At 38.9% G+C, this 144,179-nt stretch overlaps 12 protein-coding genes, 1 long non-coding RNA gene and 5 pseudogenes across 20 annotated transcripts; 3 read left to right on the top strand and 15 right to left on the bottom strand.

Moving 5' to 3' along the window:
- The first annotated feature begins 13,876 nt into the window (after positions 1-13,876).
- LOC148931839 (uncharacterized) lies at positions 13,877-14,415 on the top strand. The gene is made up of 2 exons (XM_089064025.1): positions 13,877-13,954; positions 14,047-14,415. The coding sequence occupies exons 1-2, from the start codon at positions 13,877-13,879 to the stop codon at positions 14,413-14,415; spliced, it is 447 nt and encodes a 148-aa protein (XP_088920151.1).
- Positions 14,416-15,100: 685 nt separating this feature from the next.
- On the bottom strand, positions 15,101-17,941 carry LOC125189639 (protein FAR1-RELATED SEQUENCE 5-like). Its single transcript, XM_089064918.1, has 6 exons — positions 17,884-17,941; positions 16,989-17,335; positions 16,708-16,887; positions 16,599-16,657; positions 15,776-16,459; positions 15,101-15,587 (listed from the first exon to the last, which is right to left on the bottom strand). The coding sequence occupies exons 1-6, from the start codon at positions 17,939-17,941 to the stop codon at positions 15,101-15,103; spliced, it is 1,815 nt and encodes a 604-aa protein (XP_088921044.1).
- A 4,656-nt stretch (positions 17,942-22,597) lies between these two features.
- On the bottom strand, positions 22,598-23,828 carry LOC125189631 (uncharacterized; annotated as a pseudogene). Its single transcript, XR_016135269.1, has 2 exons — positions 22,926-23,828; positions 22,598-22,674 (listed from the first exon to the last, which is right to left on the bottom strand). The product of XR_016135269.1 is annotated as an uncharacterized LOC125189631 (transcript).
- A 9,757-nt stretch (positions 23,829-33,585) lies between these two features.
- LOC125187402 (uncharacterized) lies at positions 33,586-35,785 on the bottom strand. The gene is made up of 2 exons (XM_048084025.2): positions 35,248-35,785; positions 33,586-34,391 (listed from the first exon to the last, which is right to left on the bottom strand). Exons 1-2 carry the CDS (start codon positions 35,737-35,739, stop codon positions 33,774-33,776), a joined length of 1,110 nt encoding a protein of 369 aa, XP_047939982.2. The 5' UTR covers positions 35,740-35,785; the 3' UTR covers positions 33,586-33,773.
- A 4,409-nt stretch (positions 35,786-40,194) lies between these two features.
- Positions 40,195-47,848, bottom strand: LOC125189624 (uncharacterized). Its single transcript, XM_048086888.2, has 2 exons — positions 47,237-47,848; positions 40,195-40,911 (listed from the first exon to the last, which is right to left on the bottom strand). The coding sequence occupies exons 1-2, from the start codon at positions 47,807-47,809 to the stop codon at positions 40,195-40,197; spliced, it is 1,290 nt and encodes a 429-aa protein (XP_047942845.2). The 5' UTR covers positions 47,810-47,848.
- Positions 43,922-46,223, top strand: LOC148931838 (uncharacterized). 3 transcript variants are annotated; one of them, XR_016135814.1, is made up of 7 exons: positions 43,922-44,214; positions 44,637-44,692; positions 45,119-45,206; positions 45,279-45,347; positions 45,424-45,464; positions 45,708-45,763; positions 46,006-46,223. It is a non-coding gene; the product is annotated as an uncharacterized LOC148931838 (long non-coding RNA). The 3 variants fall into 3 exon arrangements; XR_016135813.1 differs by having other exon boundaries at positions 43,925-44,214; positions 45,149-45,206; XR_016135815.1 differs by lacking the exon at positions 44,637-44,692 and having other exon boundaries at positions 43,925-44,214; positions 45,149-45,206.
- A 3,955-nt stretch (positions 47,849-51,803) lies between the features above and the next one.
- Positions 51,804-54,849, bottom strand: LOC125215659 (rosmarinate synthase-like; annotated as a pseudogene). Its single transcript, XR_016135853.1, has 3 exons — positions 54,367-54,849; positions 53,056-53,400; positions 51,804-52,323 (listed from the first exon to the last, which is right to left on the bottom strand). The product of XR_016135853.1 is annotated as a rosmarinate synthase-like (transcript).
- Positions 54,850-57,418: 2,569 nt separating this feature from the next.
- Positions 57,419-65,189, bottom strand: LOC125189607 (uncharacterized). Its single transcript, XM_048086870.2, has 4 exons — positions 64,734-65,189; positions 63,780-64,083; positions 57,614-57,882; positions 57,419-57,511 (listed from the first exon to the last, which is right to left on the bottom strand). Exons 1-4 carry the CDS (start codon positions 65,187-65,189, stop codon positions 57,419-57,421), a joined length of 1,122 nt encoding a protein of 373 aa, XP_047942827.2.
- Positions 61,437-62,624, bottom strand: LOC148931837 (uncharacterized; annotated as a pseudogene).
- Positions 65,190-68,631: 3,442 nt separating the features above from the next.
- LOC148931836 (uncharacterized) lies at positions 68,632-70,950 on the bottom strand. Its single transcript, XM_089064917.1, has one exon. The coding sequence runs from the start codon at positions 70,948-70,950 to the stop codon at positions 68,632-68,634; it is 2,319 nt and encodes a 772-aa protein (XP_088921043.1).
- A 5,536-nt stretch (positions 70,951-76,486) lies between these two features.
- LOC125202376 (uncharacterized) lies at positions 76,487-78,603 on the bottom strand. 2 transcript variants are annotated; one of them, XM_089064452.1, is made up of 3 exons: positions 78,007-78,603; positions 77,182-77,350; positions 76,487-77,073 (listed from the first exon to the last, which is right to left on the bottom strand). In XM_089064452.1, the coding sequence occupies exons 1-3, from the start codon at positions 78,595-78,597 to the stop codon at positions 76,724-76,726; spliced, it is 1,110 nt and encodes a 369-aa protein (XP_088920578.1). In that variant the 5' UTR covers positions 78,598-78,603; the 3' UTR covers positions 76,487-76,723. The 2 variants fall into 2 exon arrangements, with proteins under 2 accessions (XP_088920578.1, XP_047956718.1); XM_048100761.2 differs by having other exon boundaries at positions 76,487-77,350.
- Positions 78,604-85,515: 6,912 nt separating this feature from the next.
- Positions 85,516-101,327, bottom strand: LOC148931835 (uncharacterized). The gene is made up of 3 exons (XM_089064916.1): positions 100,866-101,327; positions 91,789-91,962; positions 85,516-86,013 (listed from the first exon to the last, which is right to left on the bottom strand). The coding sequence occupies exons 1-3, from the start codon at positions 101,325-101,327 to the stop codon at positions 85,516-85,518; spliced, it is 1,134 nt and encodes a 377-aa protein (XP_088921042.1).
- Positions 101,328-103,382: 2,055 nt separating this feature from the next.
- Positions 103,383-105,732, bottom strand: LOC125209342 (uncharacterized; annotated as a pseudogene).
- A 3,341-nt stretch (positions 105,733-109,073) lies between these two features.
- Positions 109,074-112,062, bottom strand: LOC125215895 (uncharacterized). Its single transcript, XM_089064680.1, has 3 exons — positions 111,935-112,062; positions 110,421-111,792; positions 109,074-110,339 (listed from the first exon to the last, which is right to left on the bottom strand). The coding sequence occupies exons 2-3, from the start codon at positions 111,021-111,023 to the stop codon at positions 109,797-109,799; spliced, it is 1,146 nt and encodes a 381-aa protein (XP_088920806.1). The 5' UTR covers positions 111,024-111,792; positions 111,935-112,062; the 3' UTR covers positions 109,074-109,796.
- LOC148931834 (uncharacterized) lies at positions 111,260-111,759 on the bottom strand. The gene is made up of 2 exons (XM_089064915.1): positions 111,572-111,759; positions 111,260-111,476 (listed from the first exon to the last, which is right to left on the bottom strand). Exons 1-2 carry the CDS (start codon positions 111,757-111,759, stop codon positions 111,260-111,262), a joined length of 405 nt encoding a protein of 134 aa, XP_088921041.1.
- A 604-nt stretch (positions 112,063-112,666) lies between the features above and the next one.
- LOC125205720 (rosmarinate synthase-like) lies at positions 112,667-116,958 on the bottom strand. Of its 3 annotated transcripts, none has more exons than XR_007173829.2 (4): positions 116,486-116,958; positions 115,157-115,501; positions 113,661-114,269; positions 112,667-113,438 (listed from the first exon to the last, which is right to left on the bottom strand). XR_007173829.2 is itself a non-coding variant. In XM_048104810.2 (4 exons), the coding sequence occupies exons 1-3, from the start codon at positions 116,894-116,896 to the stop codon at positions 114,225-114,227; spliced, it is 801 nt and encodes a 266-aa protein (XP_047960767.1). In that variant the 5' UTR covers positions 116,897-116,958; the 3' UTR covers positions 112,667-113,438; positions 114,219-114,224. The 3 variants fall into 3 exon arrangements, 2 of the variants coding, with proteins under 2 accessions (XP_047960767.1, XP_047960756.1); XM_048104810.2 differs by having other exon boundaries at positions 114,219-114,269; XM_048104799.2 differs by lacking the exons at positions 112,667-113,438; positions 113,661-114,269 and having other exon boundaries at positions 114,957-115,501.
- A 6,947-nt stretch (positions 116,959-123,905) lies between these two features.
- LOC148931833 (uncharacterized) lies at positions 123,906-124,547 on the top strand (annotated as a pseudogene).
- A 12,462-nt stretch (positions 124,548-137,009) lies between these two features.
- On the bottom strand, positions 137,010-140,609 carry LOC125190269 (rosmarinate synthase-like). Its single transcript, XM_048087561.2, has 3 exons — positions 140,089-140,609; positions 138,517-138,861; positions 137,010-137,745 (listed from the first exon to the last, which is right to left on the bottom strand). Exons 1-3 carry the CDS (start codon positions 140,494-140,496, stop codon positions 137,176-137,178), a joined length of 1,323 nt encoding a protein of 440 aa, XP_047943518.1. The 5' UTR covers positions 140,497-140,609; the 3' UTR covers positions 137,010-137,175.
- Positions 140,610-144,179: the final 3,570 nt, after the last annotated feature.

The following is a 144,179-nucleotide window of genomic DNA, read 5'->3' as shown; positions in this document are numbered from 1 at the left end:
GTCCATCGGACTGTGGGTGAAAAGCAGTGCTAAAGTTTAAGCGTGTTCCAAGCTCGCGTTGTAAACTAATCCAAAATTTCGAGGTAAACTTCGGGTCACGATCAGACGTGATCGTCACTGGAACTCCATGTAATCGCATGACCTCTTGAACATAGATTCGGGCTAGCTTATCCGATCCATGGGTTACGGGGATTGGTATGAAATGCGCGCTCTTGGTAAGTCGATCTATGATCACCCAGATCGCGGTGTTCCCTTTGAGGGTCTTTGGTAATGCAGTCACGAAGTCCATAGCGATGTGCTCCCATTTTCACTCGGGTATCTCAAGCGGTTGTAGCTTCCCGTACGGTCGTTGGTGTAAGGCTTTCACCTGTTGGCAGGCTAAGCAGCGCTCCACAAGAGCTGCGACATCTCTCTTCATGCCGTTCCACCAAAAGGACTTCTTCAGATCCTGGTACATCTTCGTGCTCCCGGGGTGAGCAGTGTATGAGGTTTCGTGAGCTTCGCTCATGATCTCTTTCCTAAGTCCCTCGTCGTTTGGCACACACAGTCTCCCTTCAAAGGTGAGAGCATTATCGGAAGCCTCGCTAAAATTTCCAGATTCACCGGTTCTTACTTCGACTCGAATCTCCTCCAATTTCGCATCTAGCCGTTGTGCTGCAACGACCTCGTTTTTAGATCAGGTTCTACTACTAACGCAGTGATTCGACCTTCCACGGTATCGGGCGTTCTAACTACTCAAATCTCGTACTAAACTTTCCTCTTCTGTTAGAAAAACAGCGAGTTGCAAATGGTCTCTACGGGTTAAAGCGTCTGCTACTACGTTTGGCCTTGCCAGGGTGGTAGTTGATGCCACAATCGTAATCCTTCACTAGCTCGAGCCATCTCCGTTGTCGCATGTTCAGGTCCTTCTGCTCGAAAAAGTACTTCAAACTCTTATGGTCCGTAAAGATTTCACACCTAACTCTGTAGAGATGGTGTCTCCAAATCTTTAGGGCATGTACTACTGCGGCTAATTCTAAATCGTGGGTAGGGTAGTTCAACTCGTGCGGTTTCAACTGTCGTGACGCGTAAGCGATCACCTTGTTGTTCTGCATCAACACGTATCCTAATCCGACTTTCGAAGCGTCGTGTAAACTACGTAGTTCACTCCAAGCTCTGGCACAGCTAACACTGGTGCGGTGGTCAATTTCTCCTTCAAAAGCTGGAAGCTCGCTTCACACTCCGGCGTCCGATTCACCTTGATTCCTTTCTTGAGCTGTTGGGTCATTGGTCTCGCTATCTTAGAGAACCCTTCTATGAACCTTCGGTAGTATCCTGCCAAACCCAGGAAACTCCAAATCTCGTTCGGTGCCGATGGCGACTTCCATTGTTGCACCGCCTCGACCTTGGCGGGGTCCACTCGGATTCCTTCTGCTGACACGATGTGTCCTAAAAAGTTGACTTCCTTCAGCCAGAATTCACACTTGCTAAATTTAGCGTACAACTTCTCCTTCCTCAAGGTCTCCAGCGCGATTCGCAGGTGCTCCGCGTGCTCCTTCTCGTCCTTCGAGTAGACTAGGATATCATCTATGAATACTAAGACGAACGTATCTAGGTACGGGTGGAAAACTCGGTTCATCAGGTCCATAAACACGGCTGGGGCATTCGTCAGTCCAAACGGCATCACGACGAACTCATAGTGACCATATCTGGTATGGAATGCGGTCTTAGGTATATCCTCCTTTCGTACTTTCAGCTGGTGGTATCCGGACTTTAGATTCATCTTAGAAAACACTCTGACTCCTCGGAGTTGGTCGAACAGGTCGTCTATCCTCGGCAAGGGTACTTGTTTTTGAGGGTCAATTTGTTCAACTCCCTATAGTCGATACACATTCTCATTGACCCGTCTTTCTTCTTGACGAAGAGCACCAGTGCGCCCCATGGCGAAACACTGGGCCTAACGAAACCTAAATCCATGAGCTCTTGTAGTTGTATCTTTAGTTCCTCCAATTCCTTTGGCGCCATTCGGTATGGTGCCTTGGACACAGGTGCGGCTCCTGGTTCGAGATCGGTCGTGAATTCCAATTGTCGATCTGGCGGCGGTCCTGGTAACGCTTCAGGGAAAATGTCGGGAAGAATCTCGTACGGCAGCGACGTCTTCGATCCTTCTCTCCTCCTTCTCCTCTCAGTTGAGATAGACAAGGTAGGCGGGGCGTCCTTTCTTTATCATCGCGGTGGCTTGTAGCGCAGAGGTTATAGCGGTTCGCCGGTTCATCGAGATTCTGTGGTATATGATGGGTTCCTTATTCGGGGCGTGTAGGGATATTTGCCTCTCGTCACAACGAATCGTCGCAAAGTTAGCGGTCAACCAGTCCATTCCTAAGATTACGTCGACATCTCTCATCACCATAATTCGCAGATCGTAAGCGACTAACTTAAGTTCTCCTAGTACGATTTCTACGTTCGAACAAGTTCGAGAAATTCTATAACACGACATTCGATTTCCTAGCAGCTCGATATAAGCAGTTCGTAAATGCGAAATATTTCTCGTCTCGTTCTATTGGTCATGCCTACACCTCTTGTTGGTGTATCATTTCAGCGCGTTTCTGTTTGTAGAACTTATTTCCCACGTGTATCTTAAAAGATTTAAGCTTTCGCCTTCCCTTGCCGTGTCGCATCAAGAACTCAGAGTATGTATTAAGAACTCAACTTTTAATCAAACAGTCTTAACTTGGATATGGGCCGATTTCAATTCGAAGAAGCACCACAAAATGTCTTTCATCGGAAAGGCTTCGAACTTTATCAAGGAAACAAGAATAACATCTCTAGCTCGACACTTTCAAATCTCATCATTGACAATTGGTTTGAAACTGAGCGAGGACTAAGTTCCTATTGAACATAACTCGTCCATTCTGAGAATTAAATAGTTTAGAGGTATCAAGAAAAACCCATAGAGCTTGAGAATTAAATTCTGATGAGAGCTCGAAGGACATGGGATGGGTCATGAAAACAGGGTGAAACCCATTTTGATGTACTTGTAAAATTATGATTCTTCCTATAAGTAGGGTTCAAGGAATGATCACACAGTAGCATTGAAAGAAGGCAGTTGTGCAAGAAAGGACATGGGACAGTTGCACAACAAGATGAAAGGTTCTTGGAGAAGACAAAATGGGCAAGTACATCCACGAAATAAGGTAGTAAAGAGTGGAAATGGCTCATTGCAAGATAAGATAATAAGAAGGTGCGAATTCCCACATTCACGCAACAAGGTAGAAAAGAGTGGGAAAAGCTCATTGCAAGGTAGGATAATAAGAAGGTGCGAATTCCCATAAATCTCAATAATGTGGTCTCAAAGGGGTCTCAGTACAACGAACGAAAAGGAGTAACGCATATACGAAGGTAAAATGGTAAAGTGAATAAAAGCTTTAGAAATCTTAAATCCCATACCAGACTGCCCGATCAAAATTTGCAAAAATTTCGGACAGCGGTTATCGATCAAACATGTCAAGGCCGAAAACAATCAGTCGCGTCAGAATTTAGAAATATAGACAAATGTCATGAAGCAGCACTAATAATGGTTCGACGGGTTTGTTGAGGGCAACTCAAAGTGATTGGAACTTTTCAAAATCGTTAAGGAAGAAGAGAACATGATAGTCTTAACTTGGTACCCAAGAAAGAAAAATCATTGAGTGTGAAACAGTATATGTAGTGAAGTCGAGCTAAAAAGAATTTCACTTCTGCCAAAAAGAGCTTGCCACAAACATGGTTACAAAATAAAGGGGTGAACCAAAGTTCCAAGAAGAATATTCCATCCTTTGAAGAAAAACAGGTCTGGAGATGTGATCACACTGAAGGTCGTGACTACAAACGACTTTAGGAATGAGGTTCAATGACGGAAGCTCATAAAATCAAATATCGTTCTATGAATTTGAAGAATACTACTCAAGCAAGAGGTCCAAAGTTATAAGGGCAAACACAAATTTCACGCCAAGTGAGTCATGACTCGATATAGGAAAAGAAATAATGGGTATCACTTGCAAATTGCGAGTCAAACGAGGTGTTTAAATAGATAAGGGTTCATGGTTATTCAAAACGTCCCGAAAAGAACTTAGGATCCAAGTAAGTACTGTTGATTTAAAAAAAAATCGGTCATTCTAACTACGAAGGTCGCACTTCCTCGCACATCTCTCCCGAGCCTGATCATGGTAACGTCGTTCAATGAAACCGTGGATTCCAAGTCGAGATTCATCGTATCGTTGAAAATAACTAAATTTGATGGTCGCATCTTCAAAGTCTTCTTCTTGCCGTGTCACATAGTCTTTTCGATTGCCATTATACACGTGGTCTTAATGTGTTGTAACGTCATCGTATTTGTGTCGCGTCGCCATTTTGGCATGGTGTGCAAGACTGCATAGTTTTATTAGATCTTGGGTATGATCTCGCCATTGTAGGGGTACACCAAGGTTTGAAATATACTTATTTTCGTTGGTTCTATCACTCAGGAAAGTGATACTGTAGTTGTCAACCTACAACTAAGTTCTAGCACGTTCAGTCTGGCCTACTTCTTAGGCACTCTATAATTTCAGCATAGCTTGGAGTCTTATACTAGTCATCCCGCGTTTCTATTGTTGATATAAGCACTGTGATCATATAACTAAGTCATGCTAGGTTCCAAGTAGTCCAGATTTAAGCATCACAACATTTCAACATAAATCTCCATAATCACATTCGCAACAAAGTTCAAAAAGTTCCCCATTACCACACAAACTTCATCCATATATTGTACAATTAACATGTTTATTTGAATAGCATATTTCACCACATAAATCATTTGATGTTCCATAGCATATCAAGCATCGTATATTAATATATGTAAAGATTAGCACTTAGTCAATGCATCATCCACAAAATCGCATTTCCAACTTCATGCAGTTCATGTCCATCTTTTTCACAATCACATAATTGCAACTACACATGCGTCATACTTCGCCTTCAAAATTTCAAAGTCATAAATTTTCAACCAAATATGCATTAAAATTTTCGTCTTCCAAGTAATCAACATGTACGTCCTTCAAGTTAAATTTGCGGTTTGAATATGTAATAACAAATCTCAACATCAAGCAACACATGTTCACAATCATTCCTCAATATGTGATACATCATGCCTCATTATTAAACAGAAGCAATTACACGTTTGCATAGTGTCCCCCGTTTCATAACTTCACCACATTTTTCAAAAGCCATAGTATTTACTTCATATTTCACATAGGAGTTGCTTCGTAGCAGCCAAGAAATCACATTTCACATTTCACAATTTCACAAACTCGCATACAATACTCGACACATCACCATTCGGGAAGCATCGCTTCACAATCACACCATATGTCCAATTTCTAAGGCATGCTTTTCACAAAAAAATACATTTTCCACTGAAATTCTCGAGGACATAAAATTTCAATCATAAATCATGGTAATACATTGTACCTCTTTCTCCATGGTTGAACGGGACGAGGTGCGGCGTTGAGCCTTCCATATTTAGTTCATTAGTAGAAGAGTACAAGGAATAGTTTCTATATTTTGAACAAAGACTCTTGGGTTCAGAGCGGAAAGGAACTGAGGCTCTGATACCAACTGTAACAGCCCGCCCTCCTAGGGTACAATAAATGCGGCGGCTGCTTCCCGAAACCGACTCAAAAGAAGTAAACATAGGCTAGGGTTTCACTTAAAGAGTACTGACCAAAAGAATTGGAAAGAAATATCAGAGTATTTAATGCAACAACTAAATCTAGAAATTTAAAGGAAGAAAGATATCATAAATGACGATAAAAATATCTTAAGAGTACGACATAATATCCAAGGCAAGGTCACAAGAGAAAGGCTAAGGCCTCAAACCGAAGGCAAGATGCAAATATTCCAAAAGACATTCTAAAGTGTATCAAAATTCAGCGGAAAGCGACTAAGAGAAAGTATAGCTATGTATGAAGACACAACTACGCTTGAAGTTCAACATATCCATATTAATTAATTAATCTGCTCAACACCCGCCACCGCTCGTCATCATTCAACCTGCACATAAGGAAAACACATGCAGGGCTGAGTATTTTGAAATACTCAGTGAGCTCGTTGCCAAAACATTTTATAAGTTATGCCACCCTTACCAAGTGAACTCGAGTTTTAAGCAGTTATAAGAGAATATCACGAGTATCACAAAATATATTTTCCATAGACTGGCCAGTCAAAATAATCCCCCATTTTCTCATCATAATAACAATCACAACATTTCATGGTGCGACGAAAGTGTGGCCACACTTTTCGCCCATGAGACCGGCCGACTAGCAAGGACGGCTCCCGATCCCCTCGTGTACACAGCCTGGTAGGGCTTGCGGCCCATACTCAGACCCGAATTCGTATAAACATATCCATAGCCCTAGCCCAATGGAGCGAACTCACAAACTAGACATCAGGCGCACAATATCACAATAAAACAGACATAGGCATGACATAACAGTTAAACCACCCTTATAACACCAATCAATATTTTTTGACAAAAATAAAAGAGAGTTTTAAGAGTAAAGCCCACCTCGACTGCTTAGTTTTCAAGTAGTTTCGCTTTTCCGTTATCCGGCTTGGCAACCAAAGTTTCACCTTTTAATCACATAGGCACATATCACAGATTAGGTTCAATCACAACTCTTAACTTATGCATGTCTCAATACTTTCCCTCTTTCCCATCGACTTATCTTAATCATCATTAACCAATAAAATCTAGTCATGCTTATCATATATTTTCCCTTAGTATTTCAATTCTAGATCTATCATCATCATATGCCACACAAGAGTATTTAGCCATCAAACACACACTACACAAACACCACACACACGCGCGCCACACACGCATATATATTCCCACATCCCTTTTATCCCAATTTCACTCAAACAAGATGCATTGGGGTTCAAGAAGACCGATTAATCGGTTAGAAAGAAGAAAAAGATGAAGAAGAAGGAAAGAACACTTATATATAAACAAAATACCTTTTTAGAGAAAAACGATCGGTAGAAACAAAGTAGAGACTTGGTTCTTCAAGAATTCTTGGATTAAACTTCAATTCTTCTCCAAAAGATAGCAAAATATTGGAGAATAGAAGAAGAAAATTTGAGAGAGTGAGGAAGGGGTGGGGGACGAAAATAATGGGGGCTAGGGTTGGTGTTTCTCTTATTTATAGTGCTAAATAAGATCTTTAGGTAGTTAGAATAGAATATTTGGTAAGATTTTATTCTACACAATAAATAAAATAATATTGTGAAGCAGGGAAGAAGAAATAACAAAAATAGACTCTAAGACAATATTCCATGTAATTTTCGAAAACTAGGCTTTTTAATTAGCCATGGTTTTGTTTTTGATATATTTTACGGAGTAGAATAAAATATCACGGAGCAAAAAATCCTCCCACTTGGCCATTAAAATAGGCGTGTAATTGCCTTGTAATTAAGGCATGGATTTTTTTGAATATTAACTAAAATAAGGTATGATAAGGATCTCTTGAAGATTTGGTAGAATATTTAAATTCTAGGTATGGAAAGAAATCAAATAAGAGGTTAAATAAAATAAAATAATTCCTTTCCTTCTACATGTGATTTTCGAAAATCACAAAGAAATAGGTGGCTATTATTTTTGGAAATTTTCTCTATTATTCTCACTCACCCTTAAACACATATGCCACATCATACTAGTCAACAAATAATTGTGTCTACATCTCTTTCGAAATTCAATACTATCCATTTCAACTCTCTTAGTAATTGATAACAATAGCGTCGGATTCGATGAGCTACCGTAAGATCTTCATGTTCAAGTTTCACTCTCTTCCACGTAGAGTAAAACCACGGCAACCACATGTAGACGTTTATGAAGGCATAGACGCCCAAAAGTCCAAAGACTACAATAGCAACAACTTTGCCAGGTGTTTGTGTTTCAATAGGATTGGTCATGATTAAGGAAGCTCCATAACTCACTCCAATGGACGCCATCGACACCACGGTTGCAGCCCGGGTGGTTACCACGGCAAGAAATGAATTAGTTGCCGCTAGGGGGCGACGAGTAAGATTAGGAAAGATGAAACGAAAGCGGTGGTGTTAGCACGAGAGAAGAATTTGTATAGTTTGGGATGAGCATATGCCATTACCGCTTTACCGGCTCTGTGTGATGACGTGTCTTCCTGCCACATGCCGCCCGGGGGGCTGACGGCTGCCTGAAACGCCATTGCAGCTATCAGGACCACCACCACCATTGTCATGCCGGTCATATTTATGAGGGAGATAGGCGTTTCTGTTGTATCCTTCTCCCACAGATATTGTATCATCTGAGATTTTGATGCAGTCTATAATGCAAGTGTTAGTCACCAACTTAATTTCAATAAATTCTAGCTGACTTTGATATGAAGAAACTTAAATGTTGCAAGAATTGTTAGGAAATTAGCAGAGATAATATCGTGGATATAAATAAGGAATTTTATCAAGTTAGGTTGGATGTATTTCTACGTCTGGCCATATTAAGACAATGATTTTCATTTAAATTTTTGGGTACCATTTTAGGATGTCCACAGTTTGTCCTAATCCGTTAATCATTACACTCACATTCCACTACAAAACTGGTATGGAGAATATAAGTGGGAACTATATTCTAGGTAACTTTTTCTACCCACATTCCGTGCAAATCAAAGTGGGACTATAAATAGTTGACGGAGGGAGTACAATGTAAGAGCTATATATATATATATATATATATATATATATAGGGGTGCATTAAGCTACTTTCACCCCTTTAGATACTATTTCCTTGTTAATATCATCCATTGGATCATAGCAGTGGACGGTCAAGATTAGAAAATCGGATTTAATCCCGACTTGCATTATTGGGTTTATTTCATGCATTACCAGGGTATAATAGTAATCAGATATTGTCTGGAACACGTTAGAAAACAGAAGGTCCGATAATTAAGCGGGAATTTGATAGACCTTCCAATTTATGACTCTCTCTCTCATTCAATCCCATCAAACCACGATCAAACAACTTCCTCTCATTTTCTAAAACCGTCAAACTCTAGCCGCCGCTTAAAACCCTACCGCGACTTCAATTCTCACCGTGAAAAGCTCCGTCCGTCGACGATTCCGAGTCACGAAGTTCCGGTTTCAGTTCGTGAGCGCCCTAGGTCCACTGTTCAAATCCTTGTTTCATCCACGGTACGCTGCTAAAGTTCCAAATTTTAGTGCGAGTTCTTTGAGAAAATGTGAAATTGTGAGTATTAGATGTTGGGTCATCCAATTTTGGAAGTTTATTGTTGGTTTATTAGTGGTATGTGTTCTGAAATTAAGTTTTTGGGATGAATTTGACCTGAAATTGGTGATTTTGTTTTTATTACACGACCCTGGAAGTAAGACGTTGGTTTTGTTGGTTCTGTAGACTAATTTGGTGCGGTTTTGGTGTAGTATCTAAAGTGGTTTCTGTTGTTGTTGTTGTATCTGTTAGATTTGCGATGTCAAAGATAGGACGGCCTTTCAAAAGCCAGCCGACGCAAACCGAAGGTGAGACTGCTGCGCCATTTGTAAGAAACTGATTGTGTGCTTTTCCTTATTTTGGTACATTATGGAACGTTTTCTATACATTTGTTGCCTTTATTTGTTGCATTACAAGTCTAGTTTCTCTCTGTATTATGATTGCCTAAGTGGTGTTCACTTTTTTTTCATTAGACAGTTCAATTTCTGCATCATTTGGTTCGTCTGCACCTTTACTGATATCTTGTGTTTAGTAGTAGTGAGCATTTGTTTGGAGGTGTCCACTGCTGAGTAGTGAGATTTAAGAACTAGTAGGTTTGTTTTAGTCCAGTTTGATGCATTATGTACCAGTATTTGTACATTTGTAGCCTTTATTTGTGCAGTAAAAGTCTATTGCAGATTTGTTATGTTCTTTCCAAAATGTGGGTCCATTTTTTTTACATTATTTATAACATTTTGTGCAATTTTTAGTTGCAAATTCCCATTAGTGAAATATGGGTGCTACAGTATTGGATATTTTGGTTGGAATTGTCCATTTTTCTCCTTAAATTTTGCATGACAAGTCCATTAGAACTCTGTTTTGTACTTGTCTCAAGTGGTGTCAGTATTAAGTCACATTATTATGTACACTTGTTGCATTATTCTGTATAGTTGTTGCATTTTATAGTTATTTTCACTCATTTGGACTTGTGATTCCTTGCCAAAAAAATGACTGCTACATCCGGGCAGGATGGAATCATGCATTATTAGGTTGGAATTATACATTATTGGTTTGGAATTGTCCATTATTGAGTACTGATTGTTAGGTTGATATTATGCATTAATACATGCTCTGTTAACATTATTGTAATGTCAGTTATGAACATTATACAATTATTGTTATGCATTACTCAAATTCCATACTGTTTTTAAACCTGATCGATTTGCACATTATACAGTTAATGTTTTGCATTATTGGTATGTGCAGCATTATTTGGTTGGATTTGCACATTATACGGTTATTGTGTTGCATTCATGATATTCAGCACTGTTTTTTTCTCCAGCAAACAAGCATCCAAGGTTGGCCGTTGATGATGCAGTGGATGATGTTCTTCCACTAGCAATTGCCCAAAAATTTCGGGAAAGACTTGAGCAACGGAACACGGCCGAGGCTGGAGAAAGGAAAAAAAGTAGACCACCTATACAGCCGAAGCACTACATAATTCCTCAACTGTTTGAAAGGCCTGACTCCACGGCAGAAGGAAGCCATGCATGAACTTGGCTTTGGCGCTGTACTCCACTTCAACATCAAGGAGATCCCTGGTTACATTGCCTACTGGGTTCTCAACTCATTAAATCTAGCTAGGTGCCAGATTCCTTTGTGTGGTGGTGGGGCCTTGACGCTTGATGAGGAGGACGTCCATTTGACCCTGGTTTTCCCAGAGGCCCCACACCAATCTCAAGGCCAGATGATAAACAGACGGAGTTTCAGTTCAACGACTACGTTGCAGATAAGTGTGGTAAGAGTCGGTACAAAATGACGGCTAAAGACATTGCCAAACTGATCACGGCCAAGGTGAATGGTGGGCCAGATTTCAAGCGCATGTTTATGTTCATGCTAGAGAATGCACTGATAGAGACACCTGCAGACGGTAATCTTAAGCCCAAAATTCTACATTTCATCAACGACGTTGATGAGATTAGAAATTACAATTGTTGTAGGTACGTCTTATCCGTGTTGGAGGCCACGTATCCTACGTGGAAGAGAGGTGAAACCATATATTTTACGGGACCTATCCACTTTCTATTGGTTAGTGAAACAATGATTGAATGTTTAGATATTTTACATTGATTACTTACATAGTAGAACATGCATTATTGATCTCTTTTTATGTTTGATCATATTTCAATATTTATTTTAAGTATGCATTATTGATAGTTGATCTGTTGCATTATATATATATATATAATTCAATACATTACAGACCATTTGGCAAACTTTGTTTATTGTCAGTGTGCGTATGTGGACCGCGTAGTTCACATACGGAGGCGTGTCATCCGTGCATGGCCAACAATGAAGGGCTGGACAACAGAAACCCTAAAACAACGAGAGGATGCCGAGCGTGATCAGTTCGGTACTGGAAGGTTGGAGAACTGTGTTGATAAGGAAAAGTATTTGATGGATGAGGAAGCTAGGAGGCTGCAGGCTGTGAACAGAGGAGATGGTGCAGCACAAATAGAGCTAAACGTCTACGAGATAAGTTCATCGCTTCAAGTGTGCTGATGGGCCATGCCATCACGACGTGGGTAGAGGATTTCAAGATGATACCCGTTGAACTGCTGGAGGATCAGGGCATCCGAGTAGGGAGTCAGATAGGGAAGAAGTTGCTGGGATTAGAGGATGAGATTGTAGTTTAAGATGAAGAAATAGTTACGCAATTGACTCAGGCAAGGCAAGACGAAGAGGAGTACAATCCAGAGTGGATTGAAGATATGGAAAAAATGATGTCGACGTATGACAAGAAGAAGGAGATTGCAAGAGGCTTCGATAGGCCATCTTTTGTGCTTGAAGGTTTTGAATGTCCTGACCTGTTTACGTCACAGCAAACACAGCCGACAGACATGGCTGGTGGTTCAGGGACAACGAACAATGATGATACAGCCCAAGATGAGCCGGTTGGTGCTGCTGACCAAGGAGGGGACATGCCCATAGAAGATCAAATAGGTAGTGATATCCCTGATAACACAACAGGAGATGCTAGTGGTGCACGGGTTGAGAAACCTTCCCGCTTGCACAGGTCAGGAGCAGCAACTGAGGTATGCACCAAGAAAATAAATGATTGTTATTAGTTAGTAACATTATTACTCCATCTCATTTGTGTTCCATTGTGTGTAGGTGCCTAGAAGCATTGTTGAAGATGAAGGGAAGGTTAGGGAGGATGCAGCGGGCAAGAGTAGAGCTGAGACAAATAAAGACAAACCAAAGAGTGTAGCCGTAGAGGACAACGTCAAGGTAAATATGTCTCAAGCATTACTTGCATTTTGTAATAATATTGTTACATTATTAAAACTAAAGCTGTACATTATATGACTGTATCTTTGCATTATTCAGTTCATTTTGTTTAAGTCTTTTTTTAAAAAACACAGACAAACAGAGGGAAACGCGTTGAGGTTCCGGCAGCCAAGAGAAAACAGCCCGCTAAGGAGGGAGCTTCAAAGGCAGCGATGGGCATACAGTCGTCTATTCCACAGGAGGTTGAATATCTAAATAAAACCGTAAATGTATACATTATTATGTAGTTGTCATGCATTATTCGATCTTAATTTATTGTTTGGTTTAATGTACAGACTGCTGCACCAAGTAAGGGCGTAGTGATTGGTGTTGCCCGAACAAAACAGCCAATAAAACTAGTAGATGCAAAACATGGAGGTGGAAGACAAGGCCATTGAAAAGGTTGGTGATCTAGAAAAAGCGAGAGGGAAACACATCAAACAGGATTAAGATGCGGATGAGGTATCGAATAGCGTAGTTAATTCAAAGACTAAAGTAAACGATCTGCTAATTGCAACATTTAGTGTTGGTGATGACTTGTATGTGCTTTATATGTGTCTTTATTTTTGGTTCAGAAGGGAAGAATAAAGAAACCTAGTTTGGCTGCCCGTTCTCCATTCAACGAGAGAGCGGTCAGATTGACAGCAAAGCCACACACAGTGAACAAGCAACTCTACTACTGGGTGCTTAGCACAGCAGAAAAGAATAAGTAAATTTCATTCTTTAGATATTCTTATTTTTGGGACATGTGACTTTGTTTTAACTGGGTAAACATATACAGGGATTCAGTTGTCTACCACGACAACTTTAAGACTACTGTGCAGATCGAGATGCAATCTTTAGCGCCATTCAAGCCACTGAGCCCGGATGTTATCGATACGTGGAGCTCTTACCTAATACAATGGAAAAGAACAAGGCGCCAGAGACGGTTTCCAGGCTTTTCTTCTCAACAAGACCATGCGTGAGTGCACATCCTTCTCCCCATGTTTCTGTCAAGTTACTATAATAACTTTAACTTTGTAACGGCTAACACAAACAAAGTACAACTTCAGTCAATGGTGGACGCACAACCCGAATGGACGGAAGAATTCCAGTTTGATACCTTTTGGACTAGGGTTTTGGAGGAAACAATTGGAACGGGCAGCTATCGGACAAGTATGAAATGGTGAGTTATAGTAATATATAGTGTATTCAATTTGTAGTTGTGGTAGACATAATAATATGTGTTCTAATGCTCCTTTCGTTGTGTAGTTCTTCTTCCCTATTTGGGGGACGACCCATCAGTATGTGGTCTGTTTTGATCTTGGAGATTCAAAGATGAACATCATTGATCACACCTTGGCTGAAACACACGGGACATTTGGAGAAAAATATGGGGACACACCCTCTGTGCTGGTAATATACATTACACTACATCACTTCTGCATTATATACCACAAATTGTACATTATGTGCCATTGTTACATTTTTCTTTTTTTTGGGTGTAGAAAAAGTTCTTTGCAGCAGCACTAACGAAATCCAAGGTCGCAAAAATGGCGGCACGGGTCAAAAAATGTAATGCGCATGTCGTGACAATGCCGTGGAGGAACAACATCGGCACCGTGGACACGGGGGTGTATGTGATGAGGCATATGGAGACGTATTTTGGGGAGAGGGCGAAAGAATGGGATTGCGGACTACCTGCCAAAGGAATGAAGAGCATGGAAATGTTGCGAATGAAGTTTGCAACAGCTCTGCTAACTTCTCCACATAACTCGAAGACTGGGACCAACCAAACACAAGCCACGAAGCATTGGATGGATAGGCCGCCTAAATTCAACTTCGAAAAGTGGGTTGAGAATTATGGGATCGAGTGAAAATAGATGTTTTTAAATTTGGATATGAACTGGATGTTTTGTTATGAACTCATGCCGGAAGGGTGAAGATCGACTTTGTGGGTTGGAGTATGTTTAGATATTTTGGTATTAAATTTTTGTTGCACACAACATATAATGAATGCAAATAACTTAATAATGTCAACTTATTGCATAATAATGTAACATATGTAGAAAATCATGTTGAACACAACTATTGACTATAATAATTTTTAACAACAAGCTCGACAAGCAATGCATGCAAGTGAACAAATAATGTAAATAAAATCCATTATAATGCACTTTGCTGGGATACTAATGCAGTGGCATACCAGTGTGTATTACACAATAATGTAATAAATCTACATTTACAATGACTGAAACTATGTGTGTAATGAACGGTTCTGCAAAAAGCCCGTCTTCTATAATAATTCTAAAAAAATATTAAGTATTAATTGCAAATAATGTAACATTTGCATAACAATAATGCACAAAAACCAATTTATAATGAGCAATCATATCCACAACCTTGTTCAAAGTGGGAAATGCTTCGACGTCAATATTGAACATAAAATGCAAAACAAAAACAAATAATTCTGTTATAATCAAAATACATCAACATTTCCTCTTTCCCTTACGCAGCTCGTTCTCCTTTTCCAGCTCTTTGAGCATAGGACAATTTCTAGAGTCATGATGGCTCGCACGCCTTACACCGTCTAAGGGGTCTATTAGCCTCCTTGATAGCCTTTTCTCGCTTGGAAATCAGACGACTAGCGGAGCTACTCGCGTGCCCCTTCGTCTTGACCACATCCGGAGGGTGGACCTCAACGACTTTCGGCCTTTCCATTCCATAAAACTGTTCAATCATTCGCCTCTTCTCAGAGGCGGAAGTTGTAGGTGTTCCAGCTTGAAGAGAATTACCAAGTTCCTCCAGTCCACCTACGAATGCACGAAGCACATCAATGTCCGTCTCAAATCGATGAAGAAAACCATAGAACAGTGAGATCCTTTGCTTCGAAACGTTTTGCCTTTCATCAACCACGGACTGTGTAGGTAAAGTCTCATCAAAATGTCCATGGACAGCCTTAGCTAGCGGAGTCTTCAGCCATCTACTTGCACAGTAGGTATCCGGAATCTTTTTAACTTCATTGTTCCGGAACAAAAAGAAGATATGGCTGCACAAATACCCCTGCCTATTGAATAGTTAGCAATCGCAACAATATGACTCGTCAGTCCTGTCATGTCTCACAAAGTAGGTATTTCGAAGGCTGTCTCCAAGCTTGTAGGTGTCCACACTGTTCATCTAACACGCGGCATCTGTCATTACCCTCAACAATCTCCTCTTGTATTTTCTTGAACATACTATCTGTGTACATAGTGGAAGCATGTTTCTCGAACGCCAAAGTAGTGGCCAATATAAGCAGTAGCGTCTTGGTAGTCCAACTTTGTTCTACTATTTCGCTGAAATTCCAAAGCTTGGTTGAAATTCATGTAGAATTCGGCAATGTTGTTGCGTGGCTTCAAGAAGTTTTTATAGAAGCTGTTCTCCGACTCAGATATAGAGGTGGTCCTAATCATCGACCCCAGTGGGAAATCTCTGAAGTACGCAGGTATCCATAATTTCCTATACTCATACAATGACATGAACCAACTGTGTTCTTCCAAACCATAACGCTCAACTACTCCATTCCACTCTTCTTCGAACTCGTCGGGTTCAAGCAGATCCGACCAGATGCATGCATTGAACTCTTTCTTAAAATCTTCGTGCCTCAATAACCTACCTGGAACTTTATTGGCCAACTTATGCATAATATGCCACATACACCATCGGTGGCGAGTCCCGACAAGAATCTCTTCAATAGCCGATCCCATCCCCAAATCCTGATCTGTAACGATCATCTTCGGAGCAACCCCCATACATTGAACAAAATGTCTGAATAACCATGCAAAAGCACCTGTCTTCTCGCTGCTTACCAAACCAGCAGCGAAAGTTACTGGTCGCCCGTGATTGTCCTTTCCTGTGAATGGCGCAAAGATCATACAATACCTGCGTAGCATAAGCCAACATAATGCAATCAAACGACAAATATAATGCATACAAACATCAGTATTAATGCAAGTAATAATGTACATATTTAACAGGTATAATGCAACCAACACAAATAGTAATGCATACAATAACATACCTATTGGTGTTGTAGGTAGTGTCAAAAGCCACAATATCACCGAACATGTGGTAATTCCTCTTCATCAAACCATCACACCAGAACAGAGCAACTACTCATATGTGAATGCCTCGGACATCTCCTTTTTCTTAGCCTTATCATCCAAAACCATTTGTACGTCAATACCATGTGCGTATGCTTTGATGTCTCGTGAAACATTCCTTATATCCCCAACATTGCAGCCAACGAGCTGAAAACCACCGAGAATTTCCTTCAGCACATTAAACGTGAGCGTGGGGCCTATATTAGCCTTCGAACAATCAAGAATAAATTGGTGATGTACGTCGTCCAGCTTTCGATTGATTGACATAAATGTTGATGCTCTGTCTCAACCATATAATGGTTATGAACCTCATTGAACTCCTTGAGAGTATAACCTGAAACTCCCCCTTCGGAGAAGAACTTGAATGAGATACTCGCCTTACAACCACACTGCTTGGATAACCGGTGACGTTTTATCGAAAAACCAGACCGTGTATTCGCTTGGTCATCCTCGCTCGACTTCTTGCTGCCTTCCCTATTGCATACCACGTTATACCAAGTAATTACACCATCGGCTTTCCTCATTTGTGCTTTGCGCGTATCAAAACCAACGGCACGGGCGTACACATCGTAGAACGCGAAACAAAAATCTAGTGATTTGAACTTCTGCCCAAACACAGGCTTCAAATCTTTCGAACATTCAGGTACAACAACCACTGTACAAAATCACAAATACAAAATCTAAGCAAACGTAAACATTATGAATTATAAACGTGCATTATCTGACTAAAAGTTTAAATTATACCGTAATGAATCTACATTATCTGTATCTATTAAAACAACACCCTATCCGCCACGTCTCTAAACCCTAACCAAGACAAAATTAAACTTGAATTATGTATTCGCAAATATACATTATCCATTAATGAATGAGCATTAAGATTATCAAATAATACAACACCCTAGCCGCCACGTTTCTAAACCCTAGCCCATGCAGAAAAAACGTGCATTATTAATTTAATACTTTACATTATAACCTTAAAAATTGTACATTAATTTTAACAAAAAAAAAAAAAAAACTCGACGGCCTCAATTCTAAACCCTAGCCGACCCCATAAGCAAACTCATGCTCCTTGTTAACGTCAATTATGGAACTAGTACCAATTAACAGATACAGAAAATCAAAAAGGGTTGCGTTAATATGTGTGATATGAAAATTAATGAAACGTTGATACAATAACCAAATACTTTTCGACAAATTTACCTTCTTCCATAGTTGAATCATAAGCTTCGTCCATTATTGAAGAACCACCTTCTTCCATTGTAGTAAAGATAATCTTCCCGGAACTCTCCGAAAAATAATTCTACAAGTTTCGCACGATCGCACTATGTGTTAAGACCAGAATTTTCGAGAATGATAAACGATGAAAGATTAATCGCTGCAAGATGAAAGAGAATGGAGAATGGAGAACGATGAAAGAGAAGGGACAATTTTGTACTATGAATGAAAAAAACCGCTGCAAGATATTGTGAGGCAGAGAATCATGGACTTACCATAACCGACGTCAATGCATATCCCCTAAACGCCCTTCTATAATTTTTTAATGAATAAAAATGATTAAATCAGGAACTAATTTCAGCCTTTAGATCTTAATAATGGATGTGGGAGATTAAAAAGGAAAAAGCACAAAAGATGGGAAAAGTATATGAATACATCCCTATATATATATATATATATATATATATATGGAGATGATCAAAATAAGAATGCATTTAAATCAGAAATGCAGCCCAAATCTTGGCCCTAGGATTAGATGATCTAATGGTCAATAATTAACCCAAAACACAGAAGGTCATAATTAAGTAGTTTTAGGTCATATTATAATATTTGGGTTTATGTCATGTTAAGATCATTTTGGATCATGCTTTGTTAGCATGACCTAAAAATAAACTAACTATGACTTAAAAATGCCCTACGTATGACTTTGTTCTCCGTTTCTGTATTTAAATCTAGTCTTCATAGATCATATTATAATATTAAGTAGTGGGCTTGAATTTTTATTTATCGAGCCCAACCTGTGGCCTGGAATATGGGGTACTAGTATGATATTTTCGGCTTAATTGTGGAGATTCTGTATTTTAGTGTCCACACGCCGCCCGGGGGGCTGACAGCCGCCTGAAATGCCATTGCAGCTATCAGGACCACCACCACCATTGTCATGCCGGTCATATTTATGAGGGAGAGAGGCGTTTCTGTTGTATCCTTCTCCCACAGATATTGTATCATCTGAGATTTTGATGCAGTCTATAATGCAAGTGTTAGTCACCAACTTAATTTCAATAAATTCTGGCCGACTTTGATATGAAGAAACTTAAATGTTGCAAGAATTGTTAGGAAATTAGCAGAGATAATATCATGGATATAAATAAGGAATTTTATCAAGTTAGGTTTGATGTATTTCTACGTCTGGCCATATTAAGACAATGATTTTCATTTAAATTTTTGGGTACCATTTTAGGATGTCCACAGTTTGTCCTAATCCGTTAATCATTACACTCACATTTCACTACAAAACTGGTACGGAGAATATAAGTGGGAACTACATTCTAGGTAACTTTTTCTACCCACTTTCCTTCACATTCCGTGCAAATCAAAGTGGGAATATAAATAGTTGACGGAGGGAGTACAATGTAAGAGCTATATATATATATAATATATATATATATATATATATAAGGGTGCGTTAGGCTCCTTTGCATCCTAAGTGTCCTATTTCCTTCTTAATCTCAGCCCTTGGATCCTTGAATTGGATGGTTGTGATCAATGCATTATTAGTCTATAATGTTGCATTATTAGCCGTTGGTCATTATTAGAATGAAAATGTGCATTAGTAGTCTATAATGTTGCATTATTAGCCGCTGTGCATTATTAGAATGAAAATGTGCATTATTAAATTACACGTGGCATTAATCTAACCGTCAGATGACAAAATCGTGGGGCTAGGATTAAGAAGGAAAAAGGAGAAAAGATATGAAAAGGATTTGAATACATCCCTATATATATATATATATATAGGGATGTGTTAAGATGACAACCCTCTTTATTGTAACATCATACTACCATTTTAGGCCATTGGATCTGAAAATCGTGTGCTTGTCATGTTGCCACGTGTAAAAACACGGAGGGGTAAAATAGGAAATTTCTAATTTTACGTTACCAGATTGCAGTGTTGTTCATTGAATATTGCAGTCTTACCACAACAATATTGCAGTTTACCACGACAGCAAAATCTAATACAGTAGACTGCAATATCTAATACAGTAGACTGCAAACCCGTGTTTTTTCACGAAACTGAATCCTAGGCGTCCATAAACGAGATCTAACGGACTATATTGGTGGTATGGTGTTATCCTATCTATGGTGGCACCCTAGTGCACCCCTATATATATATATATATATATATATATATATATATATATATATATAGGGGTGCGTTAAAATGACAACACTCTTAAAATGACACTGTGACACCACGCTAGACTCCAATATTATAAACGCTAGACTGCAATATCCAAAACACTAGATTGCAATCTATAGATTGCAGTCTAGCGTATTGGATATTGCAGCCGGGAAAAATTGCAGTCTAGCGTATTGGATATTGCAGTCGGGAAATATTGCAGTCTAGTGTATTGGATATTGCAGTCCGTGAAAATTTACCCTTGAGCAATTTTTATGATTGCCACATGGCAGCTTATTATTCGTCCACATGTACAAATGATTGGCTAGGAATGGTGGTATGGTGTTACTTTAAGATGTGTTGTCATTTTAACCCAATCCTATATATATATATATATATATATAGGGAGATGATCAAAATAAGAATGCATTTAAATCAAGAAATGCAGCCCAAATCTTGGCCCTAGGATTAGATGATCTAATGGTCAATAATTAACCCAAAACACAGAAGGTCATAATTAAGTAGTTTTAGGTCATATTATAATATTTGGGTTTATGTCATGTTAAAATCATTTTGGGTCATGCTTTGTTAGCATGACCTAAAAATAAACTAACTATGACTTAAAAATGCCCTACGTATGACTTTGTTCTCCGTTTCTGTATTTAAATCTAGTCTTCATAGATCATATTATAATATTAAGTAGTGGGCTTGAATTTTTATTTATCAAGCCCAACCTGTGGCCTGGAATATGGGGTACTAGAATGATAATTTTCGGCTTAATTGTGGAGATTCTGTATTTTAGTGTCCACACGCCGCCTGGGGGGCTGACGGCCGCCTGAAACGCCATTACAGCTATCAGGACCACCACCACCATTGTCATGCCGGTCATATTTATGAGGGAGAGAGGCGTTTCTGTTGTAACCTTCTCCCACAGACATTGTATCATCTGAGATTTTGATGCAGACTATAATGCAAGTGTTAGTCACCAACTTAATTTCAATAAATTCTAGCCGACTTTGATATGAAGAAACTTAAATGTTGCAAGAATTGTTAGGAAATTAGCGGAGATAATATCATGGATATAAATAACGAATTTGATGAAGTTAGATTCGGTGTATTTCTATGTCTGGCCATATTAAGACAACGATTTTCATTTAAATTTTCGGGTACTTGCAAAATAATAATGTCCCAATTACCATTTTAGGATGTCCACAGTTTGTCCTAATCTGCTAATCATTACATTCACATTCCACTATAAAACTGGTATAGAGAATATAAGTGGGAACTACATTCTAGGTAGCTTTTTCTACCCACTTTCCTTCACATTCCGTGCAAATCAAAGTGGGACTATAAATAGGTGACGTAGGTAGTACAATGTAAGAGCAATATATATATAGATATAGGGAGATGCTCAAAACAAGTATGATAGGATTAGAATTGGACCTAAAATATAATCGCGCGACACCCCAATATTTAAACGAATTGTAGGAGATAAATTTTCATTTCAGTTTCAGGAATTTAATTAACTTACTTTCAGGCTTCATACTCAAATTTCTGTCAATGCTAAAGTGACTACATTTAATTTTCTCATCTTCCACAGGGTCATGGTAACTTTAACTCATGCATGATAATATTATACTAGCATCTTTTTCCAACTTTTTTTAATCTCTATTTTCTCGTGGTAAATTGACAACCATGAAAAAGCGTCCTTACCTCTTTTCCCTTGCACCTGAAAGCCGTATCGATGGCCTTCTCCCCATCATCGTCCTTCACAGCCACAAGAATGCCCAATTTCTCCGCCAAAAACTTCAGTATCTATTAGAATAAGGCATGAAAAATATAGAGTCATATACTTTCTGATACTTGAGCCCGCTGTCACTTAATTAGGTTTCTTTTGTTTTGCTAGAGGACATATCTGGCAATTTGTGAGCTGAGTGTTTGTAGGAGACAAGAATTTAGACAAAACTTTGAGTTTATTCAGAGAAGGATGGCCCAAGCGTTGGTGCCAAACATCAAGACTTACAACTGAGTTAACAGAAACATCATGAGAAATGGCAGATACATTATTCTGAGAAGTAGAAGGAAAACTGCTTACTGCATTACTTGGTGAATCAGGGAACTCAAAGATGTATAAGTTGCCAACATGGTTACCCCTCCCAATCACAGTCCCCAGTATAGCTTCCTGAATTTTGAAGCTATTGTGAGTAAATACAACAGTGCAAGAAGTGTGTTGAGTGAGAGCACTAACAGATATTAGGTTAAATGAGAAGGATGGCACATGAAGAATGGAAGAGAGTGTGATGAGAGAAGTGAGTTGGACAGTACCTAGGTGAGTAACAAGGAGCAGTATGGCCATTTGGGAGGTTGACAGATGCATTAGCTATTGGAGAGGAAGAGGAAAAGAGAGATTGATCAAAGCAAACATGGTGAGTTGCTCCTGTATCTAAAATCCAAGTAGAAGATCTAGAGCATGAAGATGAAAAAGAATTTATGCAGGGTGAGAAGAAAACTGTACCAGAAAAATTGTTTAATGGCTGAGAGTGACTGACAGAGGTAGAGTTGCTAGCCAAAGAAGTGGAGTTATGGAGGTGTTGGCTCTGCAAAAGACTGATAAGCTGTTGATATTGATCAATACTTGGGAGATTCACAACAGCAGATGCAGCAGATGAAGACAAGGGCAAAGGATAAGCAGATACTGTCTCCTCCACAAAATTAACAGATTTATGTTGATTAGAGGCTGCATTTCCAGAATGAGCAGTAGCTTGAGGTGCCTTTCCTCTGCCTTTGCCAAAACCCGGAGGAAAACCATGTAGGAGAAAACATTTCTCCAGAGGATGATTAGTCTTACCACAATGAGAACAGTGGAATTTATTCATGCCTCGGCCATAAGAAGAAGTAGCATTAGCAAACGGCTGCTCACTAGGAACAGGAACAACATGAGCAGGAGTAGATATATGAGAGGAGAAGCTTGTACCATCAATGTGTCGTTGCCTCTCTTCCTGAATGACCAGAGCAAAGACCTTAGACAAAGAGGGAAGAGGAACCATAGATAAGATGTGAGATCGAATCTGAGAAAAAGATGGATTTAATCCAATGAGAAATTGCATGGTGCAGTCATGCTCTTGATGCTCATGCCACCGTGTAGCGCTACCACAATTACAACGACCACAGGTGCACCATGAGATCGGCTGAGTACTTTTGAACTCATCCCAAACAATCCTTAGATTTGTAAAATAACCATTGACATCAGAGGTGCCTTGAGAGAGAGACATCAGCTGTTGTTTCAACTGATAGATCCGAGCAGAATCACCGGTAGAAAATCGATCATTCAGATCTGACCAGATTGAATAAGCATCATCGAGGTACATAACACTCGAGCATATTTGAGGAGAAACAGAGTTGCGTATCCAAGAGATTACCATGCTATTGCAGCGAATCCATGGCTGATAGAGAAGATCTTCACGGCCAGGACGCAAAATCGAACCATCAACAAACACCAGCTTGTTTTTGGCAAGGAGAGCAGTGGTGAAAGATTCGACTCCAAGCAGGATAATTAGAACCATTGAGCTGATGCGGAACAAGGATAGCTCCCGGGCTATCACTTGGATAAAGATAGTACGGACTAGATGTGTCCTCAGCTGGTGGAGGACGACCACGATCGCCGCGATTGTTCATCGGAGATCGGGAAGAAGATCGGAAAAATAGAGATGAAAAGGAAAATCAAAGAAAACCAGAGATAAATCGCGGAATAATTTTCACTGATACCATAACAAGACTATGAATTAAGCTCCATGAAGTGGAGATCGAGAGATAGAGAAGACGAATATTTGGGAGAAAAGAATATTATTTTCTGATATTGTTGCAAGACAGAGAAAACCATCACCTTATATACTAAGGGTGTATGGTGTAGGTACATCAAGAGCATACAATAAAAACTCCCAAAAATGACTAACAAAAGAAACCTAATTAAGTGACAGCGGGCTCAAGTATCAGAAAGTATATGACTCTATATTTTTCATGCCTTATTCTAATAGTATCACAAGCTGACGATGTTTCACGCACAAATGCAACACAGTCTGGCCTCGATGAAGCCTCTCCATAGCAGGAGACGAGTCATTTTCAAGCAGAACCTTCAAGATTTCAACATGCCCTTTCATGGCAGCAATATGAACTGGGTTCATGCCTTGATCATCGAGCCACCAACACATCTCAGGGGTACAGAAAACAATTTATCGACAATCTCAGCGTGCCCTTGTTCAGCTGCAATGTGAAGAGATGACGACTTTTTTGGAGTCGACATCTCGAGCTAGCTCTGGGTTTATCCTCAGCAACTCTTCCACGATGCCCACATGTCCGGCTATTGTTGCTATATGCAGGAGATTTCTTGAACGTGCGAATGAAACTTGATCAACAAGAAATGAATTTTGTCGCGAAAGTATTGGGAATGTTGCTACATTTCCCGTTGTTGCAGCATCATATAGTTTCATTTCTGGGGTTTCTGAAACAACAGCTTTGGGCGGCTTCATTTTCACCTCTCTTTTTTTTTACATATAAGCTTGTGGTTTCCTAACGCATGATGTATATATAGCGACAATCGTAGGATACAAGCAAAAGACAAAAGTCGAAAAGAAAAAAGGAAAAGAAAAAGGAGATTCTTTGAGTGAATACTATTATTCTTTATTGAGATGGGAAGTTTTGTATGATTTCATATTAATAACGACTGATCCATTAATCATCATCGAATCTAATCCACCATAAATTTCTGTTGTTTTCAGTGATTTCCATATTGAAATTAGTTGCTAATTGTTTTCATTAAAAAACCAACCACTATTGAAAAGCTTTTTAATGTATTAAACAAACAACTTCAAATTTTCGTTCGAAATTTCTTCAATAATTTGTCAAAAGAAATCTTGTGTTCGCATTAGAAAATACGGAGGAACTGATGAACGACTCAATAACAAATCCCAAGAACAGTTCAAACACATAATTTTCATAAATTGAATCCAAACAATGAAAGAATCATAAGTAAACGAATTATCAATTTGAGACCAATTGTTCGAATCAAATTAATGATTCACATAAATCATACATGTCGAATACGATTGATAAACATAAAGCGGAAGTGTACATGGATTCGATTCGTAGTGTTTGATGTTCTTGATGACTCTGAAGTATGGAAATTAGTCTCCAAGTGTCAACGCATTTCACAGATACTCTTTAATCAATGAAGTAGTATTATATGTCTGATCAATAGGAATGAGAATCTATTGTCCTATTTATAGGTTGCACTTGGGACCATATCCATATATTTAGAAAACAATTCTCTAACTTTATTATTACAAAATTAAAGTTATCCAAAGTAGTATCTGCACAATATTCCTCATACTCTATAGAAAATCGTTTGACCCTTTAAGTTATACTCCCTCCATCCAAAAAAAAATAGAGCAATTTGAATATGGCATGGGTTTTAATGTAGAATTGGTAAAGTAAGAGAGAATGGAAAAATGTAAGAGAGAAGAAGAAAAAGTAAGTGAGAAGTAGTGTGTTAAGAGCTCTCTTCTCCCAGCGAAGAACCTTCGTCTAAACACAACCGCAACACCACAAATTCGGAGCTCTCAACGTGAGAGTCGGCGGCTGAAAACAAGAACTGGCGGCGCAGAGATCTTCTCCATCGGCAGTGATATAGGGTTTCGAAAGTATTGCGCAAATAATTTGGGCAAATAGTTCTTTATTAATTGATTGACGATAGAATGATATAATATCTCCTATTTATAATAGGAGAATACTACTACCTAATTTATTGACTAAGAAACAAATATATAGAAGATACTATGAATCAAAAGATAACTAACTAAAAGATATGGAAGATATGGTGAATCAAAATATACTAATTAATTAGGGAAACCTAAGATATGGAGATCGTAACAACTCCCCCGCGGTTGAAATCCACCTTGTCCTCAAGGTGGGAACCACAAATCAACGACGAGAATTGAAAGCAAACTCTTTTGCGAGGCGTCTCCTCCTGGATCAAATGCACACCGAAGAGCTGAATGTCTCCCTTCATAACCTCCATCAAAAATCACCAAAGAATACCCAATGTGGTATGCAAAATTCCCAACTAAAACGAAAAGCTTGTCCCGGCCTCCAAGAATGCTCAAACATGGCGTGTTAATGCGTGGAGGGATTAACCTTTTATCGGTGGCAAGTGACATTGATCGATGATTCATACTTGTAATATTCCCGACACTCCCATCCACATAGACACAAACAATTTCGTGCAAAGCAGTGTAAGCCACTCCTCCTTTCCTACCCCAACAATTCCCAACATCATTTTTGGATGGCACTCGAACAACATTGGATGAGTCAACGACCTTCTTCACTTCATCAGCAGACTCGTCCTCCTCTTCATCGTCAAACAAGTCATCTTTCTCATTTTCCTTACTCACATCGGGGCTGCACGTTGTATCCCCACAATATATAACTTGTTGGTCGTCGGGGCTGGTATCTCTACGTTCCCTAGATCCATGATTCCTACTAGGCAATCTAATGGAAACATTTGATACAGATCCTGTATCCGAACTGTCCGCATCACGATCTGTGGTCTTCTTTGCTGCTGTCTGTACTACGGAGTCCTCGAAATCACCAAGCTCCTCTTCGCCCGTACCACGATCATAAACGCGGTCGAGAACTGTGGCTTCAACACATGAATATGTAATCAGCTCATCTAAACTCGATGAATCAGACGTTTCATCTGCTTCTCGCTCCCTCATTCCTACATCAACCTGGTAATCTGGTTCACACCGACTCCCAAGTGAACGAAGACTAGGAGTAGATTGCTTATCTGTTGCTGGACTTGGCATCGAGCTCTCAATATACCTATTATGAGAGAGAGACGACCTTCTCTCCCAACATAGATCATCACTCCCAAATCTCTCAAAAGATATGTCATCTGCCGGGTATCTCTGCTGCGTGCGCAATCCCGACGGGTCCCAACAGGTAGGCGATCCCAGAGGCTGGTCGGCAGTGCGGTAGGGCTGGTGGCAGGCGGACTGGCCTCGCGGCGCTCGCACCTCCTCCTGATGGTGAGGTAGGTCCCTGCAAGTCTCCACGCGTCAAGGCCGGTGATCGAAGGTCGGGTAACTGTTACAGACGTTCTCCGCAACAGACCGATTGTCTATCTTCTCGTGGTATGATGATGATCAGACGCTCGACAAACTCGCAGGGATGATCACAGTTTTGCTGATTCACGGACGTGTTCCGATCAACAACAAAAAGAGAACAAAAAGGATTCTTGTTGCACACGATAGGTGTAGAGAAAATAATATATTCCTTCATTGCTATCATATGCAAATACTCCACATATTTATAATATGTTGGGATACAATGATATAGATTAAATTAAATCTAATAATATCTAAACTAATATGGGAAAGATATGGTGAATCACAATTAACTAAATAGAATAATATCCTATAGATATTCCCTAATAATATGTAGAGGATGATCGTATCAACTCCCCCACGGTTGAAATCCACCTTGTCCTCAAGGTGGGAACCACGAAGAAACTAAGAGAGTTGAAAGCCGACTTTGGCGAGGCATCTCCTCCTGGATCAAACACACACAGAACAGCTGAGCGTCTCCCTTCATCACCTCCGTAAACAATCAATAAAGGCGGACAGATGTGGTCGTCCAAATTTAATGCTAAAATGGAAAGCTCTGCCACACATCCATTCAAATCCACATAGACACAAGCAAGTCCCCGCGAACCGGTGTGAGCATCTCCTGTCTTACCCAAATCTTCCGCTTGTAACTTAAGCACATCCTCGAACAACCTTCGCTTTTCTTCCAGTCCCTGCTTTTTCATATCAAATCCGTCATCAACAAGGTTTTGAATCTCCATGCTCTCTCTCTTGCTCGGCTTCTTAGTCAACACAATGAGATCGTTTTCTTTCGTTGCTAAACTAGATCGAAGGGCTTCAACTGTATTCTCTTTCTCGAGCAACTGCAAAAAAGTGTTATTGACCTCTTCTTCTCTTTTGGCCATATAGTCATTCTCTTTATCTTTCTCTGTTTGATTCCCCAAACTAGTAAGTACGATCAACTTCTCCTCCCTCTTCTCTTCACAATTATGCGAATCAATTTCCCACTCATTTTTCCTTGAGCTTGAGACACCCGCTTGCAGTTGATGAGGAGAGGCGCATAATGGAGCTTTCACGGACAACGATAACAAGGGTTGGCAAGGGCTCAATGCGGCGGCGGGCGGAAGCTCAATAGTCGATGTTGTACTTGGCTGTTTTAGCAGACGATCTGACTGCAGCAGTGGCTTCTGGTCGAGCACGAGCTGCGGTCGTGTGGGGGTACGGGAGCTTGGGAACGTGGGTCGCTGGTTCTGGTTTTGGGGCTGCTGGCACAGCAGGTCTGGTGGAGTCGGCTGTGGCGGAGGTTCTGGCAGCGGGGAAGTGCGAATATCTTCAATACGGCGACCGGACGTTTGGGAGGGTGGATCCCAGCAAGTCTGCCTTTTCGCATCCAGAAATTGCTGCTGATGCGATTCTGGAGAAAACCAACCCGAGTTCGGGCTTTAGCGCGCGCAATGCGGCTGTCGGAGTGGCCGTTCCTGCTCCACAAACTGATCCCTAGAGGGGAAGGCATTGCGCGGCGGCTGATAGGCATTCTGTCGGGTGGAATACCGGCGAGCAGGTAGCGGCTCATATGCGGCCCGACCGAACTGTTGCCGATAGCCCGGAGGGTCCCAGCAAGGCAGCGAATAGTACAGCATATCTTGAGCCGGCTGTGGCTGTGGCTCCGGCAGCGGACGAGGGCAAAGCTTTCTGCGGGAATCGGAGCACGCATAGGGCTGCTGTGTATATGTTGCTTTTGACGTATGCAAGTTTGTCACACGTTGTTCGATTTTGTCGCAACGTGATTCCAACCTGGAGATAGCGGCATCAAATTGATCGAACAGATGTTCATAACGCCCCAATCCGGTGTAGTTGCGTGACATGATGACTTTGAACGGCGGCGGTGAAGCTCGGGCAGGTGGACTGAATTTTTTTTTTTTTTTTTTGTTTGATATTGGTGATTTATTTGGGTAATATGGATGAAGAAGATGGATGATTCAGCGGCTGAATTTTTTTGATATTGGTGTATAATTTGGGTAATATGAATGAAGAAGATGGACGATTTGGCGGACCTGAAATTTTTTTTTTTTTTTGATATTGGTGAATAATTTGGGGGATATGGAAGAACGAAGATGGAGGATGAGTACGGGATGAAAGCACCAGTTGTTACAGACGTTCTCCGCAACAGACCGATTGTCTATCTTCTCGTGGTATGATGATGATCAGACGCTCGACAAACTCGCAGGGATGATCACAGTTTTGCTGATTCACGGACGTGTTCCGTTCAACAACAAAAAGAGAACAAAAAGGATTCTTGTTGCACACGATAGGTGTAGAGAAAATAATATATTCCTTCATTGCTATCATATGCAAATACTCCACATATTTATAATATGTTGTGATACAATGATATAGATTAAATTAAATCTAATAATATCTAAACTAATATGGGAAAGATATGGTGAATCACAATTAACTAAATAGAATAATATCCTATAGATATTCCCTAATAATATGTAGAGGATGATCGTATCAGTAACCTCTGCGATCAAATAGGTGGCCCCTCTCGGGGTAGCCACCACGGCGACGAGGCCGCGCATCCTGCGCGCGATCGCGGTACCCGATGGGCGGGTATCCCGTCCGTGGGCGACGATCAGGTGGATCCAAACGGCGTGAGACGTAGGGCGGTTTTGGCTCGGGCTGAGTGCGCCGCTCTGCTGCGTCCGTACGGGATTCCATCATGTCCAATAGGCGATCAAGTATTGCAATAATTGGGTGTTGCGTAGGCTGATATTGGTGATGAATACGCATAACTAATAAGGAAAAATATGAATTTGAAGTGGAGGGGTTCGGTGGTTTTTTGTTCCGTTGGTAAAGAAGGTATTTTTTTTTAGTGATTGGTGAGATATGGGATGAAAAAGATGGAGGATGAGTACGGATGAAAGCACCAGTTTTTCAAGAGCTCTCTTTTCCTAATGAAGAACCTTCGTCTAAACACACACGTAACACCACAAATCCGACGCTCTCAACGTGAGAGTCAGCGGCTGAAAACAAGAACTGGCGCAGAGATCTTCTCTGCCAGCAGTGATATAGGGTTTCAAGAGTATTACGCAAATAGTTTGTGCAAATAATTCTTCATTAATTGATTGACGATAGAATGATATAATCTCTCCTATTTATAATAGGAGAATACTACTACCTAATTTATTGACTAAGAAACAAATATATGGAACATACTATGAATCAAAAGATAACTAACTAAAAGATATGGAAGATATGGTGAATCAAAATATACTAATTAATTGGGGAAACCTAAGATATGGAGATCGTAACAAGTTTTTACGAGCCTTCATTTAATTAGTTTAGATATATTAGGGTTTTGCATATCTTTTCATATATATGTTTTCTTGTTCCATAAGCTAGTATTCTACTATTATAAATAGAGATAGGTTGTTCAAATTTTATTCATTCAATCAATCAATATATTATTTTGGTCAAGTTCCGTACGTGATACGTTGAATCATAAATTCCATACGCCACCGGTTGCCCGACGGAATCTCTCCGCGCACAGCCGGAAACGTATATCTGATCTGTAGTTGCCGACGGGTTGGAACCCGCGCACAGCCGCCTAGATCCTTATCTCCGCCAACCCTTACGGGTGCCGGATTCTCTTTATATTGTTAATTTCCGTTTTATCGGTTCATTAGGAATTTAGGTTCCTAACAACTGATGCTTTCATTGAGAGCTCATCCTCTGTCTTCGTTTATCCATAACCCCCAAATTATTAACCAATATCACAAAAAAAAAAGTCAGCCGCAGGACCACATCACTCCTAATCCTCCACCTTCTTCATCCATAACCCATATCTTCCAACCAAAAAAAAAAAATTACCTTCTTCACCAAAAAAAAAAAAAAATACCACCGAACCCTCCACCCCAACTTCATTGTTTTTCCCTTATTAGTTATGGCTATTTACCACCAATATCAGCCCCCACATCAGATGCACGCAATTATAACAAAGTTTGATCACCTATTGGACATGACGGAATCCCGTATGGACGCAGTTGATCGGCACGTGGAAAACCTTCGTCGAAAAAAATACCCCTGCCTACACCAATCTGGGAGGTCGCGCAACATCCCCGACGGCTTTTTCAGCCACCATCTAGAGGATACAGCCAATCGCTGCATTGGCTACCCTCGTGCACCTCCGCTGCCGGAGCCACCGCCACATCGGACTCCATCCTCGTCGTCCGTGCAGCGAACCCGCCGTAGCTATCTTCCCCACAGTCAGCCGCCGGCCGCGCGCTCTAATTATAGCTGTTATACTTCCCGGAAGAATGCCCACCAGCCGCCGCCCGATGCCTTCACTGCTGGGAATCAGTTCAGGGAGCAGGAGCTGCGCCGATTCCCTAATCCGGGTAATTTTTTGCCAGTCACACCGGCAGCAGTGTCTGCCTGCGAAAAAGCCGACTCGTCGGGACCCGCCAGTTCTGAGACAGTATGTGGGGTTTTCGGTCGATGAAGCTCCAAGGACGCGCCCAACCATGTACAAGGATCCGCCTAAAAAGTGCATTCAGCTGCGAGTGTCGGTTGATGAGCCACGGCCCCCGACCGGCTGTCCTATACGACCACAACCGTCGCCCTTGCATCAGCCAACCTATTGGGACCCGCCGAAACAGCAGGTTATGTAAAATTTCAACCTTTGCCGCAGCCACCACTTCCGCATCGCTTTCGGAGTGAGGTAGATGAGAACAGATGTTATGGAGAGGTTGTTACTCACACGCATTCGCCAACACTTGACGGCAATGAGGAGCTTGGTGATTCAGAGGACTCCATATTAGAGGAGGAGCTTTGTGATTTAGAGAACTCCATATTAGAGATGGCAGCAGAGAAACTCATGGATCGTGATTGTGGCTTGTCTAGTGAGAATCGGGGATCTAGGGAAGTTAGAGATGGCAGTCTCGAAGACCAACAAGTTTCATCTCTTGTGGAAATCTGCCCACCGCGCAATCCCGATATGAGCACAGAGAAGGAGGAAAAGGCATTGTTGAACGATGTAGAGGAGGACGATTCCACTAATGAGGTGAAGAAGGTCGTCGCCTCACTCAATGTTGTTCAAGTGTCATCCAAAAATGTTATTGGAAACTCTTGAGTAAGAAAGGAAATGGTGCTTACACCAGTTTGCCCACCATTGCTTGTGTCGGTGATGTACCAAGTATGAATCATCGATCAAAATCACTCGATACTGATGCAAGGTTGATCCCTCCGCAAAATGACACGTCATATTTGAGCACTCTTGGAGGTGATAAAGGAAGAAATTCAGTTGGTCGATATGTGTTTAATCCGGTAGGAAACGCCTCCCGAAAGCTTTTGCTTTCAACTCTCGTCGTTGGTTTCTGGTTTCCACCTTGAGGACAAGGTGGATTTTAACTGTGGGGGAGTTGTTACGAGCCTTCATTTAATTAGTTTAGATATATTAGGGTTTTGCATATCTTTTCATATATTTGTTTTCTTGTTCCATAAGCTAGTATTCTACTATTATAAATAGGGATAAGTTGTTCTCATTTTATTCATTCAATCAATCAATATATTACTCTGGCCAAGTTCCATATGTGATACGTTGAATCCTAAATTCCATACGCCACCGGCTGCCCGACGGAATCTCTCCGTGCACAGCCGGAAACGTATATCTGATCTGTAGCCGCTGCCCGACGGGTTGGAACCCGTGCACTGCCGTCCAGATCCTTATCCCCGCCGACCCTCACGGGCGCCGGATTCTCTTTATATTGTTATTTTCCGTTTTATCGGTTCGTTAGGAATTTAGGTTCCTAACATATTGTTAGTGAAATGATGTGTAGGGTTATTATTTGTTGAAACTTTTCATAAATGAATGTGCTCTATTTTTTTTGGACGGCCAAAAATGGTAAATGTGCTCTATTTTTGTGGACGGGGGGAGTATTAACTTAATAGATCACGTAATCAGGTCATTCAATTAAATAGTCATAAATAATATACAATATTTAGACGATCACGTTGGACCATATTAAAATGTTCCAACAGAGAACTTATCCAAAAAGTAAGAATCCCCTCTCAACAGCCAATGTACTTGTTGGTCACCACTAGTTTATCGCCTAACCACCAGTCTAAGTCGGGTCCAGATGTTCTTATTTGACTGATTCATTAATCATCATCGAATCAACCATAAATTTCTGTTGTTTTTGGTGATTTCCATATTGAAATGAGTTGCTAATTGTTTTGATTGCCCCTGATTGGTTTGTGAATCTTGTGTTGAATGTATCAATCTAATTTCGTGTTCATACTTACTATATCTATCTACGGTGTTAAATTCAATTATCACTACCAACAGAGAGACATTTCGTCAAACAGTTAGAGAGAAAATGTTCTTGATAACATTTCGTCAAACATATGGCAAGCATCTGTTCCTGATAACGTGTCATCATCGAACATGGAAGTTATAACTACAAGCCCTGGATATAGTATGCAATGGAGGACTTCTTATTACAAATAGGAAGACACCAATTCAAACTCAATTAGTTACTTTAATTGCTCTTAATCTAAGCCCCATGGTTTTGAGTACATCTCCGCACTCTTTTTATTGCAACTTCACCAATCCGAAAAATATAGCGAAAGATTCGATCCGTGATTGTGAGATCTCCATCCTGCAGTTTCAGTCTCTTCAACCTGAAATGCGACTCCTTTATAACAATCCAGACGACTACTAATACAATGATGCTCACGAATCCATAGATTACAATATCCTCAATTTTGTCAAGTGTTTGTGTTTCCATAGGATTCGTCATGTATAAAGAAGCTCCATAGCTCATTCCAATAGATGCCATCGACACGAATGTTGCATACCAGATGACAATCACGAAAAACAATGCATGCGTCTGTGCTCGCAAGGCGACGAGGAAGATTACGAGGAGAGACGAAATGAAAGCGGTGGTGTTAGCACGAGAGAATAGATTGTATAGTTTGGGATGAGTAGATCCCATCACCGCTTTTCCGGCTTTGTGTGATGACGTATCGTCCTGCCACAAGCCGCCGGGAGGGCTGACAGCCGCCTGGAATGCCATCGCGGCTATCAGGCCCACCACCACCATTGTCATGTCGGTTATATCGTTGATGATGGACTTCTCTACTGTATTCTTATCCATCAAATATTGTATCATCTGAGATTTTGATGCAATAATTAATTCACATAACAAATTGAGTCAAATGTCAGTCACCAACTTAATTTCAATAAAAATTAGGTGACTTAATTATGTAGAGACTAAAATGTTGGGCGCCATAACTAGTATTTATTGTAAGGATAATAGCATAAATAATATCATGAATGTAAAAGTCGAACCACTTCGATACGATGTATATCTACGTTTCGGAGCGATGTTAAGACAATGATTTTCACAATAAATTTTGGATACGTGATAAAATGTAAGATTATATATAGGGTGTGTTCAAAAATTGTTCTATCTTTACTAGCATTATACTCCCTCTCCCCTGCCATTAGAAATGAAACGTTTTCCTTTTTGGGTTGTCCCATTAAAAATTAAACATTTCTAAAAATGGAAACAATACTATCTATACTTTTTCTTTTCTCTTACTTTACTCTCTCTTCATTAACTCACAAAATAACACTACATAAAATCACGATTGACATTGTGTTGACATTTTTTGTTGTTATTATTTTACCATCTGTTGATATTTTCTAACGGTCCAGATTATAGTTTGGAGTTTGTACCATATTTAGAGTTTGCATTTGATCACATTCTCTAGTTATAATATTAACGCACCCCTCCTATATGTATATATAATAATGAAAACTCATTCTAGTTATGATAAAATTCTAATTGGGCCTAAAATATAATTGTACTAGGTAAATTTCCTTTGAGCCTTGCTTGGATTATTTAACTTCAGGTTCCATACTCCACACAATCTGTACTAGATAAATTTTATTGCATCTTTATCCAACTTTTCTTATCCTATTTACTCGTAATAAATTGACAACCAAAGAAAAAGTGCCCTTACCTCATCTCGATTGCACCTAACAGCCAAATTGAAGGCCTTCTCCCCATCATCATCCTTCACATTCGCAAGATCACTCATTTTCTCAACCAAAAACTTCAACGTCTCAAGCTGACGATGTTTCACGCACAAGTGCAACACAGTCTGGCCTCGATGCAGTCTCTCCATTGCAGGAGACAAGTCATTCTCAAGCAGAACCTTCAAGATCTCAACATGCCCTTTCATGGCAGCAATATGAACCGGGTTCATGCCTCGATCGTCGACCCACCAGCACATCTCATCGGGGCCTACGGTTAACAACATTCTGGCAATCTCGACGTGCCCACTTGCAGCTGCAATGTGAAGGAGATTTCTTGAACGTGCAAATGAAACTTGATCAACAAGAGATGGATCTTGTTGCACAAGTGTTTGGAATGCTGTCGTATCGCCCGTTGTTGCAGCATCGTATAGTTTCTTTTTCGGTGATATCGAAACCATTGTTTCGCCGAACTCCATTTTTGCCTTTGTTTTACAGATAAGCTTGTGAATTCCAAACTCAATGATGTATATATATTATTTTTATTTATATATTTCACGCACACGCAAAATAGTTAAGACAACCTGCCGTAAAGAAGACAAAAAATTCATACTCTTCATTAGGGAATTTGTCTAAAAGCCGACAACTATAGGACAAAAGCAAAGAGAAAATTCAAAGAGAAACAGGTGATTCTTTGCGTGAATACTTTGGTTGTACTATATTATTCTTTTTGTTGAGTAAGTTTTCTACGATAGTACTATCATATTACGTTACCGAACATGAGAACTTGTCCCAAAAATAACAATCGGCTTCTCTCAAGAGCCAGTGTACTTGTTAGACACAACTAGTTCTTATTGGTTACAATGAATAGGTCAGCTATTTCAGAAAAGTGTAGATGAGAATCGTAAATTGAGTTTTTAAAAGCTACTAGTTGAATACTTAAATGTTCAGTGATTTGAATTTTCAATACCTGGCCATTCACAATTTAATCCATTAATGTCAAATTTTAGGGGAAATTGTTTTTATTAATTGGCGAAATTTTTACTCCATACGCTTCCATAGTAGTGGAAAATATTTTTTTTAAATAAGGAAGTTAAGAAAAAGATGTGTAATATAATAAATAAAAAGAAAATAAAGTTAGTGTAGGGGATCAAAAGGTGTATAATGTATTAAATATAAAGATAATAAAGTAAGTGTAAGGGATTGGTGGTGTATACCCAAACTCCACATTAGTATGATATTGTTCGCTTTGGGCAAATTAAAGTCCTTACGATTTTGCTCTTGGGGTACTCCACAAAAGGCCTCATTCTAATGGAATTGGTTGTTAGGTTTGGTATACTGAAAAGCATGTTTCGAGCAAGTTTCGCGCGAATAAAATCTTGCTTGTATACGTAAAACTCTACAATCCACTTTTAACCTGATTCAGTATTATTCGAGCAGTCTCGCACGAATAGAATCACTATTATTATTACATTGTGTTTGCTTGTGCATTTATAAGATGTTTTACAAACATTTCAATGCATAAGAAGTAAACAAAGTCTAAAGTCTTTTGCTTAGTAGACCGGTTGTGGGCGTCGTCCACTTTAAGGTAGCACGGTCAGATCTATGCAATGCTTTGCAAAAGAAAAAGAAGAATTTCACAACCTAGATAGGCTTTGGCTACCTATCGTGAAAGGTTGCAATGTCAGTCCGCATATTTCTAAGCCTTACTGAAATAAGATGACATTGATGTGGTATAGGACTGAACGGATCTAACAGCAAGACGTGTCTTTATGCTATCTACTGAAAGACTAGGTCTTGATAAAATACTATTTCTTAATCTACATATGTTAGCATTGAGCATACGGTATTGACTGTGCACTACTTTGACTTATCAAATGGTGCGGATTTTTTGCAACCCAATAATCCGGATATATTGGGTAGTGGTGATTAATATCTAGCGATGCTAGGATTGCTATTATGTTCAAATGTGCGCGAGGTGAGTCTCGTTTGAATGTCCTCAAGAGGAGCTCGAACAAGGTTTTATTATTCGGAAAACTGGCCAGTTGGAATTTTATTACTCTATGAATAATAAATAAATGTTTCTTGCTAAGTCTACTTTTGGAATAAATAAGATGTTAATTAATTAAGTCCATAGCAGACATTAATTAATTAATGGACATTTATATATTAAGCGCGGGAAATAAATAATAAACAAAGTGGACATCCGGATTACTTGTAATTTCGGATTTGGATGGGTAGAGTTCAATATTACTTCTGTAGTGGCTACTCGTAATATTCCAATATAAGCTTGTATTAAATTGTGGGTTCAATTTAATTAGTAAAAAGCTAATTGGGGGAGCCCATATCCAAAACCTTCCATAAATCCCTGTCTGGGCCCAAAAGGAACTTAATATAAATAGGAGAATAAAGGAGACAGAATTAACACAATTTTATTTCTTAAAATTTTCGAAAATTTTGAAAATCTCCTGTGGAGAATTTCGAATTCTTCACCTATTCCCAAAAGGATTTCTTCTGTCTTCTTTATTCGAGTCCTAGTATTTTGATAAGATCAGCCCACCCTGATATCGAGATACAGTTCGGGAACCAGAGAGAAGATCCGTGGTCTAGTATTGAAGATCATCACGTGGAGAAGGCGCGAGCAATCGACGATTCTTTGGAGAATCAAATCGGTAACTCTAAACCGTAGAAATCATGTTTAGGATTTGTATTTTCTAAGCATGAATTATCTGTTTAACATGTGAATTGATTAATCGCATAATCGGTCAAGTACATCCGTGTCTGATTTATTTGTTTTGTACAAGTCTTCCGCTGTGCAAGGGGCACCAAACCTCATCATTGGTAAGCCCATATATATGCTTGCAACTCTTGTTCATTCCTCAATGTGGGATATTGTTTTCGACCACACATGTTACATGTTAATTTGAGTCTTTTGCAAATTGAGTGTCGGAGACTCACTACTCAAATTGAGGGGGAATGTCATGATGGAAAGAATAATTAGAGAATCAAATCACAGAGTAATCAAGGAGGCAATTGATATTGTGTATAGAATAGGATTATTCACTTTCCATACAGAGTATATACCATGCAATGTATTTTCTCCCATGTTTAAAAGGGACCACTATTCTATTGAACAACCAACCAATTCATTACGATTCTAGTTCCTTTATCAATCTCTTCTTCAATATGTCGATAGTATTAGTTAACGGTAACTACCAAAAGACAGAACTGTTCTTGATAACAATATGTCGAACAGTTGGACAGCAACACTTGAAGAGCAATTATACTTGATAACATTTCGTCGAACAGTTGGAAATTTAATTTCACTACAAGCTCTGGATATAGTATGCAATGGAGGACACCTTATAACATGAATACAGAAACACACTAATTTAGACTCAGCTAGTTACTTTCATGGCTCTTAATCTAATCTTCGAGGTCTTGAGTACATCTCCGGACTCTTTACTACATCTTCATAATTCGATAAAAAAACTGCAAAAGATATGATCAGAAATCGTACGATCTTCATGGTGCAGTCGTAAGATTCCGGCTTCCATTCAACCCAATGTACATTCTTCATTCAAATACTTGGTGTCCTTTCAACTTCCAACACCGTGTTAAATTTGACAAATACGATCAGAGAGTGTCTTTTCTCATCCTTGTCCCAAAACCCTAGAACTTCAACTCGGAAATTATCGCTTTCTTTCCATTCAATCTTCGCGTGCTCTACAAACCTCTTGATAGGGAACTTCCCTATCAGATTATTAAACTAAAATCTGAGGTCACGTGATCTAATCGTGTGAAACATAACAAAATATATATTTCTTTAGATTTATCGTTTTCAAAGACATAATATTGTAGACAGATGTTATCTTTCACAATTTTTAAAAATATACTTGTGAAATGTATGTATACTATAGTAGTATTATGCCAATTTAATCTTAACCACGTATGATGTTAATAACTTATTAGTATGATATATTTAAACCATATATTAGAGTACATGCAATTAATAACACCCCAAAATACCCACATCGTTTTCCAGATTGGATGCCCATAACTTTTTACTAATACAACTATATACTATTGAACACTAGAGTACATTAGAAATGTATAATTGAATTTTAGATACTAGTTGGAAAAATGTTTAGGAATTGAATTTTCAGTACCAGCCAATCTCAACTTAATTGATTATCGACCGGGTATATTTTTTCAATTTGCTAAGTTACTAACTAACTACTATTATTTTGTTACAAGTCAGATTGTTGGGCTTTATTTATTTTTTGATAATGAGAATATACATTCCAATTGAAGCCCAATAAGAAATAGGATTGCAATACGAATTAATCCACAAAGAATTTCCTGCACATAAATTTATGGGTGTTTTTGAGACTTTTCTCAATCATTTATGAGCGGCAACTTGTGTGCACAGTGTGCTCGTGTCAAACCGGCCCAAAACCGGGTTTGATAGAACCTAATCCGGCCATTTTTCACTAATTATACACACAACTTCCCTCTGCACATTTTATGGGATCGATATCACCATTATGTTGGAACAAGAAATTGGACAACACAAAAGAAAGAAATATTTGTATGCACAACGCATACAAGAAGATGAATCAAAGTGACTTATCTTATTCCACTAATATGAGGTGCTATTTATAAGCCCTCTAAGCATGAAGATCACAACGTCAAACTGAAAAGAGCTAAGAATCAGGAATAACAGAAAATAGCTAATGACTAGGAATACTAAAAACTAACTAAGACTAAGCCAAGATAAGCTTGGGCTGTCAATTATGAGTCAGTAATCTTCATTCGACAACCATTATTCATAATTCTGATTGAAACAAATGAGGATGGCAGCATTACTGCTTGTAGCATTTCATCGAACAGTTAGTGCTCGTTCTAAAAGACCAAGATTCTATCTTCTTCATTCAATTAATCGGCGTGCTTTCAACATCACGTTGAATATGATAAAAACAGCGTGTGATCAGATGAATGATTGCAACATCCCCACGCTGCAGTCTCCGTCTCTTCCACGCAAAATAAGACTTCTCCACATAACCACACACGATTACTAACACATAGATTCCCACAAACACCGACACTACCTCAGCAACAATCTCCCCAACCGTCTCCGTTTCCACGGGACCCGTCATGATCAAGGCAGCTCCATAGCTCACTCCAATCGCCGCCATCGACACCAGCGTCGCGTACCAGCTCACAATCACGAAAACGAACGCGTTCGTCGGCGCTCGGACGGCCACAAGGAAGATCACGAGGAGAGACGAGACGAAAGCCGCGGTGTTAGCACGAGAGAAGTGTTTGTACAGTGTTGGATGAGTGGATGCCATCACTGCTTTCCCGGCTCTGTGTGATGGCGTGTCGTCCTGCCACACCCCTCCCGGGGGATTGACGGCCGCCTGGAACGCCATCGCGGCGATGAGGCCGACCACCACCAATGTCATGCCGGTGATCTCGCGGAAGAGGTTGAGAAATGGCTGATGCGACAAACATAGTAGGAGGCCTTCGGTTTCGGAATAGGTGTTTGTGTGTTGGGGGCTCTCTCTCAAGATGTCGAGTGGTGTTTTGCCCATGGAATTTGCTGTTAGCTTCTCTATTTTGTTGTTTTTTAGGAGATATCCTACCATCTGAGATTTTGAGATGATGATTCAAGTAACAAATGGAGTAGTTCATGGTGAAGATTGTCGGAATGAAATGTCAACTTGATTTCAATAAATTCTACCACTACAAAAAAAACACTGTTTCCCGACCAACACTTGCCAAGCACCTTACTTGTGCTCGGAAACTACCGAGCACTTTTACCATTGCTCGGAAAATACCGAGCACTTTTACCTTTGCTCGCAAAACTACCGAGCATATTTGCTTGTGCTCGGCAAACCAACGATTAGCTCTTACTTGTGCTCGGAAACTACCGAGCACTTTTACCTTTGCTCGCAAAACTACCGAGCATATTTGCTTATGCTCGGCAAACCAACGATTAGCTTTACTTGTGCTAGGAAACTACCGAGCACTTTTACCATTGCTCGGAAACTACCGAGCATATTTGCTTGTGCTCGGCAAACCAACGATTAGCTCTTACTTGTGCTCGGCAACCCAGCGAGCACTTTTAACTGTGCTCGGAATATTCCGACCACTTCTACTTGTGCTCGGCACAAAGCAAGCACATTTAGTTGTGCTCGGAAATTTGTAATATAGAATAAAATGGCAACACTATTTCAAAAACTACAAGTATAGAAGAGAATGAAGATACTTAAAGATAGAAAAATGTATTTAAATTATTTTTAAAAAAATAGCCAAGCTAAAACTGCGTGCAATAGCGCAACAAAACCGCCCGCTCGTGGCCGGTCCGAACGGTTGATACGGATTATAAACCAATTATTTGATTCAAATTTTCTTGAGAACGATTAGTTATATTAAAAAAATATTGTTCGTGGTATCGAACGCAATCGCATCACCTATTAAATCATCTATGAAACTAGCGAGCACCTTTATTTGTGCTCGGAAAATACCGACCACCTCTACGTGTGCTCGCAATATACCAAGCACTTCTACTTGTGCTCGGCAAAAAGCAAGCACATTTAGTTGTGCTCGGAAATTTGTAATATAGAATAAAATGGCAACACTATTTCAAAAACTACAAGTATAGAAGAGAATGAAGATACTTAAAGATAGAAAAATGTATTTAAATTATTTTTAAAAAAATAGCCAAGCTAAAACTGCGTGCAATAGCGCAACAAAACCGCCCGCTCGTGGCCGGTCCGAACGGTTGATACGGATTATAAACCAATTATTTGATTCAAATTTTCTTGAGAACGATTAGTTATATTAAAAAAATATTGTTCGTGGTATCGAACGCAATCGCATCACCTATTAAATCATCTATGAAACTAGCGAGCACCTTTATTTGTGCTCGGAAAATACCGACCACCTCTACGTGTGCTCGCAATTTACCAAGCACTTCTACTTGTGCTCGGCACAAAGCAAGCACATTTAGTTGTGCTCGGAAATTTGTAATATAGAATAAAATGGCAACACTATTTCAAAAACTACAAGTATAGAAGAGAATGAAGATACTTAAAGATAGAAAAATTTATTTAAATTATTTTTAAAAAAATAGCCAAGCTAAAACTGCGTGCAATAGCGCAATAAAACCGCCCGCTCGTGGCCGGTCCGAACGGTTGATACGGATTATAAACCAATTATTTGATTCAAATTTTCGTGAGAACGATTAGTTATATTAAAACAATATTGTTCGTGGTATCGAACGCAATCGCATCACCTATTAAATCATCTATGAAACTAGCGAGCACCTTTATTTGTGCTCGGAAAATACCGACCACCTCTACGTGTGCTCGCAATTTACCAAGCACTTCTACTTGTGCTCGGCACAAAGCAAGCACATTTAGTTGTGCTCGGAAATTTGTAATATAGAATAAAATGGCAACACTATTTCAAAAACTACAAGTATAGAAGAGAATGAAGATACTTAAAGATAGAAAAATGTATTTAAATTATTTTTAAAAAAATAGCCAAGCTAAAACTGCGTGCAATAGCGCAACAAAACCGCCCGCTCGTGGCCGGTCCGAACGGTTGATACGGATTATAAACCAATTATTTGATTCAAATTTTCTTGAGAACGATTAGTTATATTAAAAAAATATTGTTCGTGGTATCGAACGCAATCGCATCACCTATTAAATCATCTATGAAACTAGCGAGCACCTTTATTTGTGCTCGGAAAATACCGACCACCTCTACGTGTGCTCGCAATATACCAAGCACTTCTACTTGTGCTCGGCAAAAAGCAAGCACAATTATCGTGGTCGGAATTGACATTTATTCTAAACATATAATATTAACATTTTTATGCATCAATTCCGACGGCGGTACTTGTGCTCGGAAATTATAAAAAAAAATTAATTTTTAATGATTAACGATAATAAATTAAAACATGTCAATATTTTTTATTAGTACATAAAAATATATCGGAAAATTTGCATACATGAAAATTCGTGGATCATTTACCATAAATATTAAAATTTATTTTAAACATAGAATATAAACATTTTTATGCAATAATTCCGACTACCGTACTTGTGCTTGGAAAATGCCGAGCACTATGTAAGTGCTCGAAAGTATAAAAAAATATACTATAATTTTTAATTATTTAACAACAATAATAAATTAAAACATGTCAATATTTCTTATTAGTACATAGAAATATCTCGAAAAATTTGCATATATAAAAATTTGTGGATATTTACCGTAAACATTAAAATTTATTTTGAACATAAAATATTAATATTTTTAAGTAATAAAGCCGAGCACCATATATGTGCTTGGAAAATGCCGAGCACCATGTAAGTGCTCGGAAGTTATTAAAAATACTTAAGTAATAATTATTTCACAACAACAATAATTTAAAACATGTTAATAGTATTTTTTACTAGTACATAGAAATATCTCAATAAATTTGTATGTATAAAAATTTGCAAATTATTTATCAAATATTAAAATTTATTTTGAATATAAAATATCAATACTTTTAACATTAGTTCCGAGCACCATACATGTGCTTGGTAAATTCCGAGTACCGTATAAGTGCTCGTTTAAGATTTATTTTGAATAATTACACATAGAAATTTGAGGTACACTGTAAGTAGTTAATTTCCCGAGCATCGTTAGGGTGCTTGGAATGCCAATTAAAACCGCGAAATATATCTCCTCTCTCCGCCGATCTGGAAAACCGCCCTATATTTATCCTCTCGATTTCTCTTCACATCGCTCAATCGGCAGTTTCCCTCTCGATTTCTCTTCCCATCGCTCAATCGGCAGTTTCCCTCTCATCTCTCTACCGCCATCGCGAGCCACATTATTCCACCGAGAGACTCCTCGCCCACCCAGTCTCTCTCCCTCACACTATTTCTGAGGTGCAATCCCTTTCTCTCTTAATTTTAATTTTTCTTTGATGAATTTGGTTCGATTTCGTGTAATTTGAAATGCAATTTTATGTAATTGTTGTATTTTTTATGCAATTTGTACGTATTGTTGTAATTTTGATGCAATTTGTATGCAATTGTTGTAATTTCAGATGCAATTCGTACGTAATTTTGATGCAATTGACCTTCCTTTTTCTAATTTTGATGTAATTGATGCAATTCGTACATAATTTGTACAATTGATGCAAAAAAAAAATTTCTATTTTGTGGTCCTACTGTTTTGTGTATGATTTTAGCTGTTTATTGTATAAATATGTAGCTTCTCTTGCAAATCCAAGTGGCTTCTCCAGATTTTCATACAGTATTGTGCTATTGGTTCTTAAAATAGTATTAAGGTTAAATATTTTTGGTAGGAGCTTTGGCCAAAGTTGGAACTACAGTTGCGATATATTCCCTTCTTGTTGTTAAGGTAACACTTATGTATGTAGTACTAGTAGTAGTATTCATTAGAGTGTATAATTTATTCACGTGAGGTTGTCCATAAGCTTATTCTTGGAATTATTTTCCTATGTACTCTGCTAAAGAGTGGTATAAATGTGCACTCAATGATTTATCATATTTTCTACTTTTGGCTATGCACAGAAGGAAGTATGGTCTATGGTGATGTATATAACACGCTTAAACTCAATGTTTACAGAATTGACACAGTCAATTATCACTGAATTTAATGTATTTGTTTTACAGAATCAATTGGAGTAAAGGTAGCTATTATTACCCTGATAATACATTTCGAAAGATTTAAGTTTAAAGTCTAACGGCGGATGTAACCTCAGAAGCTTATTAGATAATAGTTTATGATGTCTGTTAATATATTCTATTAAATGTTCTGTTGTAGCTGTGTGGATTTGATGTTGGTTAATTTCAGAGAGGAGCAGTTCTTAAAAAATTAGACTTGGAGTTGAAGGCATGAGTGCTGGGGCTAGGTGAGACTCAGATCAATAATCTTCCACATGCTTTAAATTTGATTACTCAATGCTAGCTTGTGTTGCATGCAGAGACTGCTGGTTGTATTGTACCTCTTGAGGTAGCATATGGAAATTCCTCCCAATGCAACAACCATTGAGGTGAGGTTCTGTATCTTTATTACTCTGCATCTTTGAGACAGCCAAATATAGGATATTACTTATGAATTTTATGCAGCTGGACGTTGAGTTGCTGACTATCAAACAAAACTCATTCGGGTATGCACTTCCTCCAATTCCAAATGTGTTTTTATCATTTCATACAGACAGTGTTCCTCATTCATGCAGAGCTAATGCACCTTTAGGTTCTGGATACAGAGCTAGTCCCCGTTTCATATCTCGAACTAGCCAAGAAGCTCTTGAACCAGCATTTGCATATGCCAAGATCTCTTCTAGAAGCTAGCTTTCCCTTTCCATTTCTCAAACCATTGTGCCCTGATCCCTCTTCCCTTGCTTGTTCAGGTTGCCAAGTGTGTCAAAATCAGGTTGCCCGATCTAGTTCTTCTGGCTGTTGTCAGGTATAGTCTACACTGATTTTCAGTTTAATTTTCTTTTCGTTTTTTTTTCTCCTGGTGGAAATTTTCTTGATTTTGATGATAAGTTTGTGTCAAATCATATGTTTCTCCAAGTTGATGATGCATGGAGATAATAGGGGATTGTTGCCTTCATCTGTTTAGTATGTCATCTTTGTTTGCATTCAATTCCAGCAAGAATATAAACCTTTTTTCATATCTATGTTAATGTTTTGTCTATTGTGTAGATTTCTTAAGGAGCATCGACAGGACGCTCTATGGAGGATGAACGGGGCCGCAAACTCATACAACTTGCAGATTGGAGAAGTGCAAGCGGATTTAGATTAGCTTAACATAAGTGTAGATGGATCCGGGTAAACAAATTGTGATGTTGTAGGAGGAATAGTATAATAAAACAATTGTAAAACTATTTTATTTAATTTAATGTTATTTGAATTTTGTTTTCTTTATTTATTCATTAAATAATTTTGATTTTTTATTAATTTAAAAATTATAATAAAAAATATATATTAAAAAGAAACAGAAATAACCTGTTCCGAGCACTTATATGTGCTTGGAAAATGGAAATATTTCAATAACCTGGGTATGTGCTCGGCATTTCCGAGCACAATCGGGTGGTCAGATGTCCGAGCACCTTAGTATGTGCTCGCCATGTTCCAAAATCTGAAAATCATGTAAGTGCTCGGAATATTACGAGCACCTAGGTATGTGCTCGGCATTTTCCGAGCACAATCGGGTGCTCGGATGTCCGAGCACTCTAAGGTGCTCGTATAAAAATTCCGACGAAGCGAAAGCCGAGCACTCTCGGTGCTAGGAAAGTGCTCGGTATATCTCGATTTTCCGAGCACTTTGCCTTATATTTCCGACCACTTGGTGCTCGGGAAAGCCTCTTTTTCTTGTAGTGTACACTCTCCTGTCCCAATTAAATGTCCCATATTTTGCCGGTGCAGGTTTCATCAACAGAAAATGTCAACACAACGTTAATCGGTTGATAATGTTGTCATTTTCTGTTGACGTTATTTATCATCTATTGACATCTAATATTGAAATCTAACGATCCAAATATAGAGTTTGGGGTTTGTACAATAAACAAAGTTTGCATTTGATTACATTTTACTTTATCCACTTTTTGTATGCGGACCCCATATTTTACTAGCTTTTTACACTCACAATCCATTATAAAATTATTTACTAATAATGGGTCCCACGTTCCACTCACTTTCTCAATTTAACATTTTCTTCTTCTTTCTAATCCAAATCTTTTTCTAATCCATTCATTTCTTTCTCTAATGCCCCAGCCCTTCCTAATCCTCCAACCTTAAACAATTTGGTATTCATCATGAATGCATGACTCTTTATTAAGAAAAGACAAAAAATGAATGTCTACCTAATCCATCATGATGCAAATTATATATTTTTTTGTTTATTTATCCAAAAAAAAAAAGAGTCGGTACTTACCTCAACTTGATTGAACCTAACAGCCAAATGCAAGATTGTCTCCCCATCATCATCCTTCACACACACAAGATCACCCATTCTCTCCCCCAAAAACCGCAACGCCTCAAGCTGACGATGTTTCACGCACAAGTGCAGCACAGTCTGGCCGCGATGCAGCCTCTCTATCGCAGGAGTCAAGTCATGTTCAAGCAAAATCTCCAAGATCTCAACATGCCCTCTCATGGCGGCAATATGAACCGGGTTCATGCCCTGATCGTCGAGCCACCAGCGCATCTCTGGGGCCACAGATAGCAATTTTCGGGCAATCTCAACGTGCCCTTGTGCAGTTGCGATGTGAAGAGAAGACGACTTTTTGGAGTCGACGTCTCGAGCTAGCTCCGAGTTTATTTTCAACAACTCTTCCACTATGCCTACTTGTCCATGAATTGTTGCTATGTGTAGGAGATTTCTCGAACGTGAAAATGAAACTTGATCAACAAGAAATGGATCTTGTCGTAGAAGTGTTTGGAAAGTAACTACATCTCCCTTTGTCGCTGCATCATATAATTTCTTTTCTTCTACTTCTGCAACCATTGCTTCGGTTTACTCCTTTTTTCCTCCTTTTAAATGAATATGGAGTATATTATTTTCATATGTCGGTGAGAGTTGTTAAAAAGACAACCATATGTAAACGGGTGCTTGATTAATTTAATAAAATTAAAAGAGAAAGGAAAGAAAAAAAATAGTCTAAACTTGAATTTATCTTCTCTCTTATACTCCTATAATTTATCTGAAAAAGTGATTTGCATTCACTGACTTTTAGGGTAGTATAAAAATACTACTCCCTCCGTCCCAAGGAAGAAGACCCCTTTCTTGGGCGGCACGGGATTTTATGCAACTTTATTTTGTATGTTGAGTGGAGAGAGTAAAGTAAGAGAGAGGGATAAAGTAGAGATAAATGGATTTCCATTTTTGGTAATGAGTCATCTTGGTTGGGACAAACTAAAAAGGAAAGTGGGTCATCTTCGATGGGACGGAGTGAGTACTAGAATTTAAGATAGTCTTTACAATAAAATCTATTTATGTCAAAATAAAAGAATTTTTATGGAAATTAAGTTGTATCTTTAACCATTCAAACAAAATATTTGTGGAGTAGGTATGTATTTTAAATGCCAATTTAATCTCAGCCACCGGAATATTAATTCTATTGAGTCCAATTAATATCGTCATCACATATTTTGACCATATTTGTCAACAATTAATGTAGTCTACTTTTGTAGGGGAATCTCCATATAATTACAATTATAATGCCTTTTAGTCTACTTTTGTACGACAAAATAATTTTCGGCATTGATTTGGGCTTTGGCCCAATAGTTACAACAAATGTTTGCCTCTATTTTGTAATCTATACAAATCATTAGAACAAAATAAATGTAAACAGTTCAAGTTTTGTGGGAATAGTTTTTGTCTTTAATTTGGGCTTTGAGCCCAATATATCAGCCCAAAATAATCACATTTGTCTAGGGATGTCAATCAGGCCGGCCCACCGGGTTTCGGGCCAACCCTATTCGGGTTGCGGTTCAATCGGGTGCGGGCTAATCGCGTTGTATTTTTTCGGGTTATAAAAGTTCAACCCTAACCCTAAAAGCTCGGGTTTCTGGCTAGCCCAGCGGGTTAATCAGGTTGCTACCGACGATCAATCCAATAAATAATGGTGAAAATTAGTTATATTTATAAAATGAAAAATATTTAATTATGATAAGTTTGAGATATATGCTTAAACTCAAACATAAACATGATCAAATACTAATATTTGAGATTTATGCAAAATAAAATATAAACATCAAGAAATTTTAAAGCATGTTTTAGAATTTTTTATTGAATTTGAAGTTTCTAATTTTTATGTTAATAAAAATTTTAATATATAATTTATATATTTAATATATAAAATTGAAGTTATTTTTTTAGTAATCTATATTCTATATTATAAAATAATCAATGAAGCGTCAAATTAGAGTCAAACAAATAGAACGATAGAAATTTTATCAGGTTTCCGGGCCAGCCCATCGGGTTTTCGGGTCTGGCCCTAACGGGTTGCAGGTTAATTGGGTGCGGGCTAATCGGATTGTAATTTTACCGAGCTAGAACTTTTTAGCCCTAGCCCTATAAATTTAGCGGGCTATTCGGACTGGCCCACAGATTACGGACTACATTGACATCCTTACATTTTTCAAAAAATTACTTCTATCATTTTTAGGGGATACACTAATTTTCAATTGGAGAAATGATTTTTATAATATTAAATCGGGATACTATAATTTATCACCAGTGAGAAAAATGGCCTATATAATTCAAAAAAGAATTTCATTTTCAACTTTATATGGTTGTTTGTTGAAACTTCTCTCAATTATTAGAATTCTATGCACGTGGCGCACCCAATGCACCTGGGACCAGCCCGTTTCTTTTTCCCATAAAATCACAAGTTTCCGTAACTTAAACATCACCATCTATTCTAAAAATATAAACTTTTTAATTATAAGTTATAGACCAAATTAAAATAAAATAATTCTACTTGTCAAGGACGGTACATTGAGATAGATAATAATTCCTCACACAATCATTTAAATATATTAAATATTAATTTCTTAAAGTCTTGTACCCTAAAATTGCATCAAGTAGGTATAGTAAAAACGGAGTTGCAAACTCACAATAATGAGATTTATATATGTAAAAGGATCAACTGAGAATGACACGTAACACTGTATTGCTACACATATAATAATATTGGTCCAAATTGCAGGACATGCTAGATAATAATGGCACCCTGGTTTAAAATTAAATTGTTCAGATTTGAGGATGTCAATTTTTATATTACCTCACAATATTAATTGCTAAATGGGTCGGTTTGCCCTACAATTTTAATGAATGACAAATGACATTTAATTTCTTATCAAACTTTTGAGGTGTATTCATGAGAAATTTGTCAGTTTATTACCAGTTAAAAATTGTGTCTACCGAATTCATTTTTGAAGAGCCCCTATTTGCTGCTTTTGAAATTCTATATTTGCGGGTAATTTCAGTTTTGCGAATTAATTTGTTTTATCAATTTTCGTCAAAAACAAAATAAAAGTTCTAAATAGACGCAGTAAAAATATCAAATTAAAAAACTTTCACTATTACAATATGAGTTCAAATTAGGCAATTTCGGAGAGGAAACGTGGGCAAAAACTGGTTGTGGGATGGAAGATGTCGGTGGATTATTAGTCAAATTTATATTTAATTAAGAAAACAACGTGTGTTAAATTTCATTAATTACATAATTAAAGAAAAGAAAACAATGAATGATTAATTTAAAACCTACGTATCCACGAAGTGGCCGTATTGTGCCCATTTATTGTTACTATATAAAATTTTAAATTAAAAAAAAAAAAATGCATGCTACGTGTTGCGTCCCTCATTGGCCTCATGACCCAGCTAGGCAGCTACATAAAAATAAATTTAATTAAAAATCTTTCTATTTATTTTTTTAATACGGAGTAGTAATCAGATACTCTCACGGCTCTCATAAAAATGGATGTTTATGGGATTATATTAATTTTAAAGTAGAATTGATAAAGTAGTTGGACTAATTTTGCCAAACAAACTAGAATGGAAAGAGTCTCTATTGCTTTATTTTATTTTATTTTTATTTTTTATATTGTATTTTATTGCTTTATATTGCCTTTCTTTTTGTTGTATTAATTTTCGGTGAGGGCATTGAGATCGAATTGAATGTGATAAGCAACTACTAGTAGGCGATCAAACTGAAAGGTTAAAGTTAGATGTGGAGGACTTTGATGTTTTAAATCGACATGATTACATTGCTATTGTACACAAACCGTAGTGGAACAACACTGAAATTCGTTATAAATGACTCCTTAAAAGGCCAACATCAACACCCTTATTGGTGATGGCCACATTCATAACAATTGGCTCCTTTTATTTGCCGTCATTCCGATCTGGCTCTCAAACGTTATTCATAGTAATAGTTGGCTCTTTGAGTCGTTGAGTCTTAGAACTTTATCCAAATAAACTTGTTTATCAATAGAGACTCAGTTGGGCCAAAAATCTTACTTACTCCGCCCCAAACTGCTGGCTCTATATTCTATTTCAATTGTATAAAGTTACTTGTTCCATTCCTTTTTTTTATCTCTTCTCTAACTTTATTCACTCTCTCTCTTATACGTACTTTATTATCTTTCTTATTTTATTTTCTCTTTAATCTTTATATTCCCTCCGTCCCATAGTAGATGTCACACTTGAAAGATGACACAAGATTTTAAGAAATGTTATTTTGATTGTTAAGTGGTGAGAGAAAATATAATTTTATAACTAATGTGAGAGAGAACTTTTTTTAAAAGAAGAAATGTGACATCTTTTGTAGGACAAACTATAAAGGAAAGTGTGACATCTATTATGGGATCGAGAGAGTACTATTTTAGTTTTTTAAAGTTTGCACCAAAAGAGATTACAACATTCCTTATAGTACTAAACTAAAGGCAGTTAGATCTATTATTATACTGTGGGAAAGAATCACGAAGAAAACCCGAAACTCAACTCTGGACTGAACTTAAATGAATAAAGCAACAAATAACATACTATAAAAAAAAGACATTATGCAAAACTAGCATAAAGCAACTTCTCAAAACGCCTCATATGCTCTTTATACAGCGCGATCGCAAGCAAAACAGTCCCTTTGTTTTGAAGATCGCAAGCAAAACAGTCCCTCTGAAATTAGGGCAATTCACATTCTTTTTGCTATACAAAACCTCCTTGCCAATACGTAGATGCACTTCCAAGTAATCTAGAGCCGACCTCAAGTACTCGTCGTTGTTGACCCGGTCAATCGCCTCCTTCACTTTCCCCACCGCGAACCTCAACGGATTCGATCCCAGTTGGCCGCACATAGCGGACACGGTGTGGTGGAAGATTACGTTGCCTAGATACCCCTCTGGGAGCGGCGTCTGTAGCCTCCGTCTCCCGTCCAACACGAAAAGAAGCTTGGTTTCCTGGTCTTCGGGCAGCCCGCGGGCTATGCTAGCGCAACGCCAGGCGTGGCCTGTGAGCACCTGATATATATAAATAGTGAGACAGTTTAGTTAAGGAAAATATTATTTTCTCATCTATTATGACAGTGGGGACAAAAAATTGAAAATAAATGTTCTTTAAAATTTTTTTTCTCTCCGTCTCGTAGAGTGAGTATGTCCCACATTCTACCAACTTAATCCACTCACATTTTGTTATAAAACTAATAGACATAAGTGGGACCATATTCCACTAACGTATTCAACCCACTTTTCTTTATATTTCTAAAAACTCGTGCCATAACTAAATATGACTCATATTTTGGGACGGAGGAAGTATTTGATTTTGAAAAGGAAAGTATCGAAAATGTTATTGAAACGTGGATCATACTTATATGGAGTATTAGTTTTATAATATAATGCGAGTGAAATGAGTTAGTGGAGTAAATGATCCACTTACCAACTATAGTAAAAAGAGAATTGAGACATTTAATATCGAACAAATTGAAAAAGAATATAAGACATTTAACGGTGGTGAGGAAATATATATTCTAACTTAATGAGAGGTGAAATATACTTCAACCCATAAAAATAGAGACTTTTGAGATGTCACGTGTTTTAATACAAAATAGATTTAATAAGAGAGAGAGACTAAAAATATAAGTGAAGGGGCCCGCCCCGTTAGAGTAAAGAAGTGACCAAAACAGGTGGATTGTTTTTATGGGACAGATCATAATGAAATAAATGGGAGAATGAAGCATGTAGTATCAACAACACCTGGTAGGTGGAGTATTCAATTTTCTCGTCTTCGCATTCCTTCTTGATGGCGTTGATCTGATCGGGGAACAGCCGGAATGTTAAGAACTCTGTTTCACCGGAGACGTTGAGAGGGTGTTTGAGTGTTGGAGGCGGGTTGTGCTCGACGTGGGGGAACACGGGCCGTGGCGGGTCTCTAGCGGCTAGAACGTGGCGGTCCAGGTAAGGGGGGACAGTGGCGGAGGTGATTAGGCCGCGGACCATTTCGGACCAGGTGTTGACGAAATGGTGAGAGGACATGCCGTCTGATAGATGATGCTCGTTTGAGAAACTCAAGCTAACCCCACCGCATTTGAACCGGGTTAACTGTCTCATGTTTATCCGAGTTTGGTAAGAAAGATAAATAACCAAAATATAATATTATACTCCTTCTGTCCCATTAAAAATGAAACGTTTTTAAAAATAGAAACATCATCATCCCTATTTTTCTTACTTTATTCTCTTCTCGTTAACTCATAAAACAACACTATATAAAATTTTATGTCAAAATCAAATGATTCATTTCTAATAGGACGATCAAAATACATTTTAGGTCATTCTTTTTATCATATAACTCCAAGATAAATACTCCCTCCGTCCACCATTTAAAGAGTCATTTTGACTCGGTACGAGTTTTATGAAATTGTTTGACTTTGTGAAAAAAAGTAAATGGAGAAAGTGGGTGAAATGTGGGACCCATTTAACGTATTAGTTTTAAATGTGGGACCCACTTAAAATATTAGTTTTATACTCTTTATTAGTTTCTCCATTTAAAGTAAATGGAAAAAGTGGGTGAAAAGAGTTCTTTAAATTATGGACAAAGGGAGTAAATTATATCCCACAAAATTGCCCCTTGAAAGAATCAACATCTACCAAACAAATTGACCTAATTGATTGGATCGATATATAATATTTACTTCCTCCGTCCCTGAAAATTTGTCACCTATTTCTTTTTCGTCCGTCCCTAAAAATTTTTCATCTTTCACTTTTACCATTTTTGGTAGTGGACCCCACATTCCACTAACTCATTCTCACTCACATTTTATTTTAAAACTAATACATAAAAGTAGGACCCACATGCCACTAACTTTTTCAACTCACTTTCTATTATATTTCTTAAAATCCGTGCCAGATCAAATGGTGATAAAATTTGAGGGACGGAGGGTGTATAAAATATTTTTTCTTTCACATGTAGGTTTAGACCAATTTGGTAGTCATGTCACACTAGGATAACTAAGAAAAATAGAAATTTCGTGACTTAATTGATTCGATTAGGGAAAAAAAGCGGAGTACCTGCACAAGAAAAAGCGGGAAAGAAGAAATATCGTTAAGAGTAATCGATGGCGGGGACGAGGCTGATGTCGGGCCTGGGGCTGAAGCCACCGAGCTCATCCATCTCGGCGTCGCACACCGCCTCCACGAAAAACGCCCCTTCCCCGTTGCAGTTGATCACAATGTGGCCATCGTCGCCCCTTCCCAGCCTCCCCGCAATCGGGTAGAACTCAACCAGGGCCTTGCTGAGGGCCGCCTTCATCGCTGCCGCATCGAAGAAGTCGGCGGCGCCGGCGTCGTTGCGGTAGAAGTTCACCAAACGGCTATGGTAGTCGGTGGTGAAAAACAAGTCTAAGTTGGATAGCCACAGAGTTTCAGTCGGCGTTTCTTTCATTGGCTTAACCATCGTAGATTCCTTCACTGTGATCTTCATGCTTGCAAAGTGTCTGTGAGTTTGTGTAAGAGAGAGAGAGGGGACAAAATTTATCTCTATGAATATGTTGGTTTCATATGTTTCAAGCTTTATTTATAACAGGATGGTCGTATCATTTTTAGAGTATACTCCCCCCGTCCCATAGAAATAGGCCTTTTAAGATTGACACGGGTTTGAATGTATAATTGGTAACGTAAGAGAAAAAGAGAAAAAGTAATTGAAATTGTGTACTAGATGGTGGGATCCATAAATAATAAAGGAAAAAAAGAAAGGAAAAAAGGTTTTCATGAATGGATATGGACTACATGCATGAGATGGACGAAAAAAGAAATATGGTCTATTTCTATGGGACAGTTAGAGTATCAAATTTTGTGGGTATTTGTGGTACCACGTGGGCTTCTTATATCCATAAACCTCAATTTATTACAATTGAATGCATAGGACCAGCCCTGCACAGTAGGGTTTCAATCATAAATAGGATGGCGTCTTTGTTGTTGGAAGTTTATTTAATGGAATTCATTTCACAAATACAAAAAAAAAGTAAATTTCGTTATATTAGAAACCAATTCCCCTTATAGAATATTCAATTTTTGTTAAAAGTAATGAGACTATCTCTCGTTAGCATTTCATCGAATATTAGCCATGCAATTGAAAAAGTAGCAGTGATGTTGTGAAAAACTGAAAACCACCATTATGTTGGTCAAGAAGATGAGATTGGAAATTTGGAAGCCACTTATCTATTTCCATCTGCAGTTTGTTAGATTAAAGTTTGGGAAAAAAGATCGATGATATAAATTTAATGTTGTTTAATTGTTGAGGCTCGAAAACTGCTCGACAAAACACCATACCGAATTTTTCAGTGTACCGGAAATTCGATAAGGTAGTTTTTGATACCGTTACCATACCGTATTTTCGGTATATATTACTTTTGTGGTTATACGGCATACCGTCATACCTGTTATACCGATAAAAATCTATTATACCCAAAATATTCAAAATACCATTTAAGTTTGATTCTTTTTTATTTTTGTATAATAGAAAATTCTATTTTTAAACTTAAGTATAATTAAACATAAATATGTGTGTAGGGTATACAGTAGTATATATATACCGGTATATACTGACATACGAAGATTCGGTGTATACCGCGGTATAGGAAATCTAATAACGTTGTCGTACCGAATATTGTACCGAAAACTACAGTATACTGAAAAATCGATATTTTTGGTATTTTTTAGGTACAGTAAGTCCGGTATTCCCCCTACGTGTGGTCCACCTACACATAAAAGAGAGAGAGACAATGTCCTAATAATCAAATATTGCAGGTTTAATGTCAAACACAACCATGTTTATAAGTATTCAGCATACTTTAAAAAATATATAAAGAGGGGATAAATTTACTACTTTGGTCTTTAACTATTGCATGGAAAAATGAATAAGTAAAAAAGTGTGCTAAATTAAGGGTAAATTTATCAAATGATTTTATTGGGCATTTCCAAGAATTTTACAAGTTTCCCAAACTGTAAAATTTTTCTTTAAGTCTTGTCCATGCTATTGAGAAATCTGTTTATTTTACTTTATGGACTTTGACAATTAGTGGATTATAGTAGTTAAGATTGACGATGGTTAATTGTTTGTTTTAACAAGTTAAACTTAAGAAATAAGTTTATTACTAGTAACCTACCTTTTTGGATTACAAGGTTTGACGATTATTAGAACATGTTCGAATATTCCATTTGATTTATATTTTTATGTTATTTTTTACTTTTTTTTTATTGTTGGGCATGTGATTTTTTACTTCTTATTGTATGTTATGCACATGTTTTCTGTATAGATTGTTTTATTACTTTTCCTTTAGTTTAGCTATGACAAGAAAATTGCTTAATAAATATTACCAAGATGTCAAGAGCGTGCATAATTTCTTTTTTTTATTTGTTTTTTTACTGTATTCCTATATGCCACAGTAATGTCACATGTTTGAATGTATCAGTATGCTGTTAAAAGTAATTTTCACAATCTCTTTATAACCGTAAACAAGCTATGTTTTGATTCATTAGTGAGTTTCGTAAAAGACATAATAAGTTAGAGAAACACCTTAATTTAAACAAATCCAAACTTATTGTAATATTATACAAATATATTTAATTACTGGTAAAGTAAATATTAGGGTTTATATTGCTAATAATTTAATCCTTTTAAAATAAATAAATTTAAAATATCAATAAAATTGATTTTAATTAAAAATACAAAAGTAATTAGGTAAAGTAGTAAATATTTGAGTTTATATTATTAATAAGAAGAAATATAAATGATAAAATAAAGAAGGGACTAAGAAAAGAAAAAGTACGTTGAACCATAGACCTCATAGCCGAAAGGCTATATAAGTTAGAGTGAACTACAAAACTAAAGCAGTAAATGGGCAAATGAAGCTAAATGGACAAATACATCCCTCAAGGAGGGACTGAATTTATGAACTTTTTGACTGAAAATGTGATTTTGTAAATGCTGAGTCCCGGAAAGGTGCAAACCACATTTTCTGGATACTAGTTTTGTAGTTCATTCTATAAGCTAAACCATTGCATAACATGAATTGAAAACAAATACTACTACTCTAGAGGATATGTTATTTTCGGCTCAACTCTAGAGGATATTTGGGCTCCCCGGACGGTTAGGAGGAGGTGGCCCGCCCCTCCTAATTAGTCTGGTAAAGAGATAGTTCATGGTGTGCTGAAACTGATATTGAAAGCGAAATATAAAATCATTGAATTTACGATCTGTATGCTGCAGTTTCTTTCTCTTCCACGTATTGAACGAACTCTCTAAAACAGTACATACGAGTACTAATGCAATGATGCCCACTGTCCCAACAACTACTATAGCAACAATTTGGCCAACTGTTTGTGTTTCAATAGGATTGGTCATGATTAAGGATGTTCCATAACTCACTCCAATAGACACCATCGACGCCAACGTTGCATACAAGATGACTTCCACGAAAAGAGATGCATTTCTTGGCGCTCGCATGGCTACGAGTAAGATTACTAAGAGAGATGAAATGAAAGCGGCGTTGTTAGCATGAGAGAAGTATTTGTATAGTGTGGGATGTTGATAAGAGTATTTCTCTTATCTCTGGTCGGATAGAGGTTTGCAGAAGTCTCGGGAGGCTTATTCCCGTCGACCGCTTAGGGTTGAAGGAAAAAAACAGATTATGGAGAAGAGAAAGTAGGCGAATTATCGATAATCTTTATTGATGAATTTAGCGCCTATTTATATTCTAAGGACCCTAGGGTTTGTTCGACTTTACGGCCCGGGAAAGAACCCACAAAGAAAACCCGGAACGGAGCTTATAAATCGCTCGACCCAATTGTTCAAAAATAATAATAATAAGGATAATAACTAATGCAAAACATAATTAACTAAAATAATAAAAAAGAACGCCACGCCTTATTTGGAGACGTAGTCACCAAATCTGACCGGTGGCCTTGTTCTCCTTCTCGGCTTCTTGTTCGTCTCCCTCGGCGAAGGCCTTCCACGCTCAACCGTTTCACAGTTCAGCTCCTGCTCCAGCAACTCCTCGGTCTGTGCAACTTCGACGGCCACACGCTGCTGCTCCTCCGCCAGTGCCGAAGGGTCATCCGTATCAACTCCCCCGGATAGCAACATCCTTATCCTCAAGGATCAGGTCCGGAAAGCGACGACGAACCGTCGCGAGCGGTTCCCACGTCCGGTTCGCACCACCATCATCATCCCATTCAATCAAAGCTTCCTCCACCGGCACCCCATCTCGCCACACCGTGCGGCAAGCTAACCATTTCCGCGGCCTCGAAACCGGGCGGCTCCGTGCAAACAGAGGGGGCAACAACCAGCGCCTCCGGCGATACACCTCGCACAAACGGTCACAACAAGCTGACGTGAAACACGTTATGGACCCTACTGCCCTCCGGTAGATGCAGGCGATATACCATCCGCCCAATACGCTCCAATACCTCATACGGACCGAAGAACCTCCGCGCCAGTTTTGAAGACAGCGGCTTGGCCACCGAGTACTGCCGATATTGTTGTAGTTTCAACAACACCAAATCCCCCACCTCAAACTCCACATGGCGGCGGTGCTTGTTTGCCGCAGCGTGCATTCGCTGCTGTGCCTTCTCCAGATTGCCACGCAAAGCGACGATCAGTTCACCCCGTTCACGAATCAGCGTCGCCACATCAGAGGGCGTCGATCTTGACGGCTCTGGCGCCACCAACGGAGGGGGATCACGCCCATACAGCGCCTTGAATGGCGAAGTCCCCAGACCCTCGTGAAAAAAGCAATTTAAAGATAACTCCGCACAAGGCAAGAAGTTCGCCCATTTGTTCGGCTTATTCGCCACAAACGTCCTCAAGTACTGTTCCAACCCCCGATTTCGCACTTCTGTCTGGCCGTCAGATTGAGGATGATAAGAAGTGCAATTTATTACCACTCAAGCGCAACATCTCCTCCCACACATCGTTCAAGAAAACCGAATCCCTATCGAGACCAACGTCTTTGGAAAACCATGATGTTTAACTACGGTCTCAATAAATAAGTTAGCTACGCGCAAGGCGTTGAAATGCGGCCGCAGCGGTGCGAAGTGCGCATACTTGGTCAAACGATCCACCACAACCATAATGGTAGTGAAACCCCGAGACTGAGGGAGGCTTGTTACGAAATCCATTGACACGTCTTCCCAAACCTGCGAAGGGATAGGCAAAGGTTGCAGCAGCCGTGCCGGTTTCTGCGTCGAATACTTAGTAGTTTGACACTCCAAACAAGCCTCCACATATTTCTTAACATCACGCCTCATATCTTTCCAATAAAACTGCTCTGAAATCCGGCGAAAGGTTCTGTCCACCCCCGGGTGACCAGCCTGCGGCATTTTGGTGTTCATGAAGTAACGGCATTTTGGTCGCGGAAAACTCGCCCACGTAGATTCGGCGACCCCGATAAACCAATCCGTCTACAAACGACAGATTATTGCTCGCCGTGCCATCCCCAATCTGCGCACGGACGCCCAACAGCTCGTTTAGCGTATCCGCCTCGACGCGCAAAGTCTCCAAAATATCCGGCACCGGATGAGCCACTAGCGCTAGCAGCGCTGACTCCGTCTGCTCGCGGTCCGCAGCCCCTTTGTCGGGCGCCATGTCCCTCCTTAAAAAGGCATCCGCCACTCTGTTGGAAGCTCCGATCTTGTATTTGATGCGGAACTTGTACCCCATTGGCTTCCGCGCATAAAATTGTTGATCCGGAGTTTGGATAAACTGCTGCAACAACTCCTTCAAACTCTTCCGATCACTCCGAATCACGAACTCTCGTCCCGATCCCATTTTTGAACCGCCTCAACAATCGCATACAACTCTTTATGATATGTTGAAGTCACCCTTCTCCGCGGCCCCAACTTTTTGCTAAAATAGTCCTAGGGATGCCCATCCTGCAGGAGCACCGCGCCAACACCAAAGTCCGATGCATCAGTCTCGATATAAAATACTTTTGAAAAATCCGGCAAGCATAGCACAGGGGCCGACGTCATTGCAGCCTTCAAGGCCTGAAAACTGTCCTTAGCCGTAGAAGACCTAACAAACGCGTCCTTTTTGAGCAGCTCCGTTAATGGCCATGCAATCATCGCGTAATTTGCCACAAACTGCCGATAGTATCCGGTAAGGCCCAAGAATCCCCGCAACTGTTTGACCGACGTCGGGACAGGCCATGCAACCATAGCCGCGATTTTCTCAGGATCGGCCTTCAATCGCTCTCCCGAGATCAGATGCCCCAAATACTCAACAGTCATGCTGCAAAAAACACACTTGGATATCTTGACAAAAAACATATTAGCCTTTAATATTGTGAGTACCTCGTGCAAGTGGCGAACGTGGGATTCTAGGGTGGGGCTGTAGACCAAAATGTCGTCAAAAAAGACGATGACAAAGAGACGCAGCAAGGGCCGGAAGATGGCGTTCATGGCCGATTGAAACGTGGACGGAGCATTAGTCAGTCCGAACGGCATGACAAGGAACTCGAAATTTCCGGCGTGAGTTCGGAAGGCTGTTTTGAACATGTCATCCGCGTGCATTCGAATCTGATGATAACCGGAGCGTAAATCCAGCTCGGTGAAGAAACGGGCTGACCCTAACTCGTCAAACAATTCATCTGAGGTTGGGATAGGAAAGTGCTCCAGCACCGTGGTTGTATTCAAGGCTCTGTAATCAATGCAGAACCGAAAGGACCCATCCTTCTTACGAATGAGCAAAACTGGAGAAGAAAACGGGCTCTGACTAGGCCTGATCCACCCTGAGGCCAGCATCTCCTTGACCTGCTTCTCAATTTCGTTCTTCTGGAAGTAAGGGTACCTATATGGGTGCACATTGACAGGTTTGGCATTTGGGAGCAAATGAATGCGATGATCAAAGGGCCTGGGTGGCGGCACGCCAGTCGGAGTACAGAACACCGCCTCGTGTGAACGCAGAACCGCCAACACCATGGGATCCAGTTCGCCAGGAAAGTGAGGTGCATCAGTCGTGACACTGTGGTCATCGTGCTTGGGCACCGAGATCAGTTCATATAGTTTTGCCGCACCCTGCAGGGATAACAAATTGGCCACAGTTTTAAAGGAAGCTGGCCGTGCGGCTGGGGTGGACACCTTCAAACGAACTGGGATCCCGTTATGCACAAACTCCAATGTCCCATCCACAAAATCACTCATCACACGCCGTAAGGATTTCAACCAAGCCAAACCATGGATCACGTCCGGCCCATGAACAGGGAAAATATGTAAATCAATCAGGAACACATGCGACTGAATCACCACGCGAGTTTGCAGGCTAGCGTAGGAACATACCAACGAAGCGCCGTTACCCACGTATACTCGAAACGGCTTCACCGCAGTTAGTGGAAGCGATAGTTTCTGCGCCACAAACGGATGCAAAAAGTCATGGGAGCTGCTTGTATCCACCAAAATGACCACTGGGTCTGCACCAATCGTTCCCCTGAATTCCATAGCTTCCGGGTGCTGATGACCGTCCATCGCATAAATGTGAGAGAGATTAGCCGTGATGACCTCAGGTTCTTGATGTTCCAAAGGCGGTTCTATCTCCTCAACATCCTCAATATCCTCACTGCCCATATATGCGAGAAAGGGTCATTTATAGGCATGACCTTGCACCCACTTCTCCTCACAATACACACATAAACCCCGACGTGTTCGATCTGCCCGTTCTGCCGCCGTTAGATGGATTACAGGTAGCTTGGAATAACCGGGGCCCCGGGCATAAACAGGTCTGGTCGCCCTTGAGAGCGTTGTTTCTGTTGAGGCGCCGTTGCAGATGGCCCCTTTTGGTCCCTAGGTGTCCAGTTGCGGCGTTGGGGTCCTGCTGGGGTATTGACCTGTCGTTGCTACCATCAAACTCTATCGCCAGGGCCATTGCTGCCGCTACTGATCTCGGGTGATTATGCTTTACCTGACTACGGACCGGCCGCTGGAGACCCACAATATAGATCGGCAAAAAAGTTGATTCTTGAATATTTGGGATTCGATTACGCATCGTTTCAAAAGTAGTGTTGTAGTCCGCCAAAGATCCCGTCTGCACCAATTTAGCTATTAATCCCAAGTAATCCTCGAAAGCGCCGCCACACATCCTCCAAGAAGTCATTCCATAACACAACCGGGTTGCTGGCTCGATAATTAAACACCCATTCAGCCGCCTGCTGCTCGAAGAGCATTATTACGTAATGGAGACGCTATGCTTCGGGCATCATCAGATGATCAAAATAATACTGCACCCAAGCAATCCAATTCACAGCGTCTGTGCCGTTGAAGCGTGGAGGTTTCATCTTGACATCCTTCGGCTGCTCCCACTAACGCTGGCCCCACTGATTGTGCCACATCGGGTTGTCCCAAGAAGTCGGAGGACGTCCCGACGACAACCCCATCGCCTGCGTGAATCCCGGGGGTTCCCACGATGTCAGCTGCCCCAAACCAGCCTGCGATCCCATACCAAAACTGCCTAGAATACTCGGCATAGAAGAGGGTTGCGTCGCCGAACCGAACGCGTGATTTCCCGCGGGCATCCCCGACGCAGAAGATGGTTGCCCCCATGAACTTGGGTGATTCGGTATACTATTGATCACCGATTGTGTTGGGAGTGAAATTTGTGTTGTTTTCGGCATAGAATTAGTAAACCAATGAGATGGTAGACCTAAACTGCACACCGACTCCGATCTCGGCGGAACCAACCGGCGATCAAAGTCATCCATACGCGTCTCGAACCTCGCTAAAGATGCCAGAATATGTTCGAACATTGTTGAAACAGGGTTCGGATCCTGAGAACCCGATCCGGAAGAGGCGCTCACTGTAATTGGCGTCGCCGTGGACCGAACCATGGTGAAACTCGTCGTTCGTCCGACCTCCGAAGTGCTTGCGTCCATGAGTTCAGTGAAAGCACCAGTTTGATAAGAGTATTTCTCTTATCTCAGGTCGGATAGAGGTTTGCAGAAGTTTCGGGAGGCTTATTCCCGTCGACCGCTTAGGGTTGAAGAAAAAAACAGATTATGGAGAAGAGAAAGTAGGCGAATTATCGATAATCTTTATTGATGAATTTAGCGCCTATTTATATTCTAAGGACCCTAGGGTTTGTTCGACTTTACGGCCCGGGAAAGAACCCACAAAGAAAACCCGGAACGGAGCTTATAAATCGCTCGACCCAATTGTTCAAAAATAATAATAATAAGGATAATAACTAATGCAAAACATAATTAACTAAAATAATAAAAAAGAACGCCACGCCTTATTTGGAGACATAGTCACCAAATCTGACCGGTGGCCTTGTTCTCCTTCTCGGCTTCTTGTTCGTGTCCCTCGGCGAAGGCCTTCCACGCTCAACCGTTTCACAGTTCAGCTCCTGCTCCAGCAACTCCTCGGTCTGTGCAACTTCGACGGCCACACGCTGCTGCTCCTCCGCCAGTGCCGAAGGGTCATCCGTATCAGATGTGAAGATGCCATTATTGCTTTGGCGGCTCTGTGTGATGACGTGTCATCCTGCCACACGCCACCCGGGGGGTTGACAGCCGCACTGAATGCCGTGGCTATCAGGCCCACCACCACCATTGTCATGTCGGTCATCTCGCGATAGGTGTTGGGAATTGGGTCATATGCCAAAAGTAGTAACCTTTCAATTTCTGAAGGCTTAGTTGTGTGTTGGGAGTTCCCTCTCAAGATATCCAGCTGTGTTTTGCCCATGGAGTTCTCCGTTAGATTCTCTACTTTATAGTCATCCACCAAATATTTTACCATCTGAGATTTTGATACGATTATTCAAGTATACAAATAGAGTTAATGAAGCGAAATATACAATATGAATAATGAAAATCAAACACTCCCGATCGCTCCCAAAATATTTACCATCACATTTCCATTTTCATCCATTCCAAAAAAATTGTCATCTTTAATCCTTACTATTTTTTGTAGTGGGCCCTGCATTTCACTAACTCATTTTCACTCACATTTTATTACTATAGAACTAATACCATACTGTATAAAAATAAGACCCACATTGTACTATCCTCTTATGATGTTCGATCTCTCTATTCTTTTCACTTAATTTAAAAGGTCAATAACTGTTGGAGAGGAAAAGTCTTACAAACTAAGTTAAGTTTCATCGTCATATTCTCTCCATCTCTTTGACGAGGAAATAAGGAAAACATATACTACTCCATATTGAAAAAGAACACCTGTTTCCTCATTTTGAATCTAACTCATGATAATGGTATCGCATCTTTTAACAACTTCTATGCATATTAGGCCTCATTTTCAAGCATGCACCCTTATCCCTATGTGGATTGATCGTGGTTGCAACTCAAGCCGAATGTATGACTAAATTAAAAATCGATAAAAATCAAATGGCTAGCTATTTCATAGAACACAAACAAAGAGTTGGCACTTACCTCAACTTGATCGCACCTAACAGCCAAATGCAAGCGTGTGTCCCCATCATCATCCTTCACATTCACAAGGTCGCTCATTTCCTCAACCAAACACTCCAACGTCTCAAGCTGACGATGTTTCACGCACAAGTGCATCACAGTCTGGCCTCGATTAAGTCTCTCCATCGCAGGATACAAGTCCAGCTGAAGCAGCAGCTTTAAGATCTCGACATGCCCTCTAATGGCTGCAATATGAACCGGGTTCATGCCTTGATCATCTTGCCACCAGCGCATCTCAGGGGCTACAGATAACAATTCTCTGGCAATCTCAACGCGCCCATTTTCAGCTGCAAAATGTAAGAGACTTCTTGAACGTGGAAATGAAACATGATCAACAAGAAATGGATCTTGTTGCACAAGTATTTGGAAAGTTGCTACGTTATTCTTTGTTTCCTTTTTAGCTTCTTCTGAAACCATTAATTGTTTCAGCCAACTATATTTTTGCCTAAGCTTGTGATTTGCGAACTCATGATGCATACTCCCTCTGTCCCACTAGAATGAAACGTTTTCCTTTTTGGGTTGTCCCATTAAAAATGAAACGTTTTTTAAAATAAAAATAACTCTATCTCTACTTTTCCCTCTCTCTTACTTTACTCTCTCTTCTTTAACTCACAAAACAACACTACATAAAATCCTGTGCCGAAAAGCAAACGTTTCATATTTATTGGGACGGAGGGAGTATATATTATGTATATTTGTATATTCAACACACAGAGTAGGTTTCGGGTTTGAGAGAGAGAATACGTGTGAAATGAGTCACACGAAACATGATGGCATATATTATGCCCTTACTACACGAAGAATTATCCCTTACTTGTACTCTACATTTGGATTACAGTATTAATAAATCAATTATGTAGATTTTATATATAAAGTAATTATAATGATAGCATATATTTTTGATTCTGAAATCACAGTTTATTTTGAATATGTTCTAAGAAAGTCGGGAAAATATTTTCAGAATTAATTGAGGAAAGATTGATAGTACAAAATTACAAATTAGTTCTGATTATGCATAGACATGCCCTCTCATGGAAGAAATACAAAGTGTTGCGAAGGAATTCACAACTGAAACAGGGGCGAGAGATTCGCCGGATAAAGGTCCGTTCGCAGAGATGAATCTCCGTCGAGCAACCGGATTTCCCACGCCAATAAGGTTTTGGCCGTGGAGAAGGTAACTTTGCGAAAAAGTAATGCCAGGGAATTAGGAAATTTCTGATATATTGATTGATTTCATCAACTCACAGAATCCCTATTTATATATCTAAGGACCCTAGGTTGGGTTCGACTCGATCATACCAGGAAAGAACCAACAAGAAAACCCGGCACGGAGCTTATAATTACGCTCGACTCAAAAGGAATTAAATAAGTCCAAAACATAAAGCCCATAAAAATAATCCAAATGCTAAACTAACAGGACACCAATTAAAATAATAAAAGTACTAAACTAACGAGACACAAAGTCTCCAAACATCACCGGCTTCTTCCGTTGCCGCTTCGGTCTTCCCTCTTCCCTCGGTTCCACTTGGGCCTGACCCTTTTTTCCCTTCTTCCTTCGCATTCCCGCAACATTCTCTTCTGACCTCGCCAAGACGTTGTCACTGTTATCCTGCCTCACAGAAGTGTCTGTCTCTGTTATCGGGGCACTACTCGTATCAACTCTCCCCCGATTAAGAGGCTCCTTGTCCTCAAGGATGTGTGGAAAACGCCGTCGCACAGTCGACACCGGCTCCCATGTCGGCTGATTCTGCGAGGAACTCGCCCATTCCACCAAAACTTGATCGACAGCCTGATCACCCTGTAGAGCAACTCTTCGATCCAGAATCTGAATAGGCCTCAGAATCGGCCTCGTCCCCAAAATATCAGCGGGTAACTCGCCCTCTGATGAAGTCGATGAACCCTCAACAAACGGTTTTAGCAAGCTAACATGGAACACATCGTGTATGCGCGCACCAACCGGAAGTTTCAGATGGTACGCCACCGGACCAATCCGTTCAATCACCTCAAATGGACCATAAAATCGCCGTGCAAGCTTGGCTGACAGCGGCCTGGCTACTGAGTGCTGCCGATACTGCTGGAGTTTAAGCAAAACCTTATCACCCACTGAAAAGTTGACATCACGGCGGTGTTTATTTGCCGAGGAACGCATATGCTGTTGTGCCTGTTCCAAATTCTTTCGCAACTCCACTAAGAGTTCGCCCCTCTGACGAATTAATTCCATAGTGGGCGGGTCGTGGCGTTTGACCGACGGTTGCGCAGCGACCAAGGGTGGCGGCTCACGGCCATAAAGAGCACAAAAAGGAGAAGTGCCCAGCCCCTCGTGATGGAAGCAGTTAAGCGCCAACTCGGCCCAAGGTAGAAAATTCGCCCATTTAGTGGGACGGTCTGCCGCGAAAGTCCTCAAGTACTGCTCCAGTCCTCGATTGCGGACCTCTGTCTGCCCATCAGATTGAGGATGATACGCTGTCGAGAAGTGCAATTTAGTGCCGCTGAGGGTGAGCATGTTCTCCCATGCCTCACTCAAGAACACAGGATCACGGTCTGACACCAAGGTTTTAGGGAACCCGTGATGCTTAACCACTGTTTCTATGAAAAGACGAGCGACTCGCATCGCATCAAAACGTGCAGGCAATGGCGCGAAGTGCGCATACTTGGATAAACGGTCCACCGCGACCATGATAGTGGTGTACCCTTTGGATAGTGGCAGACCTACCACAAAATCCATGGAAACGTCATCCCAGACTTGAGTTGGGATAGGAAGGGGCTGCAATAAACCCCCTGGTTTCTGCGTGGAGTACTTTGTGGTTTGACACTCCACACAAGCGGCTACAAAACGCTTCACATCACGCCGCATATGTGGCCAATAAAACTGCATCGATATACGACGCAATGTACGGTCAAACCCGGGATGACCGGCCTGCGGAGTACTGTGATACTCGTACAATAAAGCCTCCTGGAGTGGCGAAAATTCTCCGACGTAGATTCTGCGGTCGCGATAAATCAGTCCGTCGCAAAAGGTGAACTTAGGATCAGCAGAACCACGCTCAATCTGACGGCGCAAGTCACACAGTGGAGCTGAAGATGCCGTTTCCTCCACCAGCAGCCGTATTATGTCGGGAATGGGGTGTGCTATCACACTAAGCATGGATGCATCAGGTTCTATCTCCTCATCCCGTCTAGACAAGGCATCCGCCACCCGGTTAGCCGCTCCGGACTTGTACTCAATACTGAATTTATAGCCCATCAACTTGCGGACGTACAAGTGTTGCTCGGGTGTCTGTATCACCTGCTGGAGCAATTCCCGAAGACTCTTCTGATCGCTGCGAATGACAAATTCTCTACCCAACAGATACTGTCTCCACTTTTGGACGGCCTCTACGATAGCGTACAACTCTTTATGGTAAGTGGACGCGCTTCGACGCCAGGGCCCCAACTTTTTGCTAAAAAAAGCCAATGGATGACCATCCTGCATCAGTACCGCTCCAACACCAAAATCTAAAGCATCCGTTTCTAAATAGAATGTTCGTGAAAAATCTGGTAGGCGAAGAACAGGGGCTGCCGTCATTGCCCGTTTCAAGGCCTCAAAGCTGTCAGCTGCAGCCTGCGTCCAGCGAAAAGCATCCTTTTTTAATAGGTCCGTCAGGGGGGCCGCTATCACTGCATAGTGAGCAATGAACCGACGGTAATATCCCGTGAGACCCAAAAATCCTCTAAGCTGTTTCACCGTTGCGGGTGTTGGCCAAGCCACCATCGCCTCAATTTTAGACGGATCCGCCTTCAGCTGCCCCTCAGTGATCAAGTGACCAAGGTAGTCCACCGTCTGACTGCAGAATGAGCATTTCGAGAGCTTGACAAAAAACTAATGCTCCTCCAAGATGGATAGCACGATGCGAAGGTGATCAGCATGAGAATCCAATGAAGGACTGTAGACCAAAATATCATCGAAGAAGACGATGACTGACTTTCGCAGGAAGGGCTGGAAGATACAATTCATGGCTGCCTGAAATGTTGAAGGGGCATTAGTCAAACCGAATGGCATCACCAAAAATTCGAAATGTCTGTCATGCGTGCGAAAAGCTGTTTTATAAGCATCCGCCTCATGCATCCTTATCTGGTGGTATCCCGAACGAAGATCCAACTTAGTGAAGTACCGAGCTGCACCCAATTCATCGAATAATTCATTTGCAGTCGGGATTGGAAAATGGTCAGGGGCCGTTGCCTTGTTCAGGGCTCTGTAATCGATGCAGAAGCGGAAGGTGCTGTCTTTCTTTCGAACTAGCAACACTGGTGACGAAAAAGGACTATGGCTTCGTTGTATGACCCCCTGATCGAGTATCTCCTTAACTTGCTTCTCGATCTCATTCTTCTGAAAGTATGGGTACCTGTACGGCCGGACATTTACTGGTTTGGAGTTTGGTAGCAAATGGATTTGATGATCAAACTGTCTAGCGGGTGGAAGAACCTGTGGCACCAGAAATACATTGGCGAAGGCGCGAAGAACCGAGCTGGTCGATGGTGGTAATGACGTCGGAAATTCCTCGACATCCGGCGGCAGATCAGATTGGGTGTGGGGGTCCAGCGCAACCAACTCATATAATTCAAATAACGTCGCCGATGACATGAGGCAGGCCAAGGAAGACAAAGAGATGCGACGAGGAGGCTGATCAATCCCCTGTAGAACAACCAATTCATCCCCTCTAATGAACTCCATGGACTTCGCAACAAAGTCCGTTGTTACACGCCCCAAAGATTCCAACCAATCCATACCCAAGACGACGTCCGGACCGTGAATGGGCAAAACATGGAGATCAATGACAAACAACGGGCCTTGGATCACCAATTTAGTCCCCTTACACATGTGCGAGCACAAAATGGATGCTCCATTGCCAACATATACTCGGAACGGTTTGATTGCCGTGAGGGGGAGGTGCAAGCGCTCGGCTATCCGAGGGTGTAAGGAATCGTGTGAGCTTCCAGTATCCACCAGGACCGTAACCCCTACCGACTCAATAGACCCGGACAATAACAAAGATTTCGAAGTCCGTTTCCCATCCATTGCGTGCAAATGAGAGAGATCTGTTGTCACCACTTCCTCATTCAACTTGTCATCCAAAGGATCATAAAATACATCCTCCTCATCATCGTCCGCGCCCATATAGGCCAAGAACCGGTGTTTGCAGACGTGACCTGAAACCCACTTCTCAGGGCAGTAGTAGCATAGCCCTTGCCGGGCCTTGTCAGCCTTCTGTGCCGCCGATAGGCGGATGATAGGAAGCTTGGATAAGTCTGACTGTCGTCCCAGTGCACCACCAGGTTGCCGATTGCCCGCAGCATGTGGCTGAGAATTTGCAGCTTCTGAGTGCAGCGGCGTCTGACCTGCCCGCTGGTCCCGCTGCTGCCACTGACGTCTTTGCTGCCCTCCCGATGGGTGGTTGTATTCCGGGCGGCAAGAAGCAATTCGAACCGCCAAGGCAAAAGCCGCTGCTAGGGATTGTGGTCGGTGGAGTAGGACCTCATCCTGAATAGGTTGCCTCAGCCCCGCCACATATAAATCCAAAAGAACATGGTCAGGAACCCCAATAGCACTGTTTTGCAATTTCTCGAAAGCTAATTGGTAATCAGAGACCGTACCTGTTTGTGTCAGTTTTTTAAGGAACCCGACGTGGCTCGTGTAGCAATTTGGGTCAAAGCGACGTCGCACGTCATCCAAAAATCCAAACCACGTTGCACTTTCATGGCTGGCCGCATAGCTCCAAACCCAATTTGCCACGTTAGGCTCAAAGAGCATGATAACATAATGCAACCGCTGATCTTCCGGAGTCCCCACATGATCAAAATAGTATTGTACACTCCGAATCCAATTGTTTACCTCCGTCCCGTCGAAACGAGGGGCCTCCATCTTGAGTTTGTTAGGCTTCTGGTCACCGATCTGTGTACCAAAAGCTGATTGTTGCCGGCTCGATGGGGCGCTCCAGCAAGAGGACTGGCTTATAAGATGAGGGCGTTGGATGCTTGCGTGGCTAAAAATACCAAAACCTGAGTAATCGGGCTGCCACGGTTGAGAGAGCTGTGGTTGGGGCTGCACAGCAGACACCGGCAGACCGGATCCCGAACTTAGGCTAAACGGTGGTAAGCCATATGAAGTAGTAAACGTTGACAGCACTGGTTGGGCAGACATTCCCCCTAGGGTTTGGGGCAGGGATAAGTAGTGGGCTCCCGATTGAACCAATGACCCAGGAATCGTGTGGTTGCCACCTATGGTATGCGGAATGGTCGACCAAGATGCCGGAGGAGTCCAAATAGGGGTCGATTGTAGTGGTGTTGTTAGGATGGATGACAGCGAACTCAACGGTTGGGTGGAGAACGGAGGCGCTGGAATAGGGCGGGTCATTGTCGGAATATCTCCACTCCGCCGGTCGTTCATGTCCATTCTGGACTCCAAGCGACCCACAGTCGCCGAAAGTCTCTCCAGTTGAGACGCGAATCGATCGATTGCGGCAGTCGGGTCGATGGGAACCGCTGGTGTAGTCGTGACCATGGATTCTGCGTTGGTTCGAACCGAAGAACCTTCAATCGTCATGAGAACCGAATGAAAGCACCAAAATGTTGCGAAGGAATTCGCAACTGAAACAGGGGCGAGAGATTCGCCGGATAAAGGTCCGTTCACAGAGATGAATCTCCGTCGAGCAACTGGATTTCCCACGCCAATAAGGTTTTGGCCGTGGAGAAGGTAACTTTGCGAAAAAGTAATGCAAGGGAATTAGGAAATTTCTGATATATTGATTGAATTCATCAACTCACAGAATCCCTATTTATATATCTAAGGACCCTAGGTTTGGTTCGACTCGATCATACCGGAAAGAACCAACAAAAAAACCCGGCACGGAGCTTATAATTACGCTCGACTCAAAAGGAATTAAATAAGTCCAAAACATAAAGCCCATAAAAATAATCCAAATGCTAAACTAACAGGACACCAATTAAAATAATAAAAGTACTAAACTAACGAGACACAAAGTCTCCAAACATCACCGGCTTCTTCCGTTGCCGCTTTGGTCTTCCATCTTCCCTCGGTTCCACTTGGGCCTGACCCTTTTTTCCCTTCTTCCTTCGCATTCCCGCAACATTCTCTTCTGACCTCGCCAAGACGTTGTCACTGTTATCCTGCCTCACAGAAGTGTCTGTCTGTGTTATCGGGGCACTACTCGTATCACAAAGTCTCAAGTGCAACACAGTCTGACCGCGATGCAGTCTCTCCATCGCAGGAGACAAGTCATGCTGAAGCAGAACCTCCAAGATCTCGACGTGCCCTCTCATGGAAGCAATGTGAACCGGGTTCATGCCTTGATCATCGACCCACCAGCAAATCTCAGGGGCTACAAACGACAATTTTCGGGCAATCTCAACGTGCCCTTTTGCAGCTGCAATGTGAAGGGGTGCCGATTTTTGGGAGTCGATGTCTCGAGCTAGATCCGAGTAATTAAGCCTCAATAACTCTTCCACTGTTCCCACTTGTCCATGGATTGTTGTTATATGTAGAAGATTTCTTGATTGTGAAAATGAAACTTGATCGGCATCATATAGTGATTAGACTTTAAATCGACGGAAATGAATAATTGTAGCAGTAATATAGAAGTACTACTTTCTTATTGTACTGATACTGTTGAAAATGGTGAATTCATTGGAGGGAGAAACGAAGAGCATGAAGAAATGCAGAAACTCGACGTTACGGGAGAGAGAAGAGAGAAAGGGAAAATATCTTTATTGACTACATTGTGGAATTGTTTACTACAATTTACAATAAAATGTCTTTTATATAGGCTGGAAAAATGCTAAACTAGCTAACCAAATTACTATTTTATTTTCTATTTCAACAGATACAATGAATGAGATTCGATCGATTTCTCTCAATTCCTCCGTAAATATCTTCCCCGAAATTCATCCAAGTGCTCACGCAATTTCTCCTTTATAAAAGTCACGATTGACCCTCCATATCAAACATCGGATTGCGTATCTAGTGTAGACTGATAAAATATGCGAAAGATTCGATTAAGATCTCGATGGTGAAGTTTCAGTGTCTTCCACCTAGAGTACGAAGTCGTTATAATAAACCAGCCAAGTACTAATACAATGATGCTTCCGAACCCAGCGGATAGTATAGCAATAATTTGGCCAACTCTTTGTGTCTCTGCAGGATTTGTAATGATTATGGAAGTTCCGTAACTCACTCCAATAGATGCCATCGACACCCATGTTGCATACACTATGACCGCCATGAATATTTCTGCAATATTTGGCGCTTCCAAGGCATTGAGAAAGATTACCAAGAGAGATGAAACGAAAGCGGTGGTGTTAGCACGTGAGAAGAGCTTGTATAGTTTGGGATGAGATGATGCCATCACTGCTTTGCCGGCTCTGTGTGATGATGTGTTGTCCTGCCACACACCTCCCGGGGGGGCACTGCCGCACTGAATGCCATCGCGGCTATCAGGCCCACCACTACCATGGTCATGCCGCTTATCTCTTTGGCCCCCATGAAATCAATTGATGGCTGGATTGTGCCGTTTTCAATCAAATATTCCCTCATCTGAGATTTGATGCAATAATTCAAGCAACTAAATAGAGTTAATTTTATGAAATAGTACTATACAATATGGATGGTATAAATTAAACGTTAGTCACCAACTTATAATTTCAGAAAATTCTAGCCAATTACCCCTAACCATGGTTGATTCGTATTCTTTTGAATGTGCTATAACTTTTTTTATAAAAAGCAACCCATTTTACCCTTTACTTTTTCAAAAGAATTCAACTAATCCATATTAATACTACTTTCTAAAGATAAAGGGCATTCGAGTAAATTAGTGAGTAGTATATGTTTATATGTATGTTAGTACAATCTAATATTTCAACCAAGCAACTTTTTTTCCTCGATTCAATCTTTACCTATAAACTATATTGTATTATGGCAAACAAATGAACAAACACCTATATGGATTGATTGTCGTTGCAACTCAAGTTGAAATGTATGACTAAAGTTTTCAGAAAAAGAAAAAAAATTTGTTAGCTAATTCATGGAACTAAAACCATGAACTCAAACAAAAAAGAGATGGTACTTACTTCAATTTGATCGCATCTAACAGCCAAATCGTAGAGTGTCTCTCCATCATCATCCGTCACTAGTACAAGACGTTGCACCATGTTTTGCGCACAAGTGCAACACAGTCTGACCGCGATGCAGTCTCTCCCTAGCAGGAGATAAGTCATGTTCAAGCAGAACCTCCAAGACCCCGACTTGCCCTCTCATGGCTGCAATATGAATCGGGTTCATGCCTTGATCGTCAAGCCACCAACACATCTTAGGGGCTACAGAAAACAATTTATTGACAATCTCAACGTTCCTTGTTCAGCTGCAATGTGAAGAGATGATGACTTGTTGGAGTCGACATCTTGAGCTAGCTCTGAGTTTATACTCAGCAACTCTTCCACGATGCCCAGTTGTCCCGCCATTGTTGCTATGTGTAGGAGATTTCTCGAACGGGAGAATGAAACTTGATCAACAAGAAATGGATCTTGTGGCACAAGTGTTTGAAAAGTTGCTACATCTCCCGTTGTTACCGTATCATATAGTTTCTTTTCTGGTGTCTCTGAAACAATTGCTTTGGGCGGCTCCATTTTCGCCTCTTTTTTTTTTTCACATATAAGCTTGTGGTTTCCAAACGCATGATGTATATATATTATTTTTATTTGTATCGTAAAGAAGACATAATCACCTAAGGAAATCGAATTTTCCTAGTAGCGACAATCGTAGGATACAAGCAAAAAGGAGATTCTTTGAGTGAATACTATTATTGAGATGGGAAGTTTTGTATGACTTCATATTACGTACCAAATAAGAGAATTTATCCCAAAAAAAAAAAGAATCGACTCTCTTAAGAGCCAATGTACTTGTTGGTCACGACCACCAGTCCAAGTCGGGTCCAAATGTTCTTACTCCCTCCGCTCCGCGGTAGTTTAGAAAAATGATAGTAATATATAGTTAAAGTAAAGAAATAGTAAAATAAGAGAGAATAATGTAGATAAGACTCTTCTCTATTTTTCTAAAATGAGTGCAGAAAATGAAATGACTCAATTCCTGTGGAACGGAGGGAGTATTTGTTACGGCCAAATTGATACATATTGATAACGACTGATCCATTAATCATAATCGAATCCACCATAAATTTATGTTGTTTTTGGTGATTTTCATATTGAATGAGTTGCTAATTGTTTTCATTAAAAAACCAACCACTATTGAAAAGCGTTTTAATGAATTAAACAAACAACTTCAAAAATCGTTCGAAATTTCTTCAATAATTTGTCAAAAGAAATATTGTGTTTGCATTAGAAAACACGGAGGAACTGATAAACAACTGAACAACAAATCCCAAGAACAATTCGAACACAAATTTTTCATAAATTGAATCCAAACAATGAAAGAATCATAAATAAATGAATTATCAATTCGTTCCAACATGCATTCGCTCTGATACCAATTGTTGGAATCAAATTATTGATTCAAATATATCATACATGTTGAACATAAAGCGGAAGCATACATAGATTTGGATTCATAGTGTTTGATGTTCTTGATGACTCTGAAGTATGAAAATTAGTCTTCTAAGTATCAGCGCATTCACATATTCATTCACATTCTCTGTAATATGTGAAGTAGTATTATACGCCTGATCAATAAGAATGTGATTTTATTGATCTATTTATAGGTTGCACTTGAGGACCATAATCATGTATTTAGAGAACAAATCTCTAACTTTATTATAACTCTAATTTAAACAAAATTAAAGTTATTCTAAGTAGTATATGCACAATAGTCCTCATACTCTTATAGAAAATCATTAGAGCCTACAAGTTATATTTAATTTAATAGATCACGTAATCGGGTCATTCAAATAAATAGTCATAAATATTATACAATCTCTAGACGATCATGTTGGACCATATTAAAATGTTCCATCAGAGAACTTATCCCAAAAGTAAGAATCCCCTCTCACTAGCCATTGTATTTGTTGGTCACGACTAGTTTATTTTCCGGACCACCAGTCCAAGTCGGGTCCAAATGTTCTTATTTGAGGACTGATTCATTAATCATCATCGAATCCACCATAAATTTCTGTTGTTTTTGGTGATTTTCATATTGAAATGAGTTGCTAATTGTTTTCATTACTCATGATTGGTTTGTGAATCATGGGTTGAATGTATCAATCCAATTTCGTGTTCTTACTTACTATATCTATCTATGGTGTTAAAGAGCAAATGTTCTCTATAACATTTCGTCAAACATTTGGCAAGCATCTGCTCTTGATAACGTGTCGTCGAACAGTTGGAAATTATAACTGCAAGCCCTGGATCAAGTCCGAAGATCAACGGCAGATATTCGATGAAGACAGTAAATTCAAAGTCATTTTGAGAAGAACTAGCCAAGCTAAGTATTGGGAACTCCATCACTTTAGCTTGAGGGGGAGTGTTAGAATGAGATCGCATCATATCGGGAGAATATTATGTGATTGATATGGGAGTATATTATGCCCAAATTAGAGTAGAGCAATTATTGTAATTTTAGGTTTATCATATACGTAGAATACCTAGCCTATAAATATGTAATCCATGTAGCATATTATTCATTCAATAATACAGAAGAAAACTTCTCCCACCAATTTTAACAATAACATTTATTGAGTAGATGTATAATATCACTACAAGACCTTGATGTAGTATGCAATGGAGGACTCCTTATTACACGAATATAGAAAGACACTATACAAACTTAATTAGTTACTTTCATGGCTCTTAATCTAATCCCCAAGGTCTTTAGTAATCATCTCCGGACTCTTGTACTACATTTTCAGAAATCCAACAAGGACTCATTTCTATTGACGAGATATAGAAACACATTAAATTCTAACTGTGTTTACATCTCTTTCGAAATTCAATACTATCCTTTTCAACTCTCTTAGTAATTGATAACAATAGCGTCGGATTCGATGAGCTACCGTAAGATCTTCATGTTCATGTTTCACTCTCTTCCACGTAAAGTAAAACCACGGCAACCACATGTGGACGTTTATGAATGCATAGACGCCCAAAAATCCAAAGACTACAATAGCAACAACTTTGCCAGGTGTTTGTGTTTCAATAGGATTCGTCATGATTAAGGAAGCTCCATAACTCACTCCAATAGACGCCATCGACACCACGGTTGCAGCCCGGGTGGTTACCACGGCAAGAAATGAATTAGTTGCCGCTAGGGGGGCGACGAGTAATATTAGGAAAGACGAAACGAAAGCGGTGGTGTTAGCACGAGAGAATAATTTGTATAATTTGGGATGAGCATATGCCATCACCGCTTTACCGGCTCTGTGTGATGTCGTGTCTTCCTGCCACACTCCGCCCGGGGGGCTGACGGCCGCCTGAAACGCCATTGCAGCTATCAGGACCACCACCACCATTGTCATGCCGGTCATATTTATGAGGTAGATAGGCGTTTCTGTTGTATCCTTCTCCGTCAGATATTCTATCATCTGAGATTTTGATGCAACAAACTGTTAGTCACCAACTTAATTTCAATAAATTCTAGTAAGAATTGTTAGGAAATTAGCAGAGATAATATCATGGATATAACATAATGAATTTTATCAAGTTAGGTTCGATGTATTTCTACGTCTGGCCATATTAAGACAATGATTTTCATTATACTTGCAAAATTATAATGTCCCAATTACCATTTTAGGATATCCACAGTTTGTCCTAATCCGTTAATCATTACACTCACATTCCACTATAAAACTGGTACGGAGAATATAAGCGGGAACTACATTCCGTGCAAATCAAAGTGGGACTATAAATAGGTGAAGGAGGGAGTACAATGTAAGAGTAATATATATATGCAAAAGTAATGAAACCTATTCCTAGTTATGATAGGATTAGAATTGGACCTAAAATATAATCGTACGACACCCCAATACTTAAACGAATTGTAGGAGATAATTTTTCATTTCCTGGAATTAATTAACTTACTTTCAGGTTTCATACTCAAATTTCTGTCAATGCATAATAATATTATATTAATTAACTTTAACTCACGCATGATAATATTATATATATGGCATCTTATTCCATCTTTTTTAATCTCTATTTTCTCGTGGTAAATTGACAACCAAAGAAAAAGCGTCCTTACCTCTTTTGCTTTGCACCTATAAGCCAAATCAATGGCCTTCTCCCCGTCATCGTCCTTCACAGCCACAAGAATGCCCAATTTCTCTGCCAAAAACTTCAATGGCTCAAGCTGACGATGTTTCACGCACAAATGCAACACAGTCTGGCCTCGATGAAGTCTCTCCATAGCAGGAGACGAGTCATTTTCAAGCAGAACCTTCAAGATCTCAACATGCCCTTTCATGGCAGCAATATGAACCGGGTTCATGCCTTGATCATCGAGCCACCAACACATCTCAGGGGCTATAGGAAACAATTTATCGACAATCTCAACGTGCCCTTGTTCAGCTGCAATGTGAAGAGATGACGACTTTTTGGAGTCGACATCTCGAGCTAGCTCTGAGTTTATCCTCAACAACTCTTCCACGATGCCCACATGTCCGGCCATTGTTGCTATATGCAGGAGATTTCTTGAACGTGCGAATGAAACTTGATCAACAATAAATGGATTTTGTCGCGCAAGTATTTGGAATGTTGCTACATCTCCCCTTGTTGCAGCATCATATAGTTTCATTTCTGGTGTTTCTGAAACAACAGCTTTGGGCGGCTCCATTTTCGCCTCTCTTTTTTATTAACATATAAGCTTGTGGTTTCCTAACGCATGATGTATATATAGCAACAATCGTAGGATATAAGCAAAAGAGAAAAGTCGAAAAGTAAAAAGGAAAAGTAAAAAGGAAAAGAAAAAAGGAAAAGAAAAAGGAGATTCTTTGAGTGAATACTTTTATTCTTTATTGAGATGGGAAGTTTTGTATGATTTCATATTGATAACGACTGATCCATTAATCATCATCGAATCGAATCCACCATAAATTTATGTTGTTTTTGGTGATTTCCATATTGAAATGAGTTGCTAATAATTGTTTTTTGGTGATTTCCATATTGAAAAGCTTTTTAATGAATTAAACAAACAACTTCAAATTTTCGTTTGAAATTTCATCAATAATTTGTCAAAAGAAATCTTGTGTTCGCATTAGAAAACACGGACGAACTGATAACATCTGAACAACAAATCCCAACAACAACTCGAACACATAATTTACATAAATTGAATCCAAACAATGAAAGAATCATAAATAAACGAATTATCAATTCGTTCCAACATGCATTGGCTCTCATACCAATTGTTGGAATCAAATTATTGATTCACATAAATCATACATGTTGAATACTGTTGAAAAGTAAAATGCGGAATATAAAAGACTATTGCAGAAAGTAAAAGACGGGAGAACCGTAAAGACTACATTGTGATTGACTTGAATTAATCCTCTCAATGGTTACACAACCTTTATAGGCTCTAATTCTAGCTATACATGGAAAATATATTCTAATTATACTAAACTTCCTCACTTGCCTTCTTGTTCTCCAACTAATTAATTTTCTCATTCCAACAAATACAATTGATAAACATAAAGTGGAAATATGTGAAGTAGTATTATAGGCCTGATCAATAAGAATGTGATTTTATTGATCTATTTATAGGTTGCACTTGGGGACCATAATCATGTATTTAGAGAACAAATCTCTAACTTTATTATAACTCTAATTTCAACAAAATTAAAGTTATCATAGGTAGTATATGCACAATAGTCCTCATACTCTTATAGAAAATCATTTGAGCCTATAAGTTATATTAATTTAATAGATCACGTATCGAGTCATTCAAATAAATACTCATAAATATATACAATCTTTAGACGATCATGTTGGACCATATTAAAATGTTCAAATAGAGAACTTATCCCAAAAGTACGAATCCCCTCTCATCAGCCAATGTACTTGTCGGTCACGACTAGTTTATTTTCCTGATCACCAGTCCAAGTCGGGTCCAAATGTTCTTATTTGACAACTGATTCATTAATCATCATCGAATCAACCATAAATTTCTTGTTTTTGGTGATTTCCATATTGAAATGAGTTGCTAATTGTTTCCATTGCTCCTGATTGGTTTGTGAATCATGTGTTGAATGTATCAATCTTATTCCGTGTTCTTACTTACAATATCTATCTACGGTGTTAAATACAATTATCACTACCAATAGAGAGACATTTCGTCGAACAGTTAGAGAGCAAATGTTCTTGCTAACATTTCGTCAAACATTTGGCAAGCATCTGTTCTTGATAACCTGTTATAACTACAAGCCCTGGATGTAGTATGCAATGGAGGACTTCTTATTACACGAATATAGAAAGATACCAATTCATACTCAATTAGTTACTTTCATTGTGTTGGGAAAAGTGGTGATAATTATCAAAGAGTATCAAAAATAAATTGATACTTGCGCAGCAGAACTAGGATAATTCTTTTCCCTTTTGCTGGATTAAATAATGGGACCAAACCAAGAAAATAAATTTGGTGCAGAATAAAACGCGAGACCAGAATTTTACGTGGAAAACCCAAATCGGGAAAAACCACGAGACCGAAGTCTAAATCTTCCACTATGTATATAGTAGGCTTACAAATTCTCCCTAAACACTCTATAGGGGAAATACAAATCTCAAGTTGAATAACTTGGAATACACACAAGAGGAGTGAGCAACAATTTCAAGGGAGATAGGAATTTTTCCTCACTTTTTTCTTCTCTCAAAATGCAGTCACCGAAACTCTCTCTTGCTCTCTCTCTCACTAGCTGATGTGATTTTAAGCTCTTGCACACTTCTTCACCGATGGAAGTGAGCTGTATTTATGGAGCAATTGAGCTGCAACTTTCTTCCCCTACAACCGCCACTACAGCCGTCCCTATAGCGGCAATAGTTGAAGGAGGATACCATTTGTGGACTTACGTAGTGTAAATACTGCCATTTCTATCTTGTTGCATTTATTGCAACATCTTCACCAATCTTTTATGGTCAAAGATGGTGGCTTCCACATGGGGTGGAAATACTCAACAATTCTCCCCCTCCACCTCATGTGGGGATTCAATGAGACCCGTTTCTTGCCTGCAGATCTCAAGCTTATCTCGGGGTAAGGACTTGGTAAGCATATCGGCACCGTTCTCATCGGTGTGCACCTTCTCCAGCTGCAAAAGCTTTCCGTCAAGTGCTTCTCGTATCCAGTGATACCTCACATCAATATGCTTCGTTCTTGAGTGAAAACTCGAATTCTTACTCAAGTGAATTGCGCTTTGACTGTCGCAGTAAAGCACATACTTCTCTTGCTTCAAGCCCAACTCTTGCAGAAACTCCTTTAACCACAACAGGTCTTTACAAGCTTCCGTCATAGCTATGTACTCTGCCTCTGTTGTGGATAATGCCACGCATTTTTGAAGTTTCGATTGCCACGAGATAGCTCCCCTTGCAAGTCTCATCAGGATTCCGGACGTGGACTTCCTGGAATCTATGTCACCAGCCATGTCTGCATCCGTATATCCATCTAGTAGGATATGGTTGTCGCCAAACTTCAGACAAAGTCTAGAAGTACCTCGCAGGTACCGAAATATCCATTTCACTGCAGTCCAATGCTCCTTTCCCGGGTTAGAGAGAAATCTACTAACCACACCAACTGCGTGAGCTATGTCTGGTCTGGTGCATATCATAGCATACATTAGACTGCCCACCGCAGAAGCATATGGCACCTTCTTCAGCTCTTCCTTTTCTGTCTCACTTGTCAGGCATTGCGCCGAGCTGAGCTTCATATGACCCGCAAGTGGAGTGGTGACTGGCTTGGACTTGCTCATAGTGAATATTTCAAGAACTTTCTCAACGTATTGTTCCTGAGATAACCAGAGCTTCTTGCTCTTCCTAACCCTGAAGATCTTCATTCCAAGGATCTGCTTAGCCGCGCCCAAGTCTTTCATCGCAAAAGACTCGCTAAGCTCTTTCTTCAGCTCAACAATTTTGCTGGCATCATGGCCTACAATCAGCATGTCGTCAACGTAGACTAACAGTATGATAAAGTCACCTCCTGCGAGCTTCTTGAAGAAAACACAGTGATTTGAGGTAGTCCTGTTGTAGCCATGGGTCGTCATGAAGGACTCAAACTTCATGTACCATAGTCTAGGAGCTTGTTTTAGGCCATACAAGCTCTTCCTCAACCTGCACACAAGGTTCTCTTTCCCTTTGACTTGGAACCCTTCAGGTTGGACCATGTAGATTTCTTTATCCAAATCTCCATTGCAGAAACGCCGTCTTCACATCAAGTTGCTCGATCTCCAGGTCTGAGCTGGCAACAATCGCGAGCACGACTCTGATTGAAGACATCTTCACCACTGGTGAGAAAATATCATCAAAATCCACACCTTTTCGTTGGCAGAAACCTTTCACAACCAGTCTGGCCTTGTACCTTGGTTGTGAGCTATGCTCCTCAGCCTTCAATCTGTAGACCCACTTATTTTTCAGTGGCCTCTTGCCGGCTGGCAACTTCACCAAGTCATAGGTGTGATTTTGGAGTAAGGAGTTCATCTCCTCCTTCATGGCTTCTAACCACTTCTCATTTTGGTCATGCGCCATGGCTTCAGCAAAACTCTGTGGCTCTCCTCCATCAGTGAGCATTATATACTCATATGGGCTATATCTGGTAGAAGGTTGTCTCTCTCTGACTGACCTTCTGACTGGAGGGACTTCATTTTGTGCAGGTGGAATCTCCTCGTCACCTGCTCCATCATCAATCGGATCGCCTTGCTCCGGTTGGATATCTCCCCCGTAATCTTGAACCGTCGGCGAAGGAACTGGATCTAAGTTGACGGGAATTTCTGAATTATATTCAGGCTTTTCTTTCGCATCATTAGGAACTTGATCTTCAAGGAATACGACATCCCTGCTTCTAATGACCTTCCTGCTAACCGAGTCCCATAATCTATAACCAAACTCTTCATGGGCGTATCCCAAGAAGATACATGGTTTGGTTTTGTCATCAAGCTCTTGGATCTCTCATCTTTTGGAATGTGCACGAACGCCCTGCAGCCAAACACTCTCAAGTGTTTGTAAGACACGTCTTTTCCTTGACCAAACTCGGTCTGGAACGTCACCGCCCAGAGGAGTTGATGGAGAAAGGTTGATCAAGTCAACTGCAGTCCTCAGAGCTTCACCCCAAAAGGATTTGGGCAGTTTGGAATGCGACAGCATGCATTTGATTCTCTCACAAATCGTTCTGTTCATCCTCTCTGCCATGGTTCTTGCAGTGCAGCTCAAATGGGCCTTGGTACTCGCCGCCATTGTCTGCACGAACACACTTCAGTTTCCTTCCCGTCTGCCGCTCGACTTTTGCTTGAAAATGCTTAAAGACCTCCAAGGTTTGGTCTTTGGTTTTCAAAGCAAAACACCAGACTTTTCTCGAAAAATCGTCAATGAAAGTGACGAAATATAATGGGCCACCAAGAGTTCTGTCTTTCATGTAGCACAAATCTGTGTGCACCAAATCAAGAGGTTGAGCTCTTCCTGAGGGAGAGAAGCTCTTGAATGCGACTCTGTGTTGTTTTCCGGCAAAACAATCAACACAGGTTTCCAAATGCATTCCTTTTACCTCAGGGATGAGGCTTCTTCTAGACAAGATCTCCAGACCTTTCTGGCTCAGATGTCCAAGCCTCTTATGCCATATCTCAATGGAGGAATTTTTGACGACTGCATTCACCTCTCCATTGGACAACGTTGCATGCATCAAGTAGAGTGAATTTTGCTTTCTAACTTTTGCTGCAATGAGGGAGCCTTTTATCAGCTTCCATTTTTCTTCGCCGAAATGGTTGATGTAACCATCGTCGTCGAGCTTGCTGGTGGAAATAATGTTGAGTCTGATATCAGGAACATGTCGAACATCTCCCAGAACAAGCTTGCATCCCGTGTCGGTGAGCAGATGAATGTCTCCTATACCAGCAACTTCTGTCACGCTATGATTGGCCATTCTGACTTTGCGAAAGCTGCCACCGGTGTAGGATGTAAAGATATCACGATATGGTCTTATGTCATATGATGCACCCGAATCAACGATCCAGTCCGTTTGTTGGCATGACGAACTCACACAGGCGTCATAGCAGACTATGACAACATCACCATCAGTCGCAACTGCCGTTGTGTCCTTCTCAGTATTTTCATTATTTCCCCGCGTTTGATCTCTTTTCTTCTTTCTGCAGTCTCTATCGTAGTGGTTTGGACCACCGCAATAATGGCATTTGAAGTCCTTTTTGTGTTTAGACTTTCCCCTGGATTTGTCTCTTGTGTTTTGAGAGTTTCTATTTTTACTTCTCCCTCGATCACTATGTTCAGCAACCATCGCCTTTGTCTCAGAAGAATGATCTTGCTCTCTTCTTCTGGATTCTTCATTAAGAAGACAATCTTTGACCATCTGCAAGGTCAGTGCTCCCCCTGGAGCTGAGTTGCTGATCGACACCACAAGAGTGTCCCAACTATCCGACAACGAACTTAGTAGCAATAGGGCTATCACTTCATCATCAAGAGAAATCTTCATGTTGATGGATTGGTTGATAAGACCCTGATATGCATTGAGATGCTCCGTCATGTTGGCACTCTCCACATATCGCAATCGAACGATTTTTCTGATGATGGATGCTTTGTTCAAGGCATTTTTCCTCTCGAACATAGCTTCCATTTTCTTCCAGAGAACATCAGCCTTTTCCTCATTGGCGAAATGATGGAAGATACTGTGTTCGATGAAGCGCCGGATGTAACCAACAGTTTTTCTGTGCATGATGATCCACTCATCATCACTCATATCCTTTGGTTTGGCATCATCTCCATGTAAGGGCAAATAGAGATCCTTACAGTAGAGAAGATCCAACATGCTTGGCTTCCAAATTGAGTAATTCGATCCGCTCAATTTGAACATGCCACCAAGCGAAGATGATTCCTCCATTTTTAATCTGCCTCAGAACCACGATGGTGGCTCTGATACCACTTGTTGGGAAAAGTGGTGATAATTATCAAAGAGTATCAAAAATAAATTGATACTTGCGCAGCAGAACCAGGATAATTCTTTTCCCTCTTGCTGGATTAAATAATGGGACCAAACCAAGAAAATAAATTTGGTGCAGAATAAAACGTGAGACGAGAATTTTACGTGGAAAACCCAAATCGGGAAAAACCACGAGACCGAAGTCTAAATCTTCCACTATGTATATAGTAGGCTTACAAATTCTCCCTACACACTCTATAGGGGAAATACAAATCTCAAGTTGAATAACTTGGAATACACACAAGAGGAGTGAGCTACAATTTCAAGGGAGATAGGAATTTTTCCTCACTTTTTTCTTCTCTCAAAATGCACTCACCGAAACTCTCTCTTGCTCCCTCTCTCACTAGCTGATGTGATTTTCAGCTCTTGCACACTTCTTCACCGATGGAAGTGAGCTGTATTTATAGAGCAATTGAGCTGCAATTTTCTTCCCCTACAACCGCCACTACAGCCGTCCCTATAGCCGCAATAGTTGAAGGAGGATGCCATGTGTGGACTTACATAGTGTAAATACTGCCATTTCTATCTTGTTGCATTTATTGCAACATCTTCACCAATCTTTTATGGTCAAAGATGGAAGCTTCCACATGGGGTGGAAATACTCAACACATTGCTCATAATCTTACCCCATGGTTTTGAGTACATCTCCGCACTCTTTTTTATTGCAACTTCACCAATCCGATCCGTGATTGTGAGATCTCCATCCGGAATTTTCAGTCTCTTCCACCTGAAATGCGACACCTTTATAACAATCCAGACACATACTAATACAAGGATGCTCATGAATCCAAAGATTACAATATCCTCAATTTTGTCAAGTGTTTGTGTTTCCATAGGATTCGTCATGAATAAAGAAGCTCCATAACTCATTCCAATAGATGCCATCGACACGAATGTTGCATACCAGATGACAATCACGAAAAACAATGCATGCGTCTGCGCTTGCAAGGCGACGAGGAAGATTACGAGGAGAGACGAAATGAAAGTGGTGGTGTTAGCACGAGAGAATAGTTTGTATAGTTTGGGATGAGTAGATCCCATCACCGCTGTAGGGATCAGATTAGTCTAGATTCACTAATTACCGAGACCTGTTCTTGTACAAGAGAGCTCAGCCAAACTCTCACCCACGCGGCTGATTTACACAAGTACTACAAACTAAGATTGCTATGAATCTAGTTCTAACTATTACAAGGTCTTGAAGCTGTAACTCCAACTTCAATTGTACTCAATTGCACCTGCACACTCAAGAAACAAGTTAGTAACACTAAGAGAGATCCTCTCGGATCTAAACACTAGAACTCAACTAAACACCAGAGAGTAAGAACAAGAGATCAAAGAAACTTGGCTCAGAACCCGCCACAACCAAACACTGATCTATTCTTCCAGAATTAGATCCAAGGGAGCACCAATGGATTGGATAGAGTTAACCCTCAAACCACCAACACCTCCACTAATGAAACCCCTCACACCAGATCTAGATCCACCGAACAAATTATCCACTCACGGCCTTCAAGTTCTCACAAACCCTAAAACTTCTCCAGAACTAAGCAATCGAAGAGATTGCTTCATACCAGCCCTCACAACTGATCTTACACTCAAAGAACCATGGAAGATCACCAAGAGATGGCCGGAAGAACACCAGAGAAGAGAGGGGAGAAGAGAGAGATGCTCTGAGTCACAAGGAAGAGAGAGAGAGAGATGATGAATGAATGAGAACGGCAACAACCCCATTCTCACTTAACACAAACAACCCTACATCCAACGGCTTGGAAGCCATCATCCAAAGAGAGAGGCACGTGGCAGCATCTGGTGAGAGGGGTTAAGTAATTGGGCTCAGCCCTATTAATAACATCTGGGCTTAAGAAATAACACAGCCCAAATAAGAGTCCATCCAAATATCCAACATACTCCACCTTGGACTTTTATTCTGGGAAACCAACCAAGTGTTGAGGGCTAAGGTATAATCATCACAACCTACAAGGTAGATCCCTCAGCACCAAAGGACTAAGTCCACAAGCATTTTGGGAACACCAGAGGGGCTGACACCCATTAGTCTAATAGGTCTTTATGCCTCCAGTCACCTACCACCCTTACCACAGCTGATAAGGTGGCTGAGGTCTTTCCCCGGGACATGCAACCTAACCTAGATCAAAATGCAAGTACTTAATGCAGAAAAGAAGTTTTTCCAAAGGTAAGGGTTTAGTTTCCATGTCAGCTGGGTTTTTATCAGTATGCACCTTTTGAAGAAACACTTCACCCTTTTCTACAACATCCCTAATGTAATGAAACCTTACATCTATATGCTTTGTTCTATCATGAAAAACAGGATTTTTACATAACTGAATAGCAGATTGAGAATCAGAGAACAACACAGGAGAGGATTTCACAAACTTGAGTTCAGAAAGTACTCCCTTTAACCATACAGCCTCTTTCATTGCCTCAGTGATAGCAATATACTCTGACTCAGTGGTGGACAAAGCCACAATGTGCTGCAGCTGTGATTTCCAGCTTATGCAAGACCTACACACTGAAAATACATAGGAGGTGGTTGACTCCTCTTATCTCTGTCATTAGCATAGTTGGAATCCACAAAACCAGTTAGTAAAACACCATCATCACATTTAGAATAGCACAAACCATACTTAGCATTTTGCTTCAAGTATCTAAGAAGCCATTTCAGAGCTTCCCAATGAACAGGACCTGGATTAGACATATATCTACTAAGACAAGACACAGCATAGGCAATATCAGGCCTAGTGCTAACCATCAAGTACATAACAGATCCAATAGCATTTGCATAGGGAATTCTTTTCATAGCATCAATTTCAGACTGAGACTTAGGGCACAAATCTTTACTCAACATAAAATGAGCAGCTAAAGGCACAGAAGCAGGCTTAGCATCAAACATGTTAAAACATTTTCAGAATTTTGTACACATATGGTTCTTGATGCAACACAAGGGTGGAGCTACTCCTATCTCTACAGATATTAATCCCTAAGATTTTCTGAGCATCACCTAGATCCTTCATGTCAAAATTCTCACTCAAGGGAGCTTGCACCCCCTTAATGGTTTTCAAACAAGGACCCATTAAAAGCATATCATCAACATATAGTAGCAGGAACACAGGCACAGTATCAAGATTCTTCACATACAAGCAAGCATCAAAAGTACTTCTGACAAAACCTAACTTTTGCATACATGTGTTAAACTTGATATTCCACTGCCTAGGGGACTGTTTTAAACCATAAAGGGCCTTTTTCAACAAGCACACATGATTGGGAAACTTGGGATCAACAAAGCCCTCAGGCTGTTTCATATAAATAGGCTTATCAAGATCACCATGTAAGAAGGCAGTTTTAACATCCATCTGCTTTAATTCCCAATTAAAATGAGCACACAAAGCCAACATCATTCTAACAGTTGTGAATTTAACAACAGGGGCAAAGATTTCTGTGTAATCCACCCCCTCTTGTTGAGTAAAGCCTTTTGCCACTAATCTGGCCTTGTACCTAAGGCCCTCCACCTCATTTTTCAGTTTATAAAGCCACCTGCAATCAACAACAGATGCACCAAAATGCAAAGGTACAAGAATCCAAGTGAAATTAACTTTCAGAGAATGCATCTCCTCCATCATGGCTTTATGCCACTGACTCCAGAATTTAGACTTAGTAGCCTGCTTATAGGTTTGAGGCTCATCACCATCAGATTCATAAACATTGAAAGCCAAATTAATCAGAGCAACTAAACCAACAAAACCATCATATCTAGAGGGTTTACCAACATTGACCCTTCTAGTTCTATCTCTAGAAAACACATTATCATGCAAGTTAGTATTATCAATAGCATTTTGAATGCCACTTGGGCTATTTATCACATTCTGAACAGGAATAGGAGGAGAGTTTCTAACAGGGCTATTATGCAAATTAGGCACATTGTCATCAACATTTTGGGCAGGTTATTATGCAGCAAATTTGGGTTTCCTTCATCAAGTGTCTCATTAGGAGTATAGACTGGATAAGTGTTCCAAAATGGCTGCTCCACCTCACTTGGAGCACCACTGGGATGCTCCACACCAGTGAGTTTTTCTGTGGACTCCACCTCAGTGAAGAGGTTCATTGTCCACATCTATAGGATCTGGGCTCAATGTTAGTCTTAAGCAGGGGAATTCATCTTCATTGAAGACAACATCCCTGCTTATTATGACCTTGAACCCAGGTTCATCCCTTAGCCAGACTCTATACCCTTTGACACCCTCAGGATAACCTAGAAAAACACCTTTCCTAGATCTAGGCTCAAGTTTATCAGACTTATTATGCACAAAAGCAGTACAGCCAAAAACCCTTAGGTGAGAAAAAACAAGAGGCTTGCCATAGAACACATACTCAGGACACTGACCAACCAGAGGCACATAAGGAGACCTATTTACCAAATAAGTAGCAGTTAACAAAGCCTCACCCCAAAACTTTTTTGACAATCCAGACTTAGAGAGCATGCATCTCACTTTTTCAAGCAAAGTCCTGTTCATTCTCTCAGCAACCCCATTTTGCTGTGGGGTATAAGGCACAGTTCTATGTCTTTTAATTCCAAAGCTATCACATAAATCATCCATCTGATTATTACAAAACTCCAGGCCATTATCAGTTCTAATAGCCTGTTTTTTCAGGATACTCAAGCCTTTTGCACTCATATGCCCTAGCCTATTATGCCACAACATGGTTCTGTCAGTTTTAACTACATTGGCATAAGCTTTTTCACATGCAAGAGGCACAGCATTACACACATACAAGCCACATTTTTTCTGAGCTTTGAAAAGACACATAGAACCTCTGCAAATCTTCATACAGCCTTCCCCCACTTCCCCCCCATACCCTCATTTTCAAGAGCAGTACAAGACATCAAATTATAGCATAGATCAAGAACATATCTGACATTCTTTAGGCTGAGCACATAACCATTTTCAAACTTCAAACACACAGTGCCAATACCAAGAATTTCACACTTCTTGTCATCAGCCATTGAAACAAAAGTCTTAGTAACAGGTTTCAGCTCGGAAAACACTTCCTTAAAAGGGCTCACATGATAAGTACATCCAGAATCACACAGCCAATCATTTGAAGTAAAGGGACATGCAGGAGGGGCATTCACATTAACATTATCATAGGTAGCAACATTAACAAGGGTTTCAACCTGGGAATTATTGTTAGGGAACTTATTCTTTTTAGGTTTAGAACACTCTTTCTTATAGTGCCCAACATCACCACAGTTGAAACACTTCCTATAGGTTTTAGGATCCTTGCTTCTAGACCTAGACCTAAACTTTTTCCTAGAGTTTGAGGAACTACCAGAATTACTACTGGGCTCATTTCCCCCTCTAGATTTAGACCTACCCCTGACATTCAACACCTTATTGTAAGCATTCTTATCAGCAGCCCTTTCCTTAAGCTCAATTTCTTTAGATTTCAAGGAGCTAATAATGAGGTCTAGAGGAGCAGAATCTCTACCATACTTAATGGCAGCCTTAACATCACTACAGGAATCAGGCATGGCATTCATCAGGGCTATGCTTGTGTATTCATCTATGGTTTTATCACCTGACCTCTTAATGTCCTGAACTAACTTCTGAAACCTATCCACATTGTCATCAATGTCTTTAGCAAGATCAAGCTTAAATTTGAACAATTTTTCAAGCAAATACATTCTGGAAGACATAGAGGTTTCAGTATACAGAGTATCAAGTAATTTCCACATTTCAGCAGCAGATTCCTCATGATCAACTTTCCTAATCACAGAATCAGATAGATTTAACACAATGGTGGCCCTTGCCAGATCATTCATCTCATCAATTTTATCCTGAGTAGTATCCTCAGGTAAAGTACCATCTTTACCATCAACAGCTTTGAAAACTTTTTGTTGGATCAAAATACATTTCATTTTCTGTTTCCAAATAGCAAAATCATTTTTACCATTATAAGGAACCAAACCAACAGGTTGAGCCATTTTAACAAGAAAATTTGCAAGAAAACAAGAAGCAAGACAGAAACACACAGCCTTACACACCTGAAAGCACAGAGACAGAGACATACACCAGCAACACAAGAACAGGCCAAGAGCTTTCACACAACAGAAAGGGACTCAAATCCTTGACTGTCACGAGCAAGACTGGCAAAGGCTATCCCAGCTCGCAATCACTCACTACTGGAGGGCGCAGGGGGTCACTTGGGCAGTACAAGATGCTTGGTGGTCAAGTAACTTGAGATCACAGATCACAGAGCACAAGAACCAGCGGAAGCAACACAGAGAAAAGAAAGCACAGAAGTCCTAAGTCCTTGCCAGAGACTGTCTACCAGAAACAAAAGCCCAAGCCTATAGTTGGCACTAAACAGAAACTTAAACCAAGAAGGATAAGCCAATTTACCAGAGTGAATCCCCTCTCGAAGGAGGATTCCACTTGCCCACCTCCTTATGCGACTCGGCGTGCTAGACTAATCCCCCCGTGGCTGTGATACCACTGTAGGGATCAGATTAGTCTAGATTCACTAATTACCGAGACCTCTTGTTCTTACTCTCTGGTGTTTAGTTGAGTTCTAGTGTTTAGATCCGAGAGGATCTCTCTTAGTGTTACTAACTTGTTTCTTGAGTGTGCAGGTGCGATTGAGTACAATTGAAGTTGGAGTTACAGCTTTAAGACCTTGTAATAGTTAGAACAAGATTCATAGCAATCTTAGTTTGTATTACTTGTGTAAATCAGCCGCGTGGGTGAGAGTTTGGCTGAGCTCTCTTGTACAAGAACAAAGAGGTCTCGGTAATTAGTGAATCTAGACTAATCTGATCCCTACAACCGCTTTTTCGGCTTTGTGTGATGACGTGTCATCCTGCCACAAGCCGCCCGGGGGGCTGACAGCCACCTGGAATGCCATCGCGGCTATCAGGCCCACCACCACCATTGTCATGTCGGTTATATCGTTGATGATGGACTTCTCTACTGTATTCATATCCATCAAATATTGTATCATCTGAGATATTGATGCAATAATTAATTCACGTAACAAATAGAGTCAAATGTCAGTCACCAACTTAATTTCAATAAAAATTAGCCGACTTTGATATGTAGAGGCTTAAATGTCCATAACTAGTATGTATTGTTAGGATATTAGCATAGATAATATCATGAATATGAAAGTCGAACCACTTCGATACAATGTATATCTACGTTTCGGAGCGATGTTAAGACAATGATTTTCACAATAAACTTTGGATACATGATAAAATGTAAGAATATATATAGGGTGTGTTCAAAAATTGTTCTATCTTTATTAGTATTATACTCCCTCCGTCCCATTACAAATGAAACGTTTTTCTTTTTGGTTTGTCCCATTAAAAATGAAACATTTCTAAAAATAGAAACACTACTATCTATACTTTTTCTTTTCTCTTACTTTACTCTCTCTTCATTAACTCACAAAATAACACTACATAAAATCCTGTGCCAAAAAGCAAATGTTGTATATTTTATGGGACGGAGGGAGTACATATTAGTGATAAAATGCAAACTCTTATATTGTACAAACTCCAAACTTTTCAACATAGTATCTACACAATGTCAATACAATGTAAAATTTCAAGATTTTGATGTCAATACAATTTCAACACAACATCAACCGTTGACATTATGTTGACATTTTTTGTTGTTATTATTTTACCATCTGTTGATATTTTCTAACGTTCCAAATTATAGTTTGTACCATATTTGGAGTTTGCATTTGATCACATTCTCTAGTTATAATATTAATGCACCCCTATATGCATATATAATAATGAAACCTTATTCTAGTTATGATAAAATTCTGTTGAAAAGTAAAATGCGGAAAATAAAACTAAAGAACTCTTGAAGACTACATTTTGATACATTTAAATTGTTATTTGAGATACATACTGCATAGATATTTATAGGACCTAGATATAAATATACCTAAGAACTATACTTATTGGAACTCCACAATATAAATGTTGTTCTCTTCCCAACAAGTTGGGCTCCAAACATTCTCTTTCCAACATACATGGGACACATCAATTTATTTTTCCAACACTCCCCCTCAAGTTAAGTATCGAGTTTTTTCGACACTTAACTTGCACGATCTTCACTTTGACATATAGTTTATACTCGTATTCAGGAGTTCTTCACTTTTCATTGACAGTTTATGCTCGTATCATAGAGCTTCTTTAATTCATCATTGATAATTTATACTCGTATCAAGGAGTTATTTTTTTTCATTGAAAGTTTAAACTCGTTTCAAGGAGCTTCTTCATTTTTCTTCATTGAAAGTTTAGGCTCTTATCAAGGACCTCTTCATCATTGAGAGTTTAGACTCATTTCAAGGAGCTTCTTCATTTTTTGGTTGACAGTTTTAACTCGTGTCATAGAGTTATTCAATTTTTGGTTGGAAGTTTCAACTCATGTCAAGGAGCCTTCTTAGACATTTTAGCTCGTATCCAGGAGCATCTTAGATAGTTTTAACTCGTATCTAGGAGCGTTCTTAGACAATTTTTGCTCATATCCAGGAGCCATCTTCGGCAGTTTTAGCTCGTGCCATTAGGAGCCATCTTCGGCAGTTTTAGCTCATGCCATTAGGAGCCATCTTCAATTTTTCAAACAGTTTTGACTCTTGTCGAGGAGTTTATTCATATGCATTATGCAAAAGACATCGTCTTGATGCAATTCTTCAAATTTGAGCTTAGCTGAAAGCCCAACTCACACTTCTTGGAGGCTGCATTTATTATATAGAACAAATCTTGTGGGCAATATGATTGAGCCATTTTTTACCGTTGGGCCCAAGATATGGAGGATGACCCATGATTCTTCTTTCCATCTTTTATCCTATTTTGGAAACCCTAGACTGAGAAGGCTTAACTCCTGCACAACCTGTCCTCCGGGTACCTCTGCTCTTTGTCCAATGGTGAGACCTCTCCAATCAACCTTTCACTTTGGTTGCCCCTCTCGGTTTCATCATGGCGGCCTCCTTCGGTGAGTCGCAGCCAAACTTCGCGGCTCCTTACAGCCAGCGATATCTTCTCGGTGACTGCTTCCTTTGTCGCATCTTCCCTAACACAGGCCTTCAGCTCTGCAGGGTGCAACTTTCTCGACTGCATATGCTAGATCAGTGCCTTGCCCTTCTCGGCGGCTCATTTTCTACGGGCTGCTTTCGCTGCTCTCTTCTCAGCATTCATCCAGGCACCATTACGCCTATCCCTCGTTATTCACTCACCTTCTCCGGCGGTGGGTTAAATCATCCGACAATGGTAGTGTTCTCCTTCTCTTTCGGATGATTCACTGACTAAAGACTTCATTTTGGATCTGCTCTTGTGTTGTACACTTGCACTTCCGACATCAAAGACTGCTTTTTCTCGGCTCCCTTTCTGGAAGTCTCGACTTCTCCTTCCTCATCACGGCTGGCCATCTTTTCTCCATCACCTGCACAACATCATTTGTAACTCCGGTCACCTGCTTCTTTGGTATTGTGCTCCCCTATTCCGGGCAGCCTCTTCTTCTCGGCTACTAGATTGGCTGCCCGTCATCCCTTCACAAATTGTGTCACCATTAGCCGGCGGTGAAACTTCTCCAACCACTCTTTCACTTCGCTTTCTCCTCTTGCCGTCATCACAACAGATTTCCTCGCCGATTCAAGCCTCGACTCTTTCGTCAATCGTGCACCGCGCCTCCTTCGTAGCTGCTTTCTTTTCTGGTTAACTGGCTGCACACACCACTATGGCTGGTAGAAGTGGAGACGAATCTTCCGGTAGTGTACTTCCTCTCCCCCTCTACCGGATAAATCTTCGACTGCTTTGACTCATTTCCTGAATCTTCTCTTCTTGGTGACAATCTGTTCATCGGCGCCAATGCACTTTTAGTTTGCACCTCCATTTGGAAACACTTTTCCGACACCCAAGTTTACAGCCTAGTTGAAGGTGTAAACTTCAGTCATGTCTCCTTTCCGTCGAGATGCCTCCTTCTGGTTTCTCCGGATGCGGTAGTCCTCTCCCCCTCGGCTGGACAAACCGAGGATTACTCCTCTGTTTTCTTCTCTTGACTGCGGTTGTGTGCGTAGCTGCTGTCAGGGACTTCATCTCCTCTTTTTCCCAATTCGCCAGAACAAGGGCCTTGTGAGGTAATTGCCTCTGATTTTCCCACTGCTTTTTCGCGGTGACACAACTCCGTCGTTCGCATTGTTCGCTTCGATCATCTAGCGCCACAGCTCTTTCACTCAGCGGGCAAACGCCGCTGCTGCCAGCACTGTTCAGCCACCAACCTTGCTTCTCGCCGCTGCCATCTCCACCACGGTTGGTCATTAGTAGAGCAACAACTTCATCCATCGGGTCTTTTTATGCCGTCACTTTGCTGGTGAAGAACTTCCCGTCGGGCATAGTTCCAGCCCTCAACTTCCGAAAGATCATTCTAGAGAGCTCTAACCTTAGTGAGATTCACCAACTTGGATCTATACTCACAAATTCCTCCAACACTTTCCCAACAAAGTTGGTTGCCTCCTTCCTTTTTTTCTCGAGGGGGTTTTCATTTTTTTTTTTTTCTTTTATAGACACAGATCGATCCATGTAAGGATCAAACCTGCTCTGATACCATGTTGAAAAGTAAAATGCGGAAAATAAAACTAAAGAACTCTTGAAGACTACATTTTGATAGATTTGAATTGTTATTTGAGATACATACTACATAGATATTTATAGTTCCTAGATATAAATATACCTAGGAACTATACTTATTGGAACTCCACAATATAAATGTTGTTCTCTTCCCAACAAGTTGGGCTCCAAACATTCTCTTTCCAACATACATGGGACATATCAATTTATTTTTCCAACAAATTCTAATTGGGCCTAAAATATAATTGTGTACTAGGTAAATTTCCTTTGAGCCTTGCTGGGATTATTTAACTTCCTTTCAGGTTCCATACTCCACACAATCTATACTCACCGGGCGGAACTACATGGGGACAAGCCCCCGCGCCAGCGGGGGCTTGGCCAGCCCCAGACCCAGACTCCCCATTACATGGCCTTCCTCCGACTAGTCTCCACCCCAAGAGCCAGTGAACCCCGCGCCCGATTTTCTAAAATTGAAAGTAGAATCAGGAAGAAGAAAACAAGATTTGGGCGGTGAAGTGGAGAAGAGGCCGAGAGAAGTATGCAAAAAGAGGAATTATGGAAAGAAGGAAGAGTTATGACGAGACGGCGTGGGGAAGAAAGATGAACAGGGGAGTGGTAAAGATCTGTTTCTTTTTTTTTGGATATATCTCTAGCATTGGAAGAAAGAATGACCGGTCAAATGGTATAAAAATTAGTGATAAATAATTATATTTACCCTATTTTGATACTCCATCTTATTGAGCAAAATGAAAGGAGCATTTAATTTATTTTATTCTCCCCAACATATATGTAGTCCAATATTTCATCGAATAAAATACTTTCATCATAGTTTAATTCCACCCTTAATCATTAAAATCATATCATCACAAACTATATAATTATTCTAAATAATGAAAAAAACATTAGTTCCAAACATTCTTAATTATACTAAGATAAAAAGAGTATTTATGAAACTTATTAAAACAAATTTAAAACAAATTTGTCATTTGTGGTAAGAGCATATAAAAATGATGGTAAATTCTTTTTCTACAATTCGTCTATGACAATTACTTCCTCTGTAGCAGAGGAGAGGCGTTTCATTTAAGCACTCATTTTGGAAAAAAAATATAGTAATAAATAGTTAAAGTGCACATAGAGTAAAGTAAGAGGCGGAATAATATACAAAAGAGTATTCTCTATATTAATCTCTCTTATTTTACTTCTTCTCTACTTTAATTATTTATTACTTCCTCCATCCATAAAAATTAGAGCACATTTGTCATTTTTGATTGTCCACGAAAAATAGAGCACATTTAAAAAAAAAGGTTTTCAACAACTTCTCTCTTACTTTTTTCCCTTCTCTCTTACTAATAATATAGTCCCCATATTCCACTAACATTACTTATATCTTAGTGCATTTGGCTGTTAGGTGCAATCAAGTTGAGGTAAGTACCAACTCTTTTTTTTATGGATATATAAACAAAAAAAATTATAGGTTGCATCATGATGGATTAGGTAGCCATTCATTTTTTGTCTTTTCTTAATACTTTAGTCATGCATTCATGATGAATACCAAATTGTTAAAGGTTGGGGGATTAGGAATTAAGGGCTGGCATTAGAGAAAGAAATGAAGAAAAATATCTCTAAAAAGATTTCCTTGAGAAATGAAGAAAATGATAAATTGAGAAATGAAAAGTATAATTATGATATATACTCCTATTTTTAAAATATGGAATGTTAAATATTATTGTCATGAGTTTTTGTACGTATAATTTTTAATATGTACCAATTTGACGGTAAGAAATCCGGCTTAGTTAAGCTTCTATTAAAACAATTTCTGCGTCCAAGTCAAAAGCAAGGACATTTAATCACTCCGATAGTATGCCTTGAAACTGTTTGCCGCTAGCTAAACGGGGGCTAATTGTTTTATTGGGCCTAGCCCGTTGTCTGTGTGCGTATTTATATAGAAGTAAGGCGCATAAATCAGTAATATGAGAATAACCTGAACACAATCACACTCCTTTCCTGACCGTGGACGTAGCCTACACAACGTTGGTGAACCACGTAAATCTGTGTCTCTTTATGTTTTCTATTTGTCTCGATTACACACTCCACATCAAAGTCGCTACTAGAATTTATTGTTATCAAGTACTACCTCCGTCCAATAAATTTTGTCACACTTTGGCCGGACACGGGTTTTAAGAAATGTAATAGAAAGTGAGTTGAAAACGTGAATGGACAGTGAGTCCTACCTTTATAAAGTACATATTAGTTTTATAATAAAATGTGAGTAGGAATAAGTTAGTGGAATATTGGTCCACCACTAAAAAATGATAAAAAATGAAATATGACAAATATTTTGTGACGGACAAAAATGGAAAAATGTGACAAAATTTAAGGGATGGAGGGAGTAACATTTGTTTTCCACAATCTTCACCATGAACTACTCCATTTGTTACTTGAATCATTATCTCAAAATCTCAGATGGTAGGATACCTCCTCAAAAACAACAAAATAGAGAAGCTAACAGCAAATTCCATGGGCAAAACACCACTCGACATCATGAGAGAGAGCCCCCAACACACAACCACCTATTCCGAAACCGAAGCTCTCTTACTATGTTTGTCGCATCAGCCGTTCCTCGACCTCTTCCGCGAGATCACCGGCATGACAATGGTAGTTGTCGGCCTCATCGCCGCGATGGCGTTCCATGCAGCCGTTAATCCCCCGGGAGGGGGGTGGCAGGACGACACGTCATCACACAGAGCCGGCAAAGCAGTGATGGCATCCACTCATCCCACGCTATACAAGCACTTCTCTCGTGCTAACACCGCGGCTTTCGTCTCGTCTGTCCTTGTGATCTTCCTTGTGGCTGTTCGAGCGCCGACGAACGCGTTCGTCTTCGTGATGGTGAGCTGGTATGCGACGCTGGCGGCGATGGCGGCGATTGGAGTGAGCTATGGAGCTTCCTTGATCATGACGAATCCGGTGGAAACGGAGACGGTTGGGGAGATTGTTGCTGAGGTAGTGTCGGTGTTTGTGGGAATCTATGTGTTAGTAATCGTGTGTGGTTATGTAGAGAAATCGTATTTTGCGTGGAAGAGACGGAGACTGCAGCGTGGGGATGTTGCAATCATTCATCTGATCACACGCTGTTTTTATCATATTCAACGTGATGTTGAAAGCACACCTATTAATTGAGAATCTTGGTGTTTAGGAACGAGCTCCAACTGTTTGATGGAATGCTACAATCAGTAAGGCTGCAATAGCACCCAGACGGTGATACCATTTCATTCAATTAGAATTCTGACGAATCGAGAATATGGTAATTTAACCAAGCAGTTTATATACATAGTTTTACTTGATCTTCTTGTTAATTATTCATTCTATCTTGGTATTCTTACATGCATAGAGTGATTAAGCCATGCGATTTATAATTTTATATATAAACATTCATAAATTCTGTTTAAACCAGCTATTTCATATTGGCCTTTTAAGAGTATGAAAAATGATACTGTATATATATACTTACTACAACTAGGTGAGTGATCAATTGCGAACTCAATCTCGAGTGGTTAACTACACTAATTTAAAACTATAGGATTCTAGAAATCTAGTGGTCTAAAATTTGCCACACGTAATTTTTATTTTTATTAATTAAATTAAAAAAAATTAAAAAAACTACCAAATTAGGGCTTTAGATGAAAATGTCAATATAGTGTTTTGAAAATATCAACACATTGCTTATGTCAACACATTGTTTTAAGAATGACATTCTACATGTATTATATTGACATATTTTATGTACTATGTTGACATTTGTTGCTGTACGAAAAAATTGAAAATTTCAAATTTTTTTTCTAATTTTGACATATGAACATATGCAAGTGAGATCTCGTTAGAATCTTTATGAAATTATCTTTAATTTGGTATATGTTGTGCGAAAAAATAATTTAAATCGAGAAAGTTATATGCATTTTAAAGTTATAAGATATTTTTCAAAAGTTAGTTACAACTAATTGTTGTAAATTGACCTTAATACCCTTATTGATTTTTTTTTATCATATTGACAGTAGAGGCGATAATCTAGGTCCTTGATTTGAATATCTAAGAACTACTCCCTCTGTCCCATTAGAAATGAAACGATTTCCTTTTTGGTCTGTCCCGTTAAAAATGAAACGTTTCTAAAAATGGAAACAATACTCTCTCTACTTTTTCTTCTCTCTTACTTTATTCTCTCTCTACTAACTCACAAATAAGTACTCCCTCCGTCCCCTATTAGGAGTCACTATTTGAGCGGGCACGGGTTTTAAGAAATGTAAAGAAAAGTTGGTTGAAAAAGTTAGTGGAATGTGGGACCCATTTTTTTATATTGGTTTTAGAGCATCCGCAATGGTCGGTAGGCCAGCCATAGGCCAGCCATTCTCTCCCCTGCCACGTCAGCAACACTAAAAAAACCACCTGCCACATCAGATTTAGGCCAGCCATAGGCTAGCCATAGGCCAGCCGCAATAAAAATAATTCAAAATATACTACATTTACGGAATTAAATTTACGACACATATACTGAAAAAATTCGTTAATTTTATTTAAATAAAAAAAGTACATTAACCAAAAATAAAAAAAAATTACATAATAAAATAAAATCCGGGCTTCCACACACGAGCCACCGCCCCACTCTACTCCTCACTAATTTATTAAAAAATACATTAACAAATGTTAGTATGCTTTGAATCCATTTTAGGTCTTAAATTTGTATTGGGTCTAGCCCGTCGTCTGTGTGCCTATTTAAAAATTACATAATTAAAAAAAATTCATAAAAAAACATTTAAAAAATACATTATATATTTTTTCAAAAAAAAAATTAAAAAAATTAAAAAATAGCGCTGGCCGATCGCTGGCCGATCGGCACGCCACAATGGCGGCCAGCGCATCGGCTAGCGCATCGGCCAGCGCAACGCGATCGGCTAGCCCACGCCGAAATTTTGGCCGATTTCCCGCTAGCCTACTCCAATGGTTCGGCTAGCCGATCGGCTAGCCACGTCAATCGGCTAGCCGATGGCTAGCCTACCATTGCGGATGCTCTTATAATAAAATGTGAGTGAATTGAGTTAGTGGAATGTGGGACCTAGTTACTATTTATGGTAAAAATGAAGTGTAACTCTTAATTGGGGACAGACCGAAATGAAAAAGTGTGACTCTTAATCGGGGACGGAGGGATTATAAGTAATGACACGAGTTTTACTCAGTGATAAATTGACAACCAAAGAAAAAGTGGCCTTACCTCATCTCGATTGCACCTAACAGCCAAATTGAAGGCCTTCTCCCCATCATCATCCTTCACATTCGCAAGATCACGCATTTTTTCAACCAAAAACTTCAACGTCTCAAGCTGACGATGTTTCACGCACAAATGCAACAAAGTCTGGCCCCGATGAAGTCTCTCCATAGCAGGAGACAAGTCATTTTCAAGCAGATTCTTCAAGATCTCAACATGCCCTTGATCATCGATCCACCAGCACATCTCATCGGGGGCTACGGCTAACAACATTCTGGCAATCTCAACGTGCTCACTTGCAGCTGCAATGTGAAGGAGATTTCTTGAACGTGCAAATGAAACTTGATCAACGGGAGATGGATCTTGTTGCAAGAGTGTTTGGAATGCTGCTATATCGCCCGTTGTTGTTGCAGCATCGTATAGTTTCTTTTTTGGTAATATCGAAACCATTGTTTCGCCAAACTCCATTTTCGCCTTTGTTTGACAGATAAGCTTGTGATTTCCAAACTCATGACGTATATATATTACTCCCTCCGTCCACCAAATTTTGTCACAGTTTGGCTGGGCATGAATTTTAAGAAATGTAATAGAAGTGGGTTGAAAAAGTTGGTAGCACGTGGGTCTTACTTTTAAAATATTAGTTTTATAATAAAAGTTGGTAGCGTATGGGTGAGAATAAGTTAGTGGAATGTGGGGATCCACTACTGGTAAAAAGTGGAATATGATAAATTTTGTGAATGGGCGGAAATAGAAAAATGTGATAAAATTTCAGTGGGAGTATTTTCATATGTATATTTCACGCACACACAAAATAGTTAAGACAACCTGCCGTAAAGAAGACAAAAAGTTCATACTTTCATTAGGGAATTTGTCGGGAAGCCGACAACTATAGGATAAAAGCAAAGAGAAAATTCAAAGTGAAATACTAGGTGATTCATTTCGTGAATACTTTGGTTATTGTGCTATATTATTCTTTTTGTTGAGATAAAAAGTTTTCTATGATAGTATCATATTACGTTAGACACAAGTCACAACTAGTTCTTATTGGTTACAATGAATAGGTCTACTATTTCACACAACTGAACATGAGAATAGTAAATTGAGTTTTTCAAAGCTACTAGTTGAATACTTAAAGTTTTGGTGATTTGAATTTTCAATACCTGGCCATTCACAATTTAATGTATGAATATTCTATTTGATTTTTATTTTGTACTATTATGTTACTTTTTACTTTTTTTTTGGTTGGGAAAATGCCTGATTAATTTATTCAAATCAAAAGAGGAACGACAGAAAGAAATTTTCCTACTCTCTATATTTTTAATGCAATCTGAAAGAGTGATCTATGTTTACTCTCTTTATGGTATAACAACCAAAATAAAATTGAGATAGTCATAGCGAAAATTAAAATATGGACACCAACTTAATTTGTGTCATGTACAATTAGTTCTCAGAAGTTTTAAGTAAAGACATTTAAATATCTGCAAGTTAAAATTGAGTGAACTTCATAAAAATTAAGTAGGTGGATAAGATTTGATTTTCGCTTTCGTACTATTAATTCATAAGAATATGGTTTTCTAAAAGTATATGTTATGATTGTTTTTAGCCATTTTAGATGATGCCTTCTTGTTTATTATTTAATGAAGTTAGACTAACATTATTGATTTGCTATGAGCCCAATAAAATAGCCCAAAACCCAAAGCCCAATAAAACAGCTAAATACCCAAAGCAAAAATAAAACAGCCCAAAAACCCACATTAGGCTAATTGGATTGGTTACAATAATTTGTAAGTACAACTATTTCACACTAGTGGACATGTGAAAAATCAATATAAATTTTTTAAATCAAGTAGTTGAAATCTTTAATTAGAGAATTCAATTTTCATATTATTATAATGATATAGTAGTAGCAGGGGAGTGTTATATTTCTAACTCAATATTTAATTGTTAACTATAATTAATTAATAGTTCTTAGATATTTAAATCAAGAGCCTAGATTATCGCCTCGCACAACATATACCAAATTAAAGATAATTTCATAAAGATTCTAACGAGATCTCACTTGCATATGTTCATATGTCAAAATTCGAAAAAAAAAATGAAATTTTCAATTTTTTTGTACAGCAACAAATGTCAACATAGTACATAAAATATGTCAATATAATACATGTAGAATGTCATTCTTAAAACAATGTGTTGACATAAGCAATGTGTTGATATTTTCAAAACACTATATTGACATTTTCATCTAAAGCCCTAATTTGGTAGTTTTTTTAATTTTTTTTAATTTAATTAATAAAAATAAAAATTACGTGTGGCAAATTTTAGACCACTAGATTTCTAGAATCCTATAGTCTTAAATTAGTGTAGTTAACCACTCGAGATTGAGTTCGCAATTGATCACTCACCTAGTTGTAGTAAGTATATATATACAGTATCATTTTTCATACTCTTAAAAGGCCAATATGAAATAGCTGGTTTAAACAGAATTTATGAATGTTTATATATAAAATTATAAATCGCATGGCTTAATCACTCTATGCATGTAAGAATACCAAGATAGAATGAATAATTAACAAGAAGATCAAGTAAAACTATGTATATAAACTGCTTGGTTAAATTACCATATTCTCGATTCGTCAGAATTCTAATTGAATGAAATGGTATCACCGTCTGGGTGCTATTGCAGCCTTACTGATTGTAGCATTCCATCAAACAGTTGGAGCTCGTTCCTAAACACCAAGATTCTCAATTAATAGGTGTGCTTTCAACATCACGTTGAATATGATAAAAACAGCGTGTGATCAGATGAATGATTGCAACATCCCCACGCTGCAGTCTCCGTCTCTTCCACGCAAAATAAGACTTCTCCACATAACCACACACGATTACTAACACATAGATTCCCACAAACACCGACACTACCTCAGCAACAATCTCCCCAACCGTCTCCGTTTCCACCGGATTCGTCATGATCAAGGAAGCTCCATAGCTCACTCCAATCGCCGCCATCGCCGCCAGCGTCGCATACCAGCTCACCATCACGAAGACGAACGCGTTCGTCGGCGCTCGAACAGCCACAAGGAAGATCACGAGGACAGACGAGACGAAAGCCGCGGTGTTAGCACGAGAGAAGTGCTTGTATAGCGTGGGATGAGTGGATGCCATCACTGCTTTGCCGGCTCTGTGTGATGACGTGTCGTCCTGCCACCCCCCTCCCGGGGGATTAACGTCTGCATGGAACGCCATCGCGGCGATGAGGCCGACAACTACCATTGTCATGCCGGTGATCTCGCGGAAGAGGTTGAGGAACGGCTGATGCGACAAACATAGTAAGAGAGCTTCGGTTTCGGAATAGGTGGTTGTGTGTTGGGGGCTCCCTCTCAAGATGTCGAGTGGTGTTTGCCCATGGAATTTGCTGTTAGCTTCTCTATTTTGTTGGTTTTGAGGAGGTATCCTACCATCTGAGATTGGGATAATGATTCAAGTAACAAATAGGGTTAATTGTGAAGATAGTGGAAATCAAATGTCTACCTATCCTATCCCCGTTAAATGTCTCATATTTGGCCGGTGCAGGTTTTAAGAAATTATTTAAAGTGGGTGGAAAAATAGTGTCAACAGAAAATGTCAACACAACGTCAATCGGTTAACATTTTCCGTTGACGTAATTTGCCATTTGTTGACATCTAATCTTAAAATCTAACAGATACATAGTTGTGAGTTTGTACAACATACAGAGTTTGCATTTGATTATATCCCTTATTAATAATACTTCCTCGGTCTACTATTTAAAGAGCCATTTTGTTATTTTGGCTTGTCCACGATTTATATAACCATTTACTTTATTTCAATGCCGACACACATTCTACTAACTTTTTACACTCATAATCCATTATAAAAATATTACTAATAATAGGTCCCACATTCCACTCACTTTCTCTCGTTACTTTTCTTCACAAAGCCAAATAATTTCTTAAAATTCGTGTCAAGTCAAAATAGGTTATATTATATATGAACAAAAACTAGTACTAACATATTATACGTTTTATTTCTCAATTTAACATTTTCTTCTTCTTCTTCCTAATCCAAATGTTTTAAAGATATTTTGCTTCATTTCTTTCTCTAATGCCGGCCCTTCCTAATCCTCCAACCTTAAAAGCAATTTGGTATTCATCATGAATGCATGACTAAAGAAAGTATTAAGAAAAGACAAATAATGAATGGCTACCTAATCCATCATAATGCAACCTATAATTTTTTTTGTTTATTTATTCCTAAAAAAAAAAGAGTTCGTAGTTACCTCAACTTGATTGCACCTAACAGCCAAATGCAAGATTGTCTCCCCATCATCATCCTTCACACACACAAGATCACCCATTTTCTCCCCCAAAAACCGCAACGCCTCAAGCTGACGATGTTTCACGCACAAGTGCAGCACAGTCTGCCCGCGATGCAGCCTCTCCATCGCAGGTGACAAGTCATGTTCAAGCAGAATCTCCAATATCTCAACATGCCCTCTCACGGCTGCAACATGAACAGGGTTCATGACTTGATCGTCGAGCCACCACCGCATCTCTGAGGCCGCAGATAGCAATTTTCGGGCAATCTCAACGTGCCCTTGTGCAGCTGCGATGTGAAGAGACGAAGACTTTTTGTAATCAACATCTCGAGCTAGCTCTGTGTTTATCCTCAACAGCTCTTCCACTATGCCCACTTGTCCATGCATTGTTGCTATGTGTAGGAGATTTCTTGAACGTGAAAATGAAACTTGATCGACAAGAAATGGATCTTGTTGTAGAAGTGTTTGGAAAGTTGATAAATCTCCCTTTGTTGCTGCATCATATACTAGTTTCTTTTCTTCTACTTCCGCAACCATTGCTTTGGTTTACTCTTTTTAAATGAATATGGAGTAAATTATTTTTATATGTAGGTGAGAGTTGTTAAAATGACAACCATATGTAGACAGATGCTTGATTAATTTTAAAAAATTAAAAGAGAAAGGAAAGAAAAAAACTAGTCTAAACATGTTTGCATTCACTGACTTTTATGATAGTATAAAAGTACTGGTAAAACGTGAGATAGTAATTACAATAGTTCAAATTAAAAGATGGCCACCAAATTAATTTGTGCTAAGTGATAATTACAAAGTGTAGACATTAAAATCTATTTATGTGAAAACAAAATAATTTATTGAAAGTAAGATGTTGTATCTTTAACCATTTAAAAAAATATTTGTGGAGTAGGTATGTATTTTAAATGCCAATTTAATATCAGCCACCGAAATATTCATGCTAATGAATCAAATTAATGTCGTCATCACATATTTTGATCATATTAGTCAACAATGTAGTCTACTTTTGTAGGGGATTCTTCATATAATTTCAATTACAATGTGTTTAATATATGACAATAATTCTCGTCATTTATTTGGGCTTTGGTCCAATAGCTATTACAAATGTTTGCCTATATTTTGTAATCAATAAAAATCATTAGAACAAAATAAATGTAAACAGTTCAAGGTTTGTGGGAATAGTTTTTCTGTTGGGCTTTGAGCCCAACATATCAGCCCAAAATAATCACATTTGTCAAACCAAAATTACTACTACCATTTTTAGGGGATACATTACTTTTCCATTGGAGAAATGATTTTTATAATAATAAATCGGGATATGAGAAAAATGGCCTATATAATTCAAAAAAGAATTTCATTTTCAACTTTATGGACCTCTCAATTATTAGCATTCTATGCACGTGGCGCACCCAATGCACCTGGGACCAGCCCGTTTCGTTTTCCCATAAAATCACAAGTTTCCTTTTACTTAAACATCACCATCTATTCTAAAAATATAAATTTAATTACTCCCTCCGTCCCAATTAAGAATCACACTTTGACCGGACACGGGTTTTAAAAAATATAAAGAAAAATTGGTTGAAAAGTAAGTGGAATGTGGGATCCACTTTTTTATGTTGGTTTTATAATAAAATGTGAGTGAAGTGAGTTAGTGGAATGTGAAACCTACTTACCATTTATAGTAAAAATGAAGTGTTACTCTTAATTGAGGACGGACCGAAATAGAAAAGTGTGACTTTTAATCGAGGATGAATATATAAAAGTAGGACCCACAATCCACTAACTTTTTCAACTCACTTTCCATTACATTTCTTAAAATCCATGCCCGATCAAACCGAAACGAATTTTCGTGGACGGAAGTAGTATAATATTGGTCCAAATTGCAGGACATGCTGGAAAATAATGGCGCCCTGGTTTAAAATTAAATTGTTCATATTTGAGGATGTCAATTTTTATACTATCTCACATATTAATTGCTAATATGGGTCGGTCGGCCCTACAATTTTAATGAATGACAAATGACATTTAATTAATCTTAAAACTTGGGCTTAACAAACCTTTTAGGTGTATTCATGAGAAATTTGTCAGTTTATTATCAGTTACAAGTTGTTTCTACCGAATTCATTTTTGAAGAGCCCCTATTTGCGGCTTTTGAAATTCTATATTTGCGGGTAATTTCAGTTTCGTCAAAAATAAAATAAAAGTTCTAAATAAACGCAGTAAAAATATCAAATTTAAAAACTTTTACAATCACAGCATGAGTTCAAATTAGGCAATTTCGGAGATGCAACGTGGGCAAAAACTGCTTGTGGAAATTAGGCAATTTTGGAGAGGCAACGTGAGCAAAAACTGGTTGTGCAATGGAAGATGTCGGTGGATTATTAGTCAAATTTATATTTAATTAAGAAAACAACGTGTGTTAAATTTCATTAATTACATAATTAAAGAAAAGAAAACAATGAATGTTTAATTTAAAACCTACGTATCCACGAAGTGGCCGTAGTGTGCCCATTTATTGTTATAATAAAATTTAAAACTAAAAAAATGCATGCTACGTGTTGCTTCCCCATTGGCCTCATGACCCAGCAAGGCAGCTACACAAAAACAGTTTTAATTAAAGTATTATTCCTATTTATTCTTTAATACTTGTAATTAGATACTTTCACCACTCTCATAAAAATGAATGTTTATGGGATTATATTAATTTTATTGTAAATTTGATAAAGTAGTTATACTAATTTTGCCGAACAAACTAGAATGGAAAGAGTCCCTATTGCTTTATTTTATTTATTTATTTATTTATTTATTTTATATTGTATTTTATTGCTTTATTGCCTTTCTTTTTGTTGTATTAATTTTCGGTGAGGGCATTGAGATCGAATTGAATGTGATAAGCAACTACTAGTAGGCGATCAAACCAAAAGGTTAAAGTTACATGTGGAGGACTTTGATGTTGTTTTAAATCGACATGATATTGTTATGTACACAAACCGTAGTGGAATAACACTGAAGTTCGTTATAAATGACTCCTTAAAAGGCCAACATCAACATCCTTATTGGTGATGGCCACATTCATAACAATTGGCTCCTTTTATTTGCCGTCATTCCGAGCTGGCTCTCAAACGTTATTGATAGTAATAGTTGGCTCTTTGAGTCGTTGAGTCTTAGAATTTTATCCAAATAAACTTGTTTATCAATAGAGACTCAGTTGGGCCAAAAATCTTACCACTCCGTCCCAAACTGCTTGTTCTATATTCTATTTCAATTGTATCAAGTTACTTGTTCCATTCCTTTTTTCTAAATTTTTTTTTTATCCCTTCTCTAATTTTATTCACTCTTTCTCTCTTATACATACTTTATATTATCTTTCTTATTTTATTTTCTCTTTAATCTTCCCTGTCCCATAGTAGATGTCATACTTAAAAGATGACACGAAATTTTAGGAGATGTTACTTTGTTTGTTAAGTGGTGAGAGAAAATATAATTTTATAAATAATGTGAGAGGAAACTTTTTCTAAAAGAGAAAATGTGACATCTTCTGTAGGACAAACTATAGATGAAAGTGTGACCTCTACTATGGGACGGAGGGAGTACTAAATTAATTTTTTTAAATTTGCACCAAAAGAGATATGTAAAAATCCTCTTCATACATAGAAATATAATACGAAAACCTATTATTTATTAATTCTTCATTAATCAAAAGAGCCACACTCCTTATAGTACTAAACTAAAGGCGGTTCAAATCTATAATTACAGTCCGGAAAAGAACCCACAAAGAAAATCCGAAGCTCGGCTCTAGATTGAACTTAAACGAATAAAGCAACAAATAACATACTATAAAAAAAAGACATCATGCAAAGCCAGCATAAAGCAACTTCTCAAAACGCCTCATATGCTCTTTATACAGCGCGATCGCAAGCAAAACAGACCCTTTGTTTCGAAGATCCTGAAAAAGATAGCTCTTCCCTTCAACCACGGCCGCCCCGGGGCTGGTATACAAAGGCTTTCCCCATCCGAAATCCATGTCGTAAAACGGCAGCTGAATCCAGTCGATTACGCTGAAATTAGGGCAATTCACATTCTTTTTGCTATACAAAACCTCCTTGCCAATACGTAGATGCACTTCCAGTAATCTAGAGCCGACCTCAAGTACTCGTCGTTGTTGACCCGGTCAATCGCTTCCTTCACTTTCCCCACCGCGAACCACAACGGATTCGATCCCAGTTGGCCGCACAGAGCGGACGCGGTGTGGTGGAAGATTCAGTTGCCTAGATACCCCTCTGGGAGCGGCGTCTGTAGCCTCCGCCTCCCGTCCACCACGAAAAGAAGATTGGTTTCCTGGTCTTCGGGCAGCCCGCGGGCTAAGCTAGCGCAACTCCAGGCGTGGCCTGTGAGCAGGGGCGGACGCAGAAAAAATTGACAGTAAGGGCTGGACTTCACTATATATTTTTTCACGGTTAAACATAATATATATAAAAAGAATCATACAATATAAAAACCGCAAAAACTGTAAAATGCATATATATTTAATACGAAGTAGTCCAAAATATATCTAATAAAAAGAACATGTCATAGCTGTGGTTTTACATCTAAAGCGGTGGCAACTGAATTCTACGTGTTCTCATCGATTGAAAACGTTGCAAGATTTTTTCGTTATCAATCGTTGAAAACAAGCCCTTCTCAATGTACACAATTAAACTATCATTCATCCACTCATCTCCCATCCGATTTCGCAAGTCAGTCTTGATAGTCTTCATTGCAGAAAATGCTCTCTCAACAGAAGCAGTAGCAACAGGTAAAACCAATGCCAACTCAATAATCCGATAAACCAACAGAAAAACCAAATGCTTACCACTTTTGACCATTTTCGTAGCAACGTCTCCTAAGTTGCATAAGGCAGCAAACTGAGGATCACATCGTACATTAGCAATAAAATTACTAAGTTGAAGTGGAAGACGTGAACACTCATTTGCAGAGAAGTACTCGTGATATAAAGTAGCAAGACGGATTACTTGATCATCATTGAATCGAGAGAAATAATTTCTTGGATCAAGACATGATATGCATCCTAGCAACTCAGTGCTAGCTTTAGAAAATCGATTATCCATCTCTTGTATAGTTAAATCAACAACCTTGACATTGTAACCACATTAACATAAATTATGATACAAAAAATATATGTATAACAGACATGAATGAGAATATTATAGTACCTGATTAAAAATCTCTACACGATAATGATGCATATTCGTGATCAACTCTGCTCCATACTTCTTATAACCACGGTGTGGTATGATTTCATCCATATCAACTTGTGAAATATTTTGCAATTCAAAAAGCTTTGTTGCTTGATCATGTATGTCTTCCCATCCATCCTCTCTAAAACTTTGCAATTGATGTTTCACACTTTGGATCAAAGATATGGCTTGGATAATATTTTGATTTTTTTTTTGCAAGGCAATGGACAATTCATTGGTTGTTCCCAATAAATGTTTCATCAAATGCAAAGTGAAAACAAACTCATAATTATCCATCCTTTCAATCAATGCTTCAGTGGTACTTTTGTTATCACGATGAGTAGCATCGTCACGTACAACTTCCAATACTTTCTCAACCGAAGACCACATAGAGCACAGATGAAGCAATGTAAAGTAATGTGAACGAGTGTCTCCAGGCCTTACCAAACTAGTTTCTTGATTTTTACTTCTTCCAATTATGACTTCTCCATCATTAAGTTGTTCAACTAATCTTTCATGTTGCAACTGCCTAAGTTGGTCTTTTCTCTTACAAGATGCCCCGACCATATTTTCAATCATGGAGACTTAGCTAAAAACATCCTTCACAACTCTAATACCCTTGGCAACCGCAACAACAATTAATTGGAGTTGATGAGAGAAACAATTAATATACATGGCATATGGATTTTCTTGCAATATTAAGGATTTCAATCCATTAAACTCACCCCTCATATTAGAAGCTCCATCGTATCCTTGCCCTCTCACTTTAGACAGAGATAAATTATGCTTCACCAATAAATCATCAATAGCACATTTCAAAGTATGAGAGGAAGTGTCTGTTCCTTCATTGAAACGTCTCGAGCCTCATCAACCAAAAGAGTGAAAACTTTATCTCCAATATCATTAACTATGACAAGTGTGACCACAGAAGCACAAGCATTTGCTAATTCCTTTTGAATTTGTGGTGAATTCATTTGATTGTTAGCAGGAGCATTTGCAAACAAAGTTTTGGATACAACATCCTTAGGTTCACTAAACCATAGAGCAACTCAATAAAATTACCTCTATTTGAAGAACTGCTTGACTCATCATGTCCATGAAAAGATAATCCTTGCTTTAAGAGAAACCAAGTCAGATTCAATGAGACTGTCACCCGAATGCGATATGCAACTTCCATCTCATGGGTATTTGACCGTAATATACTTGCCACACTGTTCCTTTGATCTTGAAAAGCTTCGAACTGAATTCTAGCATTATTATTGTAGGATGCGGCCGCGACATGCATGAGCGTGGAGTGAGCATTTGGCTCGTTCATTGGTTCATTGGTCGAGGGTGCATGGGATCAAGACTTGAGAAAGGAAGAGTTAGTTTGTAACTAACTTAGGCAATCTACAAGTGTGATATATAAGGGCAGTTGCCTCATTGTATCTAACTACGAAAAATAGAGAGTGAGAGTAGAGAAGGAAGAAAAGAGAGAGATGTGAGTTTACCATTGTAGAGTGCAGTAGCTCGAGATAGATTTCATCTTCTTGTTTCCATCTCTGTGTAAACCACCAAAAGAGTGAAAGTAATAAACATCTCATCCTTTCCGTGGACGTAGGCACATTGCCAGACCACTTAAATTGCGTGTGTTGTTTCTAGTTTCGTTCTTGTCAATCTTCGATCAAAACTCAACAGTGGCGCCGTCTCGCGGGAATCGAAGCAGATAGATCGATGGCGATGGCACGGTTTGAAACGGAGAAATTCAACGGGAGGAATGATTTTGGTTTATGGCGGATCAAAATGAAGGCGCTGCTCATTCATCAAGGGCTCGATGAGGCTCTGGAATCGACTGCAACAAAGGGAGAGGAGGCGAGCAATAAGCAGAAAGAATTATTGAAGAAGGCTCGCAGCGCAATCATCTTGAATTCGGATGATAAGGTTCTTAGAGAAGTTGCAAGGGAGGAGTCTGCTGAAATTGGAGGAGCTCTACATGACCAAATCGTTGGCTAACAGTTTATATTGGTGGGTGTATTGTCAGTTTAAGGTGGAGCAGGTGTGAAGGGTTGAGAGCCGATGTTTGTTGATGTCACTGCCGAGGTGGAGATTGTAGGATGCGGCTGCGACATGCATGAGCGTGGAGTGAGCATTTGGCTCGTTCATTGGTTCATTGGTCAAGGGTGCATGATAGTGAGTTGCATGAGATCAAGACTTGAGAAAGGAAGAATTAGTTTGTAACTAACTAAGTCAATATACAAGTCTGATATATAAGGGCAGTTGCCTCATTGTAACTAACTACGAAAAACAGAGAGTGAGAGTAGAGAAGGAAGAAAAGAGAGAGATGTGAGTTCACCATTGTAGAGTGCAGTAGCTCGAGACAGATTTCATCTTCTTGTTTCCATGTCTGTGTAAAACACCAAAAGAGTGAAAGTAATAAACATCTCATCCCTTCCGTGGACGTAGGCACATTGCCGAACCACGTAAATTGCGTGTCTTGTTTCTAGTTTCTTGTTTCGTTCTTGTCAATCTTCGATCAAAACTCAACAATTATGACATCTATTCACGCCTCCAACATGATAATTGAATCTTTCTAATCCATTTTTCTAGTTGCTTCAAACTATCTTTGTAAAAGCTCTGATTGTCGACCTCCTTTATCTGATTTCTTGAAAAGATAGCACCAAAAGCAAAAAGTTGCATCCTTTGATACACTATACTCTAGCCATGTATACCTTTTAAACCAAATATCTTGAATACCATATTTATTTTTTTCATACTTATGTCCAATTGGTTGACAAGGGCCCTTATTCAAGTACTCTCTTCGTACTCTATCACGAATTGAAACATCGAACTCTTCAATTGGCTTGCGTTTTCCCGGACCACTAACAATATCATTCAAGTTCAACTCGACTTCTCTTCGGGGCTGATTTTCCATTGCTTCAACAATGGGTTCAGTTGGAGAAGATAATTCATCCCGACGCTTTTTTTTAAAGAAGTGTTCCATCCTCTATGGTCAACCTAAGCAATAATGGTCGAAGTACAATATTAGTTAATATCCATAATTCCATAAAACAATCAACACTCACTAACACTAACATAAACAGTATTCTATACGACAATCACAAATATTAGCTTGCAACTAACCATTGGTATAGCTTTTTTGGCTTGCATCTATTCTATCAAAATTTGATAAAAAGAAGAAATAGAATATAAAATTAACTACATCATAATACTCCTTACCTCACAATTTGCGTAGAATTTGAATATTAATTTCTCAAAAGTTTCAAAGACCCACACCCTCCTTTTACAAAGTAGCATCATTGTCCGTTTCTGTATCGCCGCGCGCAGCTATGTAAACTTCATAAAACCCTTCTGTTTCTCTTCTTTAATTTTTTAAAATCTTATAAATGGGTGCCACTTAAAATTTACACACCTTTTACTTAAATTTTAATTAAAAAAACGTACCCACTTTAAAAGGTGATAGTAGCACTTTTAAAAAATGCGTTCTCCTTTTTATAAAACAAGTCAAAGAAGTGGGGTCCATTTGACTTACTTTTATATTAATTAATTCAATTAAACTCATCTTCTTCCTTATGCTTCCTTCCTAACTCCATTGTTACAGTTTTCTCTACAGATTCTTATTTTTTCTTTCTTTAATCCCCCTTACAATTATCCAACCCAAAATAATTTGTTCTTCAATAGCATTATTTAGTAAGAGCTTAACATAGTTTTTAAAAATTTTGAAAAATTTGAAAGTAGAAAAAAATAAAAAAAATTGGGTAAGGGCTTCAGCCCTACCCTCTGTCAACGTGTGTCCGCCCCTGCCTGTCCGCCCCTGCCTGTGAGCACCTGATATATATAAATAGTGAGACAGTTTAGTTAAGGAAAATATTATTTTCTCATCTATTATGACAGTGGGGACAAAAAATTGAAAATAAATTTTCTTTAAATTTTTTTTCTCTCCGTCCTATAATAAGAGCCTTATTTCACTTTTACCATAAATGGTAAGTATGCTCCACATTCTACCAACTTAATTCACTCACATTTTGTTATAAAACTAATAGACATAAGTGGGACCATATTCCACTAATGTATTCAACCCATTTTTCTTTATATTTCTAAAAACTCGTGTCATAACTAAATATGACTCATATTCCGAGACGGTGGGAGTATTTGATTTTGAAAAGGAAAGTATCGAAAATGTTATTGAAACGTGGATCATACTTATATATTGGTTTTATTATATAATGAGAGTGAAATGAGTTAGTGGAGTGAATGATCCACTTACCAACTATAGTAAAAAAGAGAATTGAGACATTTAATATCAGACTGAGTAATAGAGTATCCTATTTTTATATTCACCTTTTTAATTTTAGAATAAAATTTTAGTAAAATAAGTTAGTTAAATATGAGTATACTTACTGGAAAAATAGTGAAAATGAAATGAGATATTTAATATCGAACAAATTGAAAATAATATAAGACATCTAACGGCAGTGAGGATATATATATTCTAACTTAATGAGGTAAATATACTTCAACCCATAAAAATAGAGACTTTTGAGATGTCACGTGTTTTAATACAAAATAGATTTAATAAGAGAGAGAGACTAAAAATATAAGTGAAGGGGCCCGTGCCGTTAGAGCAAAGAAGTGACCTAAACAGGTGGATTGTTTTTATGGGACAGATCAAAATGAAAAAAATGGGAGAATGAAGCATGTAGTATCAACAACACCTGGAAGGTGGAGTATTTAATTTTCTCGTCTTCGCATTCCTTCTTGATGGCGTTGATCTGATCGGGGGACAGCCGGAATGTTAAGAACTCTGTTTCACCGGAGACGTTGAGAGGGTGTTTGAGTGTTGGAGGCGGGTGGTGCTCGACGTGGGGGAACACGGGCCGTGGCGGGTCTCTAGCGGCTAGAACGTGGCGGTCCAGGTAAGGGGGGACGGTGGCGGAGGTGATTAGGCCGCGGACCATTTCGGACCAGGTGTTGACGAAATGGTGAGAGGACATGCCGTCTGATAGATGATGCTCGTTTGAGAAACTCAAACTCACCCCACCGCATTTGAACCGGGTTAACTGTCTCATATTTATCCGACTTCAAGAGGCAGTTTAGTAGGAAAGATAAATAATCAAAATATAATATTATACTCCTTCTGTCTCATTAAAAATGAAACGTTTTTAAAAATAGAAACATCATCATCCCTACTTTTCTTACTTTATTCTCTTCTCGTTAACTCATAAAACAACACTATATAAAATTTCGTGTCGAAAATAAAATGTTTCATTTCTAATAGGACGGTCGGAATACATTTTAGGTCATTCTTTTTATCATATAACTCCAAGATAAATACTCCCTCCGTCCACCATCTAAAGAGTCATTTTGACTCGACACGAGTTTTAAGAAATTGTTTGACTTTGTGAAGAAAAGTAAATGGAGAAAGTGGGTGAAATGTGGGACCCATTTAACGTATTAGTTTTAAATGTGGGACCCACTTAAAATATTAGTTTTATACTCCGTATTAGTTTCTCCATTTAAAGTAAATGGAAAAAGTGGGTGAAAAGCAAAAGAGTTCTTTAAATTATGGACAAAGGGAGGAAATTATATCCCACAAAATTGCCCCTTGAAAGAATCAACATCTACAAAACAAATTGACCTAATTGATTGGATCGATATATAATGTTTACTCCCTCCGTCCCTGAAAATTTGTCACCTATTTCTTTTTTCGTCCGTCCCTAAAATTTGTCACCTTTCACTTTTACCATTTTTGGTAGTGGACCCGACATTCCACTCACTCATTCTCACTCACATTTTATTTTAAAACTAATACATAAAAGTAGGACTCACATGCCACTAACTTTTTCAACTCACTTTCTATTACATTTCTTAAAATCCGTGCCGGGTCAAATGGTGACAAAATTTGAAGGACGGAAGGTGTATAAAATATTTTTTCTTTCACATGTAGGTTTAAACCAATTTGGTAGTCATGTCACACTAGGATAACTAAGAAAAATTAAAATTTCGTGATTTAATTGATTCGATTAGGAAAAAAAGCGGAGTACCTGCACAAGAAAAAGCGGGAAAGAAGAAATATCGTTAGAGTAATCGATGGCGGGGACGAGGCTGATGTCGGGCCTGGGGCTGAAGCCACCGAGCTCATCCATCTCGGCGTCGCACATCGCTTCCATGAAAAACGCCCCTTCCCCGTTGCAGTTGATCACAATGTGGCCATCGTCGCCTCTTCCCAGCCTCCCCGCAATCGGGTAGAACTCAACCAGGGCCTTGCTGAGGGCCGCCTTCATCGCCGCCGCATCGAAGAAGTCAGCGGCGCCGGCGTCGTTGCGGTAGAAGTTCACCAAACGGCTATGGTAGTCGGTGGTGAAAAACAAGTCTAAGTTGGATAGCCACAGAGTTTCAGTCGGCGTTTCTTTCATTGGCTTAACCATCGTAGATTCCTTTACTGTGATCTTCATGCTTGCAAAGTGTCTGTGAGTTTGTGTAAGAGAGAGAGAGGGGACAAAATTTATCTTTTTGAATATGTTGGTTACATATGTTTCAAGCTTTATTTATAACAGGATGGTCGTATCATTTTTAGAGTATACTCCCTCCGTTCCATAAAAATAGGCCTTTTAAAATTGACATGGGTTTGAATATATAATTAGTAAAGTAAGAGAAAAAGTAATTGGAATTATGTACTAGACGGTGGGATCCATAAATAATAAAGGAAAAAGAAAGGAAAAAATGTTGTCATGAATGGATATGGACTGTATGTATGGGATGGACGAAAAAAGAAATATGGTCTATTTCTATGGGACAGTGAGAGTATTAAATTTTGTGGGTATTTGTGGTACTACGTGGGCTTCTTATATTCATAAACCTCAATTTATTACAATTGAATGCATAGGACCAGCCCTGCACAGTATAGGGTTTCCAATTTTTAATCATAAATAGGATGGCGTCTTTGTTGTTGGAAGTTTATTTAATGGAATTCATTTCACAAATACAAAAAAAAAAAGTAAATTTCGTTATATTAGAAACCAATTCCCCTTATAGAATATTCAATTTTTGTTAAAAGTAATGAGACTATCTCTCGTTAGCATTTCATCGAATATTAGCCATGCAATTGAAAAAGTAGCAGTGATGTTGTGAAAAATTGAAAACCACCATATGTTGGTCAAGAAGATGAGATTGGAAATTTGGAAGCCATCTGCAGTTTGTTAGATTAAAGTTTGGGAAAAAAGATCGATGAGGCTTGAAAACTGCTCGACAAAACACCATACCGAATTTTTCAGTATACCGGAAATTCGATAAGGTAGTTTTTGATACCGTTACCATACCGTATACCGTACTTTTGTGGTTGTACGGCATACCGTTATACCTGTTATACCGGAAAAAAATCTATTATACCCAAAATATTCAAAATACCATTTAAGTTTGATTCATTTTTATTTTTGTATAATAGAGAATTCTATTTTTAAACTCAAAGTATAAATAAACATAAATGTGTATGTAGGGTATACCGTAGTATATATATATACCGGTATATACCGGCATACCGAAAATTCAGTATACCGCGGTATAAGAAATCTAATACCGTTGTCGTACCGAATATTTCGGTATGGTACGAATACTGTATCGAAAACTCAAAAAATCGGTATTTTTGGTATTTTTTCAGTACGGTAGGTCCGGTATTCCCCCTACCTGTGGTCCGCCTACACAAAAGAGAGAGAGACAATGTCCTAATATTTGTGGGACAAACACTACAAAGATATACAGATAATTAATTTTAATAATCAAATATTGCAGGTTTCATGTTAAAGACAACCCCGTTTATAAGTATTCAGCATACTTTTAAAAAATATATAAAGAGGGGATAAATTTACTACTTTGGTCTTTAACTATTGCATGGAAAAATGAATAAGTAAAAAAGTGTGCTAAATTCAGGGTAAATTTATTAAATGATTTTATTGGGCATTTCCAAGAATTTTACTAGTTTCCCAAACTGTAAAATTTTTCTTTATGTCACGTCCACGCTATTGATAAATCTGTTTATTTTACTTTATGAACTTTGACAATTAGTGGATTATAGTAGTTAAGATTGACAATGGTTAATTGTTTGTGTTAACGAGTTAAACTTTAGAAATAAGTTTATTACTAGCAACCTACCTTTTTGGATTACAAGGTTTGACGATTATTAGAAGATGTTCGAATATTCCATTTGATTTATATTTTTATGTTATTTTTTACTTTTTTTTTTGTTGGGCATGTGATTTTTTACTTCTTGTTGTATGTTATGCACATGTATTATGTATAGATTGTTTTATTTCTTTTCCTTTAGTTTAGATATGACAAGAAAATTGCTTAATAAAAGAACAATAAAGTTTAGTAAATCATAAGTATCTATTACCAAGATGTCAAGAGGGTGCATAATTTTTTTTTTATTTGTTTATTTACTGTATTCCTATATGCCACAGTAATGTCACATGTTTGAATGTATCAGTATGCTGTTAAAAGTAATTTTCACAATCTCCGTTGAGTAATCGACAGCGGGGACAATGCTGATGTCGGGGCTCGGGCTGAAACAACAAAGCTCATCCATGGCGCAATCGCACTCCGCTTCCATGAACTGCACTCTTCCCCGTTGCAGTTGATCACGATGTGGTCTTCATCGCCCCTTCCCAGCCTCCCCGCAATTGTAGATTCCAATTCACTCTCATCTTCATGATGTAAAATTGCTCTTTTGGCTATCTTACATTTTGATACGGTCCTACAATCCGAACAACCTCAACCGGCGGTAGACGGGGGAAGTGCACCAAGTAGGCGTAGTGAAGAACCGTCCATTGCGAAGTCGAAACCTAAAGGGAATGTGCGACCGCCGGAGAGACTTGGAGATTACGTCTCCAGATAGTTACATTAGTTATCTTTTTAATTATTTATTTTTCCTTTTCCTTTTTGAACAATGATATTTTATTATTTATTTTTGCCTTGAGTTGAGCATAATTATAAGCTCCATTTCGGGTTTTCTTTGTTGATTCTTTCCCGAGATGAATAGGATTAGGTCGAATCAACCCTAGGGTCCTTAGTCTATAAATAGGGCTTTTGTTCATATTCTCGATTATGAATGAAAATATTATTTGCCCACATATCTTGCGATTTGTCTACAAACCTCGTTTTCACGCTGCCCGACGGATCACCGCGTATAGCCTGAAACTATTTCATCCGCCGACCCCACAATCGGGCGCCGGAACTGTTACTCAGATCGTCGAGAGACTTTCGGCGATCACCGTTAAGGAGGAGGTCCTTAACATTTGGTGCTTTCATCCGTGAACTCATGAAGCGTTTTAACAACAACAACAACAACAACAACAACAACAACAACGGGAAAGGAGTTTGGGTTGCGTCACGACCGGACAATTACCCGCCAACACGGTTTGGATGTCGCAACAACTCCGTAGGACGCCGCAACGGCGGCGGGTTTCACTGGTCGACACTTGACGACGGGGAAGTCGCTTATCGAACACTGGAGGAACCGCATAACGACAATCCCATGAATAATAAACTAGATCGTGTACTGGAGAAATTGGATAAATTTGATATGTGGGGGGAGGAAACAGATCGCAAATTTGACAATCTGGAGCCACAACAGCCGCGAGGTTTTGAGCCGCCGTCAGGATTTGTAGACGGCGAGGATTGGGAGTACGAGGAGCAGCGTCGGAGGAGATCAGGAGAAAAGGATTTTCAGACACGAAACCCTAATTATGGTTTTCGTGAGGGGAGGGCTAGCAATGGGTATGGCTGGGAGCAACCGCGAAACAAACACCCAAGAACCCAATTGGGTGGTGCCGGTGACACGTTTGACCGACCCCCTTCATGTTGGGATCCTCCCCAACGATACCAACCCCATGTTCAGGGATACGAAAAACCGCACCTTGTAAAGATGGCCCCACCACGTTTTGATGGGTCTGACGCTGCGAATTGGGTATCCCGGGTGCAGTACTATTTCGATCATCTCATGATGCCCGAGGCTCAGCGCCTCCACTATGCAGTTATGTTGTTCGACCCGCTAGCAGCGGAATGGGTATTTAATTACTGCGTAAACAACGACTTTGTCACGTGGCACGATTTCCTAGAAGATGTTCGCCATCGATTCGACAGGCAGAGTTTCATGGACTATTTTGGGTTAATTGCTACGCTGACTCAAACTGGGACGGCATTGGAATATCATGATACTTTTGAGAAATACTTAAATCGGGTGTGGGGAATTCCTGAATCAGAGTTGTTCACATTATTTGTGGCCGGCTTAAAACCAGAGATGCAGGAGCGTGTTCGGCTACATAGACCGTCATCGTTGGCAGCAGCTATGGCCCTCGTGTTGGAACTATCGGACACACTAACTGACCGCGCCCAGCAGGCCCCACCGGCCAATAATCGGCGGCAATGGCAGAATCGAGAGGGCAGAGGGAACTCCGGATCCACACCACTTCAACAACCGGCCGTGGGTGCATCAGGAAAATGCGTTGGCAGAAGTAACCCATATACATGCCATAGATGGAGGTCGCAGATCTCGACCTCTGAAAGTAGTTGGAGTTATACAAGGTCGTGAGGTGGGTGTTCTTATTGATACAGGCAGCGACAGGGATTTCTTACACCCTAATGTGGCCGAAGCCCTACACCTCCACCTTGATCCAATTCGCCCTTTCAAGGTTTATGTGGGGAATGGAGAGGCCTTGCTTTATACGCATGTGTCAAGACAAACGAAATTGGAGGTTCAAGGAACGGTTTTCTCGGTCGATTTCCATATTTTGGCCATACACGGTCCCGACATAATCTTGGGAATGGATTGGCTCGAGTCTTTGGGGAAGGTTACCGTGGACTTTTCGGGAAAAACACTGGAGTTCACGCATGGGGACAAGGCTATTGTATTAAAGGGGATAATGCCTCCACCACGCGAGATCAGTTTGCATTCGTTGGCCACCTTCCTCTCACCTGCTGACAACGTAGTTTGTTTTGAGGTAACGCTTTTGAGTCCTGACACCACCGCAGCATCAGCCGGCGAAACAGTAGTATTTCCGGTCGACCTTCCACCGTGTGTGATGGCAATTTTGAAGAAATTCAGGCCGGTGTTCGGTCTACCATGCGGACTGCCACCACAACGGTCCTTCGATCATCGTGTTCATCTTTTGCCGGGGACTAAACCTATCAATGTCAGACCGTATCGTTACCCATACTTTCAGAAGAATGAGATCGAGCACCGCTAGGTGAAAGACATGTTGGATCAGGGGATCATTTAACACAACAGTAGTCCTTTTTCGTCCCCTGTTCTGCTCATTCGCAAAAAAGACGAGACCTACCGGTTTTGTATTGACTACCGTGCGTTGAATAGGGCGACGGTACCGGATCATTTTCCTATACCGACAGCAGATGAGTTGTTTGACGAGCTGGGCAAAGCTCGTGTCTTCACGAAGTTGGACTTGCGCTCGGGTTATCACTAGATCCGGATGCAGGAGGAGGATGTGTTCAAAATAGCTTTTCGGACCCACGATGGCCACTTTGAGTTTCTGGTGATGCCATTTGGGCTGACCAATGCCCCGTCAACTTTTCAGGCAACAATGAATGCTATTTTCCAGCCGTTGCTCAGAAAGTTTGTGATAGTATTTTTTGACGATATCTTGGTTTACAGTCCGACGTGGGAAGAGCACAGTGTACACTTAGCTGCCGTCCTAACCATTTTGCAGGAGCACAGGTTCTCTGTCAAAATGTCCAAATGCTCTTTTTGTAGTTCTACGGTCGAATACTTGGGACACTTAATCAGCGACGGATTGTTAAAAGCAGACCCGACCAAAATAGAAGTTATGTCCGCTTGGCCGAGGCCGAAAAATGTGAAGCAACTTAGGGGATTTCTTGGGCTAATTGGCTATTATCGCCGGTTCATTGCACAGTACGCGTTCATAGTTGCTCCATTGACGGATTTATTGAAAAAGGACGCTTTTGACTGGTCTCCAGCAGCAGAGTCGGGTTTTCCAGATTTAAAAAAGGCGATGACTTCGGTCCCCGTTCTTCGTCTGCCCAACTTCGATAAACCTTTTTGCATTGAGACCGACGCTTCCGACTCGAGCATTGGAGCAGTTTTACTTCAGGATAATCACCCGATTGCTTTCTTCAGTAAGAAACTTGGGCCACGACCCCGTGTCGCCTCAACATATCATAAGGAGTTGTACGCCATTGTTGAAGCGGTTCAGAAATGGAGGCAATATTTATTGGGGAGAGAATTCATCATACGAAGTGATCAGAAGAGCCTGAAAGTATTACTCCAACAGGTGGTCCAAACTCCAGACCAACATTTGTATGTTCACAAATTAATGGGCTACAAGTTCGTTATTGAATACAAAAAGGGTAGTACGAATAGGGCGGCGGACGCCTTATCACGTCGCGCGGACGCCGACGAGCCGCCTGAAGTAGGGGCCGACTCGGAGGAGAGCCAGGGTCGTGCCCTGTTGACTGCCGCTTCCCATCTGGTTCCTCAGTTACTGGATTTGCTTCGGCGTGAGACGGCTTCGTCCCCGCAGATGAGAGAAATCACCAAGGATATCAGGGAGGGACGGGCGCCGCCTCACTTGACTTGCGTGGATGGTTTGGTGTATTACAATCGGAGGATCTTTGTGAGCTCGCGTTCCTCAGCCCGGTTGCCAATTTGACGGAGTATCACAGCTCGCCGTCGGCCGGGCATCCCGGGTTTGAACGCACGCTGCGGCGAGTGACGGCGGAATTTTATTGGCCAAACATGAAAACAGAGGTAAAGAGGTTTGTGGAAGCCTGTGTCGTTTCTCAAACGACGAAATACTCTACGCAGAAACCGGCTGGCTTACTACAACCGGTTCCGATTCCGACACAAGTATGGGATGACGTTTCGATGGATTTCATCACTGGCTTGCCTCAGTCTCGTGGCTATACAACAATCATGGTAGTGGTGGATCGCCTATCCAAGTACGCCCATTTTGCTCCTTTACCGGCCAGATTTGATGCTTTAAAGGTGGCGCATTTGTTTATAAATACTGTGGTCCGTCACCATGGGTTCCCAAAGTCGTTGGTATCGGATCGCGATTCGGTTTTCTTGAACCAAGTGTGGGAAGATTTGTTGCGTTTGAGCGGCACCAAGTTAAATTTTTCGACCACTTATCACCCGCAGTCAGATGGGCAGACGGAAGTGCGGAATCACGGTTTGGAGCAGTACTTACGGGCATTCACTGCCGATCGGCCCTCAAAATGGGCCAATTTTCTGCTATGGGCGGAGCTAGCCTTGAACTGTTTTCACCACACGGCGTTATGCACTTCGCCTTTCAAAGCGTTATATGGGCGTGATCCGCCAAGCTTGGTGTTCGCCCCACCATCCAACACGACCCCTCCATCGGTCGCGGAGCTGATCCTGGAGAGAAGCGGTTGTTGGTTGAGCTTCGTCGCAGTCTTGAAAGAGCACAACAGCGGATGCGCGATTCGGCGAATAAACATCGCCGCCATGTTGAGTTTAAGGTTGGTGACTTGGTGCTGTTGAAACTACAACCTTACAGGCAGCACTCCGTGGCTCGGCCACAATCAGCCAAGTTGGCACGCCGCTATTATGGCCCCTTTTCGGTGATAGAGCGTATAGGACTGGTAGCGTACAAATTACGTCTGCCTGAAGGGAGCAGAATTCACAATGTTTTCCATGTCGGACTCCTTCGGCCGTTCGTGCCCGGCGATGAGAATGGAGTGGCTGCCGATTTGCCAACTGAGTTTTTTGGGGACCATCCGGTGGTTTACCCGGTGCGGGTGTTGGACAAGCGGATGCTGTGGCATGAAGGTCAGCCGCGTGAGCATGTTCTGGTCCGTTGGCCGGACGGGACGGAATCCCCAACGTGGGAACCTTTGGAAGTGATCAAGCAGAGATTTCCAAATGTGCTCCTTGAGGACAAGGATGTCGCTTTCTAAGGGGGAGTTGATACGGTCCTACAACCCGAACAACCTCAACCGGCGGTAAACGGGGGAAGTGCACCAAGTAGGCGTAGTGAAGAACCGTCCATTGCGAAGTCGAAACCTAAAAGGAATGTGCGACCGCCGGAGAGACTTGGAGATTACGTCTCCAGATAGTTACATTAGTTAGTTATTTGCTTTCTTTTTAATTATTTATTTTTCCTTTTCCTTTTTGAACAATGATATTTTATTATTTATTTCTGCCTTGAGTCGAGCATAATTATAAGCTCCGTTTCGGGTTTTCTTTGTTGATCTTTCCCGAGATGAATAGGATTAGGTCGAATCAACCCTAGGGTCCTTAGTCTATAAATAGGGCTTTTGTTCATATTCTCGATTATGAATGAAAATATTATTTGCCCACATATCTTGCGATTTGTCTACAAACCTCGTTTTCACGCTGCCCGACGGATCACCGCGCACAGCCTAAAACTATTTCATCCGCCGACCCCACGATCGGGCGCCGGAACTGTTACTCAGATCGTCGAGAGACTTTCGGCGATCACCGTTTGGGAGGAGGTCCTTAACACATTTCAAGCCTTATCTATAAATATTGAAATACAATCTCCACCGTTGATAACAATCTAGAGTTACAACATGGATGTTATAATAAATACTCCCTCCAACCATGTTGATTTAGAAAATTAATTATTAATAATAATAAAAGTAAAAGGACAATATTGTATTCATTTTCCATTTTAATTACTCCCTCCGTCCCCGATTAAGAGTCACACTTTTCCATTTCGGTCTGTCCCCAATTAAGAGTCACACTTCATTTTTACCATAAATAGTAAGTAGGTCCCACATTCCACTAACTCAATTCACTCACATTTTACTATAAAACCAATATAAAAAATGGGTCTCACATCCCACTAACTTTTTCAACCAACTTTTCTTTACATTTCTTAAAACTCGTGCCTGGTCAAAGTATGACTCTTAATCGGGGACGGAGGGAGTATTAAATACTCCCTCCGTCCTTCAAAATTTATCATTTATTTCTATTTTCGTCTGTCCCTAAAAATTTGTCACGTTTCACTTTTACCATTTCTGGCAGTGGACCCTACATTCCACTCACATTTTATTATAAAACTTATAATATATAAAAGTAGTCTCTATATTTCTTAAAATCCGTGTAAAATCAAATAGTGACAAATTATAAGGGACAGAGAGAGTAACCATAAATAGTACTCCCTCCATCCGCCATTAGGAGTCCCGGTCACTTTTGCGCACTAGTTTTGTAAAAACAATAATAAATAGTTAAAGTGGAGAAATGGGAAAGTAAAAGAGAGTATGTTGATGAGAAGAGTCTTCTTAACATTATTCCCTCTCTTATTTTACTATTTCTCCACTTTAACTATTTATTATCATTTTTACAAAACGATTGCGGAAAAATGACCGGGACTCCTAATGGCGGACGGAGGGAATATAAAAATACCGGCATGTATATCATTATCTGCATTTATGTAGTAGCTAGTAACGTTTAATGTGCGTAGCGTGGCTATCCATGTTCACAAGGATAAGATACTTTGGACCCAGCATTAATTGTGTTTCATTTGTAAATTTATTACTAATACTCCTCCATCTCTGCTCATATGAATATATGATTGATTTTTTTTCGCCATTGTTTTGGAAAATGATAATAAACCGTTAAATTAAAGAGATTAATTATAATTTCATTTACTTATTTCCTTTTCATTTTAATTATTTATTATCATTATCTCAAAACACGTGTCGAAAATCAGTTAATCACATTTCACTTTTTACCATTTTAGGTAGTGAACTTCATATTCAATTATTCATTCTTACTCACATTTTATTATAAAACTAATATATAAAAGTATGACTCATGTTCTACTAACTTATTCAGCTCATTTTCTATTACATTTCTTAAAATTCGTGTCCGATCGAAGTGTCATTTTTCTAAATCTCATGTTTAAAATAAGCACATGTGAAATAGAGTAACTAATAGGAAGGAGTAACAGTTAAAGGCAAACTAAGATACTTACTTCACAGAAGGAAAATTGGAATTTTAAATAGAAAAATAGATAAAACTGCAAAAGGTAAATGTAATTAAGTATTAAATAGAAAGAAAAAAGAGTTAAATATTTAATTATGGTGAGCAAAAGTGGTTGGGTGTTAATTGAAGACAGGAAATTTTTTAAAATAAAATTGTGTCATCTTATTTGGAATAAATTAAAATTGAAAGTACTATATTTTAGTTTGGATAGAAAGAGTATATTTTTTGTGGTACGTTAGTTTTACACAGAACAGAAAGAAAAGGGTGATATAATTTTTTTGTGTAACTTTATAAAATATAATATTCACGCCTTATTTTAATTAATACTACTATTAGTTAATTATGGGGTTCAAACAAAGTACCAAATTGTTACATGCATGAAATTGGGTTCAAACAATACCAAATTGTTGCATGCACGAAAATTATGTTATCACAGTTTTATTATTTACATTTTGTGTTACCACTAATGGGCTTATATTTGGGCTTTCAGCCTGATAAGAGCATACAAAATAAGCAAATGATTTGTGTTACCTAAGCCCATGAAAGAGCAATATATATATTTGCAAAACTGAAAGCCCATAACTTTTATTATCGGTTAAATGGAGAAGTTATTATTTTCTCTAGCGGACATGAGAAAAGTTATGACTCATCTGTCCTACACATTAAATATGTTAGTTTCTCGTCATTTAAACATTATGTTTTGTTCCATATTTAATGATTTCATAAAAAAAACAACAACTAATCTCATTTAAAAGTCTAAATCGTCGAGACTTTTTCAAAAAAAAAGATTTTTGTTTACGTATTAAAATATGATTGCTAGGCTTGATTGGATTTCATCAATGGTTACATGCACTTTGTAAAATTCATCCATATACTCAACTGATGGTGTTTTGGAAAAAAAATCTTTTATTCTTGATCAAGCAATAAGAATGACTCATCATACTCAACTCGTCCCAAAAAAATGTGATATTTCTATTTTCGTCCGTCTCATATATATCTATTGAAAGTTGTCTCCAATTCATTACTAATATACATCTATTTATATACAACTTATACTATTATAACCCATCTTTACAATTCAAATAATTCTATTTGTGTATTAATTCTCGTGTCATTCATATCCACATATTTTGATGGGACGAAAGAACCGACAAATAAAATCGGAACAAAACTTAAATATAGTATGAGTGAGTTAAAATAAATAAAGCAAAGAACACAGGCATCCTAAAAAAAGGGTGAAATAATGCTAACTATGCAACAACGGTTGGGTATCAGCGGTTCTTCAGGATCAATAATAAAATCACACATGACAGCGGTTGTCGTGGGAGCTTTATTCGTCGATCAAACCAAAAAAAATACAGAATTGAAATAAAGCGTGAAAATAAAATAATTGTATTTCTGATTGATTAATTAAAAGATAACATAGACTCTTATTTATAATACTAATACCCTGACTTAGTGAACAAGATAATAAAGATCTTAAGAGATATGAGGGAAAGATATACTAAATTAATAAATGAAATAATAGAGATATGAGGATATTCTATGGATATATATGTATCACATTTCCTTTTTTGGAAACTTTTTCTCTCCAATTAATACACTCAACCATGTTTTTTCATTCTTATTAAAATATTCATCTTTCTTTCTCTTTCTATTTTAATACTTACACCCACTTTTTCTCTCTCTATTAAAACCATTAATCAATAACTCCTAAAATCCTGTGTCGATCAAGGAATGCGACTTCTTAGTCGTGACACAGAGAGTACTGTTAGGTTTGCTATACTGAAAAGCATGTTTCGAGCAGTTTCGAGCGAATAAAATCTTGCTTGTATACGAAATACTCTACAATCCATTTTTAACCCGATCCAGTATTATTCGAGCAGTTTTGCACGAATAGAATCGGTACATTATTACATTGTGTTTGCTTGTGCATTTATAAGATGTTTTATAAATATTTAAATGTATAAGAAGCAAACAAAGTCTAAGTCTTTTGCTTAGTAGACCGGTTGTAGGCGTCGTCCACTTTAAGGTAACACGGTCAGATCTATGCAATTCTTTGCAAAAGAAAAAAGAAGAATTTCACAACCTAGATAGGCTTAGACTACCTATCGTGAAAGGTTGCAATATCAGTCCGCATATTTCTAAGCCTTATTGAAATAAGATGACATTGGTGTGGTATAGCACTGAACGGATCTAACAGCAAGACGTGTCTTTATGCTATCTACTGAAAGACTAGGTCTTGATAAAATATTATTTCTTAATCTACATACGTTAGCATTGAGCATACAGTATTGATTATGCACTACTTTGACTTATCAAATGGTGCGGGTTTTTCGCAACCCAATAATCCTGATATATTGGGTAGTGGTGATTAATATCTAGCGGTGCTAGGATTGCTATTATGTTGAATCGTGCACGAGGTGAGTCTCTTTGATAATGTCCTCAAGAGGAGCTCGAACAAAAGTTTTATTATTCGGAAAACTGGTTAGTTGGAGTTTTATTACTCTATGAATAATAAATAAGTGTTTCTTGCTAAGTCCACTCTCGGAATTAATAAGATATTAATTAATTAAGTCCATAGCAGACATTAATTAATTAATGGACATTTATATCTTAAGCGCGAGAAATAAATAATAAACAAAGTGGAAACCCAAATTTCTTGTAATTTCAGATTTGGATGTGGAGAGTTCAATATTACTTCTGTAGTGGTTGCTCGTAATATTCCAATATAAGCTTGTATTAAATTGTGGATTCAATTTAATTAGTAAAAAGCTAATTGGGGGAGCCCAAAACCTTCGATAGATCCCTGTCTGGGCCCAAAAGGAACTTAATATAAATAAGATAATAAATGAGACAGAATAATCATTATTTCATTCACATGAAATTTTCGTCCCTTCTCTCTAGGAAGGAAAACGAAATTTTCAGCTCCTCCTCAAAGAGGAATTTTCTGTCTTCTTTATTCGAGTCCTAGTATTTTGATGAGATCAGTCCACCCTGATATCGAGATACAGTTCGGGAACCAGAGTGAAGATCCGTGGTCTAGTATCGAAGTTTATCACGTGGAGAAGGCGCGAGCAATCGACGATTCTTTGGAGAATCAATATCGGTAACTCTAAACTGTAGAAATTATGTTTAGGATTTACTTTCTATGAGCATGAATTATTTGCGTTCTAGCATGCAATTATCTGTTTAACATGCGAATTGATTAATCACATAATCGGTCAAATAGATCCTTATCTGATTTATTTGTTTTGTACAAGTCTTCCGTTGTGCAAAGGGCACCAAAACCCCAACAATTGATATCAGAGCCAGACTCTGATTATGTGGGTTAATTTCATGTTATGTGAATTGTTTGAATGCATGAGTTTCTTCGTTTTGTTTGTGTTGTTGTGTATCACGATAATGAAGAATTAATGAATGACGATGTGGGCACAATTGGTGAGGACGTGCAGCCGGCGCTTGCGCCGGGCTGCACGTCGTCGAACATGCAATTCAACGTCAAGGAGAGCTTCCTTCCATGTTGGAATCTCTTATCAAATAATTCTAATTACACTTTATGTAATGATTATATAATTGATCAATGCTGCTTACATAATTTGTACGTGATTGTATTCTTGCCTTTGAGAATTCATGGAATATTTTATGCGCCGCAATTTTTGATTTCTCTGGGACGGTGGAATTCATTACGTGAATTAAATCAAATCGTCATGACGGGCAGCTAAACGACGGGACGCTGCAAAATCCCCATGGCGTCGCAGCAGCAGAATCGAGCAGCACTCCAGCGGCCGAGGACGGCGATCTGCCATGTGCAGCACCGGCGGCTACAGAGAGCAGCAGCTGAGCGCGCAACAGCGAAGGTCTTCGCGAGACAGGAGTTTTCCGGCGGCGACAGCTTTTCGAGTGGGAGTCCTTCTCGGGCAGTTTCCGGGCTCGGAGGAAGCTGTTGTCGCAGCAACAGCAGCAGCGCCGGCGGGTGGCACGAGCTGCCAGAGACGAGGCGGCGGCTGCGGTTCAGTGGGAGTACGACGACGCAAGATTAGGGTTTCTCTACGCGTGACGTCGTTTTCTCTCGTCGCGTGACTTCGCTTTCCAAATTTAAATTAGGATTTCCTAACCCTTAGAATTATTTTTGTAAAGTATTCAAGATAAATTTGGAAATATGATTTAAATATATCTTTTGTGAATTTTATATATTATATGAGATTCAATTTATGAATTAAATCATGGATTAATTAGATTTTTTCCTTATTTATGGATTCATATGGATTTTAGTCCTAGATGAATCCTAGTTATATTTGGAAAATGACAATCTAATTTTTATCTATATCCTATGAATTTATATGGATTTATTCATATATGAGTTCTAGATGGATTTGGATAATAATAATAATTATTATTATATTATACTTTATTCTTATTCTAAGAATTTATATGAATTTATTTATAGATAAATTCTAGATGGATTTGGATAGGAATGATATATTATTTTATTCTTATCTTATAGATTTATATTGATTTGTTCCTAGATAAATCGTGGATAGATTTGAATGATTATAATATAATATTATCTTATTCTATGGATTTGTATGGATTTATTCCAAGATAAATCTTAGATGAATTAGGATAAACATTTATATTAATCTATTTTATCCTATAGATTTGAATAGATTTAATTCTATTAAGACAAATCTTAGATGGATTAAAATAAGTATTAATCCAATTTATCCTTATCCTTTGGATCTATATCCAAGATAGATTAGGATAATGATGATATATAAGAAATCCTTATTTAATTGGATTTAGATAAATTTATTTATCTAAGAAATCCTAAGAAATATTTGATATATTCTGGATGTCTATTCTAAATAGAATTAAGATTTGTATAAATCTTGGTTGATAAGATTTTATTTTATCTTATGGATAATGGTGGAATTGTTTCTATCTAGTAATATCCTAGTACGATTTAAATAATGTTAATCATAGATCAACGTTATCTTGAATTGTAGGATTTGATTTTATCGAAATAAAATCTAGAATAATCCTAAATGGGTTTAGATAGTCAATACTATCTTGATAAATCCTAAATGAATTGGATAAACATTATCCAAGATAAAACTTAATTATTTAATTGATTCTCCCTTGACTAGATTAAATAATTGTCGTTAATTATCGTGTGTGTTTAAATGGGTTTATCTGTTTATTTGGTGTTTATCTATTTTAAGTGGATTATCTGTTTTATCTGCTTATGTGATAATTATGCAAAAATCATTCAAAATATTTAAGTGATGATTACAACAAGTGCGTTGTATACGGTCTCCATCGGTTGGTCTGCCAAATTCTGTGAAGCTAGTTTCTAATATTATCGCCACCCACTTTGTGGGACAATAATCCTACGAAACAGTAAGTTCATAAAGGCGGACTTCTCACACAATAAATAGAATGAACTAGAAAGTGGTTCCCAATATTATCGCCACCCACTTTGTGGGGACAATAATTCTAAGGAACTACGAGTTTCAGAGTTCAATCAGAATTTATGATATAGCTTGATTTTGTCATCAGCACATGAACATTGTCATGGGAGTGTGTTGTAGAGATAAAATTGTGTAATGCTAAATCTGATGGTCGTGCTTAGGCAACATTAGGCGGCCATGACATGTTTTGTAGTCTCTGGACTATTTGTCGGTGTTGTGACAAGTAAAATTATCAAAATTTTAATGCGTATAAACCTCCTTTGGAGGATACAATTTTTTAATTTTGCTGTTGTAAGATACATAATTGTTTTGTGGTTATTTGTGATTATGTAATGAGCATAAGAATGTGATAATAAGTTTATTTGTCAAATCTTCATAATGTCATTCAATTTTTTATCTGCGATCCTTAAAGAAACTCGAATGCCAAAATTATGTAGACCGGAAACAAAAATGGATAAGACACTCATCGCTAAAAACCTTGAGTTTATACTCACCGATTCATGTCCTCCATTTCCTCGACATAATTCTACAAAGAATGTTCGAGAATGCATTATGCATGTACTTGACAAGCTCTTTGAGGAATAAGGTCAAGCTATTTTCTTTTAAGTAGCACGACAAGTCTTAGTTAGTGACGATGAAAGATGGATATCAATAGAATCTGTCTAGATGATTCAATTGGAATATCCTAAAGGGACATAATGTTTTGAGCAATCTTTTGATCACTCAAATAGTTTTCTGACTCAAGTCATCGCCTAAAGTAATAAGAAATGACTATTAGAAAGGTTTAATTGAAAAGTAGAAAACTTTCAGTTAGTCGTTATATTATTATAAGAGGAAAGTAACATGATAGATGACGAATTCATAAAAGCTGCATTTTTCCTAAGTCCTAGTTCATTTGAACAAAAGACTAGATATGGAAATGGGAGAGCCTGAATTGTCATTAAAGTTTTTTTTTTTTAAAGCGACTGAGGATGCTTTGTGAGTTGTATTGACCTCTTTTAAAGAAGGACAATGACTTACATGACAATGCAACTTCTAAGTAAGAGATCTTGATCCAGTTAGGGTATTGTTGCAGTGGGAGCTATTAATATTCAACTATTTTTTTATGGTTGATGTTTTAAGGCATCATAGTATTAAAATAATAATAGTGCAACAAGATTGAGTATTAAAAGAACACATCAACTTCTTAAATAATGAATGATAAAGTATTTATGGCTCTTAGTCTTAAGGCCAAGAAAATACTTAGCAAATTGTTCGAACAAATCTAGACTATCAAGATTTTAACAATTTGTTTGTTAAATAACTTGAAAGTCGAGAATGTCTGTTTGATGCACTATGAGTTAGAATCATTTGATTCAGAATACTTATAGAAGTGCAACATAGAAAGACTAGCGAGTCTTAATGGTTTACACTATAAGAAGACAAGTAAAGTATTATGATCATTAGTGGGAGTCTAATCTCCATTAACGAATCCAAGCATTCTTCTAAAGAATGGGATGGTTGTGTAAGAAGAAATCTAAGTCTTTCTAAGACAAGTTTGATTAAGTGATAGAGTTGTACTCATTAAAATCTTATCATTGATAAGATAAGCGTTAGATACAACGAGATACACCTTAAAGAAACTACCAACATCAGTACCTTCTACAAAACACGAGTTGTGGACTAGAGCGATTCTAGTCTAACACATCTCAAGGTGTAATATTGTTCCAACACAAATTGGAAAGGTATCCAAGTAATTGGAGTTGAGTATCGATGTATGTTTTAAGGTTGTTTCAAATGAATGTGTCATCTTAGCTGGGACGGACGGAGTAGAATTCTGTAGAATTCTTTACCCTAAAAAATTATCTATTAAAATAAATAATTAAAAAAATAAGCCTATAATGATGGAACAATGTCTTGGAAGTTGGAACACATAGGGATCCATGCCCTATATAATATTGGTCAAATTGCTGTACATGCAGATAATAATGGCAATATGGCACACTGTTTTAAAATTAAATTGCTTGAGAATTGCTAATATGGGTCGGTTGTCCCTACAATTTTAATGAAGGGCAAATGACATTTAATTAATCTTAAAAATTGGTCTTAATTAGTAGTGTATCATACTTTTGAGGTGTGTTCGTGAGAAATTGGTCAGTTTCTTAAAGACATTAAAATATATTTATGTCAAAATAAAAGAATTTATTTGAAATTAAGATGTTGTATCTTTAACCATTTAAAAGAAATATTTGTGGAGTAGGTGTGTTAGTGTGTACTAGTTTCAAAGATCTTCCACCGTTTAACTCTATCTCGATCAACTACAATAAATCATAAACATGCATCGTCACAAATCTACCTCAATTATTCCTATTGAATACATAGGCTACGCAGCCCATAACGTGGCTGGCCTAAAATGGTATTTTAATAAATAAAATCCATTATTTAATTATCTCGTTTGATGCTTAAATATTTTTACATTACTACCTTTTCTTTTATTAAAGTAAACGCTTTTTTGTTTCAGTTCTTTACTTTAATTTTATTATTTTCTTTATCTTTAAGTAATAATTTTTTCACGGATTTATTTTTATTTGTTTCACATTGTATAGTTTCAGTAACAATTTATATAATTAAAGTGTGAGAATATAGATAAGAATGAAATATAATACTATTTATTATCTCATTTTTTAAATAAACTGATTCAACACTCACTTTTCCATACTTAATAAATAGTACTACTATTACTATAACTTAGTTTGATCAAATTTCCGAGTGATCATCCATTGAATTCATATTTACCCCTTTTACAATTAATCGATTGAACATCAAATACACTTTAATTAATCAAATGAACCTCCATTTGATAATTGGGAATTCTGTTCAGCTAATGATGGTACTTACGCATTATTTGGATCCTTTTTACTCCATAAAATAAAATATACTCCATGCATTATGACAGTCATGTAAGTATTTCTATTCAATTAATGATGGTAATTGGGTGTACTAAATGTTATAACATGACATTATGAAAGTCATGTAACTAATCTTCATATTAAATTATGACACAACGTTATATAAATTCCATAATACCTGAATATAGATTTAAATATATTATACTACTATTTAAATAATTTGGTATTTCAAATTATCTAAAACTCAACTGATATATTTGGGTATATATAGTACTACTCCATCTGGCTCACTAATTAGTAGAGTATATAGTACTCCCTCCATCCCAATAAATATAAAACGTTTGATTTTTGGCACATGATTTTATTTAGTGTTGTTTTGTAAGTTAAAGAAGAGAGAGTAAAGTAAGAGAGAGAGAAAAGTAGAAATAAAGTTATTTCAATTTAAGAAATATTTCATTTTTAATCGGACAACCCAAAAAGGAAAACATTTCATTACTAGTGAGACAGAGGGAGTACATTGTTATATTATGGAATACTAGCTACTTACTACTCCATTTGTCTCGCTATAAGTGACTCGTAACAATTGAAATTTCCAATTCAAACATTAAATTATTCAACTACATATGGATTTAAAACTAATTCAAAATACTAAGCAATTTAATTAAATCTAAAATTTATTTAAATTTCTGACTGTTCAATGAATATACAGTTAAATTAATTCTCTATTTATAAAATAGAATCATACTATATCAATTTAAGATGGTCATATTTCCTTCTTTTTTCCCGATTAAGATGGCCACTTTCCAATGTTGGAAATAACCTCCTCTCTTCTTATTAAAATATTTAACTACCCTTTTCCTCTCTACCTTATTCCACCTAACAAAACTTCCTAAAATCCCGTGCCACTCAAGAATGTGGCCAGCTTGAGTGGGACTAGACTTACCTAATGTTTACCGAACCGGCGGTTAAACCGAAACTTGTAACCGCCGGTTACGGTTCTGAACTGAAACTGTGAGAATTTATCCGAATTGAAACCGTCGATTTTTGAAACGTGATTCGATTCAGGTTCAAAAATTTTCGAACCAAAACCGTGTCGAGACCACCGGTTCTGCGCGGTTTTAAACCGGAACCGCAAAAAAACGCCGGAAAACCGTGAAACCAAGCCGGAACCACAGAAAACCGGCGGTTCGAAACTGTGAAAAATCGTAAAAGATCGCCGAATATGATAAGTTATAGTGGAGTCCATCACTCATATTTGTGTATATGTAGTAGGAGATGGAATAGGAAATGGCATAGTTGATTCTAATTGAATGGTTACATGCATGAAATTGTGTTATTACATGTTTCCATTATTTACATTTTGTGTTACCACTAATGGGCTTATATTTTGGCCTCTGGCCTGATAATAGCATACAAAATTTGCAAATGATTTGTGTTACCTAAGTCCATGAAAGAGCAATATACTATACATTTGCAAAACTAAAAGCCAATAACTTTTATTATCGGTTAAATGGAGAAGTTATTATTTTCTCTAGTGGACATGAGAAAAGTTTTGACTCATCTGTCCTACACATTGAATATGTTAGTTTCTCGTCACTGATAACAATATGTTTTGTTCCGTATTTAACGGTTTCATAAAAAAAACAACTAGTAACATTTAAAAGTCTAAATTGTCAAGACTTTACAAAAAAGATTTTTGTTTACGTATTAAGTTATGATTGCTGGGCTTGATTGGTTTTCATCAACGTAACTTACATGTAAAATCTTTTATTCTTGATGAAGCAATAAGAACAAGGGGCATGTTAGGGTGTCACCACCTCTTAAAATAACACCATACCACCATTTCTAGCCAATTATTTGTACACGTGGACGAATAATAAGCTGCCTTGTGGCAAAAAAAAGTTTAAAAAAAACGGCCAGCAATATGTTGTACACTATACAATAATTTTTCTTTGACAGCAATATTCAACACGCTAGACAACAATCTATAGATTGTTGTCTAGCGTGTTGGATATTGCTGTGTAGCGTTTATATTATTGTTGTATAACTGGTGTCATGGTGTCACTTTAAGAGGGGTTGTCATTTTAACACAAAAATAAAATATAGCACAAGTGAGTTAAAAAAAATAAAGCAAAGAACACGGGCATCCTGAAAACAAGGGTGAAATAATACTAACTATGCAACAACTATTGGATATCAGCGGTTCTCCAGGATCGATTATAAAATCACATACGAAAGGTATTTTATTAAACTCTTGACAAAACACTAATACACGACAACGGTGGTGTACACAACACCAACCCAACATGCTACTTCTAACTAAGTCGGTCATATTTAATTGCTAATTAAATACGCTCGTATTTTTTTCATCAAAGTCGATGGCGTATTTTTTTTTCAATAACAACATCATAAAACAGCTTCTCAAACCGCTCCATATGCTCGCTGTAGAGCGAGATTGCAAGCATAACGCAGCCTTCGTTTCTGAGATCCGCAAACAGATAACTCCTCCCTTCAATCACCGCGGCGCCCGGGCCGGTATAAACCGGCTTCCCCCACCCGAAATCCGTTTTATTAATCGGCAGTGCAGTCCAGTTGGTTATGCCCAAATTAGGGCAACTCAGATTCCCCTTGTTAAGCAAAACGCCCTTGCCAATGCGTTGATGCAACTCCATGTAATCGAGAGCTGACCTCATGTAGTCGTTGTCTATCCGGTCGATCGCCTCCCTCACTCTTCCCACTGCGAACTTCAGTGGATTCGATTCCAGTTGGCCGCACAGAGCTGAGGCTGCGGTGTAGAAGATTCCGTTGCCAAGATAGCTCTTTGGGAGGGGCGGCCGTAGCTTCTGCCGCCCGTCCACAGAGAACCGCAGCCTCGTTTCCTGGTCTTCGGCCAGCCCACGTGCTATGCTGGCGCAGCGCCAGACATGGCCTGTGAGCACCTGATACACATAAAATAAACAAGTCCTATTTTGTCATTTTTGTCTGTCCATAATAAGAGTCCTATTTCACTTGCCTGTGAGCACCTGATACACATAAAATAAACAAGTCCTATTTTGTCATTTTTGTCCGTCCACAATAAGAGTCCTATTTCACTTTTACCATAAATTATAAATTATCAGTAAGCCTCACATTCCACCCAACTTATTCCACTCATGTTTTAATATAAAACTAATATATATAAGTAAGACTCTTATTCCAGTAACTTATTCAACCCATTTTTTTTTTATATTTTTTAAAATCCGTGCCATAACTAAATAGAACTCCTATCGAGGACTTAAGGAGTAATTAGAAAAATAATTACTGGTTTTTTTTTTGTTGTTGAAATAGAAAATAAAGATATGACTAAGTTAACAATACACCCTAAGTCATTAAATCAAATAATATTAAACGTAATTTTATTGAAATAAATAATAAAGATATGACTAAATTAACAATACTATGTTCGTCCACTATTTAAAGACACTTTTAATTTTAATTATTAAAAAAATGAATGACAAATAATGGAATGTGCATCGCATTTATATATATTTATTTTACAGTAGAATGTAAGTGTAAATACTAAAAATGGAAAAAAAGATAAATGTGCCTTTAAATTGCGGATAAGTGTAAATACTAAAAATGGAAAAAAAGATAAATGTGCCTTTAAATTGCGGATACCGGCGGACGGACATGATATATTTTAAATTTATGCATGAAATTAGATGTGATACCTGGAAGGTGGAGTATTTAACTTTCTTGTCTACACATTGTTGCTTGAGGGCGTTGATCTGATGGGGAGATAGACGAAATGTTGAGAATGTGGTGTCGCCTGAGACATTGAGAGGGGTTTTGAGCGATGGAGGGGGTTGGTGCTCAATATGGGGGAATGTCGGCTGTGGAGGGTTGCGGGCGGACAGGACACGGCGGTCCAACAAAGGACGGACGGTATGGCCGGTGATTAGGCCACGAATGATTTCCGACCACATGTTGACGAAATAGTGACAGGCAATGCCGTCGGATAGATGATGGTCGTTTGAAAAACTAAAGCTCACTCCACCACATTTAAACCGAGTTAACTGTAAATGAGAAACGATTATTGATCCTTCTGATAAAAAATGAAATAAATGCATTAATATTCTTGAAATGGCCGTTTTTGTTTAATAATCTCTATATACACTACTTTCCCTTTCTAATTTTGTTTAATACTCTATCCGTCAACAATAATTGTCACACTTTTTTCCATTTCGGTACGCGCCATAATAATTGTCACACTTATTTTTACCATAAATTGTAAATAGGCCTCATACTAACTCACTTCACTCATATTTTATTATAAAACCAATATAAAAAAAATGGGTCTCACATTCCACTAACTTTTTCAACCAACTTTTTTTTTTATTTCTTAAAATTCGTGCCTACAATAAAAGTGACAATTATTATGGAATGGAGGGAGTAAACTTTTGTTGTTTTGATTAAATTACAGTAATAATTTTTGTTTTATTCACAAATCTTTAGTGTAACAAACAATCAATAAAAAGGAAAATTTAATAAATATTAATAAGAATAAGGGACTAGTATTTATGTTTGTACTGAGCTTTTGGTAGTGAAGAAAAATACATGAATAGCACTACAAACACTTAAATTAAGTGATTTTGGGGGACACTACTCAATACAAAAAACTCGCAATTTAGTGACGGAATTAACCTGTCACTACAAACATAAATACTACAGATACGCCAATTAAATTAAGTGATTTTGGGGGACACTACTCAATACAAAAATACATGAATAGCACTACAAACACTTAAATTAACCTGTCACTAATTTACGAAATTTAGGCACTTAACAGATATAGTGACAGGTTAAGCATCAACAGATACGTCAATATGAAGGTTGTAAGCAAAAAATATTAGCAACGGACAAACCCGTCACTAAAGTTACCATGACGGAAATCAAAAGTGGCTGCTTGGTAAATTCGGATTAGTGACGAACTATTCTGTCACCAATTAGTGACTGTCGCTTTTCAGACACTTATCCGTCGCTACTTCCTGAAATTTCTGCTGCTGTCACTAATTCCGTCACTAATTTGCATGTTTTCTTTTTCAGTGTATTGTGGTTGATCTAAAATAGTTATGACAAAAACTAGTAGTATTTCATTAAAATTAAAATACTAGCTATCAGTCCCTAGCTAAATTCACAAATTTTGAATTTAAAATTAAGGAGAAACTATTAAACCCAAATTGAAAGTAAATTCAAATAATGCACAAAACAATACAGTTTATACTACACATGAAGTGGATTACCTGCAACAGAAAAAGTGGGATAGTTGAGATATCTTTCGAGTAATCGACAGTGGGGACGAGGCTGATGTCGGGGCTCGGGCTGAAACTACAAAGCTCATCCATGGCGCCATCGCACTCCGCTTCCACGAACTGCACTCCTTCCCCGTTGCAGTTGATCACAATTTCGCCGTCTTCGCCCCTTTCCAGCCTCCCCGCAATCGGGTAGAACTCAACCAGGGCCTTGCTCAGGGCCGCCTTCATCATCGCCGCATCAAAGAAGTCGGCGGCGCCGTTGCTGCTGTAGAAGTTCACCAAACGGCTGTGGTAATCGAAAGGATAAATCAAGTCTAAGTTGGATAGCCACAGAGTTTTAGTCGGCGTTTCTTTCATTGGCTTAACCATTGCAGATTCCTTCACTGTGATCTTCATGCTTTCAAAGTGTTTGTGTGTTTGTGTGTGAGAGAGAGAGGGGACGGAATTGTGCTCTCTGAATATGTTGGTTTCGCATGTTTCAAGCTTTATTTATAAGATCGGATGCTCGTGTTGTGTCATTTTCAATGTATGAAGAATATAACATTTACATATTCATTTTATTATGAAATATAGATAGAATGATTTAGTACAATATCAGGTTCACTTATCTCAAAAAAAAAAAGAGAATTAGATTTTAAATTGCAGACATATTAAAATGATTAAATATAAGAAGAGTAAAATTTATTCATTTTTTAATTTATTTTAAATTGCAGACATATTAAAATGATCAAATATCAAATAGGCAAATTCATTTTTTAATTTATCACTAATCGTATAAAATTTGTAAACTATCTTTAATTTTTACGATAAAAATGAAGTGTAACTACTACCGTGGGACGGATCGAAATAGAAAAGAGTGATAATTATTGTGGGACGAAGGAAGTATTACTTATAAAATTCTTACCAATAAAAATTTGTCTGCTAATTAAAATAAATAATTAAATTAAAACTTACAAAAAATCTGAAAAATAAATAAAGATAAGTAAAAGATATACTCCCTCCGTCCCACTTAAGATGATACGTTTTCCTTTTTAGTTTGTCCCAATGAAGATAAAACATTTCCTTTTTTAGAAACTTTCTCTCACCAATTAATACACACAACCACTTTTTCTCACTCCTACTAAAATATTCATCTTTCTTTCTCTTTCTATTTTAATACTTACCGTCCACCTTTTCTCTTTTCAATTAAACACATTAATCAATAACTTCTAAAATCTTGTGCCGATTAAAAAATGTGTCATCTTAGCTGGGATCGGGAAAAACTAGATGAAAAGATAATACTCCCTCCGTCCCATAAAAGTTGAGTCGTATTCCTTTTTAGTCCGTCCCATAAAAGTTGAGTCATTTCCTTTTTTAACAAAAGAAAAAACATTCAATCACTCTTACTTTATTCCATCATTTACTTTACTCTCTCTTATCTTTTCTACTTTTTTCATCTCTCCTATTTATTTAATATAAATTCTTAATTTCCATGCCCAAAAGTTTTGTCTTAATTTTTATGGGACGGAGGGAGTATATGCTAAATAGGAAAAGATATGCGGTATTGATTGTTGAGGAGATATATATGGCTGAAGATATTTGTTGATGCGTTAGGCAACTTAAGATCCCAATAATGACACGTAACACTGTGTTGAAAGCTGGAACACATATATAACATTCGTCCAAATTGCAGGACCCGCTGGATAGTAAGAGCATCTATAATAGGCCGGATGTTCAAGCAGACAAGTTCTCGAACATTTTTTAAAACACCTCTTATCATGTCACAAGGACATTCCATTGCTGTAACATCCCGAATTTCCGAACCCTAATTTTACAACCCTAGAATTTATTATCGATGACGTGGAAGAGGTGAATTATTGGATAAGTGAATTTTTTGCTTGAGTTTATTTGATTGAGAAGTTTGAAAAGTCAAACTTGTTGGCTAATATGATGTGGCATATGTGATTAATTAATTTATGAGATGAATTATTTGTTTAAGGGTGAGTGAGAATAATAGAGAAAATTTCCATAAACATTAGCCACTACTTTTTGTGTGATTTTCGAAAATCACATGTAGGAGGAAAGGAATTATTTTATTTTATTTGATCCCTTGTTTGATTTCTTTCCATACCTAGAATTTAAATATTCTACCAAATCTTTCCATATTTCAAGAGATCCTTGCCATACCTTATTTTAGTCAATATTCAAAAATCCATGCCTTAATTAGGCTCAAAGTACACGCCTATTTCTAGGCCAATGGGGGAGAATTTTTATTTTGCTCCGTGATATTTTATTCTACTCCGTAAAATATACCAAAACAAAACCATGGCTAATTAGAAGGCCTAATTTTCGAAAATTCCATGTTTATGCCTTAGAACTTATTTTTGGTATTTCTTCTTCCCTACTTCACAATATTATTTTATTTATTGTGTAGAATAAAGTCTTACCAAATATTCTATTCTAATTACCTAAAGATCTTGTTGAGCACTATAAATAAGAGAACCCCTAACCCTAAACTCCATTATTTTCGTCCCCCCCCCCCATCCCCTCACTCTCTCAATTTTTTTCTTCTTCTACTCTCCAATATTTTGCTATCTTTTGGAGAAGAATCGAAGTTTAATCCAAGAATTCTTGAAGAACCAAGTCTCTACTTTGTTTCTACCGATCGTTTTTCTCTAAAAAGGTGAAACCTCGGTTGCGAAGCCAGATAACGGAAAAGCGAAACTACTTGAAATTTAAGCAGTCGAGGTAGGCTTTACTCTTAAAACTCTCTTTTATTTTGTCAAAAAATATTGATTGGTGTTATAAGGGTGGTTTAACTGTTATGCCATGCCTATGTTTGTTTTATTGTGATATTGTGTGTCTGATGCCTAGTTTGTGAGTTCGCTCCATTGGGCTATAGGGCTAAGATGTGATTATACGAATTCGGGTCTGAGTATGGGCCGCAAACCCTACCAGGCTGCGTACACGAGGGGATCGGGAGCCGTCCTTGCTAGTCGGCCGGTCTCGTGGGCGAAAAGTGTGGCCACACTTTCGTCGCACCATGGAAAGATTGTGATTGTGGAATTTGATGAGAAAAGCGGGGAGTATTTTTGATTGGCCAATCTATGAAAATATTTTGTGATACTCGATGATATTTTATTTTGATAATTTGTAAAACTCGAGTTCACTTGGTAAGGGTGGCATAACTTATAAAATGTTTTGGCAACGAGCTCACTGAGTATTTCAAAATACTCAGCCCTGCATGTGTTTTCCTTATGTGCAGGTTGAATGGCGACGAGCGGTGGCGGGCGTTGAGCACATTAATTAATTAAGATGGTTATTTTGAACAATCGAGTGTAGTTATGTCTTCATACATGGCTCCACCTTCTCTTGGTCTTTTCCACTGAATCTTTGAACCTTTTAGTACTCTTTGGCTACATTGATCTCATTCCTTTTGAATTAGAAGTCTGAGCCTTAATTTGGATCTGTTGAGATATGTTGAACCCTTCGGCTTTTGATCTCGTTTTCATGATATTTATCCTCCATTTATTCCTCTTGATTAAGTCGTTGACGTAGGGCTTGATACTTCATTAAATGCTTACGACATGACTCTTTTATTTAAAACCCTAGGCCTTATTCTTGGGTGCTTTTAATCCCGCATTGATAGCAGCCCCGTATTTATTGTACCCTAGAATTACGGGCTGTTACAGATGGTATCAGAGCCTCAGTTTCTTTCCGCTCTGGACCCAAGAGTCTTTGTTCAAAATAGAGAAATTTATCCTTGTACTCTTATACTAATGAACTAAATATGGAAGGCCCGAGGAAGCCACGTGGGAGCGTGAGGATGAGATGATAAACCTATACCCGGAACTCTTTCCATAAAGGTACCAAATTTCGGGACGAAATTTCTTTTAAGTGTGGTAGGATGTAACATCCCGAATTTCCGAACCCTAATTTTAGAACCCTAGAATTTATTATCGATGACGTGGAAGAGGTGAATTATTGGATAAGTGAATTTCTTGCTTGAGTTTATTTGATTGAGAAGTTTGAAAAGTCAAACTTGTTGACTAATATGATGTAGCATATGTGATTAATTAATTTATGAGATGAATTATTTG

Source organism: Salvia hispanica, chromosome 2 (assembly GCF_029641045.1).
Source record: "Salvia hispanica isolate PSC_SH4W2 chromosome 2, Shi_PSC_v1, whole genome shotgun sequence".
Classification (NCBI taxonomy): Eukaryota; Viridiplantae; Streptophyta; class Magnoliopsida; order Lamiales; family Lamiaceae; genus Salvia; species Salvia hispanica.
Note: the sequence above shows the minus strand (reverse complement) of the source record. Positions and strands in the feature narration are given on the sequence as shown.

Bases quoted from the DNA above. Each gene is read 5' to 3' on its own strand.
- LOC148931839 (XM_089064025.1), top strand. From the start codon at position 13,877: ATGAACATCATTGATCACACCTTGGCTGAAACACACGGGACATTTGGA. The intron at 13,955-14,046 runs GTAATATACATT...TTTTGGGTGTAG, and splicing joins GGGACACACCCTCTGTGCTG to AAAAAGTTCTTTGCAGCAGC.
- LOC125189639 (XM_089064918.1), bottom strand. From the start codon at position 17,941: ATGGAAGAAGGTGGTTCTTCAATAATGGACGAAGCTTATGATTCAACT. The intron at 16,888-16,988 runs GTTCATAACCAT...GATTGTTCGAAG, and splicing joins CTCTCAAGGAGTTCAATGAG to GCTAATATAGGCCCCACGCT. The intron at 16,460-16,598 runs GTATGTTATTGT...TATGCTACGCAG, and splicing joins ACTACCTACAACACCAATAG to GTATTGTATGATCTTTGCGC.
- LOC125187402 (XM_048084025.2), bottom strand. From the start codon at position 35,739: ATGGAGTTCGGCGAAACAATGGTTTCGATATCACCGAAAAAGAAACTA. The intron at 34,392-35,247 runs GTAAGGGCACTT...TCAAAATCTCAG, and splicing joins TTAGGTGCAATCGAGATGAG to ATGATACAATATTTGATGGA.
- LOC125189624 (XM_048086888.2), bottom strand. From the start codon at position 47,809: ATGGTTGCAGAAGTAGAAGAAAAGAAATTATATGATGCAGCGACAAAG. The intron at 40,912-47,236 runs GTAAGTACCGAC...TCAAAATCTCAG, and splicing joins TTAGGTTCAATCAAGTTGAG to ATGGTAGGATATCTCCTAAA.
- LOC125189607 (XM_048086870.2), bottom strand. From the start codon at position 65,189: ATGGTTTCAGAAGAAGCTAAAAAGGAAACAAAGAATAACGTAGCAACT. The intron at 64,084-64,733 runs GTAAGTGCCAAC...TCAAAATCTCAG, and splicing joins TTAGGTGCGATCAAGTTGAG to ATGGTAAAATATTTGGTGGA. The intron at 57,512-57,613 runs GTATGTACTGTT...TTTCAATATCAG, and splicing joins GCATCATTGCATTAGTACTC to TTTCAGCACACCATGAACTA.
- LOC148931836 (XM_089064917.1), bottom strand. From the start codon at position 70,950: ATGTCTGCCCAACCAGTGCTGTCAACGTTTACTACTTCATATGGCTTA.
- LOC125202376 (XM_048100761.2), bottom strand. From the start codon at position 78,597: ATGGAGCCGCCCAAAGCTGTTGTTTCAGAAACACCAGAAATGAAACTA. The intron at 77,351-78,006 runs GTAAGGACGCTT...TCAAAATCTCAG, and splicing joins ATAGGTGCAAAGCAAAAGAG to ATGATAGAATATCTGACGGA.
- LOC148931835 (XM_089064916.1), bottom strand. From the start codon at position 101,327: ATGGAGTTTGGCGAAACAATGGTTTCGATATTACCAAAAAAGAAACTA. The intron at 91,963-100,865 runs GTAAGGCCACTT...TCAATATCTCAG, and splicing joins TTAGGTGCAATCGAGATGAG to ATGATACAATATTTGATGGA. The intron at 86,014-91,788 runs GTTGTAGGGATC...TAGTGAATCTAG, and splicing joins CACACAAAGCCGAAAAAGCG to ACTAATCTGATCCCTACAGC.
- LOC125215895 (XM_089064680.1), bottom strand. From the start codon at position 111,023: ATGATTGAAAATATGGTCGGGGCATCTTGTAAGAGAAAAGACCAACTT. The intron at 110,340-110,420 runs GTACTATAATAT...TACAATGTCAAG, and splicing joins GTGTAGAGATTTTTAATCAG to GTTGTTGATTTAACTATACA.
- LOC148931834 (XM_089064915.1), bottom strand. From the start codon at position 111,759: ATGAACGAGCCAAATGCTCACTCCACGCTCATGCATGTCGCGGCCGCA. The intron at 111,477-111,571 runs GTTTCTCTTAAA...TCTATGGTTTAG, and splicing joins GTCTCATTGAATCTGACTTG to TGAACCTAAGGATGTTGTAT.
- LOC125205720 (XM_048104799.2), bottom strand. From the start codon at position 116,896: ATGAAGATCACAGTAAAGGAATCTACGATGGTTAAGCCAATGAAAGAA. The intron at 115,502-116,485 runs GTACTCCGCTTT...AATATGAGACAG, and splicing joins TCCCGCTTTTTCTTGTGCAG to TTAACCCGGTTCAAATGCGG.
- LOC125190269 (XM_048087561.2), bottom strand. From the start codon at position 140,496: ATGAAGATCACAGTGAAGGAATCTGCAATGGTTAAGCCAATGAAAGAA. The intron at 138,862-140,088 runs GTAATCCACTTC...TCTCATTTACAG, and splicing joins TCCCACTTTTTCTGTTGCAG to TTAACTCGGTTTAAATGTGG. The intron at 137,746-138,516 runs GTATCACATCTA...TATGTGTATCAG, and splicing joins TTAAATACTCCACCTTCCAG to GTGCTCACAGGCCATGTCTG.